Source organism: Agelaius tricolor, unplaced genomic scaffold, assembly GCF_023055355.1.
Source record: "Agelaius tricolor isolate 1412-34295 unplaced genomic scaffold, bAgeTri1.0.p SCAF_2, whole genome shotgun sequence".
Taxonomy (NCBI): Eukaryota; Metazoa; Chordata; class Aves; order Passeriformes; family Icteridae; genus Agelaius; species Agelaius tricolor.
The window spans coordinates 5303735-5447913 of record NW_027269262.1 but is presented as its reverse complement, the minus strand read 5'-3'; the positions used below and the strand labels follow the sequence as shown (position 1 = coordinate 5447913).

Below are 144179 nucleotides of genomic sequence, written 5' to 3'. Positions count from 1 at the left end.
TTTTTGAGGGTGACTTTAGAACTTTGGCTGTTTGTGCTTTTCTGGATTCGAGCTCAAAGCAACCAAACATCTGTTCCTGTAGGTGCCCTATTTTAGCTCAAAGAGGTGTTAGTGACAGTAAAGTATGCAAGGTCTGATGTTTCCTGTATTCTCACTGCCACATTTTTATGTACATTGTGAGCAGGTTTTAAGGTAGATCTTGAAATGCAAAATTAACTTCAAAACTGGTATTTTTTGATGTTGGTTAAGATGGTGCATAATCTAGAACATTATGTAGAACAAGTATTTCACTTAAATTTTATTAATGATCCAATATCCACAGATAGGTGCATTACAAAGATTTTAAAAGATTTAAGAATTGGTAAAATAGACTTTGGGTTTGTTAATTTTCTGCAAAAGTTTCTGGAGTGTTTCAAATTTTACCTTATAGTTTTTAATATAAATAATTTTACAAGACACTTCAGACTTTTTCTTCTTACAAAACCTTTGTTATTGCAGGTATATTTATTATTTTTTCTGTTTAGAGGAAGGTGATAGATGTTTGAAAATAAGTATCTCAGCTTTTCAAAGTAATTACTTTATAAATAAGCTGAAAGTCTTTAATACTGGAAAGATGAAAACCATCAAACTTATCAACATCTTGTGATTCTATTAAATTATCTACTGCTTTTTTGGAACAAAACATGCATAGTTATGTGGACAAAAGTGGCTTTGTGGAGTAGGACATATTCATTCTCATCCTTTTTGATCATTCACTCCTGATGCTGAAGATTAATGTACAAAACTCAGACAGCGGTAGACAGCACACGATATAATGCTTTTGCCTTGAATTCAGTTGAGTTTCTGGAAATAAATTATTATGTTATGTTCTTGTTATAATAGGTGGTAGTCTGTAGTACCTGCTAAGTGGAAAGTTACGTAAGGATTTTCTCCATCATTTTATGTCTGAATGTTGTCTTTGCGTATTCACAATTTAATGAAATATTCTCCTTTCCCGATGAAAGTTTTATGTTTGGTTTTAGTCCAGAGGTTGACTTTCCTGGAAAGCTTATGGGAAAATACTTTGGCTGGTTTTGATTTAAAAAAAAATTGTATGCTTTTCCCATTTGAAATGTAGCTGGAGAAAGAGACTGGAGTTATATAAACACAACTGTATAATCTGACAGTTTTAGCCTGGCCATTTCTCATTGAGGGTTTAATTACTTTGGAAATAAAAAATTGAAAAAGTATTTTAAAATTTTGACATCTGTTTCTAGTTTACTTTTAGCTGCTTTAAGCTGTTTTGAAAGACTTGCGTGCTGGTTGCTACATTTTGGTGAGGCTTATACTGCTGTGCCCTTAAACTGCTGTAAATTAGTACAAATTAATAAATACCTACTACACTTGCTTGCTGCCTTTGGTGGGATGAGGCTTCCTTGGATGTTTAGTTAGGCCTTAAGGGAAATACTTAACACCCACTATGTAAAGCAGCTTCTATTACTCATGAGAATTAGACTTTTTGGTGGTGGATTGCACATTGATTACAAGATCCTTGGTCACATGTGAGCTTTGTAACTTGAACACTCTGATGTGTTGGAAGAAGTCTGCTTCTCAGAAACAGGTCCTGAAACCCCAATGCTTTAAATACCTATGAGAGTGGTTTCCTGATTTGCTTACCATATAAAGATGGATTATTCACATACTCAAGATTTCTACAGTTGTGTGCAGGATTGTAGACCTTAAAAATGTAACATAGCTGACATCTCTGTAACAGGTTTCAAAGCTTTATATAAGAGAGTACTACCTAATATTATTAGGTCTGGTTGTTCTATAACACTTCCCATTTTGGGCTTTAAAAGTGAACATGTCCGAAACACTAACAATTTGCTTAATTTTCCTTAAAATTTGCTATAAGATCTATCAGGTCCTAAAGCCTTGTAAAATCTTTCCAATGTTTTAACAAAGTCCTGGATGTAGCAACTGTGAGAAAAGTCTTTTTGTCCATGGTAAATTGCAATCTGATGTATCCTGTTACTGAAGCCAACTGGGAGTGTACCCAGACTGAGTGATTCAATTGCAGAGTTTCTGTGTGTCACTTCTGACTTGTAAATGTCAGTTCAATTTGTAAATTTAAGCCGCCATCTAATCTGCAGCAGGCTTTGCTGTGAGGGAATGCAGATGCTGAACAGTGAAGCAGGATCTAGCATTAACTACAGAACTTAAGGCTTATTAAAAACAAATGCCATGGCTCTCATTAGAGAAAGAACTTTGTTATGTTGTAGCTATTTCTTATTTAAAATGTGCATATATATGTCATTTTCTGGGTTTGGTTTTTCTGGTGTGTTTAAGAGGTGACTTGGCAAGGTAGAATTTGGCCTGCAATATGCATCAGAATGGTCAATAATACAGGGGTGGTATCATATATGCATTTTCTTAGAAGTCTGAGTGTTGTTAGATTACATCTCTTTTGTGTGTTTCATTGACTAAACAATTATCCTTTAGAAAATGAACTCACCTTTAGTTTTCCAAAAAAGTTTTGCTTGTCTTTTCAGAGTATTTTTTACTTTTAAACTGTATTGAAAAAAAACCCCAAAACCCAGATATGTGACCTTACTTGGCATAGAAGGTCACATATCTTGGCTTACCATCTGGTTAAGTAATTCAGCTGAAAAATGAGCTAGGCAACAGAGCAATTTTTGTCATTTTTGCAAGTGACTTACAAAAATACTTACTTGAAATGCTTTCACTTCGCACTTCTTCATAGCTACCTTCCTGCCCAGTTCTAAACACAGCCCTCTGTCTTTACTGCATTTTCTGTCAGAAAAAATGAATACCAGTCTCTCAGCTTGCAAACGTAGGAACATTCAGGAAAAATATTCTAAATTGCTACGTGAACATTCTTTATTTTTAATTTGAGCTAACTTCAAAAGTTTATCAATTAAATCACATTCAAATCCTTCTATTTGGAAGTGACTTTTGTTTTGAATTCTAAAGTAAATTAAGTTAAATTTACTTCTTAAGTAAATTAAACAAGAGCATTTAAACTTTAGCTATGGTTTAACTAATACATTTTAAAAGCTTTTTTAAATTAATCTTCCTGAAAGTTCTGGCTAATAAATCCTTCTAAGTTGTGGTATGGTGCAGAGTTTACTATGTCTAGTTCTCTGTTCTGCTCCTCTCCTCATTCTGCTGGACAAAGAGCAGCAGAACAACGTGGATACTTGTTGAGCAGCCACAGTGGTTCACAGATGGTGCACAGCACAACCTGACATTCAGAAAAACCAAATTCAGGGGACTGTGAACTGGGGAGGCATGAGGCACAGAGAGATTGCTTATTGTGCTGCAGCAAGAGCCATCTTCTGCAGAAAGTGGGCCAGGCAGCAAAAAGGGGTAACATCTTCAGTGTTCCCTGACATCTTCAGGTTTTGGCAGGACTTGTGTCGGTAGCAAGAGCATCCCTGTAAATGATCTGTCTACAAACAGTGAAATAGGAATGTGCTCTCTCCTGGAAATCTCTATTAAGTTAAACTGTACAGTGAGATGGTTTTGGTGATTTGTCCATTTGTTGTTTTGTTTCTGCTTTTTGTTTTATGTTTGCATTTTACTGATACTGAAAATGCTTCTTCCAAGTGAATTTGCTGGGGAAAAAGGCAGAATGTACAAAGCACACGTTGCTCCACACAGACTCCAGTTTTGGGTGTTACTGAATATTCTTGTTCAATATAAATTATACTGAATTATAATGTTCATTATACTGGAATTTTCAGCTCATTGCACGTGGAAGTAGTTGTTGAGTGTTTAAATTTGTACTATATATTCATACTCTCAATTAATACTGAGTAATTTCTTTGTGTAGATATGCTGTAAGAGTCCTTTTCTTTATTCATGCAATTCTTGAATGTATTCTTGATATCTTTCCACACTTTTCAAGCAGTACAAAAGTCTGCTTTGCATGTGGGCATTCCTGATTCCAAAGTTCCTCACACAGTGAAACTCTGGAATAGAACTGGAGAAAATGTGCAAGAGGAAATTTTGAATGCAGTTAGTGGTGGGATAAGGCAAGCTTCCTTCTCTGGAATTATGATTATATTCTATACAGATAGATTCCACATGTTCATCCAAATCATTCTCATTTATATAGTTCTGGCTAGGAACACTGACTGCTTTTCAGACTTAGTGTGGAGTAACGCATATTGAGCTTCTTTATAACCTATAAGTAGTTACACATCACTTTCTTCTCCTGTAATCTAGACCAAATAATCTGAAACTTTCCTGGTAGTAACCTGCAAAAAACTCCAAAATATGCCTCCTTGAACATTCCTGAAGCTTCCCAAACCAAATACTCCCTTTTGACTAGTGAAACAGATCATGTTCTTTGGCATGGGCTCTGCTCCTGACCTCAGAGAAACAGTCATGAAAATGAATTGAAACAATTCAGAGCTGTTGGAAGCAACTTCTTTGGAATTATTACTAGGTGTTGGTTTCTGCATTCTTCTGAGGATACCTGGTTTTGTGCTTGGGGTTCTTCTGTAAACGGATAATAAGTCGTCTTCATAGACTTGCAGCTATTTCTGTTCTGTATTTTGCTCATGTAAATTTAATGTTTCATCCTTACAACATATTGGGACTTTTAAAACTTGTTTTTTGGAATGCAGATTTTTTGCTTGCTTGCATTTTGTCATCATTGCAGAGCTGAGTACTGGCCCATTTTGCTTCCTGTGTTGCATTTTATTCTGGCAAATATAGTATAATATGGAAATTTGTCTATATTTTTTGTGCCAGTTGACATTTTCAGAGACATTTGAAAAAGAACTCAAATGTTGCAGGATATTTTAAAAGCAAATCTGTAGGTAATTGAAAAAATGAATTAATCTATGTTTATAGCTGATGAGGAGAGGCATGAAGGGACGAATGTTGCATGTAGAGTTATTTGTTTGGCAGTAGATTTCCAGATCCTTTTAGTGTAGAATGAGATGAAGATGGGAAGAAAAAAACCCAAAAAACAACAAAACAGCTTAAGTGAAATGATTTGGTTTATTTATTTTTTAAAATAGTAATGGACTAGGAAGAGAAATCCTATTTATTTATTGCAACAGTGGTGCTGCTTCAGCAGGATCACTCTGCCATTCATTAAACTGTCAGAGGAAAATGCACAATACTGGGAAGTGGAAGGATGTGAAAACTGTAGAACCTACTGAAACACAAGAAAGTTTCTCATGTGCCTGACTATTCATCCATCACAAGGGACTGTGCAAGGATTACAGAGAATGAATGTGCTGGTTGGTGCCTGTTGGCCTCACGAGGTGGAGCTGCTCTCCTTCCTTACCTTACTCTGGGCCCTTGGAGGAATTGCTCTTCTCCTCAACATTGCATAGAAATACCTTCAGTCTGTACTTCTGTCTCTGTCCTCCTCCTGGTCTCTCACCAAGTGCTGCTGCCCTCTTTTGTGCTACTTCTAGCATTTATTAGCCACAAGATTAAGTGGGCAATAGACATGGACCAGTTGGAGAGGGATCAGGTTTTTTGCTATTTAAAGCTCTGACCTTGCAGATCACTAGCCTACACCAGTGCTATTCTGGTACAAATAGAAGTCAGGACCCTTATTCTTTTTGGGGAGTAAGATAAAATTAGATCAATTTTGGCTTAAAACTATGCCGTGAGCTTGTGGCTGGATATGATGTTGTCTAGTACAACTGCCATTCCCATAGGAAGAAGGGGATTTCTGTTACATTTCGGTGCCAATTCATGTACTTCCTCTGTTGCTGGAGCAAGTCCAGTAAAGTGGTCTGATGAAAATGATTTTTCTTTTTCGAAGGTTGGCAGAAGACTGACTAAATCTTCTGTCAGGTCAATCAGCAGGACTGTCTTTGTGGTTGCACTGTGACCAGGTCTGGTGGAGAGGAAGCTAAGGCAGAGAGAGATGAGGGGGAACAAGGCAAGTAGGAGCTCTTCTTTCAGGGAAGTCCACAGTTGCACCAGATTGGAAGGTGTTGGAGACATATTACCTCTAAATATTTAAAATAACAAAGTACAAATTTGAGTAGAATTTCATTTTTTTTCTGTCCTCACAGTTCTAATGACTTGCTTTTGAATAAAAAAAGTTAGTCTTCTGTCATAAAGGGAAGATTTAATAAGAATTAGAACTACTTTGTTATTAACAAAACAAACCACTGTTTTAATTATTTTGAATGCTTCTGGGCTTTTTTAGCTCTTATGAAATATTTCTCTTTTTTGTGTGTGTTAATAAAGTCAGACTTAATCATCAGATTTTGCAGTATCCACAGAGATTAGCTGACTTGGGCCTTAAAACCAAATGTAAAGTAATATGAATAATCATTCATTGAATAACTTTATTTACTGAATAAAACTTTAGATTTTTTACATAGTATACATGGACATATTTTTATGAGTAAAACAAAATAAATTACAATTCTAATATCTCCTAAAACCTGAAACTTATACTTGCTTGTTTTTAACATTTGAATACATTGATTTTTTTGTTACAGATGACTCAAATTCCCACCAGCCTGCTAAGTGTGTTAATTTACAAAAGCTGTAAAAGGCAAGCATTAAAAAAAAGTCACAGAGTGTGCAGAGTGCCCACTGATTACATGCTCATTACCTCTGACTCTTCTTGTGCACTTTGTATCCTGGTTCTTTATTCTCAGGAGACACATGCATGTGCTACTTTGTCCTGAGCTGCTGCCTGGGAATTAAGGGAGCTGTGATGGTCTGTTGTCCATCAGCTCGGGAGATCCAGCTAGGGAATGTAAGGGTGCAGGAATGAATTAAAGCACAGGCAGAAGCGCTGGCACAATGTGTAGGGGAATCAAGAGTGTGTCTATGGTGATACCCTTGGGGTGGCAGGAGGGAATTGAAGGCCCCTGAGGACCTCCCTCATCCAGAATATTGGTGTGTGTGGATTTACTGAGCTCCTGCCTCTCTAAATCCATCTTCTGGATGAGTGCCACCAAGCACTCATTTGTCATTTGCCTGTTCATTATCCGTTCTCTTCCCCTGGCCCTCTGACAGAAGAGTTTGGGATGTAAAGCTGTTAGTTCAAGTTCAACTCAGATAACCTGATGACATAAACAAGGGAAAGGGGGGAGGTGTTCTGAGAAAACAGTGGGTTGTTAGTTCACTGACATTATTTTAGGTTTAGGACCTACTGCTTGTGCTTGAGTAGTACAAGCAAGACCAACTCAGCAAGTCTGTTGATGACACCAAGCTGTGTGTGGTGATGTCAGCAGGCTGGAGGGAAGGGATGCCATCCAGAGGGACCTGGACAGGCCTGAGAGGTGAGAGTGTGCAAACCTCATGAAGTTCATCAAGGCCAAGTGTAAGGTCCTGCACCTGGGTTGGGGCAATCCCAAACATGGATACAGGCTTGGCAATGAGTGGATTGAGAACAGCCCTGTGGAGAGGGTCTAGGGGGAATTGCTGGATGAAAAACTGAATATGAAAGCCTGTTGCATTCTGGGCTGCATCAAAAGAAGTGTGATGCATGTTGAGGCAGGGGATTCTGCCCCTCTGCTCTGCTCTGGTAAGACCCCACCTGGAGTGCTGTGTCCAGCTTTGGGGACCCCAGCATAAGAAAGATGTGGATCTGTTGGAGCAAGTCCAGTGGAAGGCCATAAGGATTATCAGAGGCCTGGAGCACCTTCCATATGAGGCCAGGCTGAGAGGGTTGGAGTAGTTCAGCCTGAAAAAGGCCCCAGGAATAACTTAGAGCAGTCTCCCAGTACCTAAAGAGGGCTCAGCTATGCCATGTGACCCACAGATATTAAAGTACACAGCGAAGCTTTGTGGAGCTGGACACCTTTCCAGAACAGTTGGTTTTCCCCCCACTTCTTCTTCATTAAATAAATAGTTAAATGTATATAAAGACTTCTGCAAAGAGCACTTTTAAAAACTCCCAAATCCTGTTGCCTTTCCAATTAGGTTTATTTTAGAAGAGAAAACTTGCTGGTTCTAATGTATGGAGCCAAGTTCTAATATATATATATTTTTTTTATTATGTCAATCTTGGTAAATTTGAGCTTTGAAGGCACCCTAAAAGTTTGAGTGTATTTTGAGTGTATTTTAGTCATAATAAGTGCTTAAAATCAGGTTTCATAGTGTTATTTAAATATTGGAGATTTATGTGCCAAATATTGCTTCTCATGTGATATGTTACCATGAGGCACAATGCTGTAAATGCAGGGAATCAAAATTATGCTTGTTTAAAGTCTGTGCACAGCTGCAGGCAGCCCCTCAGTACTGCAGAGCTGTGCTCAGAACTGCCCTGCTGGACCAGGAGAGCAGCCACTGCTGAGAGGTGAGCACTCCAGTTGCCTCTGGAAGGTCCAAGAGTTTGGCTGCTTTTCTGGTTGTTTACTGTTATGATTTGCTCTGAAATGCTGAATTTTAATGTCACACCATTCTTAATTCTGTATAATTCAACCAGTTTCCAATGTGAGGCCTTTGAAGATCTGGTGGCTGCTCTCTTTAAAGCTTTCATAGCTAGAAGTGAGCATTGAGTACAGGGCTACAAACTGATTTTTCTAGGCAGGATGGTGGCTGTAGCATGTACTGCCCTTGTGCAGCAGCTTCCTGCTTTGTTCTGGGTTCCACAGAATTTGAAGGAGCTTCAGTTTCAACTAGGAGCTCAGTTCACACTTGACTTTACAGTTGTGAAACAGTTGTAAAACTTTTAATGTCTGACTTTTATTTCACTTGAAATGGGTTGAAAGCATCTCAGGCAAACATATAAATCTTCTCATCTTTCACATGTAATGTTACCAGGCATTTGAAGAGATCAATGTAAAGTCTTATGAATCCATAAACCTTTTTGATTGCAGAAGGAAAATGTGTTCATTTCTGAAACCTCTCTGGGAAGTGGAAAAGAAAAATAGGTCATTAATCCAACATGGAACAGAAAGTGTGAAGCTACAGCTTGCAAATTATTTTTGTTCAATGTACTATTAAAAGATGAAGACAGAAGCACTTGTAACCTTTGTAACTACAGAATTACAGTTCTTTTTACAGCATTTGCAGAAGATGCTATGGTTTTCAGTTTTTTTGCTATGTTTTTCAGTTTTTAGGTGAAGAAAATATGCTTGCTTACTTGAGTTGACCTTTGCAGAGTCATCTCTCAACAGGGATCTGTGGTGCATGTTTTTTTCCTTACCCTGACCTTTTTTGAAGGAGGAGAAGAAAAAATGTTGAATGAATTTGGTATATTATGTCTTTCTCGGGGGATAGATTAGTTGATAGTTTTGGCTATGTCAGGGTGAAAATGAAACTGTGTTTGTGGCAGTTGACCTGAGAGCAGCCGTCAGACATGTTTTTGAGTCATGAAAGTATTTGAAAATGTTCCTGTCAAATAATGGCATACAAAGTTCTTCCCTGACCTTGGAAATCATTGCTTTTTTTAACAGAACAATCATGTGGCATCTCTAGTTTTTGTGAATTAGGACCAGTAGGGTTCTTCAAAATTAATCTGTATTATCATTAATATAATAAAACAATCCAATCCCCCGTGTCAGAGCATCATAATTAATTTGTTCTAGTGTCAGTCTGCTTTCTTTCATGCTGCATTTCATTTTCTAATGCAGGTTACAGGAAGAGAGAAATCATAACAGGACACTGAGAACTCTAATTTACGTAGGAAAATATAATAATAGTAAAGTAGCAGTAAATATCCTTTGGGAAAACAAGGTTTTCTTTGGTATTTTTGTTCTTGGTGAAGTTGTATGTGCTTTGACCTTGTCATCAATGACCTCAATAGAATGATTCCATAGACTTAAATTCACTACAGGATTTAATGTATTTTCCTTTTTCTTATATTCCGTAGATAATTTTACTGATTTCATAGGAAACATAAATTTCATTTACTTTTAGATAACCAGCTTCTGCTAATGCCAGGATGTTATGAACATTTCTAAAGCTTTTGCACAAATGTTCTGTAACTGAGTTAAGTAAATTAACATTTTCATTCCATATTTAAAATAATTTACACTTGTTCTTACAGTGACTGCAACACAGAAGTATCCTTTCAAGTCCCTGAAGAATAATTGTGTAAGTAAACATGTGGGAGTTAAGACTGTGTTAAATATTCTATATTCTTCCTAATGGAAGAGTGAACAAGAAGTCACTATGTGGCTTTTCATATGTCCAGCTTGCCTAACAGAGCTCAGACAAAGGCAGATGTTACACCTCCTAATCCTGTTAATTTAGCAGTGATTTTGATTGCATGTCATATAACATTATACTAAAGGAAATCTAAAGGTGGACTATGAAATGACATCTAGAGGATGAATATCAGTTTAGTCAGAGGGCATGTCTTTGCTACCAAACTTTATTCTCAAAACTTTTGCACAGTCTTTCTAAAAATGAAGAAAGTATAGAAATATAATATTTTTGTAAGAGTATTTAATACATTAGCTTTTATCTCACTGCAGCATTACATTTCTAGCCCTTTTTCAATTTCAGTCATGCAGCAGATATAAAAAACTACTACAAATCATGAAAGAAGCAGGAATAAAATATCATAATACTTTGACATCTATTGCATTATCTCCCTAAAGAAAATGCTTTGGTGTAGATGAAAAATTGCCTCTCTTGCTGACAACAAGGATCCTTCAGGTTGAGAAACTTTTTAAAATTCACTTTCAAGAGCTTTATCAAGTCTAGTTAAAGTGCTGTAGAAGTACCAGTGTAACCATTTAGTCTATACAGGTAATAACTTAAAGAACACAGTAGTTTTATTTTTGCCATTTCATTTTCCTCTAAACACATACATTCCCTACTCCTGGCTCAGGTAATAGAAGTACTTTGTCCTGGACAATTTTGGGTGCATACTGGAGTCTAGGAGAATCGTGAGAGCTGAAGAAATCTCATAATCTCCTGTGCAAGTTTCATGTCTCTAAGGTGGCAGTCTTATATCCAACACTTTGCTGTTGCTAAGACCAAAGGCTCTGTCTGTCTCTCAGTAAATACAAGAGATATAGGTCCTCAGCTAAACTAGAGGGGAGGTTTAGTGCTTTGGGGAGCTTCACAGGTTTTTTGGGTTTTTTTCTTTTGAAAGCTTCCTGCAGAGTCTGGGTATGGACTTTTGTATGATTTGTATGATACTGGCATGTGTTTGTAAGTATATGTAAGTGTAAGTAGTTTCTTAAATTCAAAGTGCAGAGAATGTATATTTCTTTCACATCTGGATTCTGACTGCAGTTGACAAAACAGTGTTTCTAAGGTATAAGTGACAGCAAATTTCTGATATTAGGATAAGAAGAGGAAATTAGTTACACTTTTGTATTAACTTCATTCTAATATTACAGCTGCTTGGATTAGAATCAATTTCCCCTTAAAAATGGGAATGATATTCATTCTAGGATAGCTGGCAACTACCCTTCACTGGTAAATCCATTATGTGATTGTTACTGGTGGGGGTTGGAAGATTCAATAACAAGTACTGTGCTGCTAAATGAAACTTTTTTAGGAACAGGAACTCAGCATATTTGACATTACAGAGTGGATCAAATTAGTCTATCAGTAGACTTCCTCCAGACAAAATGTAAGAAAATTTTGTGCAATTTTATGGATTGCTATATCTCTGTCTTGCAGCTCTTTTCAGTGGAGAAATTGGTTAAAATCCTTTTTCAGATGGTGGATAGGGAACTTGAAACCATATTCTCTATGTGTTTTTTCTATAGCCTGTGGTAGCACTGAGGAATGTTGTGGTGTGGTTTACAGCTTATCTCCACAGGCAGTTTTGTTGACCCAAATGAGGGAGTGGGGCATGTGAATGAATAAGAAGTCTTAAGCTAATAGCCCCTTTTCTCCACAACATGATCTGGAGGTTTTTATTTAAAGTGAATTAATTGTTTAAAGTGGAATGGGGTGGTCCTTCATGAACTTACCTGAATAGAACCTCTGTGGAAAAAAATACCTCTCTGGAGATGATTGCAGCGTGGCTCATTCATCACTGACTTTCATAAGTGGTGACTGAGAGAGCTGAATCATTTTAAAAACTGAAGGCTCTTTTTCTATATATAAATAAACTTATTAGTTTATTAAAATTATTAGTGGATGACTGAAATGTTGTTTAAACTCATGAGTCCTTTAAAATTATAAGAAAACAATGTTAAACATATTTTCCAAATAACAAACTATGGAATTTAAGTTACTTGCTACATGTATCATCCAGTGCCTCAGATTCATTTTTTTTCCCTTAGCTGGAGGTGTTTGGTAGAGCTAAAAGGCAGAGATTTGCAAGGAAGTTCTTTACTTGAGATAATATATTATGGTTGCCGTCAGTGAGCACTAGAGGGCTCCTTAGACTAAAGCAAAAGAATACAATGTCATGTTTGTCATCAAGGATATGTCTGAGGCATTTTGGTATCTTGAATTAAACAATCAAAACCACTGTTTTCATTACAATAGTTTAAGGCTTCCCTTTTCAAGAAAAAAATAAATCAATGTATTTGAAAGGAGAGGAATATAGCCTATTGTTACATAGCAAGTGTTTGAATTTTTGAGAAGCATTGCCTTTATATGTAGGCATCCTACTGGCTTAAATTTTTATACATTTTTTGATTAGCAGTAAAGATTTTTTTCATGTTCCCTTTCCAAGTGGTTTATTTTAAGATAGCTTAAGTGCATGGTTTATATTTCTTTCTGCTTATCTGTCCACCTTTAAATGTCTTTCCTTACATGGTGGTTAGTTTATAATTGCCCCTGCATTATGAAGCCCAAGTCTGCCTTGTAATCTAATAAAAGTGATTGCTGTATCCAGAGATGAATGTAAAATGTAGCTATGCTTCTTTGGAAGTGTTTTTCAATCACTTTGAACTTGCTTTTCAAAAAAGGGCTGAACATTATATATTTCATGAATATCAAAAATGATTCTTAGCTGGTCTGAATTTCTAGTGCAGCCCAAAGAGGCTTTACCATCTTACACTGGCTGATATGTGGACTGAGTGTGTTTATTCCAGTGTTAGTTGATGCCTAGTTAGTTGATTTGGGGGGAGAAGAGGACCTATAAAACCTACTCTATGCTGATGGGAAAAAAAACCAAAAAAAAGGACCACTTTATAAGCTGTAGGGGAACAGTGGTCTTGTTGTCTTGGTTTACAGAATCTTTGTAGTCAGATATATTTTTTTCATACATCCTCTTGATTTTTCCTTGTATAATGGTTCTTGTGCAGAATTTTTTGAGTATTTTTCAAGGACACCATGGTGTTGCGGAAGGTAATTGATATTAGAGAAAGTGAGAGACATTAAAAATTGAATTAGTTATTATAGTACCCAATTTACATCACTCTAGGTAGCATAATTTTTTATTGTCAGAGGGAAGCCTGAAATTATGAGCCAAAATTAGTTCAACTGTGCTTTCAATATGTAAAGCTTTTACATAGACACAAATGTACACTTGTTTCAAGTGTAGACTTTGTAGAGAACAATGAGTAGGCTGCTTATTTAGAAAAATGAAGGGCATTTTTTTCCCAATAGCAAGTCAATCATCAAAGCAGCAAATGGGACTTTAAATAAAGGCTGAGAGATAGTTTATTTATGGGACCAACGTCGTAGAAGCCAGTGGAGATTTTTCTGTCTTAAATAATGTTGGCAGCAGCAGCAGGGTAATTTTACTTAAAACACTTTCTTTGTCTGTCATACATTCCCCACTTTCTTGTATTTTCCTGGCCCTGATGTACTGTTTCCAGTCACAGGTATATGCAACTTATTTTTAGCCCTTGGTGGTGGTGTTCTGTACAAAACATTCTGCCTCCAAGTGGAATTTTTGGAAGTAAAGAAATGTAATGATGTAGTGGGCCCAAGAGCAGGAGATCTAGTTGAACTGTTTCAAGATCAGAGTGATCTATTCCCATCTGGCTTCTCTTTCAGGTTCCTGAGACTTGGTGACTCAAAACATCCATTGTTCAAAGGGGGACTATGAATTTACAAGAAGGAATCTTTTCTAGTCAGAGAAGATTCTTACTGATGTTGAGTGAAGTGTTAACTGACCAGAACAGCTTGCAAAGAGAGCAAGGAAAGAACATTGTGGTCCATTTTATAATTTTCTCTCCCCCACATCCCATCAGGTTCACTTAATTGTTCTTACATGCTCTTGGGGGGAGTGGGAGAAAGAGAATATTTGGAGAAGGGTATCTAAGAGTGATGTAGGTGGAATTGGGGTGCTTTTCCTGCCAGGGAAAAAGATAGGGAAAGAAGACAGTGTTGAAAAGCAATAGGCTGAGGCATCTGCTGTACTGAGGTAAGACTGTGAGGAGGAGTGGGGAAGGTTAGGGGGAAAGGAGACAAAGAAAACCTACTACAAGCACAAATTGTCCCTGGCTGCTCCTAAACCTTCTACCCCTCTCAGAACCCTCTAATCCCTTGCTGGTACCCACTCCCTAGGGACATTTGGGAATCCCTCCAGACCTCTTTCATATCCTCACCCTTTCTCCACTGCAGTCCAACAACTTTCCCACCTACCATAACCCCACTCCTATCACCTCTGCCCTACCTTTATCACTGCTCTGCTGCTGTTTCCAAATATTGCTGGTACAGGAATGAGTACAGAAGTATTAGTTTCTTCTCATCCTCAGGGCAGTAGCATTTAGTTTTATCCATCTTGCTGAGGTGCCTTGAAGTGATTCCATGGAGGATAGCATAGCTCTCTTCTCCCAAACACTGCCAATATTAGACCTAACAATTACCAGAATCAAAGTAATTTCATTTTTCTTTGAGGATGAATGCACTGTCTGTGTAGTTCAGTTTGCTGCACACAAAGTGAATTTGAGCTATGGATGTTAGACTTCATTAAAATGTCTTCTGGACACTCTATGGCCAAAGACGTGTCCAGATGCTATATTTCTATTTTGCATCACTGATGAAGCATGATGCTTGTGGTGACTTAGATTAGAAGATGACAGGCTTGGATCTGTCTCAGCTGCTGCTTCTAACTATCATAGAACCAAAATAGCATAAGCTACAACACAGTTCATAGAGCTTGCAAAACACACTTGCCTAGGGAAAATGCCAGCCAGGTATCAAACACTTTGGCAATGAGAAGGTTCCTTTGATATAATCAGCAGTTTATCCCATGAGTGCAGTCTAGGATTTAAGGGGAGGCTGTGTTGGCACTAGGCTGAACACACTGAATGCTCAGTGAAAGGAACATAATGCATTTAGAAAATATTTCAGTCTTCTGTGTCATGGTTAGCTCTATTTGACTAGGCTTTGTTTGAATAAAAAACAGAATGTGAAATTCTGTGATTCTGGGAAGTCTGAGCTCATTTCCTAGCTCTACTAAGTTTTTTCTAATGTGACTTAATATATACATATATGTAATTCTATGTAATTCCTACTTGAAATAATATTTTTAGCTTTTTCAATTCTAGGTTTTAGGGCAAGATTCAAATAATTGTCAAGAATTGCAGCACATCAGGAAGAAACTAAATTGTGACAAATAGAGTCAGGAAAGATTAATGTATTTCACATTATTAGAAGATAAAGGCTTATGTTTAAAAGAATCAAGTAATTCTAAAATGCTAGCTTGTCTGAGGACAGGGTTCTTTGAAGAAGAATAATTTTGTTCAGTATTATATAAATTCTGAAGCAAAAACTTGCTGCAGACAACATTTGACTATACTGCTGATAAAAACATTTTGAAAAATTAATGAAATGTATAATTTTGACATTTTGTAAACACGTAATTATGCCAAGCCTAATCATCAACAAAAAAATCAAGAATTAAAAGCACATTTAGAACTCTGTCTTTCTGATGAAAGAAATTCTGTTGGGAATTTTTAGAAATGTAGGGATTGGGAATTTTAACAAATGTGGGGAATCCTCTTTCATATATAGTATTATTTGCCTCAATGCCTCTTTCAGTTTATAGCAAATTATATTAATATTGTTCTTCAAAGGCATGGCTCTTTCTAGAGGAAAAGGTAATGTCTACCTGGATTGTAGAGAGGCAGTGAAAGAAAAGGAAGGGAAGAAAGGGAAATGTTAATGTTAGACCCTGACTTCTGCTGATAGAAAACAGTGGTGATGGGGCCAAACCAATTCCCATTCTTTGTATACCAGTAGGTGTGGGAATGCTGAAGAGGTCTATGGTTTTGATGAAGTTTATAAAACCCACAGATATTTAGTAACCCATATAAGCAATATAATTAATGTTAATACCTTCTCATATAAATGCAGCTTATTCTTGATCTCAGAAGGTGGGAGTTGGCGACCATTATCACAGCTAAATACTTTTCTTTAACAGGTATGCAGATATATTTTTCTCTACCCATTATCTAAAATTGATGTTTCCCAGTTTTCAGCTGAGAAGTTAGCTGGAAGTGGGAAATTTTATGTGGGTGGTGGTAAAAAATAACCCTCTTTCCAATGCAAAACATACAGATACTCTCAGTGTACCCATGACTGTGTCCCTATCTTTCCATTCTTGCTTTTTATTTAGTTTTCATGGGACAGCTTGTCCAAAGATTCACAAAGACAGGCTGGATCCTGTGGACTTTCCCCAACTATCCATGTTCGTTTTGCCAAGAGTTCATACTTTTTCCAATTGCACATTTCCTCCATAAAGCAAATTTTGCTCTAGGCTCCATGACACAGTTTAAAAATACGAACACAAAAACTGCCTGACTGCTATTGAGATCTCTCTTATAACACAGCAGCCAAAACCTTATTAAATCTCTTGCTGATACAGCTCTGATATCTCACAGCTGAGGTGAGAAACTGAACAGCTTGCCACAAGTCCATCTTTTTTGAGGAACTGCATAGTGCATCCTCTTCTGTTATGCCAAGGCCTTTCTGTAGATGGAAGATAGGGCTGAGAACCTCAGTCTGAGGCAGCAGCACTGATCTTCTTAGACAGCTTCTTACTGGCTTTAATAAAGTGCATAAAACTTAATAACACACCTAGTGGCTATTTTCTCTCTTTTGGGTTAGCTGTGCAAATAAACTCCCAGAAGCAGAAGTTGTGCAATGAAAATAATTATCTCAGACAATTTTGAAGGGTAAATTTTCTGGTAAGTCTGTCATGCTGATGTGTTTCCTGAAAAGAAGCAAAAAGAAGCATCTCAGCAGCCTTCTCAAGAGATTAGATTTTCTGCTTTCAAAGAAAACACAGTGTGTGCAACCATTCTATGTATCCCTTTGTCGGTCCATCTTCCCTCTCATGGTGTTGGACTCACTGCCCAGCTTGTAGTGGTTCCTGCCCGGTTGGAGGAGACAGAGCACAGGTCTAGTTCATTATGTTCAGCTGCTGCTGGTCACCCCTCAGTGCAGGTGTAGCACTAGGCTGGCAGGAGTTGGGAGGGATGAGGGACAAGTGCGGAGACTCTGGGAAGGGGAAGGGCATGGAGAGGAGGCAGTGGAGAAATGCTGTGGGAGGACACTGGGGCAGAGCTGTGTGTGTTAGAGCAGTTCAGGTATTGTGCCAGATTGCTGTGAGGGAACATAGGCAATACAACTGTGTTGCACTGGAGGGCTCAGGCACTGCATTACACTGTGGGTGCTAAATGTAGGACGTGATTCTGAAGGAAACCAGGCTTCATTAGTCCTGCTGTTCCCAGGGTGACTTACAGAACAGTAGGCATGCTTTCACATATGGCTGTATACCAGCAAAACTTTCTGTGAATGGCTGGAAGACTGAGTGCTTTCTTTTGTTCCAAAGACACATTTTCATTTCTACAGAAAATGGAATTATTGAGGGCCTGCTGAGGATAGAAAGCCTGTAATTTATCGGGGAACTGCACTGGTAGGCATATCTAATCTGCTTAATCCATTGCCATTAGCATTGAACAGACAAAATGTTTAAAGCATACCTAAGCCTGCTGGTGATACAAAAGCGCCTAAAGCTAAATAGTTTTTTTTGTTTCTTGAGATTTATAGCTCGCATATGTTTGCTATACAAAAAAAACCCAAATCCAACTGAATAATATTACCGTAACTTAGTTAAAGCTTTTCTATTGACAGTATAAATCATGAGGACAAAGCTAGATTCCATTTTATATGCCTTTAGAATATTGATATAAAAATAGATCTTTTTCTGTTCATATTTCTTCACAATAGTTTAAAAGAATGCAGAGGCAGTTGCTCTACTAAAATGTATCTTTAAAATTGAGACTGGCATGTAGTTGCATCAAAAGGGAAATTCAAGCTTTTCTGATGAGCCACAGTTTTGGAGGGGCTGGAATCATATTTGGTCCTTCTGTGCAACTCCTCTGCTGATTCCCACTGAATTATTTCAAAAGGATACTTTTTTCTAACATTCACAAATGTGATTGTTTAACAACGTTATCCCACACATTGTAATTCAGAGCAAAATAAAAAGACAGAAAGAGGAGTGAATAAAGCAGCTATGGTCAGTGTGGAAAAACAAACCAAAAACAAAAAAAAAGGTAATGTATAGTTTGGTGCTCTGGATCTCAAAGGCATTTATCCTGCAAGTGAGCCACTGGGAACACCAATAACTTCCTCCTCCAGCAGCGTCTATCTGATTTCAGTTAACAAAGATCCTCATGAACCTGTTTGGTGTAGTCTGATGAGATCATGTGTTAAATCCTGTGATAGCTGGTCCTAATTGCACTTCAGATATTATTAATCTTTTACACAGTAATGTGTTTTTCTTCATCCTACTAATGCCAGACACCATCCGGTTATCACAGCTCTTAATTTGCATTCTCTCTTTAATGTTTTCTGTGTTTTTTTACTGCAGTAGCTTTGACTGAGTAGTCTTCTATTTTATTGACTATTCCCCTTTTAAGCTAGGGTAAATAATAACTGTGACCTGCATTTTGAAGTGTTCAGTATTTATTTTGTTCTTGAAGATCCACTGAATAACTGGTCAGAGCTGGTTTTCAGGTGACCTTGTAGCATGTTCATTTAGCACTTTGCTCAGCAGCTCTTTGAAGGAGATGGGGTACAGAAGCAAAGGGCTTTTATCACCTTTTTTTTGCTTCTTGGAAATCTTATTGGAAATTCACACACAGTGCTGGGATGCATTAGTGATTTTGCCTTTTGCAGAAGTTGAAAAGCTCATTAGATACCATCAGGTTTATTTTGTGCATGACATTAAGACAAATAATGCAATTGTATGATCAAAATAGTTGACTAAAGGTTGTCCAACACTCCAGATGTTGGTAACATGCTGTGTGAACCTTTTGACTTTCAGGCCAGACCCCTCTGTCTGTGGTTTTTTGTTTTACTGTAGTTTTACCCAACATGGAGCAGTTGTCCCAAGAGGAAGTCTATAAATGTAGCATGGCCCAGAAGAGGCTGAATAGGTGCAGGAAGCACAAATGGGCCAATACTATTTTTTGTAGTGGGTGTCAGTTTAAGGGGAAGGGACTGAAATATATATATATATATAAAAGAGAGTAGCTTGTTCAATTGGGTCAGGCTGGCAAAAAAGATGAATTGTTCTCACTTGGAAGGGGAGGTGGAAATGGAGGAGGAGCTCTGGAGGCCATGATGTTTCTCAAAGGCCGAAATCTTTCCCAGTGTCTAAAATCATGGCAAGGCAATGCTCAAGAGTTATCTGAGCTTCAGGGTAGCAGAATACTGTTCTGCACACACTTCATGGGTTTCAATTACTCTGCCAGACAGTATTGAGTAGTATTGAATCTGCCACTTGAGTGGAGGCAGGCTTGATAAAGACAGCATTCATGATAATTAAATGGCTCAAATGGACTTTGAAAAGAGAAACGTGTCTAGCTAAGGACTGGGACAGTTGATCCCTTGCTGACTTTGTCAGCAGGGCTTGGGACTTTGTATCCAAGAAAAGGCAAATCTTTGTGTGATACTGCAAGGGGACTGAGTCAGGGGATCACTAACCTGTCTGCCTGGCTACTGCCAACCCCAGTGACAGACAGACAGACAGACAGAAGCTTTCTAGAGCCTAGTCTCTGCATTCTTCTATGTCTGTTTTTCAGGAAGCTAAACCACACAGAATTGTTACTCCAGAGTGATCTGTGGAGTGCTCCTTGATTTCATGGCATTTAAACACTCTGTTTTGTTTCTATCTCCTAACTAAGAGCTAATCCCTCCTAGAATAGTTTCCTTGTATCATTTTTCAGGACAATCAGTTTCTGAAGTTCCAATTACAAATGCCAGGGAAAGTTCCTCTCAGTTGTGCATGTCAGCAAAATGTCTTCCTTTATTAAGGTGACTCCCATTGAGGAGGAAGGCTACATAGCAAAACAGAGACTCTGCCAGAAACACCTCCGCATCTGAGGTGTTGGCAATATTTGTGTCATGATGAAGTAATTGGAGCACCCTACTGATTACTAAAACAGGTTCTCCCCAGACCTGTCTGAAACAGTGAGGATTTTTGAGGTGGTGGGGGGGTGGGGTTGGTGGATGAACTAGGAAAAGCTGAAAAGGGGGAAAGTCTCCCAGGAATTGTTCATTTAATGCCATGCAGGGACTGTCAGCTTTGTGATAAAATGTTTGACATCAACTGATGCAGGAATGCTTCATGGGATGGGGCTCTTGAGTCTGGAAAAGTGTTCTAGCCAATGGATAAAATCTGCTTGAAAAAGTTTGTTGTTGTTTTGGGGATTTTTTGGGGTTTTTTTGAAGTGACAAAATGACTGATTCTGGAAACAAGTGAAAGGAAATGTGTGGTTTTGTTGTGAGTGTTTTTCAGGCATTAGGTGTTACCATCAAATATCCTGTGGTGGTGGCTGTGGCTGTTTAGCTGTTTGTACAGTCCCTACACTGGCCTGTAGCTCATGCTGAGAACCCTCTCTCCCAACCACTACCTTTCAGAAGGGAGGATTGCTGCTTCTCCTCTCTACCTTTCTGATCCTCCACAACTCACTGCTACTCCCTTGTCTTCTGCCACTGATGTCATCCTTGCTTGTGTTGTTATGTTCTATGTGGGCCCATCTATAAAAAAAAGCACCTTGCCTTATTATTCATAAGGGAAACATCTCTTCTTTCAGCTTCTTTGCTTCCTCTATGACTTGTACCAGTGGCTAGCCAACAGTGATGACTAGTTAATGCTGGTCAAGAATTGTAGCTATTTATTTTCTTGATGAGGAGGAAAGGAGGCTCAAGAAGAAATTGCAAATATTCAGACTGGTTTAATTGCGAACAAAGGTAGCTTGTATCTTCTTCCTGTCACATTCTTCCTGCCTTGCTTTTTGTGTTATTTCACAACTCTTCCTCTGGTTCCCTCTGACTGCAACTCAGACTGTGAACTCTTTCTGACAGTGTGTTTGGGTGATGCCTTGCAGGGGACTGCAGTCTGAAGTAGGGCACAGAAAATCTGTAACATAAAAAGTATTGATACCAGGCTACTTCATAGTCTTACAAAGTACAGCCTCTTATCATTACTTTTAAAAGTAGAAATGTTAGCAGTTAGGAATTGTCAAATAGGTGTTACCTGAAGGAGTTGCCTTCTGATAATCCTATGCACACATTAATGACAAACATTAAAATGTCATGGTCATGCACATTACATTGGCAGTAGCACAGGAACCCAGATGTAAATACTGAAGAAAAAATCGTTTGTTCAACACATTTCACAAGAAGGGCTTTAAGGCAAAAAAAAGATCAAGCACACTGGAGCATGTTATATATTTCTACAGATACAAAAAGTCATGAGCTAGTGCCATATTCACAGTGGGATATTTGGGATTTTGTTTACTGATGGAAGTAACTATTCTGAGGAAAAGGTGAAAAGATTTTATACTTTTAGAGTAGATTCAGACAGGTTTCAGCTAGGTAGTGCGGGAAGTTTTATGAACTGTCTGCCAAACATTTTGTGTGGCTGAGATAACAAGATAGAAAGGGCATGAGTCAAAGGGAAGATGGTGGGAAGGTGGGAGGAAGAATACAGGAAGAGATTCAGAAATGAGAGGTATCAGTAGCCCCTTGGTTCCTCTGCAAGCATTTGTATTTATTTTGTATTAGCATCTAATATTTAAGCAGGTAGAATGTATATGGCCTTTATCTCTCCTACCTCAGTTTGGCAGGATTGATGGAAACACATGTAGACACTTTGTATTATTTGAATGATCACTTGTATTATCTTCCAAACAAATATACTTCATCAGATCAGTGATGTTCCCTAGAAAACTTATTTTTATAGGGACTAACTTTTTATCTTTTAATTCACTCCAGATTTCCCTTTGAAAATTTGTGTTTCACTGCTTTGCCCTTGAATGCAAGACACTTTACAGTCTGTAACAAAGTATACAGGACAGCTGAGGCATGTGTTGTATACTTTGTATACAAGTAAGTAAGTGGTGTTACAGATGATAAAATTACTGTGCTTTTCCAAGGTCAGAGGGTGTTTGTGGCAAAGCATAGAAAAGAAGAAGAAAAAATTCTAAACCTTTTATTTGTGCTCCAGGTGGTTTTTGTTAAAGAGCTGGAAAGCCTATTGCAAAACTCCTGAAGTTGACTTCCAATGGTCAAAACCAGCATGTCAAATGAAAGCGTTTCCTCTTTACTTCCTACTGTGTATAATGAAACTGAAAGGCTGGGTACTCTCCACATGTTTGGAGAGTACCTAGTAAAGACCCCTGACTTCTGCTATGATTTTGTGAAATAATCAGTCTAATCCTTAAAGGTTTGAACTGATTTAAGTCTCCTGCTTAAATGAATTTTTTAGGGTAATAGAGCTCATGTGGATTACACTATTTGTCTACTGATACGCTTGACAACTTTCTGAGCCATAGATGTAAAAAGGCAGGCAGGACTCCCCTGTTGTACATTTTCTGGTACATCCAGTCAAAAAACCAGCATCACATATAAGGCTCACTAATAAGTGAGCATGTGGGGCAGTGCAGTTTATGACTGCTCCAGGGGCACTTTGGAAGCAATATCAGGGAACTAGGGTTATTGTTTTAGTAGTCTTAAGGCACATAAATCCTTAGAAACCAGGCTTTGTGAGTTTAGCTGCTCAACCATTTCTTCATATACAAGTTTGGAGCATAAAATTTGCCGAATTAATACACCTCCATTCCTGAGGAAAACCATGGTTTGCAATGCCTTCTGAGTGAGGAAAATAATTTACTCACTGTCTGTCTTTCAGCCACATGCTGGAAACACTTGTACAACTGTTCATTATTTTAAATTCATAAGCTTTTGGGAATCTTTTCACAATAGAAAAAATAAAGTTGTTTGGCAATGGATGGTATAGAGAGCAGAGATCTTGAGCAGCAGTTCAGGATACTTAATTGTGAGAGAATCTTAAACCGTCATACAGTGCCAATAACAGAGTTTGTGTGGTCTAGACAGAGTGAGGGATGGGCCTTGTGGCCCATAATAGTACTGAAACTCAAAACATCTTGGTATGTGGGGTGTTGCACATTTGGGTTATCACTAAGAGATAAAAAATTTATTGTGCACTTGTTGCCATTTGAAGGAGGCTGAAGCAACTTCTCTGTTTCCTGGAAAGACAATCAAAGAATGAAAGCACATTATTGGAATTTTTCCTTCACCGTCACTATCTCCATTCCCGTCATACTCTGCTGTGTTTAGTGGAAATTAACTGCAGCAGAACATCCAGAGAACATCTGATTTCCTGTAAAGCATTAATTTTATTTATTCTTCCTACGTGTTTTTCAGTTCTCTCCTCTCCTTCCTAGTCCTATTGACAACAAAAGAAATCACATAAAAGATCAGCTGTTGGCTTTATGTAAAATATTGCATCAAAATAATGATTCATTAGAAAAAGATTTCACACAGTAAACACACTCACAAATACCCACTCAGGCCACAAAAGCAAAAATGTTATAAATAAGGACAAAGGAAGTTGTTATTTTAGTTTTGAACAGTCTTGATTCATGTTTCCTGTCATTTTCCTTGGGGAAAGAGAAACAATTATCCTTAAATAAACAATTTACCAGAACTGCCAAATCCTTAAACCAGTATTATCAGGAATAAATCCATAGTTGAAATAAGCTATGTTCTCCTGCTGTCCAAATTTGGTTTCCACATACAAGTTTGAGTGCTACATCTCACATCATTATCTGATACTGTTTTTAACCCAAAGGCGAGAAGCCATTGTTGTAAACCCTGTTCCTGTGGCATAGTGTGATGATCACCATATTTCAAGAGGATCTCAGGTGGAGTTTTGTGGTTCTTAGCAAGTTGTGCTGCATAATTACTCTGAGGTTTGCTCAGTAGGAAGCAGCCTGTTTGTTCCAGTTTTGTCAGCTCAGAGAGATGCTTTGTGCTGAAGCCTGTGGCAGCTTGCTCCCTGGGACACCCAGAGACTGGTGGGATGTTTGTGATCACCAGGAGGGGTGCTGGGGATGCTACATGTCTAGATTTTGACACTGAGTTTGTTCTCTGCAAGGCTATTGGGAAGCACTGTTTGTCATCTTTTTGTTTATGTTGTTCAAAAAGCCATGAAGATATACAAAGCTAAAAGGTCTTAATGTTTTTTCATACAATGTTAGAAATATTCTGTAAATGTGTATGATTCTTCTTCCCTTTCACTTGCTTTTTTTTCAGTGTAGCAAATGTACTCTATTCATGAACCAAAACCAGAAAGACTGGAGAGTGTTATGCTCAGTCTCTTCATGCTGCTAATTTCATATTCAGGAGAATCAAATGGTTTCCCTGCCTTTTGGCCTCTGTTAGAATTATGGAGCATTTTGGCTTGAAGGGACCTGTCTAGTACAACTCTCCTGCAATGGGCAGGGACATCTTCAACAGGCTGAGGTCTCTCAGAGCCACATCCAACCTGACCTAGAACATTTGCAGGAATGGGGCATCACCAGCTTACTAGGCAATGTGTTCCAGGGTTTTACCACCTCAGTTCCTAATTTCTAATTTAAACTGACTCTCAGTTTAAAGCCATTCCCCCTTGACCTGTCACTACCCACCTTTGTAAAAAGTTTCTCCCTAGCTCTCATGTAGGTCCCTGGAAAGTGCTATAAGGTCTCCCTGAACCCTTCTCCAGGCTGAACAACCCCAGTCCAGTTCTCTCAGCCTGTCTTCGTAGGAGGTGTGCTCCAGCCCTCTGATCATCTTTGTGGTCCTCCTCTGAACTCACCCCAGCAGATCCATGGCCTTCTTGTGTGTGGAACCCGAGAGGGGTCCCACAAAATGAGAGCAGAGAGGGGGAGAATGCTCTCCCTCACTCTGCTGGCCATGGTTCCTGTTACACAGCCCTGCATACAGTTGGCTTTCTGGGCTGCAAGTGTACATTGCTGGGTCACGTCCAAACTCTCATCCACCACACCTTCCTTGAACTTCGTGTTGAGTTCCTTCTTAAACTTCATGTTCTCTCACACCTCCTTGGCAGATTTCAAGATCCTGGAAGTTTGTTTCCATCTGCCTTCTGCAGGTGGGATCTGGCCTAGCTTTGCTCATTTGGTAAGTGAGAGAGGTGTCAGGACTTCTTCCTTGCAAGTAGGCCAGTTGTTTCTCCTTTTGTCTAAAGTCTCTTTCTCTTCTTCCATAATGCAGCATTTTCATTGCCTGTGATTTAGGATATTGTTTTTCCCAAGCTATGTAAATTGCAAGCATGTAGAGAGTTATCCTAAGGATATAGTAAGAAAAAATTTAGTTTAGAAAAATTTACTCACAGTCAGAGGTCACTAAACAGATTTCTTCACCTTGTAAGACAGAACTCATGGAAACTAAAAATTCAGAGTTCACACTTAAAAGCTTTATTTATATATTATATATATTTGTTTATATTGTATAATGCAAAATAATTCTCAGTGGAAACAGATTTTTTGATGCATTTTGCCCTGACTATGTTTTGTCATATCCCAGGCAGTATATATACATGTATAAAATCAAAACTTGGAGGAAATACTTGATCTGTTTAAATTTCTTCCTGATGAGTATAGGGCAGTTAAGTGGAGCCAGGGGCTTTTCAAAGATGAAGTCAAGTTTAACAAAAAGATGACCTCACTTGTAATTTCTTCAATGACCGCAGATAGTACTGAAGCAAAAAACACTATTTGCTTGGATTTTAGCAGTGTTTAGAAAACCAAAGGTTTTGGTATTCCTCTTGCCCTCCTGCCCCTGATCAGTCTTGTAAAACTCAGATTTCTTTTCCTAGAGATTCTCTCTGCCCAGCTGGGTATCCCTAATTTTATAAGAGTCTTAAACAAATTGCTGGGTTAAAAGCACCCATTTTTAATGAAGTTACCTGGCAGTTGACACAAAAATAAACATTAACAAAAATTGTAACAGACATAAATTCAAATTAAATTTTAACAGAAACAAAAATAAATATGAAACAAACACTTACCAAATTATTTCAGTACAACTGAATAAATTCTTACGTCACTTGCAGCAAGCAAGCCACTTGCTTGGTTTTGAGTTCCCACTATCATAATTTTGGAATTGTTGAATTTAACAACTGCTTGCTAGCTGGTGTGTGGAAGGTGTCCTTTCAAGGAGATTGTTGTAATTGCTGTCTGCTCTGCTCTGAGCAAAGAAAAAATTTTTATCACTATCCTAATGAGAATGTGAAGCAATCTTGGATTTTGTTACTACAGCTGTGATGTGATAAGAATGCTGCCAGCAAACAGTTGCACGTGTTTTAACACTTTGCTGCTTCTCATCTGGGAAGTGGTACTGTGTCCTTGTTGGATGCTGCCATTACAAAGGTGGCCAGCCTAAAGCAGCAGGGAGAAAACAGGATGACTCAAACATTGCCCTGCTATGGTGCACTGAGAGGCTGAAATCCTTAGAAACTATTAGTTGTGTTACCTGACCAGGTGATTGAATTCCATAGAGAGAAAAGTGGATCTGGACAAATCTTTTCATATCTGGTCTCATCATAAAAGGGTGAGATGTAAATTCTGCTGGGGAAAGGAGACTGTAAAAGGGGAGTGGAATGGCATGGAGACCCTTCCTGGAAGTTGAGTAAGGAGAGGGATGCTGGGAGAGAGGATCAAGTTCTTGGTTTTCCCCTATAGGTATGCTTCAGCTCCATTATTTCCCTGCATAGTCAGTCCATTGGAGTAACCCCTCTCCATCCCCTCTTGGAAACTATTTCTCACCCTAAATAAACCAAAGGCTGTGTGTGTCATACTTAAATACTAAAGAAAAGTTATGACTCAAAGGTATATATTAGCTCCTCACCTTGGTCCTTCCTGCCAGATGTCAGTGAAAGCCCTCTTGTTGGCTTTGATAGCCATAAAATTAAGTGCCTCAGCTCTGTCTCATGTCTGACTTGCCCATCCTTGGCTTCAGAGATTAGTTAAATCAACCAAGTCTGGGCTGAAATGTATTATTAGGTGCCCCCTGCCACCCTCTCCTCCAAATTCTACCTGTCTTATAAATCTGTACATAGAGTCTCATCAGGCTAAGGCAAAACCATCACCTAGGAGACTGGCTTGGGTTGGAAGGAATAAAGCTGTCTCTATTTCCAAAAAAAGCAGTCAAGATCTTGAGGCAGGACAGAAAACACAGTAGAATCAGAGACATGAAAACAGTGCACATTTTTATCTCATGACAAGGACAGGTTGATGACCTCCTCTGTTACAGAGGAAGCTTCCTGTATTGGCTGCCAGGATGGTTTTCCCCTCTCAGTTTTTAAACTGATGGTGATTCTGATGTCTGAAATCATTGCAATTCCAGGTACATTACCAAAACACTTTGTTAAAAGTCAACAGAATGTGTCATTTTGGGCACACAATCAAAAGGAGAAAAAAAATCTATGCATGATTGAAGGTCTGTGCCATGCTCTGAAGTTAGCTATAAGCACTGTTAATAGAAAAGAAATTAATTTATCTGAGTCTTAGGTTATCTCCATTCAATCATTACATACTCTTGTTAAAAATGTGTGCTAACTTTAAGAGAAGGCAGGAGAGGAGGACAACTTCAGTGCCTCCTCTTTCATGTGTATTTAGTATGGTTCCTTCAATGCTGCTTTATAAATTACCGTTTTCACAGCTAGAGAATCTCACCTGTTACCTGATGCCCATAAGAACTGAGCAACTCCACTTCTGTATGTGTAACACATGAATATGAGAGCAAAGCAAAGTGTTTGGTTCCATTTTATTTTTTATCATCAGTTCATGAGGTGGTGCTGGTTTGGGAGGGCTACATTTGCTGTCCAGCTGGGCCTGAGAGGTGTCCCATGACCCTGGCTGCAGTGTCTCCAGAAGCAGTGCTGTCACCTCATTGATGGCCACTGTGTGGCTGGGGAGGGACAGAACTGCCTTGTGAGATGGTGGCTGGCATGCCTCATGTCACAGGAGAAGGTCAAGGGGGAGTGTGACAGCAGCCTGCCCCTTCCCTGCGTCCCAAGTGCAAGGAGGTGGCTGAGGATGTGCCCTGGGCTGAGGGTGCGGCTCTGGTTGCCCCTGGGCTGGATGACTGCTGCTCACTGGCATCAGTGTCTTATTTATGGCAGGCTTATAGGAACTTAGCTTGTTTTCTTCTAGCAGGCTGGTTCTTCATGCACCTAGTGAGCAGGAAGGAGTTAGCCTAAGCAAAAATTTCTGTAGAGCTGTTCCAGAGCAGTTTGGTGCCAGTGGCAAAATGCCCACTCCTGGTGGTACTGCCAGTAGAGCTCTGCCACCAGGAGGTTTTGCTATAGGGGCAAATCCACTTTGTCTTTTTTGATGCTTCCAGATCACAAGGAGAGAAGTTGCACTGGAATTCCAGTAATACACTGTCAAAGCCATCGGCTTGGATCTTTAAGCTGAAATTTCTAAGCACCTGAAACTTACCCACTGGGGTAGCAGGCTGACTTCTCATGGTTTTCTGCTGAGGCTCTATTTTATTTTTTCCCCTCTAGCACAGTTCTGTATGGATCAAATACCAAAAGATAGTTTAAACACAGGAAAAATACGGATGGAGAAGAAATATAGAACTTATGGAAGACATATGATTTTGTTTGGAGATGATCCACTATGCCAACAAAGTCTAATGAATATTGCATTTTGCTTTGTTCGTAGGAACAGGATCAGTGTAAGTCACCTACCACTCTTCTTTGTGTCTGAGACAAATCCACTCATTTTTGAGATCATAATCATAAATGTTCAGTAGAGACAGTGTGCTATCCCACTCCCTTTTTTACTGTGAAATTAAAAGCTCTTTACATTGCACCTACAATTATTTCAAAATATTTTAACTTGATTTATTTCACTCTAATAGAAAACTCCTTATAATAAAGTTTTATGTTTTCGCTAAAGGGATTAATGAAGATTTCAAGCCTGGTTTGTCATTGAGTGACTTGCATACCAAGTCAGAATTGTAGAACAATAGGTTTATTTAAACAGAAAAAGATGTGGCCCTGATTTTCTTGTAGCTATACTCATTAAAGCTTGTCTGCATGCAAAATATTACATAGCTCTGTATTTTTCTGCACTGTCATCTGATTTCTAGCACTGTGTGATTATAAAAATACATATATGGAATAGAGATCCCTTTTTAAAACATTTGGTTTATGAAGGTACCACAAATGACTTTTTATGGTGTAATTCCCCTTTAAAATAGTTCCCATTGAAGACAACTATTAATAGTCCATGACATCAGGGGCGTCACACTTTCAACTTCAGATAATATATGTATACTCCCTGTGCAAAACCCCTTCCTGTTTTGTTTTCAACATTGGTTATGTTACTCATTAGTATCTATTTTTGTTGTGAAACTGTCTCTCTCACATCTACAAATACTTTCTTTTTCCATAGCAAAATGGATTATTTGCATGTACACTAAATAAAATTGATTAGGACTAATTTTTTTTAGTCAGGCTCTGATTTTAAAAAGCTTGTTATAAAACCTGTTTTTGTATTACACCTATGGATGCCAATTGCTTTTCAGGTGATTTGTTTTCTTTTAGTTGAAAGCTGTGAAACGGGGCAGTGAAATTTTATTTTTCCCCTCATAAGCTAGTCCTGTTTTCTTTATGTAGAATTGCAATGAAACCGTTAGTTATACACTAACTCAGTGTTTTCACTCGCTGTTAATGGTATTTTGTTTGTGGGATGTCAGCGATCTTTTCACTGGTTACGCTATTACTTTTTTACCCATCTATGTCAAAAATTAATTAGCAATTTCAGTTAATGAAGAGTGGCTTAGTCATTTCTGAAGTATTTCAAGTCACTGCAAGGATGACACAGCCTTGTTAGTAATTACCTAGGTCAGCCTTCATTCTTATTTTGGCTAGTAACTCAACTAAAAGTTTCCAGTGATAGTGCATTTTGACATCTCAAAGGCTCAGCTATTCCCCCAGTCTGGAGGTATAAAAGCATCAGTTAAACATGTCCAAAAAGTTAATTGGACCCTTTCAGTTTTGTGCTTTATATCACAGCTGTCCAAGAAGAAAGCAAATGGGGAGAACTTAGCTTGTGCCTTGTCTGGAATTGTGTGACAATGTGAAGTTTTATTTGCTGGCTCAGAAAGGAAGCCAATCAGTCTGGGTTAAGAGATTCAGGGATTTGAGCTGGGTAGCAATTTTAGCATGACTCAACACTTCATAAAATTAGCTTGCCAAGAAGATGTGCTTCTGTGAAACTGTGAAGTACCTGGGCTCAAGGTACAGCTGGAAGAGAAATCATTTTGACAGAAGAGCTCATAAAAGTCCAACTCACGTCTTTGGGTGATGGCAATTGAAAGAATCATCAGTATTGATCATCTCAAGTCCTTATAGCCTGAGCTCCTGCACAGTGCCACATCACCTTCAGCTCCCCTTTGTTGTGGAGATCCTGGAGAAACAGAAAAGTAGGGGCAAATACTGAAGAGAAGATGGGAGCAGAGGCATAGCCAGCCGTCCACAGAGCATTAGTAAGTGATTGTCTGGAGTGAAAATTCGGGCCCCACCAGTTTAGGATTTGATACCCTAGAAGTGGTGTGCTTGGAACAAGCATATCTTAACATTTCCAGTTAATTAAATGTCTCGAGAAACATTATTTTTCTCACCAATTTTGTGAAGTCTAAAGGAAAATAAATTTTTTGTAAGCAGTTTTGCACGTTTATGCAATCACATTATAACTTGCATGGAGACAGTAGGAAATGGGATAAAAATACTATGGGATGTTTGTAGCTGAAGCTTCCAGAATTTTTGTGCATTTTAATGTACTAGATCTATTTTTCATAGTTTAAAAGAACATCCCCCCCAGATACAAGCTGGCCTCATCATTTATCTGAAGGGAAGATGGCTAATCTTTGTTGTAGTTCTGTCTCTTCACTGGTGGAGACTACTTCAGTGAAGCTTGTTTTTGTTTTGTTGTGCCAGCAAGGAGTAAGTACCAAACCAGATGCTACTTTTGCTACTCTGTTATTGGCAGCTGCCCTGCTCTGCTTCTGAATTTAACTGCCCTGATATTTTTCCTACATCTGCGTGAATGACCCGATTTCCTTCATCCTCCCTCTCTCACCACTCTCCTCCTTGAGATAATTGCCTTTTGCTGTTCAGGTGCTGTGGTGCTGAGCACAGAGGCTGAGAACAGGAAGAGTTTTCGTGCTGAGCTTATCAGTACTTGTGTGATCGAGGCAGAGTAGCAAAGGGGGCAGCTGCAAGAGGAAAATATAGGAGCTGGAAGCAGAGGGAAGGTAGTGAAGGGAGTAGTGCTAGAGGCTCAAGCTATTTCATACTAGAACAGAACATGTAGGATAAAAATCTAACCACAGAAAGAGAATCATTTTCTACTCATAAAGTTTTCCAAAGAACTCCACATTTTCAGTACTGCTCTAGAGCCTAAAAAATAGCTCTGAGCCTTCAGTGTTTCTTGAGTCTTGTCTAGGACTGGCCACTGCTGAGAAAATGTATGTCTGCATCTGCTGGGAAATGCTTTCCTAGCTCAAGTGGCAGTAAATGTGACATGGCTCTAGTTTGCCTAACCTTGTTGTAACCCTGTTGATGAACACCATAAGGATCAACAAGATCCCACATGTTGGAAAAGCTATATTTTTTCTGGGTATTATCCTCTCCCTCCCTAAATATATATAAATATATAAAATTGTATCTATAAAATTATATAAATTATATAACTATACCTAAATTATTTATAACACCCAATGTTAAATATATAAATTCTAAGTTTTTTCTTATTCTGAGAGGAAAAGAGTATATGATGATGACTCAAGCAAAGCTGTAATATAAAGGAATAATTCAGCAAGGAGGCTGAATTGAAGTTGCACAAGCTTTTTTTTTTTTTTTTTCCTTAAATTAATCTGATGCAGTATAATTGTCTGAAAATATCTAAAAGCTCAGCTGTGAGCTTTTATACACCCCGGAAGAAATGCCTATATATAATTTTTCACAGGAAAGTACTGAAGGCAAAATGCCAGCAATGATTGCATGAAGTACAAAGTAAATTTATTTCATCATAAGAAAATTGTAGATTAACATTTATACTTCCTTCTGGTTTTCTGCACTCTCTGCACTCTGGTATATCTATATTTCTTATCTATGGGTGTGGTGCATTTCCTACAGCAGGAAAAGTTCTTGAGGGTTTGGTGTCATGTGGCACAATTAGATATTCTCCTGCTACTTGGCCGCTGTGAATCACACCCTTAGGTCTGGAATACGGAACTGCAGGATTCCCAACCCCTCTTGCACATAGGGACAGCTTAAAGAGTGTAATTTTACTATTGACGGAGTAAGATGAGCACCATCATCATTAAACACTCAGATATGAAATTACACGGGTACTTTACTTTTGAGTTTAGATTTTTTGCTCACTTCCCCTCCAACGTGAAGAAATAATTTTTTTTTAAAGTTTTTTTTTTTGGATGACATTTTTCACAAGCAGAAGCCAGCGAGGTTTCAGACATCAGCAGCTATGCAAACTGCTCTCCCCAAACAGGTTAATTTGGGAGGGCTTTGATGAGTGTCACATCTGAAGCCTCCCTGCTTTCAGTTTTACCCTGTCAGGGCTGGGGTGGGAGCGGTGTCTGAGAGCTACCCAGAGACCCAGAGCAGAAGGTGAGGGTGTGCCCTGGCTGGGAGCTGCCCGGGTGCCGGCGATCACCTGCGGCTGAAGTGAGTGTCGGATGGGAAGTAGGAAGTGCTGTGCTCACGCTTCCTGTACAAATAAATGCAGCTTTCCCACAGCCACTGCATGCGGGCTGTGAGGCGCGGGTAAGATATAATGGCAGCACGCACTTAATAGCAGGGAGGGGATGATTTCTCGGAGTGGCACAGGGGCTGGGAGACGAGCCCTGCTGCAGCCCTCACAAGTGTTCAGCTGTCAGAGAGACAGGGACGAGGAAGGACGTGTGAGAGCAATCGGCTCCGCTCCTCGCTGCGAGCTCCGCGGCTCTGTGGCATCGTGGTTCTTTGGGAATGCCCGAGTCTGAGTGCAGCCACTGAAAAGTCACACAGCTGGCAGTGAGCGCTACTCTCCTTTCAAGGTATGTTGGAATACAGCTTTGTCTATTTTAGAATACCCTCAAAGAACAGAAAGCCAGCATTTGCTTCTAATGGAAGAAAATGGAAAAGGCTTTTTTCTTTTTTTTTTTCTTTCTTTTTTTTTTTTTTTTTTTTTTTTTTTTTCCCAAGGTAAGGACTAGAATGGTTAAATAGCTAAAATAAATGATATTTGTGGTTTGGCTAAAATCAAACTATGTGGTGCTTAGAGCTGAGGCAGGAGGAAACCTTGGTGTCCTGACTGTTAAAAGGCTGAAAATAAATAGACGTCAAGTACTTCCCAAAAGGGTGAAATGACTTTTGTCAGTGTAACTTTTGGAGAAATATCTATGTGAAGTGTTTGAAAATGCTGCAGAATTAGGATATGTCTGTGCGAAAGGCAATTGCTAAAATGCCTTATGTTTTAGTTTAAATAGAAGAACTTCTTTCATACTGAAAAAATACCTGATTAAGCTGGAGGAAGCCTGAGTTTAAAATGCTGATACTTCCTCCTGGTTTAAAGGCATTTCTTCTGCCACAGTTTCATGCAGCTTTTTCAGGAAGGAAAAAAGACGTTCATCTGTATTGTACATGTGTTAACTTCTAATCCATGTTAATGTACACTTCTAATCTGATCAGGGTTTAGGGTTATGTCATTTATGTAAGCACATACAAAATCTGCCATACTTTAGTTTTCTAGTTTGCATTTAAATTTTTTTTGATGCTGAGAATAGACAACTGCATTTACTGGAATGTTTGCCCTGCTTTCTCATCATAAGGCTTTCTCAGTGCAAAGCAGCTTTAGTAATAAAGATCTTTCAGTCTAGTTTATTTTACAGCTCTGTATTTTCTGTAATACAAAAGCACTTTGCTTCCTAACTGCATGCAGCAATATCGAATGTCTTCCTTCAGAGAGCACTGTAAGTTGTAAAATATTTAGAATTACTATAGTAAAGAAAGCATTGCAGGGTGCTTTTGAATCCTCTTGGTCAATAGACACCGAATGCTTTAAAGAAGTAAATTTTAGCAGAGATACACAGGCTGTGACTGAAAATACCCCCATGCAGCTTTCCAAGTGCCTGTGAGCAGGCAGAGCAATCTGATATGTTTGGCTGCCCTCAGCCTGAAGGGCAAGCGGTCTCGGTTAAGGGCAGGCACTGGGTTTGGGATTCCAATATTTACGGAAACAGAAGTTTCAAAATCCTGTTCTTAAATATTTTTCAAAACAAGCAGATTGTCCTGATGCTTGTCCTGTATAGGACTTGTCTGTGCCTGAATGTGAGTGGGTGTCTGGGTTGTTGCTTTAACATGAAAGTGGCTGCAACACTTCCATCAATGAACATAAGCTATTTTGGAGAAAGAACTACACATTGATAAGGCTGCATGGCTGCAGTTATGCTGCTGAAAGTAATGCTTTAGATTATGGATTGAGAAGTGTGTGTTTGCAGAGTGTCTAAAGCTGTAGTAAAGTGGAGGTATTCTTTCAAAATAAACCAGAGCTACTCCAGAGCCAAACAAGTGTGATGACAATCAAACTCCTTTTCTCCCATGCATCTTACTGGCTGATGGGGGTATTTCACATAAAGTCCTGTCTGCTCACGTAAGGACACAGAAACCTCCCTAGGTTTCATGTGGAACTAGCATTTGGCAACCTGGAATAGTTTCCGTTCCCCATGCTGAGGTATTTTCTGCATGCACCTCGCTGGTGGTTGTGGGCTTCTTTCCCACAGATGTGACATTTTGGTGATTCTGTTTGTGTGGTAGTATGCCTTGGGGCAAAAGTTAGCAGTATAAATAGCAAACAATATGGAGTTTTTTCTTTCTAGCTCGGTTTTTGGATTGCACTCTATTCTCTAAATGGTTCATAAGCTTTGTAGAAATAAATAGTGTGGAAGTGGTTGTCTGCCCTTTCCCTTTTGGTGGAGGAAAGTGTGTACTTGTCCATATTATTATTGTGAGTTTAAAATGCAACTGTGAGAATCAGCAAGCCACTCCGTAGGGAAACAAGCAGTGCTAATGCTTAACCTGGTTCACAGTTCATTAGTATGCCTCTGATATCATCTGTGGTGTGAGCCTGAGCCCTGTGCCTGCAGTTCACCCTGTTCAGACCTTTCAGTGACTGAGACCCAGTGGAGTGTGTTGCTTTGATGCAGCTTGAAAGAACTGCTACAGACTTGCTGTCCCTCTTCTGGAGTGGGGAGTTTTCTTGAATGTGCCTGTAACTTCACAGTGCCTATAGGTTGTACATATCAGATCCATAAATATCCCCTGGGCTAGTAGTACTGTGATATCTGAGACCATAATTACAGCTCTGGGCCCATGGATATCTCAGGCACACGTGAACAAAATACTGTGGCAGGCTGCCAGTGTCGCTTTGAGCTGAGTCCATCAGACCTCCTTGCATATCCTAAAGCAGACTTTGCCTTCAGCTTTGTGAGGCTGAAAGTGATTCTGGAGCTGTGCTTTTCCTCTGGTACTTGCCCAGAGCTGGGTACATTTCCCTTCTCTTCCTCTGGTTTCTCCATGCCAAAGCGGAGCCCAGTATAATGCACTTCACAAATTGTCTTCTTTGCCCTTACATTCATTCCATTTGAAAACTAATCTTCTTTTGGTTTGCAAAAGGAAACATTGAAGAAAACAAGAAAGAACACATCCGAAGGGAAAGATAGCAGTGATATTAAGCTCAGCCTATAGCATTCTGTATTTCTGCTGAAGCATATCTCAGCTGCAGTGCTAGACTATGAGCCTTCTCACTTGACAGAAGCACAGGTCTGAGGGCCATCGTACACTGCAAATTTACCTAGTCTCGGACAAACATTTACAGAGATGCTTGTGCCAAATAACTTTGTGCTGATCAGTAAGAAAATAGTGTTCAGTAATCGTTCTGTGTCTCTTCTAAATGGTTTCGGCTCAGTGAGAACTGAGTGGGCTTTGCATTCATAAAGTAGGTCACTGCTAGGAGATACTAAAACACTAAAAAAAAAAAATCTCAAATTACAAAGGTCCTTATCCTTCCCTTCCTGCTGAAGCAGAACTTTTCCAACTCCTAGTCTTCCAAGAGGAACAGAGGTGCCAAGTAGAAATTTTTAGGCTCTAGAGAATAACTAGGTTAATTGCATTGCAAACATACTTTCAAATTAAAATGCAGCTATGTAAAAAACCACTTTTTTTTGGAGTTTCCTAGATTTCTTTGTGTGTATTGGTACTTGTGCACAATGACATATGTGTTTCTCATTTTTGGTTTCTTTTATTCTATTATAATAATGAAAAAATGTCATTAGTTACCCAAGATCTGGGTGGTTTTTTTTCTATATTTTTAGGAGTCTGCTCAGCCTTCAAGAGAAAACTCATAATATGTAGTTAGAAGGTCACCAGTTTACCTTTGGCTTTGAGTGTCCTTGGTTCCTGCAAGCACAGTTCCAGCTTTGGTTGAGTTTGGGCTAACTTAGCATCCTTGCTTCTTCTGAGTGAGTCAATATCTCTTTGGAGTCCCAAAGCCAGCCAGCACCAGGCACAATGATTTAGGACACGTGAATCTGACTTTTGGGTCCATGCACACTAGAACAAATTCCCTGCATGGAGTTTCTTCCTGTGTATTTCCCGAGCCTTTTGTAGACACAGTCATCAGGGGTACTCGTTATACGTGCTTTTTGTTGCAAGGAGAGACAAGAGAGCATAGAATTGTGGAATGGCTTGGGTTGAAAGGGACCTTGATGGCCATCTAGTTCCAGCCTACCTGCCATGGGCAGGGACACTTTCCACCAGACCAGGTTGTTCATAGTCCTATTCAACCTGGCCTTCCAAGGATGAGACATCCACAGCTTCTCTAGGCAGTCTGTTCCAGTATCTCACTACCCCTCTGAGGAAAGAATTTATTCTAATGTAAATCTCCCCTCCTCTAGTTTAAAACCATTCCACTTGTTGATCACTATCTGCCTGTGTAAAAATTACTTTTCCTTTTTTATAGACCCCCTTTAGCTACTGGAATGACACACTGATGTGTTCCTGCAGCCTCCCCCTCTCCAGGCGGAACAATCCCAGCTTTCTCAGCCTGTCTTTGGAGCAGAGTTGTTCCAGTCCTCTGATCATCTTTGTTGCCCTTTTCTAGACGTGCTCTAAACAGGGCCATGTGCTTCCTGTGCTGAGGACCACAGGGCTTGATTCAGAATTCCAGGTGGGGTCTCAGCAGAGTAGAGGGGCAGAATCCCCTCCCTTGATCTCCTGCCCACTTTGCTTTTGGTGCAGCTGAGGGTGTGGTTGGCATTTTGGACTGCAAGCACTGATGCTGTTGACTCGTGTCCAAGTTTTCATCCACGAGATCCGCCAAGTCCTTTTTGGCAGAGCAGCTCTCAGTGAGTTCTTCTTACATTCTGTACCCATGTCTGGGATTGGCCTGACCTAGGTGCAGCACTTTGCACTTGGACTTGCTGAACCATTTAGTTCTTATGCATTCACTTCTCTAGTTTGTCCAGATGCTGATTAGAAGACAGAATACATAATCACTTTTTATTAGAAGGAAAAATTACCATTTTACTGTCATGCTCATGCTTCTGCCCTTTAATTGAGACTGTCAGTATTTGTGTCTGTTGCAAGCTTTTCTGCCTTTTGCTTTGTTGTAAAAATGAGGAGAGGATGGAAAGTATAAGACATGAGTCATTACTCAAGGAGTGGACATTGTCTGGTTATTTGACAGAGGCTCTGATGATATTCATGTTTGATTATACAAACTATTGAATTTTCAGATAGACAGGAATGAAACTTGCAGATCTGAAAACATGGATGTGTTCTATATGTTTGCAAAAAGGAAAAATCATGGGCACAGAAGAGCTGTATCTGTTTCTGGGGACTGAAACGATTCCTTGAGGCTGCCTCTGCTTACACTCTTACATGCTGTATGTTGCTGTGGTGTAGGGGAGATTTCTTTGCACATGTATATATAGCTGCAAATAGTTCAAAATTCCACGCTCTAAATCCCTATGTACATAGAAGGAAAAACACATTTCATGACAACTAGCATCCAGGCTAATCCTTTGCATGCAAAGAAAATTCCAGAATTAAGTAGAAGCAGTGACACACAGGCTGGCACTGCTTATGTCTGAGCAGTAGATGAGAGAGTTCATATGTTCTGCCTGTGATTAATTTTTGAAGCATTTTGATGGAGGTGGGGAGATGATGAAGGAAAACAAGCCAGTCTTCCCCCCACCCCCTTCAAAAAAAAAAAAAAGAAGGTTACAGTGCTGTATCATTGGGGAAATGGAGCTGATCCTGTGGGCTGTTTACCATTGCAGTCACTGGAACATTTTTCACAGCAGCAGGCACTCTGCCAACCACTGATACTGGAACTTTTCCCCATGGGGTTTGCCCATTTTAGGGCTAAGATAACATCCACGGGGCCAGCAATAACTTGCTTGCTGAAATTTTGCACAATGGAGAAGATGCAATCTTGCACCCTCTTGACCTCTCCACAGTTGCCCTGTTGGTTTCAGTGGTGGAGATTCTTCATCACACTTTCCACAGAAAATCTGTGGGAAAGGCAATCATGCCCTTTGCCAGGAGTGAATTAGAAGCAACATACATGTACATAATTTAGACAATACTACTATGAGGACGTGTATTTTTAGTATTGGTCAATGTTTTTGTTGCAAATACCCAAGTGTGCATGGCTTGAGCAATTTCAACCCCCTTGTTAACTTTGCTTATCAGATTTTGGGAGGATGGACCAACAAATTAAGGAAACATACACTTGTGAAGAGTAGAAAAAAGTCAGGAATTCTTGTCTTTTCTCCAAATTCCGTGACAATGAGGACAAAATGCCTATTTTGCCTATGGACATTAGTTGTCATGGTCATAATTAAAAGCTAGCAGAAGGTTTCTAGAAAGTTTTCTGTAAGACTGTAATCCTATAATATAACAAGTCTATGAGTTCTTTTCAGTTCTACTTACTCATTTTTCTCAGAGTTTGGGAGGTGGGGCAGCTTCTTACAAAGGTAAGCTCCCAGTTGCTTATCTTTGCACACATAATGCACAAGTCCATTGAAAAGCACTCCTTTGGAAACACTCCCCTTGGCAGGACTTGGACTGCATGGCTAAGATCATGTAGAGACTAGCCAATTGTTAGCAGAGGCTGAGGCACTTGAGGCTGAAATCTCTATGTTTACAGGTTGCTGTTCTCCCTTGTAATTATTTCTGCAATGAATGTTGAAATTTGGAATTGAAGTGAGGGAGTGATGAATGCAAACCTCTTACTGTGTTTGATGGACACTTCTGGTTTATTACATGTCTTATACTAACATCTGGATTTCTAAGTAGTTGCATCGAGCCCCTGAGAAACTTAATTGTGTTCCCTGTGTTTGGCACAGTACAGGCAGAAATCTTCTTGTGAATGCTTGGAGCCTGAAACACAGAGAAAGAAGGGGGATGTGGAAAATAGGGTGGGAGAGGGCAGAGCAGCGATGAGACATCGTTGTGTTGTGTGATAGACAGTGTCATCAACCATACAGCTTTTTTACTTAGGTTTAGGCAAATGTCATATTTGTTGTACGCTGTTAATAAAATGCAGAGCAAAATAGATAATGTGTGTTAAAAATGTTTATTTATAAAAATGGGAATATGCAGTTGTTTTAAAAATACATGTCCATTAAAGTTCGTCAAGAGTGTGAGACTAACAGTGGTTGAAGGTATTTTTGCAATTCCAGCATAGTTCACATCTTCTGTTCAGTAGCATGTATGTGAGGTCTGTCAGAGGTTAGAGGTGCTCCAAATTCAAAGCCTGGGCACGTGGGGCTCCTCCACACTGGAGTAGTTGGCAATATGGAAGGAATTGCCTGCAGCAGAATTCCTCCCAGGATCTGTCTCCCAGCATGCTGGGCTCTTACCTTTTCCCATGCGTGGGCTGGGAAAGAGGGAGATGAGATGTGAATACTGAGAGGACAAGCAGAGAGATGCTAAGTCAGGGGGCTGTTACTGGTGTTTACTTCTCCTTTTTTGCTTCTGCAGATCAGAGGCAGAGCTGGAACTTGTCCTTTCCTCACCTCCAGTTGCTTTTGGAAGGACTTGTCGAGGAGCTGGCAGAGGAGTGGTTTAGGGATACACTCTGACTAGTTTAACTACCAGTCATGAAAAGCAGTAGTAATAGTTACTTCAGTAAATGTGTTTGGTTTCAAAACAGCCTCATGTCCGGGTCCAAACCTCTACTATTGTTTCTTGCCAAATTTCAGCACAGTCAGTAGCTGTTCATGTTGTTTTCTTAATGGCAAAGGCTTATGTTAGAGATAGTGACTTCCCCAAGGTCTAATTCTCAGATTTGACTTCCAGTCTTTGATTCACTGACTGTCCTTGTAGCTAAGACTTGAAAGTTACCACTGGGTAAGCTTTCTAAGTCATTGAGATACATTTGGATCAAGGGCAGTTTTCAATGTTTCAATTCTTTTATTTTGGTTACCTCAAATAGCATATTTATTGTATAATAATCAGCAGTGTATTTGGCTGTAAGATTAGATAGGGGCAGATTAAAATATTATATGTATTAGTTTTGTTCACTGAGCAGTCACACAAAAATCGGTATATGAGGAAAATCAACTTATTCTGTCATTTCTGTTGATGTAAATCTAAAGTTGTTAAAAGTGCTTTTCAATGCTTGCAGAGAAAAAAGTCTGTAGGACCATATTCTCGCAAGTTTGCCCTTTCTGTGGCTTAACAAAACTGCATGAGAGAGATGTTAAAGGTATCATCTTATTGCAAGCACTGAAAGAAAAATTCTCAGGTCATCCCTTCTAAAAACAAACACACGGTCATTTTTTTTTTTCCCAATAGCTGGCTTTCAGTACATTTTGCAGAATTCAGTGAAGGATCAGGTTCATTGTTCCTGTCAGTTGAGTTGTTCCTTGGCTTCTGGCAAACTCTGCATTCTCCTCCTGACACTAGTAAGGTTCTTGCTGGCCCTTTGGAGGCCTGGCTTTGTGTCACGTCTCTATTTTGCCTTGACCTGCTTGCCTTGCAGCTGGGACACTGCTTGCTCCAGACACAGCTTTGGCAGTCTCCAGCCAGGGGAGCCCAAGAGTCCAGTTAGTTTCTTGTTAGAAGAAGAGTGCAAACTACAGTCACATGGAGCTGGTCTCTCTGTTTTCCACTGCTTTTCCATTGCTTTCACTTTAACAAAGTGTGTTTACAAGTCTCTCCTAAAAACCTTTTATGTTAGAAAAGGCTAGTGTTGCAAATGTCTTCTGAACACACTAAACTGTAAACATTCCAGCTCAGGGATTTAGCATATCCCAAGGTTTTGTTATCTGATTAACAAAAATAAACATTTTTTTCTGTGTCAAAGGCAAATTGTTACATCTGACTTTCTATTCCTGTTTTAGCAAAAACAGCTAGCCAAGTTATCAACCCATTTGACCTCCCAAAAGGTCAATTCCTTTTACTTAGTAAATTCCACAGTTACCAAAAGCCTTTATGTGGTCTGAAAGAAAGATCTGTCATTTGTCATTTTGAAGAATGTGTTATTATTTAATAGTGGTATATTACTTCTTGTCAACAGGATGTTAAAAGTAAAGTACACCAAACTAGTTTGGGTGGAAATTCCTTGTTGCTTAGCATTAGCATATGTTGCATAGTGTCATTAAGAACAGAGGATGTTATTTAGAAAAGTTTTAGATTTTAATCTCAGACCTGGGAACCAGTACTTGGGATTCCACTTGGTATAATTTTGTTGTTTGAATATGTTTTGGAAATATTTGGAAATGTTTGATGCCAAAACCACTCTAGTTCTCTTCTCTGACTGCATTTTGTTTCACTGCATTTTGTGCTGATCAGCTTTGCTGAGCACTGTGACCAGGATGAGCATAAAACCTTAGGAGAATCCTGCTGTTGACCTCCTGCAGGACCAAGGGGTCACCATAACCCTGTTTCTGGGGCCAACACCAGGCACAGTAAGCCTGATACATCTGGGTCATCCTGAGATGGAAACCCACAGGCCTGCCCAGCACTCACATCCCAGGAGATCAGGTGCAGGAAGCTGTGGCTTTCCAGCCTGCCAGTGTTGATAGAGCTGTGTTCTGAACTTGGATATGTGCTGGGTTCAAGCACAGATCTGAGTGAAAGTGGTGGCTTCTGCAATATGGTCTGACCTCATCCCATGCGGAGTGGCTTGCTCCCATCCTCATGGACTCCATGAGTATTGCCATTGTGTGGCTCCTTCAGTACTGGAAAGAGTTGAATACCATGTTTCAATTATGCCTTTCAGTTTAATAACAAGCTGAGTTATTTCTCTTTTAGTTGACATGTTTTTATCTTTAAGTGATCCAAAAGTGCTCTTCCTAGCTCCCTTCAGCTGTGAGTAGCAGCATTTATTTTTCACCATTATCTTGTAGATTCCCTGTTCTTGAACTCTCCTGCTTTTTAAGAGTGGAAGGGGGAAATCCCCACTTTTTTCCCTTCTTACCTGTTCTCAACAGTATTGCAAGGAAATCTATAAAGGATTCCCATAACTGCAGAGTCACATCTGTTTCAGAAAAAAAGTACATATTCTGCTATATTCAGTTAATATCCATGGTCTTCTTGCAAAAAACCCCACCTCCCTGAGGACGTATTGACATAGGCTCACAAGAAGTTGCTGTGAAGAACTAGTCTTCTAAATGTTCAAAGTTATTCATATCTCACAGTATTGCAGTACAGTAGAGAAGTTATCCAACAAGTGTATTCTCAAAGCTTTGTGGAGACTGATGTGCATGTGTTCTAGTGGTGTTCTGGTTTATTAGAATCTTTTGGAATGATTGGATATATGTGATATTTGGGAAGCTGTTCAAAGTGTATTTTAAATACCCTAAAGTGCTGGTAAAAAAAATTATTGGCAGAAATCCAGATCATATTCTGGATTACTGTAGTCAGTCCCTTAACTCCCTTAATTTATTTTTTTTCAATAGGCTTTCCACTCACTGCATTCCTTTAGAAGTATTTGATATATTTATTTTTTGGTTGCTAGCTTGATATGAAAATACTCCATATAGCTACTGCTTCTTGAACAGCAGCTCAGCAGCTTAAGGTTTTGGGTTTTTTTTCCAGGCATTCCAATGAAAACAAGTGAGAGAAATTGCCTTTGGTGTCTTCTCATGTACCAGCACATTTACTTAGGCTGCTTGTCCTTTAAACAAGTTTTCTGACAATAAAAATTTTACAGTGTAGAAAGCTGTCATGAAATATTATATGTCTGACTTTTCTTAAGCCTTGCTCAAAAAGAACAGATATTGAAATGCTTTTATTCTCTCTAATGCTTCGGCTTGGTAGCATATTATGGTAATCCAGAAATGGGTTCTCCTTGTACATGCATGTAATCAACTGCTTGGTGTTTTAAGGCTCAGATGTAATGCAGTAATTTTGAATATATTAAAAATGTATTTAAAATGAGACCTTCTATTTGTGGATCTAGTTGCTTTTTTTGAGACCATGATTTCAGAAAATCTAAGTACTTGTTTAACTTCTTAATAACCTCATTTAAATAAAGCAGAACATTCAGGCTTTGATACACAGGAGCACTTAAACATATGATTAAATGTCATTCTTGAAGATGAAGGCTTTTTAAAATTGTGGCTTTAATCATATGTTTTACAGCCTAATTGGATCACTGCCTGATAAGTAATGCTGTATGGACTGGATAGGTAGCTCTGTGTAGGCAGTGGAGAAATTAATGCACCAAGGGTTAGTGGTCTGTGTGTAAGACCACAGAAGCTGTAGTGCACTTGACTCAGGCTAATCCTCTGAGCAGAGATGCTGAGTTAAAAAAATCTGCCTTAGTAATGAATTTTGAATGACATTGTCTTGAGAGAGTTGGGACAGCTGAGGACTTGTAACCAAAAGTGGTAATGGCATTTCACTGAAATGGATAGAAGTGTGGGTTTCTGACAGTTGTCTTCACAAGTCCTAATTTCATAGCTCAGTTTATATCTTGTAATTTGACCCCATTATCTTAATACCACTCTCTTACATGTTTTAAATCTTTCTGTAATTACTCTTTTCCCCCAAGGACCTGATTTTTAGCATTGGTTTTGAACACTCATGTTTTTCAGGTAGTTTTCTTTTTCTATTTTGTTAATAAGGAGGGAGCCTTGGTTACAGGAAACAACAGAATCCTGAGTGAACAATGTCAAACGAGGTTTTTGCATAGCACTGAAGTAATTTCATATTAGGTGGATTACTTGAAAAATCTCTAGGGCGTGAGAGAGAATTACTTGCAGTGCTTGCAAATGTGTCTTCAAGAGAGTTTAGTAAATACCTGGTACACTAAATAGGAGTGTAGCACACATGCTGTGAGTTTGTTTGATGGTAAATTATTTCTTTTTTCTAATTTTTTTTTTTTTTTTTGTAAAAGGGAGAATTGCTGTGCTACATGTTAGACCCACATGTATCCTTATACCTTTTTTCAATCTCACCATGTTTATGCAAGTCCACATGCCTGGATGCTGGTTTATGGGTGTACTGGGGCAGAGGGGCCTCTCAGGTCTCACCCTGCCCACAGAATGGACGTGCCAGCCCACAGGGGCAAACACATTAAGGACCCTTTTTGTTCTATTAATGTTTCCTGGAGCAATGTGTCTCATACCTGTGCATTTCTTGGCTTCCTATACTTGCAGCTTGACTAACTTCAGCAGAATTTTTTGTAAGCAAAGGACTTGAAGTAGCTTCTCCAAGAGCTCTGGTTTTTTTGCAATTGGATACAGCATGTGAAAAATGAAAGCATAACTTGTGGTGCTAAACATACTCCATTCATTCTCTTCCAGCTTCAGTGCAGGAGGCTTTAATGAATTCTGTGTGATGTTTCTAAGTGGTGAAAGTCACATTCAGACACTTTTTTTTTAGCTAAATACAGTGACTTGGTTGCAGGCATATCGACAATGTCCAGCTCAGGAGACTGCCTGGCTTGTTTTCTCTATTGCATATACAGAGTAACTTCTGTTCTTGGGTAGTAGTCATGGTTTGAGGCAGCTGGGCAGGCTCAGGTGAGCCTTTGTGTGACTGTTACAAGGATGTTACCTTAAAATTCCGGCTTATAGGAAATGTTTGAGCAGTAGGTTACATCAATTTTTGATACTTCTATGGAGCTGGGGTGGCTTGGCTTTGGACACTCCCAGACACTCACCCAGCTGCTCTCTCACTCCCATCACAGGGAGTTAGTAGTTTCCACTTTGGGATGCTAATGCCAGGATTTGCAATGGGTACCTCTCTAGAAGCAGGTATTACAGATATTTGCTGTTAGGAAGTAATTTTCAAGGTTAGACATCAGACACTCTAATGTCAGGAGGCCCTGAAGTCAGACAAGTTCTGCATTCCTTCCTCCAGTGCTTTTCTTCTGGTTTTCGTACTTCACTCAAAAGCTCCATGCTTTCGTGTCAGTGTTTCTGCTTGTCCTTACCCTTCTCAGCCCTTTCTGCTTTGAGCACACTCTAATGTTTGCTGTCCTATGGGCAGTGTTGAGATGTTCCAGTGCTACAAGAAAGTACAAAGCTTTGTCACCTCCCAGAGACAAAGGGAAAGTGTCCGCAGGCAGATGAGTGAAATGGAAACGTTCACAGGTCTGAGCTCTTGGCGAGCTGTGGTCCTGGTGACTGTGCAGTTTGCACCCCACAGGGCTGACCCTCCCTAGCTCGCTCACATTTATTCAGACTTTCTGGTCCTGCCTTGTCCTGTGCCATCAGCAACGTCAGGGTCACAGCCAGGGAAGTATGAGTGTTCTTATGAGCTGAGCAGCATACAATTTGAGGAAAGATGTCCAATTTCCTGGAAATCCTGTGCAATGTGAAAGGGGTATGATCTGCGTGTGTGTACGTGGCTGATAGAAGTAGATCCAAAAAAATGGATCTTCGAGTTCCTGAGTGTTGACGCATGCCAGGGCCAGTTTGACCCTTCCTTGCCATGATTCACGCTGGTGCAGGATTCAGACCAGTATATTTCTCTGGATTAGAATGCCCTCAAGAAGTCTTTGTCCGTATTCCACGACGTCTCATGGAGCCTGTGCTGCTGTTCAGTGGAGGTTTTTTTGCAGAGTTGAGGTGCTGCACTACAGTTTCAGTGACACATTTCTTGCTTTGTTTGGGATGCTTTCCTAAACAGGTCATTTGTGTTTGTAAGCATGAAAGAGAAGATTTTAATGTTTAACTATATCTTGTATTTATATGAGTGTCCATTGTTTTTCAGAAACTTTCAATTTACTTTAATTTCTGACCACTTTTGTTCATATAACTAAATACAGAATGAAGTTTTACTTTTTGTTCTTAACTCATTTTTCAGTGACTCCCTTTTCTCGTGCACAACACATACACCCAAGATGCTTAATTTTCAATCTAACCTATTGGCACCTCACTTGTAATTACAATAGGAATTTTAATCCTCTGTAAAGAGGACTGATGGATGTGTAATTAGTAATCACAGTCCGTTGGGCAATTGTAGCAAAGTGAAAGCCATAAAAATTCAGAGCAGCTGAGGTGGAACTTCATGGCTTCGCTGCTGAACCTGGAAGAGTCAGTTCTGCTGGGCTCATAAAGTTGAGGAGATAGTTGGAGATCTTGAGAGAGGACAATGCATTTTGAAGTGTTGGAGAAGAACAGGAGGAGTAGAGGCTGGGAACTGGAGGAAGATACTGTTATCACCATCTGATCTGATGATGATGAGAATGAACTTCCCCTGCAGACCTGATCTCAGAGCCCAGCTGCTGGTGAATGGGGCTACCCTTCTTTGTAACCCTGAGCTCTTCCCCTTACAAGTGTCCCTTGGCAGCAGTAGCAGAAGTCCCAGTTCTCATGGGCAGATGGAAGGACCAGTGTGGGCTGGGTTGCTCTGGGAAAAGGAGCAGGGCTGGCAGGCCATGGGTGTGCTGTCCCTTTGACAGACAGGTGTTCAGCACTAACAGGATGGCTTTTCCTGTGCCAGCCTGACCCAGAGAGCTGCTTGTTTGCAAGCTGGCCTCTCAGGGACCAGGGACCTCTCAGGGAGGAGTGCTCTTCCTGATAGCCATGGTGTTTCCTTCAAGAGCTGAGCATGCAGGACATGGAGCTGTCTCTGTGTTCTCTGATCCTGTTCTCTTTATTTGATGAACTCTGCTGGAGTTAATGAGGCTGCAGTGAGCTGAGCCAGCCTGGGCTGGCTGGGGGTGGATCCTCTGATGTGCCAGGCTTGCTTGGTGTTGTCTGCTGGAGTTTTCCACAGGGTGCTCTGCCTTTTTTATGGAGAACCTCAGCTGTGCTCTGGCATCTTGGTGTGAGGGAAGGGTGAATAAAGGAGTAAAACTGAATTTAACCTACGGTCTTCAGGGACAAGGGTTATCATCAATGACAATAGGATATCATAATGAGTCCCTACAGCCATCACACTGTGGCATTAGGCTGCTACTAGCACAGAGCAGTGTGTCAGGAGCCTGCTCCTCACTGTCACACTAAATGCTGGATCTAGGCCATCTAAAATTAGCCTCTAGCCCTAAAACTCAATCACACACCTGAATCTTCCTACAGCTGCCTTAATGCTGCCTGCATGCAGGGTCATAACCCTTTTAGTTATAAGAAAAACAGTGACTTTTGAAACGGTTGTATCCATTTTATATCCATTCCCACATCTTGAAATATTCCTTCCTGTTCTTTTGTGCATCTGTCCTTTTACCTTTGCTGCCTTTTACTGTGTAGAAATCTCAGATCACTGCAGAGTGAGGGTGAGTAGCTCACCTGTACAGATGCAGCTGCTGTTGAAAAGCAACCTGAGTAAATGTGTTACAGTTCTCCTAAATACTGAGATAATGTCTAGCACGTGGGTTTAAATAACAGGTAGTTCTTGATCTGCCATAGCATTTTCAGTGACTCAGTGTTCCCCCCCCACCCTTCTGCAGTAATTACAGAAGATTGTTGCAGTTCCTGACTCAGAGGGAGACTTCCTTCTAAGCCTTCTGGCCATGCTGGAGCTCAAGCTCTGGAGCTGTACAGAGCTAATTGTGAGGGGCATCAGGGTGGCAGGCCTCAGGACTGCAACAAGAATTGTGTGGGAGTACTGTATGTTATGAACTAGTGATAGCAAGCCATAAAAAGAGAGTTTGCTTTGGATTTGTGGTCAGGAGTTTGGTTGCCAGAATCTTGGCCATGATGCTCATATCTCTTGAAACTGTGTGCTTGCAAGAAAGACATTCCAAGGTACAAATCTGATGGCTTCTCTGACAGGATAGTCTAGGAAACTACCACATGTAAAAATTAAAAAGGGCTAAGTATCCTCTGACCCAGATTTATTGTGGATAAAGTGTCTTCCTGCAGATTGTGGGAGCACAGGGCGTGAGGCTTTGGGGACAGGCCTGGGGATGGGCTCAGCTGTGAGTAAGGTTATGAGATGGGAGCCACAGGGAAGGGTTCCACAAACTCCACGAGCCCCATCATTCTCCCCCTAGGGAGGAATTCAGCAGGCACTGCACATCAGTACATCACAAATGCATTGATGGTCTGCAGCTGCGTTGGACACTCCAGCAGCCACTGAATGGCAGCAGAGACGTGCTGCCAAATGTGACCTGACAGCCCTGCCCAGAGGGTGCTCAGGGCTGCAAGGGAGGCCAGCAGAAGAGGACCAAAGGGCTCAAGTCTCTGGTTTCCCTCATGAGATGTCAGATCTGACAGGCACATCAATAGGTTTTGATTGGTTTCATGTTCATGCAGCTTTCATTTGTGATGCAGCTCTTCAGATTTAGTAGAGCTGCACTCTTGGTGCTGCTGCAAGCAGCTGTGCACAGCTGGCCATCAGGTCTCTGCTTGTAAAATATGTGTGACGGTTGTCTTGCCATCAGCAAAGTGTATTCAGAAGGAGGTCTGTGGAAGCTGGGCCAAGTTTCTTAGAGATGTGGATAGATTTTTCTGTGCCTTAAATACTGTAGTGAACCTCACTGTCTGTGCTGAGGTGAGTAAAATCTGCAAATAGGCTTTGCATTGTTCCAGCTTAAGCACGAAGATATTCTCTTTAATTGCTTTTTCAGTGTTATGTGTAAGAATGAGGGTCTTGAGATTTTTTACGATTATGGTGCAGTGTTTTCAAATGTTTAGGCCAGAAAGCATTACATGCAGACATGGCATTTCCATCTGCTGCTCATCAAAGAAGAGAAATTTCATTCCCAAGCACTGCTGTGATGTTAGTGAAAACATGGCTTTGGTGAGCATCTCTCTGTCAAAGTACTAGTGCACTTGGTTCACAAACATCAGTTAAATGCCTCAGAGGTCTATGAAATAAATAGAAGAGCTGGATGCCAGGAAGTGAGATGCACAAAAGCTACTTTTTAGCATCATTAAGGCAATGCAAAAAAGAGGATTGTACATAAAATGCTCTTACTCATTTGGTTTTAAGCTCCAGCCCTGTGTGAAGTAGCACATGCAAGCTGAAGCCCTTTCCTGGGTTTAGATGCTTCCACCATCCCTCTTGCAATAAATAGACTGCCTGCTCACTATCTCAGTGACAGAGAAGGTGGAGTTCCCACCACCAGCATTGCAGACTAAATGTTTGAAGCGCTTGCCTAGAAAGTGGGAGTCTGTTCTTGTCTTGCACTGCCTAGGGGAGTTTCCAAGCCACCAACTGGAATAGAAGGTGGGAGTGGAGACACTCACTGGAACTGTGTGGGTGCAATGAAGAGTGAAGGATCCCATTTGGGTGGGAGTATGAGTCTGAAACTCATTTGAAAAGGCCCCATCTGTGTGAGTTTTGTTTTGTGTTTGTTTGGCTTTTTCTTTATTTTGATGTTAAGCAGCTTGACTGAGGTGCTTTGTGCCAGCAAGGTGAATGTTCTCAGAGAACTCAGCCAGTTCAGGTCTATTAAGGAGGTGTGATCTCTTTGTAAATCTTGAATGGTTCCAAGATGTTGAGTAGTTCATTTGGGTGTGCAGGTACTTCTATGGATCTGAGATGTAAATTTTCAAAGCAATGGAAGTGACTGCACGGCTTGGACAAAGTTTCAGCTGCCAATTTCTCTTTTCAGGCTGAGTTGCACCATTAATGACTGAATGGGCTCTGCTGAGAAGGCTTGTCCTGACACCATGACAGCTGATGAGTCAGAAGCTGGAGAGTTAGCTCTGGAGCCTCTCCTCACGTGCAAGCTATGTCTCTGTGAATATTCCCGGGATAAGATGACCACTCTTCAGGAATGCAGCTGCGTCTTTTGTACAGCGGTAAGATCTGTCAGTGCCTTTACATTACAGAAGCAGGGTAATGGAAGATGGACAGAACTGTGAGATAGGATTGCTTGTCTTGTACAAGCATATGTTACACCCATGCTGACACAGGATGCTTTTCTAAAGAGCATTTGGTGTTAGACTATCTTGCCTTATTTAAAAGATTGCTCTTGTCATTTTACTTTTGATAATTTGTAACTAATAAATGTTCCCATAGCAAGCACTAGTAAAAAGTATAAATAAAAGGAAGTAAGATGCAGTTTAAGAGTGTTGAACATACACAGTTTGCATGCAATCTCTGTATTTACTTTTTTCTGAAGCAAAACCTTGAAATATCATAGGATAGCTGTGAGCTTTTGTTTCCCTAGTATCCTTTTCTGAGTTCTCAGGGACCTTTAAAGTCTTCTATGTAACTTTTAAGGGCAATCAGAAAACCTAAACAAAAATGGCCTTTTGAACCTTTGTGCTGCAGAGATGTTGCTCAGGTCATGCATTGCCTATAGTAGTCAGTAAGGACTTTTTGGCCTGCAAATTCAGATCAAATAAAGCTGGTGGAAGTGATAGAGGGAGAAGTTGAATGAGCTGATAAAAGCCCTACAGATAGTAGTACTCTTCTGGTCTCTTTGTCAGCATGGGAAAAATGGACCTTGTTTCTCTGGTGGTAGTGACTTTGATGTACCTCACTAATGGTAACTAAAGTACCTGACCTGAAAACAGGTCAGAAGTCACTAGAGGATGTTGGTGTCTGCTTTTTGTTGTTTGTTTTTTTCATTTGTTTGCTTGTTTTGGTCTTTTTGTGCAGGGGGGTGGGGTGGGTGTTGGTTTGGTTTTATTTTAAACTCTAGAATAAATGTACTTGATTTTATTTTTAAAAAAATTGTGGATAAACATCAAGCAAGTATGTTTAAGTTTTACCCTTGCTTGTTCGAATTAATGAAGAAATTGGATATTTGTGAAGCCAGCTAGGGTGAGAATATCTTCACTTATGCTAAATTCAGGGTAGCTTAAACAGGATGAGAATCTAGCTGTGTATTTCAAGAAACTAAGATAAGATTGATTAATATGCATTTCAACCTGAACTTCTTGAAGTTTGTTTTCCATAATGACTTGCACGAAACATTTCTGTATTTTAGTTTGTAACAAAAGTTTGAAGAATGCGTAACCTAAAGGTAATGTGAAGATAGTGCTTTAAAAACAAAAAAAACCCCAGAAAATTGGAGAAGTTGATACTTTTACAGTGGTCCCACTCCTATGCCAAGAGTTCAGTGTCACTGATTTAATATTGTTAATGGTACATGAACCTCAGTGTTAGCTGGGTAGAGTAACCCTTAGGGAAGCCTGGGCTGCTGAGGACTGTGCCAGCCAGAGCTGGACTCTGCACTCCAACAGGACACACTGGCCAAAGGGAGAGGTCAGGAATGGCTGGGGGTGTTGTTGTGCCTGCATGCCCCCTGTCAGTGCCACAGCTGCCATCACATCCATACACTCCTTCCCTGGCCAGCACCAGGAAGAGTGAATGCTGTGAGCTTGGTGCTCCAGTGCTGTGACAGTGTCAAGGAAGGTGCAGTCACAGTTACTTGGCATCTGTGCAAACTTTGCTGACTTTGAACCAAGAGCCAGCCATGGGTGAGCCTGAATGCAGCTGGGAGAAGCCTTTAGACATGCTCTATTTGTTTCAATGGGCATAATATGTCTCAGTTGTGTTTATGCTCCCAAGTCCAGCATTTGTCTGACTGTTGCCTGTGTCCCAACGTCCTCCCAACGGATGTGTCTGGGCTGATGCATGCCCAGACATGTAGATCTTGCATCCTGTAACAAGGAGGGCTCTGGAAACTCTTAACCTGGCTACATGGCTCTCTGTCTTAAAGCCAGAGCAGTTTCTGGGAGGCTATATGAGTTGCATTTTTGGGCAGCCTCCAAAAAACAGTGTCAGGAGCAGCTTGACTTGGGAGTGCTGAGACTTGCATGGGGGATTGCTTGGGGCACAGCCTGCAGCAGCTCTACTGGTGTGCCATGCCCTAAATTTCCTCTCACCCATGCCAGGACATCTAGATACCTTCACACTACACTTAAGAAAGATTTTGGGGTAAGAATATCCTCTGTGAGCTCTGGGATTGAGCACAAATCAGTTTTGCAGTTTTTCAGCTAGCAATGCTCTCAGCTTGTATAGCTTATTCTTCTGTCACTAAGGGTAATTTTATATATCCAGGAGTAGTATTAAACTTGAAATAGAAAAGGGCTTGACATGGAAATAATAGGTTCTGCTCCAATAAGCTGAAACCATTGTTTTTGTTAATTTTTTGTTCTGTTACATGTGAAGTCTTCTGGTTTTTTTTGGTTTTTTTTTTTTTCCCTTCCTAACTGTAATGGTGATGCTGCAACAATGATTATTTTTCATAGTATTTGTGGCTGTGGAAATATTTGGAAATTGTTACTATTTAGATATCTGTGGGGGTGAGGTTATGTTTCCTTTCCATTTGTAGACTGTAAAACCAAGGCATTCAGACAACTTAGAATTGTGTACAGCTATTTTTTTTCATCTTAGAAACACTTGCATTAAACAAAATACCCCATAAAAGCTGTGTTCTAGCCAAAGTAAGTAAACTGTGCTTTAGCATGTGTATGTTTGCATTTTGGTGGAATGTTTCTAGTAGGGCAGGAGTTTTTCAAATAACTGTAAACATTTTTAGTCTCTCTCTTCTCAGCAGAAAAAGCAGATGGCTTGCAGAACATACTTGCCATCTTACTTGGTAGCTCAGTCAGGTCTGAAGAGGCATGAGCCTTGTATTTTTCAACATGTGTTGCACTTGGCATAAGATTCCACTGCAGTGTGAGATAAAGCACGCATTTACACATCCCAAGAATTTGGAAATGGCTGTAGTGTACCTAATGACTTGGTTTCATTGTGTTCGGATTTAGATTAATTTTTAATGAAAGACTGATCTCTGAAGAGGGTTGGGAAGAGATTATCTGTGAAATTTTTAGAGGACTGAACTTTACATTATTCAGTTCATTTCCTGTATCTATAAAATCTTTGCAGAGTGCCATGCTGTGGTGCACACTTTTGCATATGGATATTGAGCAATATCTGTATTGATCAAGCTCCACGATTTTATGGTCCCTTTGTCACCTTTACTTATCCCTTTCCCAAAAGGGGAGGGGGGTCTCATCGTTCCTGATACTGCTCATCTTGTTCCTTGTCTTCCCACTCATCCTTGTATACTTGGTGGGGATGTCCTTCTTATCAGCATGCCCTTACATTTACCTTTTGTTATAATTTTCTCTTCCTTGGATGTATAGCTGCTCAGGTTTTTGCCCCCATGGTGGTGATGGTGTTCACATATGTATGTGAAATAATTATACACTGTGTCTGTCCACACCATTACAGTGTTAAAAAATACAGTATTTTACAGCACTTTAGTGCATCTGGGTCCAAAGCAAACTAATATTAATTACTTCTTGATTGATCCACTAACAGAATAATACTTTGAATATTATACTTCTAATAAAAGTCCCTAAATGTTTGCTCTTTTCCTTCTTTGCCCAGACAGCTCTCGCAGCGCCTCACTCAGGTAAGACTCAGGAGTGCTCTGGTGAGGCAGTGCCAGGAATGGACCGGCCACCCTCCCCACTTTGCCTTTGCACAGAGCACTGGGTCTTGCCTGGGCTTTGGTGCTCATTAGACAGTCTGGAAAGTGTGCATCTAGGAGACTCCTGCCTTTTCAAAACATGGCTGAAACTGGGAAAGCAGCAGGGAGAGTCAGTGAGTGGTGTGATGTGCACCTTGCATCCCCTGAGCTACAATTGCCCTGGTGTCTGGCACAGTGCACTCTACCCTTTGGAAGTGCTAGAGGGGAGTGCAGGACTGGCAGTAACACTGGAAATACCAAGGGCCCTAGGAAAGACTCCTTGTGAGTCTGTAGCCTGTAAGCAGTTGTGGAGGTGAGGTTTTAGCAGGTGGGGTAAGATTGCTCTGCTGGCAGTGGTGACAGGAGGAACCAGTGCACTGCTGTTGCAGAAACGTGGTCTTAGGGGTCAGTAAAAATTACCAGTGTTGGCTTTACCCTGCACCACACCAATTCTTTCTGGTTTTGTCTTTCATCTTTTCTTTGCCTCCTCTTAAGCATTTCAGGGCCCCAATGAGAGCCAGGTGAGCAATAAATGGGATTGCTGCTATTTATGTCAAGCAGCAGCTTATGTCCCTTTGTCTTGTGTGTTATTTACTGACACAGGGTTTGAGATGTTGGAGACAATGTGTAACAAACTGAAAACAGAAAATGCTTTCAAGTATGTTATTCTGTGTTGTTGGCACAGGTTTATGCAGAACTAGCATGATTCACCCTTTCTTTTTCCCAAGCAAATTCTTTGTTGAGTCTTGTACTTGTGAGAAGAGTGTGAGGCAACTGGGTTACAAAATGTGTAAAACAAATACCATGATGATCTACCTGTTTGTTATTTTGGTGCACACCATGCAGTCCAAATGAGATTAAACTTCAATACAACCTTAGGAGAAGCAGGAGTCAGCATGCTAGCCCAGGTAGCTTCTGTGCTTGCTTGTGCTTCTACAAGTGGGCAGTGTTCCAAAGGTAATTGAAGAACAAGATTTTCTGCTGCAGTGGTGTATGACAGCAAGGCTAGGGCAAGGCATGGGCTCAGAAGGCTCCTTTGCTGCCATGGATGGTGTCGTGCCATGGACAGTCACCTGCCTGGGCCCTGGGGAGGCTTCAGCCTCAGAAAGAGGCTGCTGATGGCTGGTTTTACTAGAGAAGAAGAAACTGTTAGGGAAATAGGAGTTTCTCTGTTGGTACTTTGTCAACAGCAGACTCTAAAGCTCCTCTGTTTTCCTTAATATTTTCAAGAACAGCTGTGCATTGTCCTGCCTCCTTTGGGTGGCTGAACAGAGACATTTGGCCCTTAGTGCTGTGTCGTTTCAGATTGTTTGTGGAGGGGGGCACTGGGAAACTGGAAAAACTAATATGAGGGGTCTTTGCAAAAAACATGAGCAGAAGAGTCAGAGAGCAGAGGAGATCAAGCAGATCAAGGACAAGGAAAATGCAAAAAAGAATTGGATACCTGCTCAGTGAAACAACTGTGTATCAATAACCCACTGAAATAATACTTAGTGAAACTTATGAGTAAGGGAATATTTGGATTTGCCATCATCTAGCCAACACTGGGTTTTAGTATCACTTCTGTTTGTTTGTCCTCATTTTCAATAATGGGTTTGTTGTCTTTTTTCTCCCCATCCTATGAGACACCTTCTCACAACTGCACCAGAACACTCACTACCTTCTCCTCTTCCTAAATATACCTTGTGCTGCAATGCCCCACTTACTTTATATGAAGCTCATCTCAGGTTGTTTTCCATTTGGAAGTGTTGACATTTGGGATTCTTTTTTTCCCTGCTTGACATTTGAAATGTTTCAGAATAAATTTTTTTCAAGTTTTAAAAAAGAGAATTCCTACACTGGTAATATTGGCACTGAACACAGAGCACTTCTGTAGTAATTTTGATGGTTTAAGAACTTCTTGCATTTATTTCTGTGCAGAGTACCACCAAAGGCAGAGTTGGGTTATCAAAAGAGTATAGATGTACCCATTGACTTTTGAGGGATACTACAATTCAGGAAGAGGGACTGCATGTTTCTGAAGTCAGTAGAGGTGGCAGCCTCTGGATGGTAGCCAAGGGAGGATGGGAGGAAGAGGGAACTAATGTTTTAATGACAGCATTGCATCGATGCAGTTGGTGTTATCTCCATTTAACCAATGAAGAAATCTATATGAAGTAAGTTGTCAGTGCCTTGAAGTACCACAGAGACTTCTGAGCCAGACTGTGACATAAGCCTCATGCTCGTGTCTGTTTTGTAGCTGTTGTAAGGCCAGGTTTGGCCTGACACGGATTTTTGGCAAGAGAAATTATATTTGCAGCTGGTTCAATTTTGTGAAGTATGAGTTTCTCTGGTCCTTTTCTATTTGGTGGTACCACTTTGTGGCAGCAATTACCAGGAACCTTTCCTGCTTTTTATGAAAGGCTGCTAGGATGTCTTGGGCCCCATGGTTTCATACTGTGTTTCTGAGCCGAATTCAGCATCACTGGTAGATATTTTGAGACAAAGCTGGTGACAGTATATTTCTCAGGTACATTTGAAGGATCCCATAAAAAATAGGCTTGTGGACCAAGAGGATGCAATTATGTTCTGGTCCACTGTCTTGTTTGCTTGGTGTTTTCATTTGGTCATGACAAAATTAAATTCTCGTTAGTGATGTTATTCCTTCCCTCCTTCTGAGCCATGAACTGACTATATTATGTTCTTTGAAGCTACAGGGGCATTTTTTCACTTCCTTTCAAGCATCTTTATTGATAAGGCTCTTATGTGGCCTGATCTTCTTTACATTTGATCTTCTATCTGTTCATTTATCACTGTATCTGGACCTTAGCAGCTAAAATAGAGATTGGGCAATATTTCATTGGAATTTTGCTTCTTGCTTTAAACTGTGCCTATCATGAGTTTATCTTAGCAAATGAAGAGATTTCTATTTTTGTCTAAAAACTTTAATTGGAAGAACCTCACTTTTTATTCCAAGTGAAGTGCAAATGGCTCCAAGCTAATTGCCAATAGACTTGTTTCATCTAGTTTTGAGACCTTCTGAGAGATACTTGAGGAGTTTGAGTACTACACATTGAAAGTGACTGATCCATTTTGGTGATGGAACATGTGGAAGTGCAGATGTCACAGCAATGATGAACATATTATTAAACATTATATAGATCTGCCATAAACACTATGAGTACTGTCTAGGAGAGTACATTTATCTTAGTACATGTTTGATTAGATGCTGGGTAGATCAAGGTGGTATAAATTTAGAGTTCTGACGTGAACTGTCTCACCAAAATTCGTAATAGTAGATTGTGTACGCACTAAAGAACAGGTAACGTTTCTAAAGTATAAGAAATAAATGAATGTTATGTCTCACTGAATAAAAAGTACATAACCATGACCCAGAACTAAAATAAAAACTGAATGCCTATCTGTTCATCTGTTTTGAATCATGAGGCACTCTGGAATGTCAACTGAAAAGTGAAGTATTTTCTCCATGTACAGTATTTCTGCCCCCTGCCCTCAAACCTGGAGTTTGTAAAAAAGCCTAAGCTAAACAAAGCCAGAACCCCAAACAAACAGAGTTTTGAGAAGATCTTTGGAAGACAGATTTAACATTGTAAATAATTCCTGTGGATTTTAAGAGGGAGACCTGAGTTTTTCTTCTTTTTTTTTGGAATGGAAATTGTCTTCAAGTTACATGTTAGGAGGAAAGACCTTGTTTTGGCAACATGCCTTTAATCATTTTGTGCATTTTCACATTTAATGTAGATCATCGCCTCGTACTGTCTGGGAAATACTGTAGATCTGTTCTTTACCTTTCCATAATTGAATTAAAGACAAATACCCTTACTTACCAGCTGCTGCACAGGGGCTGGCAGCAGTATTGGTGGCATTTGACAGGAAAATAAGCCAGTGTTTTCTGTTTCTTTTTTGTTTCTAGCCCTCCCTCCTTGTTTCTTAATAAAGATACCTGTTCAGTTTTTCATATTACATAAGGGGTTTCTTTTATGCTTCTGTATCCAAACTAATGAGGCTGTATTTTGGGATCTGAACAACTGCAGGCAGGTCGGAGAGGAGCAAGGTAATGAAACATGTCCAGGTACTTGAAAAGCAGTATGTAGGAATGATTGAGATCCATCTTTTGTCTTTGATACATAAATTTTCTGAAAGTGGATTTGAATAGAAACTTCAGATTTCACAGTGAAAGGGATATAGTGCCTTTGTCACATCATTACCTAGCAACCTAATGCTAAAGTTACACTTTGAACTCATTTTTATGTTAAAATGCAGAACTGTTATGATCCCTTTGCAGAGTAAATACATAACCAAGCAGACATCTTTTTCTTGATAAGTACATTAAAAATAGCCTCTGTACAACATAATTTTGGGGAAAAAAAAAGTTGAAGTTAGAGCAGCATGCAGAAGTGTTGAAATAAAAAATCCATTAATAGCCTGAACAGAATTTTCATTCTTAGGCTCAAAGCTGACCATAGAAAGCACTTCTGTTTATTGTTGAAGAAGGAATCTTTTACATTACTAGTTTGTGTATTCCTTGATTAGGCTTTTCAGTGCATTATTAAAGATGACTCCATTGCATTTTGATGTACTCTTTCAACAGACCCTTAGCTCCAGGAGGGGAATATTTACTTGGGGAATTTGTAAGAATTTGCCTAAATAATAATATTTCCTACAAGTTTTGCAAGGTACAAAAAAAACTAAACCAAAAAAAAAAAAAACAACCCACCAAAAAAAACTCATGAGTAGCATTTTGTGACATAGGTAACTGGATATTGATGTTATTTTATTAAATAGAGGAAAGCGATGGCCTGAAAGACAAAACCAGCATAAGAGGAAAAAATCTTGCCCCAAAATGCTTAGACAGCAAATTATTGAAAAAAAAGTTATTACACATTATGAATCTCAGGCAGAGAAAAAAATACTTGTAGTCCTCTTTTGACTGAAGTTGTCAGTAGTCCTGTGTGAGCAAAACATGCTTCACAAAGCTAGATCAGCAACAAAACATTCTGTTAGGTGTACTGAGTTTTACTAATGGAATTATATTATCACATTTGAATTTATCTCTCTTGCTTGAATGCCTCAGGATTTTATTGTTTCCCAGAGCACAGATATGTACATGATACAGTTGCTCAGTGGGGCAAAATCTGAATTAACTGATTAGAGCGCACTTGCAGGTATAAACTACTTGTGTTTGTGTCTGCTTTTTATTTGAGGGGTGAACATAACGGAGTCAAACCTCCAGTGTGTGTTCTGTGGTCAGCAGGATTCTAACCTGTTCAGCAGGACCTTGGTCAATTTTTAGTTTGTTGTCTCAACCATCCTTCCTTGGCTATGCGACACATTCATGGAAACTTTGCTGGCTCTGGCCACGGAAAGTAAGAGGATGGCATTAATGTCACCAAAAGGCACAGATACTGTGTTGAGGCCACCCCAGCCACTGACAGCTCTCTGTGTTCAAAAGTCACCATACTGCAGGAAATTGGTGGGAGAGTGTAGCCCAGGATGTTGAGATCTCATGATTTCTAGGATGTCAAGATTAAGACCCCTTCAGGAAATTCTTTGTATCACAGAAGGCAGAGCATCTTGATTCTCCCTTCATTTTGAAGAGCAATTAAGTAGCATATGTAGTGTATGCAGTTTTTCTGAGACACTGCTGATTTTTGTAGACAAAATGCCCAAAAAATCTTGCCATTTTATGTCTGTAATAATGTATTCTCCAAAGTGTGGGAGGACACACTGCTGAGAAGGTCAGTTGTGATTCATTATACAGACATGAAAGCATCTTTTCATCATGTTTTTGGCTTGTATCTTTTCAGATACTCTTAGTTGCCACTTCTCAAGTAAGCAGCTGAATTAGTAGCTGAGCTGTAAATAATGGTAAAACCCCTCTGAAAAGAGTTTCTCTGCAAGATGAAGGCATATTTTAGAGTTTTAGTGATTTTCCAATGTTTCTTCTTTGGTGATAAGAGGGAACAAGAAATTCACATCTTCATTTATGTGCATACTTTGGTAAAAAGCCTAATCCTTCAGTGATAAATATTAAATGCTTCCTTCAAGTTTCCTGGCAACTTTAAGCCCTTCTTGTATTGCACCCAAAGCACCTTCTCCACGCACAGAAAGTCAAGACCAAAGATTTCATATCTATAAAAATGATTTAACAGAGAGATTTTCTGGGAAATACTTGAAGATCCATGGCACTGCACAGCCCAATTACATAATCTCTCCAAGCTGAAAACATAGCAACCTCTACAGAACCACAGAAGGCTGGGTGGCCACTTATGTTCACCTACAACCAAGCAGTGAGTTAGAAGAGAAGAAGAATCCAGATCATTAGCAATCCTCAGAAACCTCTGTTCTCCTGGCTTGGTACCCATAATGACTTAGGTACTGCATATGGAAAATGATTGCAAAATCTATACTGTGGATCGAAGCTCCTTAAGAGCTTCGTGCCCATCCTTGTACAAAAGCGTAATCGTCAGTGCTCTGAGCTCCTGTCCTGAGAGTCTAAATTAAGAACAAGCCTCTGGGCTGCTGCTGGGCTTGCAGTAACTTCTCAGGCTTTGTCCTCCCTTTGTAACCACCTGACCTGAGCTGCCCCCAGAATACAAATCCACTGTACCATGCTGTCAAAACAAATTACTAAATATCAGGCAGCACCACAGAGGAGACAGGAGCCAGGATCTTCGCAAAAGTAAAAGGTTGCTCTCTCATGCTTGCTGAGGAATTAAGGCAACCTAAATGCTTTGGTGGGAAGGAAACATTTGCCCTTCACCAAATGCTGCCCTGAGACTTGATCCAGAAAGTAATCAGGTCTCCCATGAGGAGATGAAGTGAGATGTAAGGAGGTTCTGCCCACGAATTTAAGAAGTACACTTAACACACTGCAGCCTGTGCAGGCCTTGGGGAAGGGACTCTGAGGGCAGAATTTTCTGTTTACATCATTTGTGGAGGAGGCTGTGAACAGGTACAAACCAAGGAGAAAATCTGTGTAGGGAGTGAGTACTTGCTGCCCCATTTCTCCTGTGATACGTGCTGAAACATGTGGGCAATGCTCAGTGCTTAATGAATATGGAGCTGCAGGACAAGGTCACCCACAGCCTCCATCTGCATCAGTAACAGCACTGGGAGCCACCCTGGGCTCTGGGAATGCTTTTTTTGGCTTTCCCTATGTCACCTGCTGCCACTGCCCAGCCCATGGTGGCAGATGTGGGCACAGCCCTGGCAGCTCCAGTGTCACCAGGAGCCCACTCCCAGGCAGTACTGTGGTTCCATACCTGCTTCTGTTTGCTGCTCACTGCTCGGTGATGGAGCTGCTGTGCCAGGGGGTGCTTTGATCCCATGGGTAAACTGACTTTGTAAAAGTGCTGTGCCTGGATGCCTTTGGGAGCAGTGGGCGAGAAGATGGGACAGGGCATGGAGACTGCTGTCGGAATAATAAAGGAATAACTCCTGATTAAATCTGGGCTGATGATCCCTAGGGAGCTAATACTGCCTTCAGTAACTGACATGATTTCTTTTTTGCTTTTCACCTGTGAGTATCTCCCTCACCTCCCACACACTACTTGCACCATCAATTCCTTACAACCTGCTCTGCTGCTTTCTTATAGAGGTGCATGCTGGATCTGAATACATTAGTTCTTAATGAGATACACATTTAAAGCTTACCAGTTAGGTTATATCCCAATGTTCTTCTAAGAGAATACACTTCAAATATTTACAAATCAAAAGTAAGTTAATTTAAAATGCCAGTAAGTTAAGATTATTCTACTTGCTTGAGCTAGTATCTCTATAGCTCATCAGAATTCAACAAAATGTGGATTTGGAGATTTCAGTAGAGAGACAGACAGAATAATAAGGAAATCTCATTTCCATTTGTAAGGGTCCTAATTATCCTGATGGTTTAGAGGGAATCAGTTTTCCAATAAAAAATACAAATGAGGAAATTTCTTTCATCAGAGTGCAATATGCAAGGCCTTCTCAGAATAGTCCAGACTAACACAGACTTGAGTGTTACATGCCTATAAATAATAAAACAATGTTTTTTGAAGAGTCTAAGGCTGCCATACTCGGAAGGGCTGTGATTTCCCTATCACTCACCTATTAGCTTTTGAACTCAGTGCCTCTTCCAAAAGTTGGCAGAGAGACAGAGGTCTCAAAACCCTATTTCACTTCGACATATTTCTTGAAAATCGATGGGGCAATAATGAAGAAATCAGCAGTACTGGGGAGGAGGTTTGTAATGTGGGCATGAAATATAAAACTGTAGGGAAAAAAACTACATTAGTTCTACTTTTCATAACATGTTTATTTTCATTTACAGTAAACATTACAAGCTGATACCAAAATCTGTCTGAAGTCCATGCTTTGTTATTCTGTTAATGGTCACTTGCAATTTATTGTATGCTTTGCCATTATTTTGAAGAGACTTTGTTGTTTTGTTTTCTGTAGATGTGACCTTACTTACCCAGGCAATTTGGAAGAACAGTTCAAGCACTGTTCTTTGGTCCATTGCATGAGTTTTGTGCCATGATTTTACTGAAGACTCTGTAATACATGTTAGGAAGACAAGTTGAATATATTTGAAACTGGCATACCAAATAAAGTGTGAGGAGAGTAGAGGGCTCTTTGAGCTTGGAGGGGAAGCATACTGTTTTTGTAATGGAACAATTTGGATACATTCATAAAGTGGCTTCCATGCTGGAAATAGACTTTGGAGCCTATAGAGTAGAGGCTGATGATAAATTGTAATAAATTATGGATATTATTTGAACTATGGGGGGGGGGCAGGGTTGAGGGGGAGGAAAAACTGATAGCTGCACATCTTCTAGGGCACATTATAACCTCCCAAGCAGGTGCTAAACCCCTTTCTTCTTTTGTGCAGCTGAGAACAGTGTCTTTCTTGTAAATGAGTTCTCCTACAATGGTGACTGCTGGATGAGAGTCTGAATTAAGAACACAGGAGGAAAAACAAAGGCACAAAGCCTGTTTAATTAGGATAAAAGATACTCACCCCTGCCAAATTCTCCAATCCCAGTTTAGCAGAGCATAGGAGTTGTTAGGGCTGAAAGGTCTGACTTGCTGACTTAGGTAAATGCAATGCTTGGCAGATGAAGTTATGCATAATTAATTGTTATTTGTTGCATTCTTTCCAATGTAATGACTTGTAGCATTCACACTTACAGTAATTGATGTTTGCTGTGTGCTGGAGCTTCAGGACAGCCAATTAAGGTGGTGAAGGTGGGAACTGCACAGCATCTCTGACATCTGGTTGTTACCAACATGTGGGCTATAACTTTTTTTTTTTTTTTTCTTTGCTTGTTTCTAGTGTCTAAAACAGTACATGGAGCTGGCAATTCAAGAAGGTTGTGGTTCCCCTATCACATGTCCAGACATGGTATGCTTGAACCATGGGACCCTACAAGAAGCAGAGGTATCTATACTTCTCATACTTCTTTCTCTCTCTCTTTTTTTTTTTTTTTAACATATATCCCCCAAATTTCTTTATCTGCATCATAAGAAATGTAATCATACAAATTTTCCTCCCTTTAATTACTTTTAATGAGCTTTTGGCAAGAGGCCTGACTGACAAGAGGTGATAGAAACAAACAGATGTTTTCCAAGGGTTTTGCTCCTTTTTCCCTCCCTCTACGCCTTGGGGGAGAAGTTCTCTTTGCATCTGGACAGCCTCTGAATTATCCATGCAGGTGACTTAACCAGAATACCCTGTATCCCAGAATTGCTGAGCCTCCATTAGACTGTCATTTCAGTCAGATTTGATTTGACTGCAAACACTGAAATTCTTGCATCTTTCTTAAGAGCAAGAACTCGGATTGATGGTATGCAAGGCCAGAATTTCCTTGTGTATGTTGATCTTGGGTTGCAACAACCAATTTGCAGTCCAATCTAATCATGCAGGGCTGTATAATTATATTGAGAGAAAGGTACCTGCACAACACCAGGTAGAAGTAGGCCTTAAGAGATATGGAAGGTATCTCTTGGGATACACCCAAGGATGCTTGCTTGCCTGCTCTGTGAGGCAGGAATGTCTCTGCTGAGCCTGTGAATACAAGTAGGACAAAAAAACCCCAAAAAAATAACCCCAAAAAAAAAAAAAAACCCAAAAAAACAAAAAAACCAAAAAACCAAAAAAAAACCAAACAAAAAAAAAAAACCAAAAAAAACCCAAACAGAAAACCAAAACCAAACAAAAAAACCAACCAAACAAACAAAAAACCCCACCAAAACCCAAAAAAAACCAACAACATGCAAAAAAAAACCCAGGAAAAATAAGATGGCTAAGGGATTTTGATTAGTTTTGTACATTCTCTCAGTATTTGAGTATTTGAGTAATAAAATCAAGGAGAATTAGATCTCCATCCTTGAACTGAAGAAGAGAAGTTTGTCTTCTGGATTATCTTGAGCTCTGTGCACACAGATGCTGTAACTATGGCAGAAGTATATAATCCTATTCAAATGCCATCAGTGACAGTGTGATTCCCAATACCAAAAATTACTTTTTCTGCAGAAAAAATTCTGGATCTGCTCTCCAGCATACATTTGAAATGTTGTGCTTAGTTGAATCAGGTCACAGGACTTTCAGCTATCTTAGTTATGGTGGAGCCTTTTTTTTGGCTGAATCCAGCTATTGTGAAAAGCAACCACCTGTTTCCCTTTCTCCTCTTTCTGCAAAGATACAGAGAGGGTGTAGCAATGTCCTTCCACCCACTGCATCTGATTGGAGGCATCTAGCCTTTATTGAAAATGTATTTTTAAAGAAAAATTACCAAATGACAGGAAGAGTTCTGCTCTGTTCAACCAGGGTTATAATGCTATAGGAATTAGGAAATATATATTTCCCCTTAGTAAAGGAGACTCCAGGGGCATTTAATAATGGACCACTGGCCTAATCCTTGGGTGTTTTTTGGGCTGATAGCAGAATGACTAAACAGCCCGAATGTGCATTAGTGTCCCATGGATGACTGAATGTTCTGAAACTCCCTTTTGGCAATGTGCTGGAAACACAAGCCTTCTGCTTGAATAGCAAACAAATCCCCAACCTGGTTAAAATTACTGCTTATGTATTTTACCAAATACCTATTTCTTTAAGGAAAAAAAAAACACCCAGAAAAACAGTATTGACATAAAGAATAAACTGACTGCATTCACAATCTAAAAGAACAGTATGTAAACTACAGATTTATGTATGAACACTCTCTATTACTTTTTTTCCTCTCTATAAATAAAGGCTGATCTTTGTGAAAATGTGGCCTTTTAAAGCTATTTCTTAAAAAAGCAGAACCTTATCAGATGATACAGAATGTGCTTAACTAGGGCTATTGTTTGTCATGGAAGTACTATTTAGAGTTACAGTTCATTCCTTACACTCTCAAACACCCGGTGTAAAAGTAGGCGGCTTCTCACCTCTGGGTGGGGGTCTGGATTTTTTTTCTCTGGCTTCTGGCAGGACAAGGTTCCTCACCAGGACCATGGTGTGAGGAACGACACGTTGCCTGTACTGTGGGGAGAAACAAAACTAAAAGGTCCTTTTTTTTTTCTCCTCTGAGATAGCATCAGTGTTTTGTAAAGGTATATTTTTCATGTCATGTTCATTTCAGACTATGCTGTGACTGCTGTTCATCAGGTACTGTTACAATTTGAAGAAAAAATAACAGTTCAAACTGTCTTTGTCATAGATGAGTTGCTAAATTGGGTCCTTTGAGCTAAATGCATCTCACTATGTTAGCTAAAGCAGTTGTTTTGTTTGCTTTTTTAAATGCCTTTTGCCATAGCCTGCAAAAGGGAGATAAAGGTGAATTTGGGCATAATTTGAAGTGAAGGAAAGCCTCTTCATTGGCTTCAGTGCATTTTGGATTGAGCTTTCTTCAATAAGGAAACTGAACAATTAATAACAAAGCTTATAAGCATATATAACACAGTATAGCTATGAACACAGTATAGCTTTGAAAATTCACCTTCTTCTCCCTCTCAAGGTCCTTATTCAAGCTGTGTAACATTCCTTCAGTGCTTTCCAGTGACCAGTTTGTCTTCATTTAGACAAATCAGAATTAAGTCCTGTTTATTTTCTCAGTAAAATTCTGAAGAGTTTGTCTAGTTTGGTGCTAAATTACTAGAGCCTTTTCAAAGCTCTTGCCTTGCTTCTGATTTGTGTTCTTCTTCAGTTGCTTTTGGGGGATGGAGGGAGGGAAAAACTCTGGTTAACAATTTAAACACAGAATAGAATTTCTTCTTGTATGTCTCATGAAGAAATGAGCAAGTATGAATAGTAGGAATGTGTTTCTCTAAAACAGTTGAATATTTAATCAGTGCTTGGGGAATAAACTGCTTATTCATAGAGTATAGGAGATGTTGGGAATTAAGACTTTACTTTCTGAGGTCCCTCTGGACCTCAGAAAAAAATGTTCCAGGTTTTTTGATCTTAAAATGCATAAAGTGAAAAGTCACTTGAACTAGAAAATTATACTTTTCAGTACTTTGAAAATATGTTTTCTGAAACCCCTCTGGCTTGGGTTTCTTTTTCCTTGAACAAAATCTAGTTGAAACTGGTTTATTTCCCAGTAGTTTTTTTGTTTTGACAAATAGTGCATTTGAACAGAAGGAACTGTTCCACTGAAGTGCTTGAAATCAAGTGCAATCCTAGGTCACATCTTGACCTGTTACATCTAGATAGCAGCTTGTAGTATAGCTGTCTTGTAGCAGAAATAAATGAGGGGTGGTGGTGGTAAGGCAATGGTTTTGGCTACAGACTCTCTTTCAAATAGCTGGTTACACAAAACAGGGGAAGTTCAAAAACAGTCTTGTTAAACAAAATGTTTGCCCTTTCAAGCTCCAGTGCCACAATAAACAAAGATTACTTGGATTCCTTCCTGGAAGCAGAAGGTAGAAGGAACATCTTATGTTAATACAGTTCTCTTTAAACATGCAGAATTCTTCTGTCTAGAATATTCCTGTCTCTCTTGGGAACTTGCTCCATTGATTTAATTGGACCAGTTAATATTGCTAATCTAAATAAGGGGTAATTTATCATGGTTTGAAATTATTTTGCTTGGTGTGAATCCAGTCACCAGTGTAAGCTATGAATCAGGGTAAATCTCCACTGCATACAGGGATTTCTACTGTAATACTCACTTGGATAATATCTAGGGCATTGTGCTTTGCTGTTTCTGATTCCTGTATTGTTCTGGGGTTTATAACATCAATACAGTGATCCATGTATACATAATCTGATTTGGATTAAAACTGTGCAGCAGTCAGTAAAGGAGGCACTGATTTGGGTTCTTAAGTTTTTCCAGAATTCCCCCTTTGCATGCAGTGCAGGTTCTGCTCGCTGTCCCTCTGTCTGTGTAAATCTGTGATCCACACCAGTGCCAGCCTGACAGAGGGTTGTCAGCACTCTGTAAAGCGATGCTGAAATAGGACAGTAACCCAGATCTTAGAATTCTTAATTGCCTTATATTCCATACCTAGCCAAACACAAAATCCCACTGGGACTCAGTCTAAAATATCAGTTTTATTTTTAATTTCAAAATTGGTTTATGCTTTGCTGCAGAAGAGATTGAAATGGTAAAATGAGAAGGAATGTTAGAAAATGTTCCAGGCTGACCTATCTTTTTCAGGGTCAAAATAAATATTTCTGTTCTTCTTATTTTCTTGTTTTTAAGTAAAACCTAGGGGAGCAAGTGAGAGAGCCTTAATTTTGTTTTTATTTGTCGCTAAATAAGATAAGAGCTCTTTAATGGAGAACATGAATAATTTAGTATTTCATTATGAGTCTAGTGAGCATGGTAGCTTGACAAAGAAAGTTGTGGGTCTAATTTCTAACAGCATAGAGGCTGAGTTCCCATACCCCTTTCAAAACAAACCAGAGGCTCTGTTGGAACCATTTTACACTGCTTGCAAAAGAAGACAGTGCCTCTGTGAGTGGGACTTTGGCAGAGGTGGGCAATGCCACCCTTTGCAAATTCTTCTGCCAGTGTAGGATCTGCCCGTGCTGCCTGTCTGCTAAAGTGAGAAAGGGAGAAGCTTTTGGCCTGCTGAACTTCCCTTCCTTGGCATTATCAAAGTTTGATTCATATGGGTGTGAAAGGAAGTAAGATCTATTCAATTTGCTTGATTGCCTCCTTGCATGTCCCTTGAAAGTCTGAGAATAGGTGGAGTAGTGATTTTCCCTTTCCACTGTGGTAGCCAGTATTTGAAAACAGGGGAGTTGTTCTTCCTTGGGTCTTGGTTACTGCACTGCCTGGAAAAGTTTGCTGCTGTGTTCACTGAACCAAATTATTGTGAACCATTTCAATTTCCTTTCTTTGCTCTTTTGTCTCATGTAGTAGCAGGGACCCTGGTTGTTGTGACACATTTCATGACATGATCTTTTTGGATGCTTGACAAGGATCCAGCTGGAGCCCTTTGTGGTAGTAAGCCTTCAGAATTTTGCTTTTGTCCATCAATATTTTTACTTCAGGTGAATGCTGTTGTACTTAGCAATAGCTCTTGTGTATTCTTGTGCTGTATAGCAAGAGGATTTTAACTGCAGATATTGCTTATAGGGTATGGGAAATCAGAAAACTTATTTCAACTCCTAACAGCCTGATAAGTCTCAAATCAAGATATTTTCAGGAGAGGAGTGTTCTTGCCTGTATTTTTTTTTTTAATTAAAACCCCCAGTATTAAAAAACAAAAAAGACAAGTTCACCAAACGGTCCTGTAGCATTTCTTCCTACATTGAATAATTTCATAGCATAGAATAAGAAAAGTCTGTTTTCTGGTATACTCATGGTCTTCCTCTTTTGGCTCTTTGCCATCTGCTGGGTTGCTGGTTTGCTGCCTCCCCAGATTTCCATGCCCTGAGCAGCCCAGAGACATGAGTGATTGTGCAGGAGAGGAGGTGTTTGGGATGGACAGACACCCAGGTGGGGCTTGAGAAGTTGTCTGGAAATGGACACTTAGACTGATGCCAAATAGGAGGAGATAAACACCTAATCCCCTTATTGTACTTACTACTGTCCTTCTTGATTAGGTATAAATAAGATTAAAAGTTCCCTGAGGAAAAGATTTGCTGGTTTTTTATAGGGACCTGATATTTATGTTTGTTTGAGTTGTTTTTTCAATTAAGTTTGCACATACAGCTTTCACGTGGCACTTAATTCAGGCAGCAGCAGGATTTTGTGCATTGTTTTCCTCATGCCTGAAGAGACTAAATCTGTGAGAGGCTTTGGCTCAGCACCTCAGGCTGACCTGTGTGGGTGCCATCAGGACCTGGTCTTTCCAAGCCTGTGGGAGTCAGTGGCACAGGTGATGGGCTGCATCCCATCAGCACCCAGAGCACGCAGGGAGGGGGAAGCTGAGCTGTGAAGAGGATATGTAGGAAAAAGAGTGGAGCTGAGTGAAGCCAGTGGGGAAAGCTGGCATGGTAAGCTCAAGTTTTCCCCAGGAGAATGGGAAGCTTTCAGCACTGCCTCTGCTTCCTATTGAAATCTGTGTTAAGATGCATAACTCTGCTCCCACTGTAATGAAAAAGGCTGATTTTTAATACATGGGAAATTCTGGGCTCAATAGAACTGCTCTTGAAAAAACTGTTTGTTAGAAGTAAAAGCAAGTACAGAAGGACCCCAGCCAACTAAACAATTCACTCAAGTGGCTCTTACAGCATTGAGACTCGCTGTTTTAATTTAGTTGTAATGAAGGAATATTTAAAGTAGTTGCCAATGCTCACCCAGCTAGAGAAATGCAGATGACTCTTTTCCTTTTCCAAACTATTTATATGTGAAGCTGCCCTGGGGAGGAGTGGGCAGAACTGAAATGGTGTGTCATTGCTGAAATTGCTAAACTTCACTCTTTTTACCCATTTGATTTTTTTTTTTTAAATGTTTTCCAAGAGTGTTTCAGCTGACTTCTGATGAACAGGTGAAGAGTTTCCCAGAAAAATCTCTGTGTCTTACAGTCATATTACTCTTAAATATTAATTAATTACAGCCATATGAATCTTTAAATTATTAAATCTTGACATAATTTGGATTCATTTTTGTATTCCTCTGGCTTCAGTTAAATAAATGAGCCAAGTATCTGCTAGAAAATACAGTTGTGTACAATCAAGTCCAAACTATTTGAGATATTAATAAAGCAATTTTGTATTTTATAATACATTTTTTTTCCATCTGTGAAAGAAATGTATTCATAGCATGATTCATAGCATGATATTGAATATATATTGGATTTTTGTAATTATATTTCTTCTCATGGGTGCTATACCCTACAACTGAGGAGGACAGCAAGGGCCAGTGTCCACTTCACTGAGGGCAAATTTTGCCCTTTACAATAATCGGAAGGACTGTGGTTGGATACTGGATGTGAGATTTAAAAGCCTGTCACTTTGAAGCTGTCAGTTCTACACTGTCTCACAGTGCTTCAAATGATCAGGTCCCAGGTCTTATATTTGTCTAGGTTTATTTTCAGTAAAAGAGAAAAATATTTCCAGTGCTGGTACAATATTACAAATGGATCAGATAAAGAGAATGGTCCCACATTCTGAATCTGACAAACATGTGACTCCTGAAGTGCCTGTGAAGTTCCTTTTAAGCCCCTCCATACCCTGTATGCAGGTTTGCTTATTAGCTTTAAATAGGACACTTGGTCTTCTTACGTAGAGTGTTAATTGGAGATTAGAGCATTTAGCCTTTTAGGCTGCGAGTTTAATTAGGGTAATGTGTAAAATGTATCAGCAAAGCCTGTTTGTCTATGCCAACTTCATTTGTTAACTTCAGTCAGGTTCCCAATAGGTTGCTCCGTGTCTAAGGCAAATTCCAACAGCAGTGGCATTAGCTGTCTTGGCCCAAACCCCATGAAATGAATAAAAAATGGAAACCAGACTGCCTTTCAGTTCCTGAGAGCTAAGTGGCCCCTGCCATTAACACTGGGAGATGTGAATGAAGAACCATTTATCTGAGCTGTATTCTTGTGCATGAACAGCATGCTGCAGTCTTCAGGGCTGGCAACGTCACCCTTTGTTACACTAAACCAACATGAAATAAAACTGGGAAGCCTGAAGTAAATATGGAATCCACAGAGAAGGTTTGCGTTTGCATGGAAAGAAAGACGTGGGCTGAACTATTGACTTGTGTGGCTGAAATAGGGGAAGTTAAGAACTACTTTTTTAAGTTTTGGAGAAGAAGTCAAGGTATGGAAGACTGTGGTGCTGAAAGCAAGCAGAAACAAAAAGGTGAATTTGGGAGCCAGCTCAGGAAAGCAGGTGTGTAGAACATAGTGCTTATTTGTCACCCTGTTCTTCTAAGTTCTTCTAAACCTTCTGATGTTTACATTTTTGTAATAGAGTTTCTCACATACTTTTCATGTAAATAATGATTGTTTTGCATTCCTTTCTGGAAGAAGAAAAATTTGATGAACTGTTAGATTGACCAGTGTAGCTGGAGAAGTGGCAGTTTCATCCTCCAATCCATAGTCACTTTTGCAAGTCTATAAATATTGGAGTTGGAAAATAAACTATGCTCTTTTTACCTTAGGCGTTTCAGCTTGTGTGTATCATTTATTTCGTGTCCTAGTACAACACTTACTAACCTTTTAAAGCTTGTATTTTTAATACTTCCTTTGTCTATTTCTCATTTCAGATTGCCTGTTTGGTTCCTGTTGACCAGTTTGAGTTATACAAGAGGTTGAAGTTTGAACGAGGTGTGAAGCTTTTTGTCTCTATTACCTTCTCTTTTGTCAGTGGAGGCAGCACTGTTATATATGGCAGAGACAGAGCGTGCGGAGTGAGTTAAGGAAGAGACAGAGAAGATGTCTTTGCTTTGAAATACTTCAGGAGCAGTCACTAGGTCTGGCTGTGCTCCGCAGACAAAGTCGAAATTCTGTTTTGCAGATCAAAAAAGCAGCATCTTAATGAATTACCAGACTTCTACTCAAGCCTGTGGGCAACAATCTCAGACTGTGTGCCTGGGCTCCATTGTTCTTCTGATGGCATGTTCATCTTGGGTCCTTGAGGTGGTTGTACTGGTAGAACTTGTCAAAGTGCTAGAGGCTGGCGCTGTCCAGGGCACACAGTCCTTTTACACATCCCTAGGGATCTTCAGAGCTTCTGGGGGACACATACTCTGAAATGCAGTGTGAATTTTTGCAAGCATCCCTGCAAAATAGCTTTGCTTGCGTAGAAGCTTCACGTGTGTTCATCTAGTAGAGTTTTTCTTCCCAAGGAATAGTAGTCCCATCATTCATGAGGAAGGCCTACTTTGTAAAGAAGTTTGAAATTGAAGGTCTCACTGAGGTCAAGATTTCCTATGCCCAGAGGTAACTCTTCTGCCTCAAGAGATGCTTCCTTGACAAGGCTGAAGAAGAAACTTGCTAGTCAGAAAGATGAGATCCCCTTCCTGGTTTTAAAGACTGCCACCAGCTTCAAAGTTTCAGCTGGAAGGTGCAGTGTTTTAAAGAACTCAGTGCATGGTAGCATGCAGAGTGGTGTGTCTGAGACACTGCCCCACTCTGCCTGTTCTCAAACTTTCCTTGAAAGACTGGATTTATATTCTTACTCTGCATGCCTACTTAGATGCAGTGGATTGTGTAAGACAATGCAGAGGTCTATAAAAATGAGGCAAAATAATGCACTTGAAAAGTTGGTCAGGTAGAAGAATGTATAGGTTTTTACAGAATCTCATCTGACATGAATCCTTGGGAATGACCACAAACTAGAAAAACTGCAAAATACTCAAATATGCCCCAGAGTTTATGGGCAAATGCAGATTGTAGATACGATATTTAGGCACTCAGGTCAAACAAAAAGAAAAAAAAATCCCAAACCTTGGTTTTATTTTTTATTTCTTTCTCCTGTTTTACCACTTTCTTGTTTATTCTTAATTTCTTACAAAGTCTCTCCAGTTCATAATCTAATCAGTGGCTTGTCTACAGTCCTAGACAATGGAAATCAGAGCTTGTTAAATCAACATATTAAAGGTTTAAGAAAAAGGGACTTTCTTGCAATACATTAATCTGTTTTATGTAAAACCTTTTTTTCCTGAAGACTCTGAAACTATTGGTTTCCTGGTGTCTCTTCCTCTATAACTAGCCAAAGCTGAACTCATGATCTTTTGTTCAACTCACTGTTACTTTTTTTTTTACTGCCTCCCACACAGAGAAGCCTGAAACTTGTCTATTTTTTAAATCCTCTTTTCCTTTTCTTTCTTGCCTAAGTCTGACAAATCCTCTTCCACCTCTTGTATCTCTCTTCATTATGATTTTAAGATCTGTCCTTACTCCTTTATGATAAAACTGGTGTCCAAGCAGCAGACTCAGGCATAGCCCTTTTGCCTTGCCTTTTGGCCCCAGCAATAAATCCAGCTTACTGATGTCTGGGAACAACAATTCCTGCTAGCTAAAGCTCTGACCTGGACACCCAGCACTAATCCCAGCCTTAGCCAAGACCTTTTGTCTGTCCTGGATTTAATGCTGTCCCCAAGGCTGACCTTTCTGCACTCATCAGTAGAACTTGGGACTTAGCTTATTAGCTTCTGTTGGCCTGGAGCACCAGTCTCAGACCTGAGCCTTACCTGGCAAAGCCTGCCTGCCCTGGTCTGACACTCTTTTTCTGAAACTAGCAATAGACCTCACTGATGGCATCTGCTGGGGGTGAATTCTCACCCAGAATCTGTCCAGAGACTCCTTCCTGATCTTCACCTTATTGGTAGAGCCCTTCCAGACATTTTCCACTGTGAGATTAATTTTGAGGAAGATTTGGAACACTCCAAGAAGGACTTACACATCCAACAGCTGTTTCCCTCATCCCCAGTCTGTGCTAGCTATGTTAATAGAATATATTTCTTCTCATTTTCATTGCTTTCTTTTTTTAATGGGCCAATAATATTGTGTGGAAACATAGTGAGAAGTAATTGGTATAGAATGATGTATCTATAGACAATTGTTAAATTTAATACTAGATGCACTGATAATAGGCTATTCTCTTGTGGATTTTGTGTTCTTAGAATGCAGATGTGTTTTTAAAAACAAGATTTTTTTTGCATATCTGTAACTTCTCTGCATCCTGTCAGGACTAAGCCACAGAGTTTCTGTGAAGCATATTTATTAGAAAAACAGGAATTGCTCTATGTATATTTAGGATGGTGTTGATGTAGTCAACAGAAGTAAAGAAATAGAGGACTGGTAAGTGGTTAGGGCACATGCATAATATTTGTCAGTAGGCTGAGTGGTGGTTGAGGAGAATCTCCATTTTATGCCTGACTCAAAAGTAGTCTGTTTTAAATGGAGATTTCTGTGAAACAAAGTCTTATCCTTTCAGTGAGTACCTCTTCTGAGCCAGAAATTATTTTCTTCAGGGTGCTGCATTCCTCCTATCTGCCACCTACATCTCACCTGCTTGCTTGCATGTTTTATGAAAACTGGCCAGATCCCTGTCCAAAACTGGCACTGTTTGGGAAGGCTTTCCTCCTGGGAGTTGAGGGAGCTGTGGCTGAACTGGCTGCAGGGTAGCAGGGGAAAAGCTCAGGAGAGAAATGGCCCTAACCAAGAGATGGAGCAACTTGCCAGAGCAGGCTGATAGCCTCTTTCCCTTTTTTGGCTGTGCCTTTTTAGCTGTTTCTGGTTTCGCTTGTGCTCCATGGCAAACCAAACAGTATGAGACAGCGTGGATTGCAAAACACCATCTGTAGGTTCTTTGTAAGATGGAGGAAGTGGGAGAGGAGGGACTTTCATCTCTTGCATTACATCTTGCTGCAACAAATTCGTAAAAAACAGGTTTACGACCCAATTCTCCTCCTCCCAATGATGTCAAAACCAGACATTCTGTCTTTCACCCAAAGACAGCATTTAGGTTTACAAAGCTGAATTTTCAACAAAAAACATGCAGAATCTATTGTGTGAAGGATTAAATGCAATAGCAAGTACTAGGCCATAGTCTTAACCAATTCAGGGTTTCTTTTAAGAGACACCAAAGGAACCTAGAGAAATAAAAATTTCTCAGTCAGGACATTACCTTTTAAAAGTGTGTAAATATGAAAAGTTACTTGATTTGCTGTCGCTCTCTTCTCCCTACTAATGAAGCTGAGATCTAATTTGTTTTTGCTTTCATTCAATAGAAAGCAAAATGTTTGTTTTGGGAGGCAAACAAAGTGTGTGCAAGACAGTAAGAGAAAATAATGCAACTAGATCCATGAAATGGCTGAAGGTAGATGGCACAGGTGTTTTGCTGTCACTGCCTAAATTATAGGTAACAACCTTTGCATGGAAATAGAAATTCTCTACATCTGTTGGAGCTCTCTGACACAGACTCAGAAATTACCCAGAGTACTGTGTACCTGTGTGTCCATATGTGCTTTCAGTAAAATTTGCCAGAGAACACATATATGAGGTCCTTGTGCAGCTTTTTGTTTCAAGTGGGACAACTAATTTTATCTGCTGGAGGTACCTTGTAATGCCTTTTGCCATCTCACAGTCAGGAATTCCATTGACTTTGGAGACATCCCCTCCATCTATTTATTTTCAGTGGTGGTACCAGAGAGCTCCCAGGAGGGTCAAGGTAGCTCCTGCAGGCATGACAGCCCTTTTCTGGGGAGGCTCTGCACGATGTGAGTGTTCAGCTACACCTCATGGAATTGGGTAGCAAATGACCAACAGTGACTGTGTCCCAGCTGGGTTTTTGTTGCAAATTCCTTAAATAAAGATTGGGAAGTGAGAGAGAGGATCAACATTTATCATTCTCTGCCATGTGGTGATGACTGTAACTCAGTGTCTACACCCTGAATCTTGACTCCTGTAATAATCTGATACCGGACAAATAGTAATGATATGATACAATGAATATTAACTGCAATTTATAGATAGTAAATAAGGATAGTAAATAAGGCATGGAAAGTGGCTTGACATTAATTTAATTACAGTCCTTCTGCTGTTTACATGGAAGTTACTGCATGGCTTGCACATGTCCAAGACATGGAGTGGCCTAGTGCTATAAAAGACACGTGCTTCTCAGCCAGCAGCACCTAGGTTCATATTGTGAGCCTTGCTATAAAAAATCAAGGAACACATTCCATGTAGTGTATTTCTACTGTTGAAATGCTTTCAGTGCAACTGCTTAGAAGAGGACAAATGCAGACCTGCCTAAAGAAGAGCAGGGCCAAATGCCCATGGGTGTGGGTGTGGAGCACTGTGGCTTCTACACCCTTGTGCAGAACTGGGTGCTGTATACCTAGACACATGTCACTGGAGCAAGAAGGGGACTGCATAAAGAGTTTTATTTCTCTCTCTGTTGCATTTCAGAAGTCCACTTGGACCCCCAGAGAACATGGTGTCCCACAGCCGACTGCCAAACCGTGTGCCACATCGCACTGAGCGAGTCGGGAGCGCCGGTGCCAGTGGAGTGCCCCACCTGCCACCTGACCTTCTGCTCCTCCTGCAAGGAGCCATGGCATGGGCAGCACCTGTGCCAGGAAAACCAAATTACTCCAGTACCAACTGAGCAGGGGTAAGATTGGAATCCGTGAGGGCCGTGCCATCTTTTGGTTCTTTTCATCACAGGGCCTCGTGTTGGGTTCATGGAGCAGCTTCCTTCTAAGTCCACAGCTTCAGCTTGGAGACTGTCCATCTCTTGTGGTGTTTTCTAAATACAATTCCAGTCTAAATATTACTTTAAATGCTAAATTTTATTTTTTAATACTTAATATTATCTGTGTACTTGTCAAGCTTGGGTTGCAACTGACACTTCTAAAAGGTGAAGCCCTCCAGGACTTTAAATCTGCCTAAAGGCTTTGTTCACATACTAGAATTATGATCTGTGCCCATACCAAAAATCCAATATAACAATATTGCAGGATCCAAATTTTGCTTATACTGTGATTAAGAAATCACCCCTGCTTAATATTTACAGAATCTTTGCATAGAAAAACCTTAACTCCTACACAGTGTAAATTTCACTTGGAGTGAGAAGCCTTATTTATGCTCATTTTCCTTAACTGCAAACAACCTGCAGATCAGGTTGTAAAAGTCTCATTAATCTATAGAAGAGAGGCTTTTGCGTTTAAACTATGTCATGTCTTTGGCTATCCATCTTTGTTTTCAGAATTAGGTTATGTTGAGTCATGTTTTCAAAGTTTTCTATAATTTTTTTCAATAAATGAAAAACTTAAAACCTAGAGCATTCTGCTTGCTAAAAACTCCATGGAATAGGTGTTGCCAAAAAGCTATGGCTATGATTTTTTTTTCTCTAGGTGTGATCTCTGGCTGTGGTAGAGTTTAAGCCTATTTTATTCAGACAAGGAGGATTCAGACAAGGATTATGAGTTGCATAATCCAGTCCTGTTAAAATAATTGTGTAAGGTCTCTGTAACAAAGTGCTAAGTTTTAATGCTATATGTGATTAATTGTGGGTGTAGTGAGTGTTAGTTTTATACAGCATAAAGGAACGAGGCAAGGGATTTTCACTTTTATGTGGTATTAGTCTTACGCCTAGTAGTGAGTATGTTTCATTGTATTGTACTGAATATAAGAAGCTTCACACACTGAGGACACTTAGGACAACATTAGATGCTCTGAAAAATAAGCACAATACACATCAGGCAGTGGACCTGAATACCAACAATTATGTTCACATCTCACTTTAATATTTCCTTACTTTTCTAGATTCCTTATTGGAGCAGAGACAGAGGCACCAATTAAGCAGTGCCCAGTTTGTCGAATTTATATTGAGCGGAATGAGGGCTGTGCTCAGATGATGTGCAAGAACTGCAAGCACACGTTTTGCTGGTATTGTCTACAGAACTTGGATGTAAGTGCTGCAGAAAAATCACCAGGATAAAGAATAATGGGGTTAAGGGTTAGTCTGAGGCCCTGTGCAAGCTCTTTGTTAGTTCATTGCTGTCCTAGCGAATTTCTTGGCTCAATTCAGCTTCTGACTCAGTTGCTTTCTCTTCTTTCACACAGTCCTTTTATTTATATCAATACAGTTTTTTATTTCTTCCATAAAGGGTTATGGCCATGACTGTGGGTCCCATGTTAGTTCTTTGAGGGAGATGGGACTAACACATTGCTTTCTGGAGGTTTGTTCCAGCAATACCTTGCTTGGATTCTCTCTTTCTAAAAACAGTTTGGTTGAGAGTGAGAGACATAGGTGTATTCCACCTGTTTCAACAGCAAAGGACACAGCCTGTCTAAAAAATGGTATGGTGCTGGGTGAAGGGGGTTTTTGCATGGTATGGTGGCTAGGGAGCACTAGGTCTCCTTTACTAGTCCATCTCTAGTGCTGTGTTTGCTGAAGAGAATGATTGGCTATTAGGCTTGGGGATAAAAATGTTGGATCATGAACACAAATGGTGAAGTGCATGTTGCTAGTTACTTCTCAAAGGTTGCAAACCAGTCTCAACTTGTGTGGACTTCAAGTATCCTAGCAGCATGAAGAGTCCTTGGAAGTAATGCACTTGTATATATGGTAACTTGCCCTTTTGGCACAGTCATCAGTAACAGCTGTGGGAGCGTGAAAAGGACTTTACCAGCACTTAAAATAAAATGTTATGTGCTGTGTGGCTTTTCTTGTCTTTTTTCTACTCCACAGCCAGCAAACAATGAAACTTCCTCAGTCTTCATCCTTTACTCAGCACGCTAAACAGGTTTCCCTTAGTGTTATGTCCCCTTTCTGTGTGGGTGAACGTGCTTTTTCAACATGAGTCTTAGGGCTTGCCTCAGAGTACATGCAGTACACGGTGATTGCTTAACACTGTGCTGAACCTGAAGGGTGTCACATTCTTGCAGACTCCGCAGACATGCCCTTATCGAGTTTTTGTCAGTTCAAAGGGAGAAAGAGAGAAAGAAACTGTAGTTGTGTGATTCAATTGTAGTTTTTCTGAATGTGTAGGGGTGCCAGGAGCTCCAGGCATAGATGAAGGTAGAACCTGCAAAGCCAGAGAGCAGAGCTGAAAAATGAAAGGGGAAACAGCATCAGGTTACAGCACAGTGTTTAGGGAGGGTAATGCAGGGCATGAGTCACCTTCTGAAGAAAAGAATGAGTAGTTTAATAAGTATTAATGGTAAAAGAGAAATAAAACAGGATTTTTGTACCTTTTATATTTTCCTGTTAAGTCTAAGAAGAGAATTACTGTGAAGTAGGTACAGCAGGAGAACAGAAGGTAAAATACTTCAGGAAGATGATCCCTCACATTGCTAGGTTTCAGAAATGCCTGTTGTTTTCAGTTCCCTTTATCATCACCAAATTATAGACTAGGTACTTGTGCAATTAGGTGAAACTCATGTGCTTATGCTTTTTAAAAGTGGAGGAGGAAAGATGCTGTATGATAGCTCAGGTGTCAAATATATGCCAATTTCTGAAACTGCAAGAAGTTACTCGGTAATTATTTGGAAGACATGTGAACTTGCCTGCTGGCAGCTGGCAATTTCAAAGCAGTGCCAGGAAGGTTGTGTTTCCACTCTGGTCTTGAACTTCTCCCTGCAGTTCTGTAACCTGCTCTTACAGCTTCTCCTTTTGTTTTTCAGAATGATATTTTCTTACGGCATTACGACAGAGGCCCTTGCAGAAACAAGCTGGGCCACTCACGGGCTTCAGTGATGTGGAACAGAACACAGGTGTGTTCCTAGCCAGCTGGGCAGAGCTCTCATGCGTGCATGAAGCAAAGAGATTTTAGCCTTCAGAGAAGAACCAGGATGATTATTTTCATATTTTCATCTTTTTTTTGGTGACCTATGCTATGTTTATGCATGCACGTGCATATTTTATTTTCCATGCTATCTAAATATGTATTTTTCACCACCCTGTCTTTCAGGTTGTGGGGATCCTCGTTGGACTAGGTATCATAGCGTTGGTGACCTCCCCCTTGCTGCTTGTGGCATCTCCATGCATCATCTGTTGCATTTGCAAATCTTGCCGGAGCAAAAAGAAAAAACCCAGCCTGCCGACAACCTAAAACTCTGTGTCTTTTTGAGTCTCCATCTGTACAGCATAAGTATGTGAGGAAGCACAATGGTTGTGTTTTGGTGCCATACCTACCAAATAATGCTCCCTTTTTTTTGCCAGTTCTTGGGATAAGTGCCTATTCTTTACAGGCTACTCTATCACTAACAAGTCCAGATTATTGTGCAGTACATGCAGTGTAGGTTTTTGCTTCCTGAAGAGGAAAACAGGACACCATTCAGTCCTTCATACCCTATTCAAGACTGATAGAACATTCCCATTTTCCATCAGCTGCACATGACTTGATCCTGCTGCATTACTCTGTCTTTGCAGATTCAGTCATTACTGTTGTGCTTGCTGTTGGTTCTTGGTAGCACTCAGATTTCTCAGAAAGTTTTGGGTCTTTTGTGAAAGAGGGAAAGGGAGAAGCCTGATTAGGTTCTTCTGTCTGATAGCTTGTGTACAGTTAAATGTAACAAACCATTAAGAAAATATGTCTGGTAGTTTCCTGTCAATTGGCTGCCATGGCATTTCTTTCAGCATTGAAATCCATTTGATTTTTGCCATTGATCTCAACTACAGAAGTAAAAAACCAACAAAACTGTTTCTAAGATAGGACTCTCATTTGAGAGACTGGACCTTGAGAAAGCTGCTATTTTTTTTACATCAAAAATGACATATCTACCATGAAATATTAGGAATATGCATATTTCCCTTCCATTGGACATGCCTTTTGTCAGTACCATGGGTGTAGAAAACTCACAGTGAAGGTAATATTGTAAGAAAGATGTGAGCCAGTTCCCATTTTGTGCAGAGCGTTGGGATCCTGGTTGGGTGTGTGCAGAGTGGTGGCATGGGTGCAGATATACCAAGTACATATGAGCAGTCAGTATATTTTTTTCAACAGTTTACATGGGGTTGCAGCAAGAACCCTGATAAAAAGTTATTGAAACCAGGCTAAGCCAAGCCCTCCTTCAAAACCTTATGGACCTGCTGAAGTGAATACTTGAGAAATGCTGTGTAAATGTGACCTCCGTCCATTGGTGGGTATTTCTTTTGTCCTGCTCAAGGTCAACAAACTCTGTTACTGATATTTTTTAGTTACTCTAAATCTGGAAGGCTGTCAGTTAATAAGTGCTTCATTTTAATTTGGTGCCTCACCACCAAACCAGTTCAAACCCTGGTATCAGTTACACATGTAAAAGTTCACTGAAAGCTCACTGAAGAGCTGGAATTACTGCAGCTCTTCAGTCAGGAGTAGCTGAGATCAGACTCTGCTCCCTGGAGTTTATTTCCTTAATGGATGGTGCTCCTCAGAACCAGGGCTGGTGGCGCTTTTGTTCTGGACTCCCGTCTGTGCATTCTATATCTGTGGGAGCAGATTCAAGTTTGCACTGTACAATTGGTTGTAATTCCAAACCCCTTTCCACAAGGGCTGCAGGGTTTGAAGGAGATGCTCGGCCCGAGCGCGGTGTTGGGCTGGCGCTCCGCCCGGCTGCCCCTCTCGGAGCGCACAGCGCGGCTCAGCCGGGAGTGCTGCGAGGGTGCTGTGAGTGCTGCCTGTGTGTGCTGCTTGGCCGAGCCTCAGGAACTTTGCCTTCTTGGCAGCTGTAAATGTGACCTTTTTTCTGTTTAACTTAGCTCTCTGGTTACTGTAACAAAAGTGGCAGGTTTTCTTCTTTTGAGAAAGTGTAGTCTGTTGAGCAGACTAGCAAGGACAGAGGCCTTAAATGATATTGTCTGTTTTACTTTTTAATTGATTTCTTTTATAAATACTGTCTGACTTTGCTAGCAGTCGTGGCTGGAGGGCAGGCAGTGCTCACCAGTGTGAAAGGCTGTATTTATTCTTCATCCTCAGCTTTGAAGGGAAGCAGAACGGTAGACAGTACATTCTAAATACAGAGTGCAATGCAGGCAACTGCCATTTATAATAAATAAAGAATGTTTTCTGTATGTGTTTTCTTGAAGAGCACTAATGGTAGTGCTTTGGGGTACTTGTGACAGATTAAAGTGTCCAGCCCTTGGCTTTGCACTATTTTTCTACCTACGTTTTTATGGCACTACTGTCATTTCCATTTTATTTATGAACTTGAAGTTGCAAGTCTTACTTTAACAAAGCCTCAAGGACAAATACGTAGGAGCTGTACAGTCTCTTTAACCATAACCAGCATTGCAATGTGCTTTGCATGTTAAAATACGAGCGTTTTTCATGTTTTGTGATCTTACCCATGACTGATGCATCCTTTACTAGTCTGTTTTCTTGTCTTCTCCCTCCTTCTGTTGGCCTGTTTTTGCTAAAATGCCTATTGGAATGAGGGGGGCAGATCTTTTTTTCATTAACACTGTTGTGTTAATGAAACTGTCAGGTTCTCCCTCTGCTAAAGAAAGGCAGCTGAAGGCAGCTCTCTTGCACCAGTTTAGGTGCCTGGTGGGCATAGCAAAACTGGCATAAATTAATCATGCAGGAGTTAACACAGCCTGGCAGTCTCAGTGCCAGTCCAGGCATCTAAGAAATCTAGATGTGGATTGGTAGCCCAAGCTTTTGCTGGAGGTCTTTACACAAAAACTGGATAAGGAGAACACGAGCTACAGGCACCCCTTCCTTTGGCTGTGTAGGTGCAACAAATGGACGAAGAAAAGCTCTAGACATCTTAAGAGCTCAAAATTAAAGCTTTACAACATTGATTTTTAAAAAGAGGTTGTATCCAGTGCCCCATGTATCCTGGCTTTTCATTGCATGGGAATACTTGAGCATGTGCATTAAGTAGACCCTGGCCTGGCTGAGTCAAGCAATACCTGTGCTGAAGTGCTGGGAGCAGGAAAGCCCTGATGCTTTGTTTTCCAGATGGCAGCTATTTTGCACCAACTGGCTCACAGTTTCCAGACAAACATTTTAGCAGGAATCTTTTTACAGTGTTGGCTTTTGCTTTTGTGTTGCTTTGGTTTGTTTTTTAATTTTGTAAGAAACATTAAAGTCACTTTATAAAAGATTTCTTGAAAGCATGACAAATAATACTAGTAATAATTAGGGAGAATGAAAGAAGACAGGACTCTGACTACATCTGACTCTTCTTAATCAAGGTATCTGTAAATCCACTCTCCTGAGCTCCCTCTGTGCGATGTAGTTGGTGCACATCACCAACTACCAGGCTTCACTGCTCTTCCCATCTCCCTTCTTGCCCTTTTGGCAGGTGGCTGGTGTGGGGGCAGCAGCCAGGGGAGAGCCCAGGGCTGTGGACGTGCAGGTACCACACAGGAGCAATTGCCCACCCTGGACTCATCACCAGTTTGCTTTTGGGCCTTTAACCACTGGGAAACACCTTGGGGGTTTTGGGCCTTTAATGTTACACTGAGAGCATTCACAGATGTGTCTCTTGGAGAACAGAAGTGGAAAGTACTCCATTCCTTTTGAACCAGGGGCATTCGGACCTTATGAAAATTTGGCTCTAGGTGTTTAAAGGTCAGCTCCTAAACTTAAGAGACCAGAGCTAGAAATCTAGATTTGTACTGCATCTGGCCACAAATCTCCATGGACACATGTCACACCATTTCCCATCAGTCACTGGATCTGTGTCAAATACAGCTGAAGATCCCATTCAGCATTTCATGTCCTTGTGTTAAAATGACCATGATGATACCTGCTCCCAAATCCATCTCTTAATAAAAAGAAGATTCTTGTCATGCTACAGCATAAGTGCATCTCTGCAGTATTTATTCCAGAGCTATAGTGGGTGCTCAGTGCTGCCCTTCAGTAAGTGATGGTTTATTTTTGGTGCATGGGGTTACTTCCCCTAAAGAAGGGCACAAGTGGTAACAATAATGAATGTTTCTCAGTGCTTTAATGATGCTAAATGCTACGTCTTGTTGTCTGTCCAGTAACACAGCATGAAGTCCAAAGATATGTTTAAAATGTACATAAGTTTACTTGAATGAACTAAGAGAAACTGGATATTGCCTCCATATTTGCATGAAGAAATAAATACAAGTGGCCAGGTACAACTACATTTCCACAATGGGACAATAAAATCAATTTTTGGCAAGTCCATTTTTTGGTACCACAATGGATGGTTGTGCTGTAGTGCCTGCTGCTTTAAAATTTTGAAATCTGTTTTGCACTGTAATCTCCTTCTCCCAGTCATTCTTTCTCAAAATAATTCCTTTTATGATCTTATTTTTCATCCTGTATTTCAGGCCAAAGAGTCTTAGAGCAAAGCTAGTAGATTTCTTTGTATGAGGATAAAAATCTTCCAGCCATTTTCTCCCAGGTTTTAAAAAGAAATTTGATGCTGAGTTACCTGACCAAAGTTAGAAATTCCAGACTTGGCTTGTTTAGAAAAACTTATTGAGACTTAAGAAGTTCTCTTTTAACACCTAAATAAGGGCTGCTTTGTTAGAGCAAATAGATAAGGGAGCCATGCAGCTTTTGAGCTTCACAGAGGAGATGCTTCTGTTGTTAAGCAGACTTCTTTGGAAACGTGCTTGGGGGAAAAAAAGCCCAAAAACCCTATATCCTGTATACATATTTTTATTATATAAATCAAAAATGCTTATCTTGTATAGATTCATAATTTAAGAATTCAAGCTCTCTGGAGGCTTTCTAGGGTACACTTACCCAGGAAGATAATCTTATAAATACGCTGAGGCAGTTGAACAGAGTGTGCTAGTTATAAAACAGTTGTCAGACATCTCTCACACATGAGTGTGTAGGATGAGATCATAATTTACATGGCTCGAAATAAAGATGTGAAAATTTACCTTTCCTGGAACAGCAAGAGTTGGTTCTTGCAGTCTTCTGGAAGGTTAACTTACTGCTAAGACTCTGGAGAATTTCAGTCTCATTTTAATTTGTACTCTAGTTAGCAAAGTAATGAAGTGAGAGCTGAATGGTGTTGCTGAACACAAAGCCCAAAGGTCTGTCTTGTGCCACAACACTCAAGTTTCTCATAACTAATGTGGTTTTATAATTTATTATTATAATTTATGCAATGCAAATATAGCTTATAATTAGTAATTATAAAATACTAAGGATGAAGTATCATTGCCTTTATCATATGATATTTATTTTAATTGCATTCATACTGGAAGGCTTTTCTCTTCTGTTTCCCGTAGAGAAGGTCATGTGCACCTGCAAAGTAAATTTCTGTGATATGGTGCAGTCCACAGTAAATGTTTCCTACTGTTTTGTAGTTATATCAGAGGGTTTTTTATGATCCTTCAAGTTAGTTCTTTGAGTTGAGCAAATCTCTATTGTTAGGAAAGGTGATTTCCTAGCAATGAATTTTATTGACCATCACAATCTGAGCTATAAAAGATGATACTGACAAGGTCCACCAGCTCTTTCAAGGACACAACCTCATTCTTCTCCCTTCTTCCCAAGAAACTTTATCTTTTCTTGGATGAAAATTAAGGATGTCAGTAATTTGCTTATGCCTTCTGGATGTCCAGACAGAAGCTGCAGCTTCTGGTGGCCACATGCCAGGAAATCCCAGACAGGTTGAATGTATGAAGCTGCAGCACATGTGCAGTGAGTTGCTTAAATTTCAAGAAGGTGCCTGAGCTTTACAGCTTCCTGGGGCCCATGCAGGATGTGGTGGATGTGGTGCACAAGGGACTCGGCCAGGTGAGGCTTTGAGTGTCACCAGCTCTATGGCACATGTTGTGCTGGGCTGTCTCCCCGTGTTCGAGTGTATCCCGGATCTTCATCAGGGGCCCTGTCTCAAGCTTGCCCTTTCCATAGCTACCTGCCCACCTCCAAACCACCCCAGAACCCAGAGCAAATCCGTTCATTTTCCAAGTCTCTCACTGCTGGTCTGGTCCAGTTTCACAGAAGCTTCAGTTCACATGAGCTATTTGGAGCTCAGCTGGTCTGATCATTGACTTTTCCCTAATGAGCAAGGCTTGGGAATGAAGAGAAGCAGAACTGTTCCATACGCTGGTATTGGCATCACAGGCACCAAGGGTCACTGTGTGAGACCTCTTTTGACTGCCCCAGCATTGCTTATTTCTGAAAAAAGCCTGTGTTTAAAATGTGTGTACATAGAAGTGTCCAAGTCTGACACTGGGTGGGTTTGTGTGCGTGGTGTGAAACAGCAGCAGCCACAGACCCCTGTCCTGCCCCTTGCAGATTTTACCTTCTGTTTATCTGGGTTTTTTTGGTTTTTTCTTTTCCTCCGGGTAATACACTTTCTTCACCACTTTTCTTCTGGTGAAGGGCAAAAGGGTTTGATCTTTGTAAGATTTGTTAAAATATTTTTGTGTTTATAAGAAGAAAGCTGACATGTATAAAGAAATAAGTGCTTTTGTAAATTTTTTTTGTGGTATGATTCAGCATTTAAATGTTTTACAGATGCAGTTTTTTGCACTCTCTCTGCATATATTCATAAAAATTATATTTATTTTCTGTCTTTAAGGTTTACTTTGGGTTTTTTTTCTTCTGATGTTATAAAATGCAATATGTGCAACATTAAAAAATCAGTGTAGACATAGTCTCATTTTGTTGTAATCTTCAACTGCCTTTAAAAAGATAACAGAACATTTATGGAAAGAATTTGAATACATCAGATGTGCTTAATGGAAATTTTGAGGATAAAAGAAGGTAAAAAAGCTTGAATCAAGAGTCTGGACTGTTATTTACTTTCTCAAGAATAATTGACATTAAAATCCTTTTAAAGAGTGTGGGGCAGGCTCTGGATTAGCCCTGGGAGCTGCTGCAGGGCGTGCAGACAGCGGTGGTGTTTGATCTCCATAGGTGGAGTGCAGGATTACTAAAGATCTGCTCCCCTGCAAACTCTGGTGGAGACTCTGGCTTAGGGGCTGCCAGGAGCTGGGGCTACCCCAGGAAGTTGATGTGGGATGGCAGCCTGCACAGAGCAAAGTTTGCTGCTTCAGAGCCCCCCTTTCTCTTCACTTGCTCCCTCAGCCCTGCCTGTCCTTGCAGCAGAACGGGGCCTCCTGCTCTGAGTTTCCAAAGGATGGAAGGCTACATCCTGCTGTGCACTTTCAGGCATCCATGCTCCTTTATGAGTTTCCTCACACTCCCACTGCATCCTGCAGCGCTTACGAGAGACAATCACAGCTGTGGTTCTGAGCATCACCCACGAAAGCGATGTTTACTCTTAAATATTTCTAGCTTAGCTACAATTACTCAGCATCTGAAAGCAGGATTTTCCAGCTGGCTGACACATCCTTGAAAACCCTGTGTGTCATCTGTGGGGCTTTTCACCTCAATACCTTATCTGAAAGGTCTTGATAGTTTTGCCTCAGATAACATGTTTTCAGGATGAAGGCTGAGGAGAATACCACCATTGTCACTTACAGCTCAAATTTTGGTGATGAATGTACATTTTTTCCCCCACTAGTTTGCTTAGAATAAATTCAGCACTGATATTATTCCACTTAAACACAGCAATTTTTTTTTTCAAATGTGTGTGTGTGTGTGTGTGTTCAAGGCTCTGGTCTTGTGCAACAAAGCAGGAGCAACTTACCAGTCCACACATTAACAAAGGTGATGACTTGCAGCAGACTGAAGGTTTCCAGCACAGCACTTTTCCTTCAGAGGATCTTGCTGATTGCTGAGGAACCAGCTTTTTGATGGGAATGTGTCCATTCTGTCAGACTTGTGATGGACACCAGCTGCTGGCAGCCAGTGTGCCTGGTACCCTGCCAGCCTACCAGCTGCCAGTGGTGGGCAAAGTGCCCGGCTTCCCACCTGGTAGACAAGTGAACTGCCAGCTCCTCACCTGGCAACTTCAAAGAAAACACCAACAAATCTTTTCCAAGAAAAAAGATACACATTTCTGAATTTCCAATATTTAAAATTCCAAATCAGACTAGTCTAAGCAACCCAAACATCTTCTGGCCAGGAAAATAAACTCTATGGATTCAATTTTGATTTGATTCCAGCTTCAAGGTGCAATTTCCCCTCCCAGCTCCTGCCCTTGTCATGAAGACTAGTTTTCTTCAAAAGCTTTTTATTTCAGAATTATTTGTGACCAAATCCCTCAATTTTAAACTCTCCATGTTTTTTGAGATTACATAAGATGTCATTTACCTTCTTAACCTCTGTGCGTGCACATCCATCCACTCACCCACACCCACTTCTACACTACTCGCAGTCTGATCCATCCTTCCAGTTTGACAAACATAACCCACATCACCCTCTTAAAACACCTTTCTTGGTCTCCCATTTTTTTCTGGGATGATCCTGTAGGTGGTGCCCCCCACCCCATCATCATTCTGTCGCGTTTTCCTGTGGGGCCCGTGACTCCTCCTGGGAATCCTTCCTCCTCTGTAAGCAGCAATAGTCTGCCTCTCAGAAGGATTGCCCTTGCAAATACCTTTCCCAATATCCTTTGATCCTGGTGCCTACTTGGCAGCTCCTTTCTCTTTCAAGTTCTACAATTTTTCTGGTCTGAAAACTTAGTTTTTGGAAACCATAAATCATGGAAAATTAGAACAAAAAGGCTTGTCTTTCTACAGAGCTTTCCATGGATAAAAAACACCAAAAAATCCAAAACCCCAAAGCAATCCACAACAAAAATAAAACTAAACCAACACCCCATACTACCCACAAAATTATATGTCTCAGAGGAAACACTTTCCACTTAGAGCCATGGGTTACTTCTTGCATGGGACCTCTCATGCTGAGCTTCTCAGCCCAGAGAGCACCTTGTTAACACCTCTGTAGTGAGCCATGTCTGCAGCCACTGCCATGCTGAGCCTCACAGGTGTACAATGGGCAAACTCAAGGCTTCAAATCTGTACTGTGATGTGGGGAGATAGAATGTAAGAAAATGAAGGTAGTGCAGAAGGTAATCTCACACCTGGGGAGTTGCAGCTGCACTAATTATCAAAGATTAGGAACAGGCCTGCCCTTAACAGGCCACAGCTGTGTCTAATAAGGATGAGTGCTATAAAAGAGTGGGTTAGGTAGGTGAGGTGAGACCTGGAGTTTGTTGGCTGTGCTGTGAAGTGCTGCCCATGAGACATCACCAAGAAGGTATAGAACTTTTACAATGAGATGACAACACTGTGATACTCAATATAAAAAAATCTAAATTCTTTCTTGTCATTCCTTTCCCTAATCTGGGCTAGAGAGCAGTGCACCTAGCAATAGGTGCACTTTAAAATTCAGCAGGATGCTGGAATAACTGTCAGAGCTCTGAAGCAAGTCTTGTGCCCACACCTGCCCGAAGATGTACTCGTGTTCGATCCAAAAGGGGAAAATTGCAGGATCTCAGATTTCTCAAAATGGAGTTACAAAAAGTGTCTGCAGAAGGGTGAAGCCTCTGAGCAAGAGCACCCCATGTCTTTTTCCTTGATGGTATCATGTAGTGAAGAAATGAAAAATCCTTCCTGATACTGACCCTTTCTTAGAATCTATTATCAAGCACAGTCAATAATTTCACAGTCTCACCTTCTTGAGATCCATGCCAGTGTCAAGAACTCAGACTTTGAAAAACCTGGAGGACTGGCCAATTACTAGGTAATTGTGTTTTCCTGGGTCTTGGCTAAAAAATTTATATTTAAGCCCAGGTGGGCACAGGTGCCTGTGGTAGTGTGTGTGGTTCCCAGGTGTGAGAGGTAAGAGACTGCTGCTGCTTCTAGCAGCTCCTGCTCATCCTGGGCACCACAGCTAGTGGGGAAGCTGCTCTGGCAACTGTTAGATTGACCCATGTGAGAGTGTCTGACCATTCTATTGCTTGGTTGGGTTGCCCAGAGAAATTGTGGGTGCTCTGTTCCTGGAAGTGGTCCAGACTGGTTGGATAAGACGTTGAGTAACCTGGTCCACTGGAAGTTGTCCCTGGCTGTGGTAAGGGGTTGGAACTAGATGACCTCAAGGACCCTTACAACCCTAACCATTTTGTGGGATGGGGGCCTGTGGGTCATGCCCTAGGAAGAGGATTCCAGGGAGTGCCCTGTGGAAGTGCCTAGAAGCAGTGCTCTGTATAGCAGAGGAGGTAGTTCAGGACCTTGAGCATTGCTCAGCTGAATGTCTCTTCAGAAAGCTTTGAGTTTTTTTCTAACTGTACCTGCTCCCATTTGGAGGTTTTTCTTCCTGGTCTCTCTGGGATTCCCAGTTGGAGCATACAGTGAGATATGCCATGGGAAAGATCAAGGGATTGATATCTGACTCCCTGGGATACTGAAGCTTTACTAAGCTCTGTTGTTCTGCCCTCAGCATTGCCAGGAGAGGGGACTTAATCTGTTTTCTGCTACTCTGTGTTCAGTTTTGCTGACCTATATGATGCCTGGAAGGAATGGTGTTCCCTATGACATTTCAGCTGGAGAAGCCTTGTGGCATGTCTGCTACCAAAGTCAGCTGGAGTGAGCACTGTCGTAGTGCCAGTGGCACCAAGGGAGGGAGTGTGATTTTAAAAACACAATCAGAATGGATAGGAGACTTCTGGCTTTGCTCAGGCTATGACTACAAACAACTAAAATGTGACATGCCCTGGGGCCTCCAGCCTGTGTCATCACGAGGTTCAGCAGGGAGCAGTTTGTGGCTTCTCAGGGGCAGTGGTTTCACAGTGGTAACAGGGATGTTCTGGTCTGCAGCCAGACCTGAGTCCCTCTTGGATGGGTGAGAAAGTGCAGCAGGGCCTGATAAATCTGTGGTGGCTCAGAAACCAGAAGAGTGCTTGCGGTAGTGGTGGGCTGGCTGGGTTTTACACTTATTCCTACCACCTCTGAGCTATGTTGCCTTCACATCACATTATGTGTGGTCTAGGGCTCTTGGCTGCAGGAGAAGTCTGGTAGACAGAGTGGAGGTTTGGGGTGGCTGTAAGAAAACTTTCCTCTTCTTTCTTCCACCAAATGTATAACATTTGGTATGGTGATAGTGTTTAATTGAAGGCTTTAGTCTGTATTGCAGATAGCTTTGGAGGAAAAGACACTTCACTAGTTAGCCAAAGGTGTCCTGGTAAAGTTCAGCCTGTAACTATGACCCTCTTATTAATCCTATTTATGAAGATGCGTGATTTCCCATAATGTCCCATCCCTCATATAGACTGTGGTGCTTGTGGGTTTTCTTTCTGCCTGTTCCCTGCAGACAAGTAGCACAGCTGTTCACAGCTTTTATGTGTTTATTTGAATTGGTGCCTGGTACAGCCACTCCAGAGGATCTCTCTGCCTGAAGACTGTGAGAGGTGGTAAATGTCTCCTTACAGGGCTATGCTGCTGCACAGAGCTTGGCTTGGCCCTCTTCATCACTTGTAGGGAGCTTGGACAGGGTCCTACCATGGTGAGATGAAGGGAGAGTTTTGTCATGAATTTGGTTCTTTCACCTCTCTTCTCCATGTAAGAATCCATGCCCTAATCCCATCTTAGATGACCCAATAAAACTATCTGTGTGCTTAAGGTGAGACCTGTTTATAGAGGAAACACAAGGGGGAATGGTCATGGTTGTGGAAGATTTTTGTCCAATGTCCTGAATCCCAGCTCGCAACCTGAACAGAGCATATGAAAGGTGTTCCCCAAGAGCCTGGAAGAGGAGGCAGGTTTGGGGACCTGGGGGATACCTGACTACTGCTGCTGCTCCAGTGTCTCTCCTGCCTTCCAGGGCTCTGCTCACATTTGCTTCCTGGCAGCTAGCTCCTGGTGTGGCAAGACCCTTTCTCTTGAGCCCCTCCAAATCCCTCTGGAGGTGAATATTGCAGAGGAAAAAACTGACTGCAGAGACAGAAAAACCCTTTCAAAGTAGGGAAAGGCAAAATCATGGGAATAATATATAAGACTACATTGTTTTTGTTAATTTTTGTAAGATGACTTGGTTCAGCTGCCAGTGTTGAGGCATATGGGATCAATAAAAGAATTCAAAGAAAAGAGCATGTATGAAAACAACAGGGGGTAACTCAGCAAAAATCAAGCATGTACTTCTTTGTTAATTAAAAGCAAGCCCCTAATTCTATGCTGCTGGTGGGTCGTAATCCCTCTAAGGATTTTGGTCACTCTTCCCAGCTGTGGCTTGGGTTTTGATGGTGCCAGGCCTGGGCTTGTGGCTGTGCTTAGTGTTACGTGTGCATGTGTGTCCCATTGCTGCCAGTGTGTTCTGTGTCAAGTTTGTGCCTGTGTATGAAGTTTTGTGGGATGACAGCTCTGCAGGAGACAAACCCTGGATGGCAGTGGGCACAGAGACTGGTGGGATTGCATGCAGCCTCATCTGTTGCTGACACCACCCAAGGGAATGGAGGGTGGTGCCCCCTTCTTTTCCTAAGTACCTTGTGTCTCCTGATCCTGCATCCATGTATTTTGGGTGTTACTGAGGCATGGGGAGACCCAGCCTTCTAATTAAAATCAAGGAGAGACTTGATTTTAACTAGACTGGTGGCTTTTCTAAGTGAATAGTAAACACCTTTGCTCCTGAGTGACTCCAGCAGACCCTGGAGCCTGTGCAGGGTGGGATAGGGGATGTTACAGCTGTTAATTTTTACGGAGGAGGGCTTCTCTGGCATAGGCTGTGATGGTGACCTAGAGGGAAGTGTGTGCCCCACACCACACCCTGACAGGGTGGTGCCTGCAGCTCACCTCTTCTCCCCCAGGCTGATCTGTACAGGAGCAGCAAGGTACTCACTAATCCTGCTCCCACTCCTCTGGGAAGGTGAGTCCCTCTCAGAGCCAGGGTTTGGTGTCAGTCCATGTCAGCATCTGTCATTAAGCTGAGGTCACACTGAAAGGATAAGCACCAGTGACAACCAGGATTGCTTATGACCTTGGCAGTGGAGGTGTTATTATGAGCCCCATTACTCATAAGTTATCATTACACTATCATATAATTTTATATAATTGCCATTATCTAACTATATATTTATATGCACGCGGTGATCTTGGGACACCTGAAGTGACCAGTTTCTTCCCAAACGTGGTTGTGCTCCAGTGCATGTGAAACTAAAATACCTGGCTGGCTGAGGCCTGGAGAAGTCCAGGGGTGATGAGCCACTTGAGCATGTAGGACATTGCTTTGCTGGGGGAGGATGGAGGCATCTTCTGGGGGAAGATGAAGTTATTTTGTTCTTTGCAAATCATGTGTCACCATCATCCTTGTCCCCCTTAGCCCTGGCTCATACTTTGAAATGGCAGTGATTTTGGCTGAAGATGCCCTCTGCCTCTTGTTATGGGATTTTGCACATCCAAAGCTTCCTGTAAAGCTGGCATTGATGTGGGCCTGCTGGGATTGCTGCTGGGCTCCAGCATTCAGGCAGGACAGAGGAAGAAGAGACTGCTTTATACTCTATGGACTGCATCAAGCAAAGTATAATAGCTTCCTCCCCAAGATTTGTTTTAAAAAATGGATGCTAATGTACTAAAAGCAAAGATGCCATTTATTTTTAAACAGGGTTTAACTAGAAGCCATTTGCACTGTTTCATACTGTATCATTTGTGTTTCGCTTACATCTTTGGGAAAACAGTGGGGGGAAAGATATGCAAGTCCAAGGTGGGAAAGAGAGAGGAAAAAGAAAAACCAAATACTGCCTTGGAGGTAGGATTCTGCCATTTACTGTTGTGGTACCCACAGTAAATCCATTCAGTGCATCTCTGGGCTAAGCAGAAACACTGAGAGTCAAATGCCCAGAGGTAAAACCCAGCTCACCACCTTGCTTACATCCCAGAGGAGCACAGGGCAGGTGCTGTGTGAGAGAGGAGCAGGAACAGGGACTGCTCACCAGTGACTTTGTGCAGAGGAGAAAGTGAGGGTGGGAAGGGAGGAGACCGAGAGGGAAACAGTGATGCGTGTCAGAGAGATTTGTCTTGCACTTCTGAAGTTTTCCTTGTCCATCATAGCCACCATTGGAATGTTACTGCAGGTTGTGCTACATCATCTCTGTTCCCAGGAAGCAAGGGAGCTGCCAGAAAAGCTGTGCAGAGGCATCAGTTGCTGGCTGTGCTCCTTGCTCTGAATCTCCTGCCTGTGTCATGGCAGGGAAACAATTTGCGAGTGAAGGATTACGTGGGTGAACAGGCAAAACATGGGCCAGGAAACAAAAAGCAGGTTACAATAATTGTCAGACTCAAAGGCAAAAAACCAATGTAGGATTCTTGCCAGCTGATTTCATGGAGTGATTTAGCTGTTTTTCCTTTAATGTTGCCCAGTCTCTGCTGGGAAATAGTTGATGTGGGTGCACTGTCAGACTTTATGCTCCTGGAGGAATCACAAGTGATGTTGGAGGTGGGTGTTGAGAGTCTGGAAGTTGGGTGTTTCAAAGTGGTAGCTCAGGGACTGGCACATGGATGGACACCGCAGCATGAATGACCCCATGGAGACCTGCGTGGGTTGCTGAGCTGGTGTTGGTGTTGGCTCCACAGGGCACAAGAGAGGTACAGCTACCCACAGAGGGGGGGCATGTGGGGACCCTTCTGCCCTGCTGTCATGGGCTATCATGTGAGATCATGCCTTTTGCCTAGTGGATCCAGCGCTGGGGTGCGACAGAGCCCGGAGCTGACATCTTAAACACCAGTGCCTAATCTTCTTATCCAGCATCTTCGTGGGAATTTTTGCTGTATTAGGGCTTCAGGTGGGCACATCTTTAACTTGACCTTGCAGATGGGGCTCTGCTGCATAAGTCTTGGAGGCACCTGACTTGAACATCCTTGAGCAATAATGGGAAGCTGTGTTTATGTCCTTGTCACTCCCTGTTCTCCTCCCCCACTTCCCCCACAGATGTTCCTTCTGTGGCCTCAAGGATGGGTGAAGCCAAGGCACTGCAGAGCCACATTCTTGCTCCAGAAAGTAGGATACCCTTTTTCTCAGAGGTGTGGATTCACCATGGTCACAAATTCTGCCACAGCTGGGCCAAGTCTGGGGGCTCTACAGTGACAACAAGGGTCTTGGAAGGGGTGCAGAGGAAATTGAATCATGCCTGTTTGTGGGCTTGCTGACTGGATAATGGGGCACTCAAGTGTCAACTCCCAAAATCTGGGAAGAGAGGGGCTGGAAGGGATGGGGCCATGGAAGCTGCCAGATGGTGTCCATTTCTCTTATCTGACCTCTAGCAAGGGTGGGAATAGAAATGGAATAAACTGGTGAGGTTTGGCCCTACAAGTATCCACAGACAGCAATTTCCCCTTTGCAGCAGTGGGAGTGTTAAATACTGACTTCCAGCACAGCTGGAGAGTGCAAGCTCTGCTCCCCTGCTTGGCTGTGCTGCAGTGGTTGATTCTCTGGAAATAAGACAAAATTCAGCCAGAGGAAGTAGGTTATGTTCTCCAAATGCCACAACATCTGACACATCCAAACATAGTTTGTGTGGCTGGGATGATGCAACTTCCCATTAACTGGGATGAGGGTTTTACCATGGATTGCTGTCAGTTTCAGCTATTATGTGTGAGGCTTTGTGGAAGCAAAACAGTGTTGCTTTTCATGGAAGTTAAAGGATGTCTCTGAAATGCTTCAGACACTTCTCTGTATGGAAAATTTTGCTATTACTTGCAGGAACAGAGCCTTTACCAGTCTGGGAATAACCTGGATTTCTTCTGTGTACTGAAGGGCTTTCTAGGGACTTTGCTGCTTCTTCCCCCTTCTGCAGGTGTGACCCAAGGCAATGGCAAGGGGTAGGATTAAGGGAAATGAGTGATGTTCTTGCCCCTCTGCCAGGCAGCTGCCCTCCCCATGGGACAAAGCGGAGCACTAATACAGAGGTTTCAGCTGAGTGTCATTTCAGAGCAAAGGCTGCATGAGTGCTCTGGAACTGCAGAAGCAGCCACTGTGGCAAGGCCCAGGGAGTGACCTTTCCAGCAGATGGTAAATAGAGCTGATGATGACAGCCAGTGCTTTGCCTTTTAGAAAATTAAGATCTTTTATCTTGGAGTGGGCACCAGAAAACAGAGTTATACTTTTCCTGCTAAAGTCTTTATTTTCTTCTTGGTGTGGGCTCTGAAGGGTCTGGAAATGCCAAGGATTCCCTTCTGCTGCCTGTGAGGTTTTCCCTGGAACTGCTGTTGGGTTGGATAGAAAGCTGGTGAGGCTGAAGGTTGGCTGCTGATAGCAAATATCAGTGGGGTAGTGCTGCAGCAGGTTGGATTAAATGCTGGGCAAAAAGAGAGAGAGGGTGAAATTGAAGCCTCTGAGTGAAATGAGGCTCTCTGAACAGAATCACTGCTGGAGTGATGGGTACAGCAGCAGACTAACTGGATCTGGGTGAGACATCAAAGGTCAGAGAGTGTTTTGAAGGAGCAGCTTTAGCAGAGAGGAGGAAAGCAGCCTTAATAGGGAAGGAGAAACACACAGACTGTATGAAAGATCTCCCTATTTTCACTTTGCTATGTTTTTCCCTGGTCTTTAGAAACCCATTGCAGTGAAGGAAGGAACCTGGGCAGTGTTAGCAAAGAAGGGAGAAGGGACTCACTTTAGCTGGCCAAGTTTGTGCAGCTTTAAGGCACAAAGCACAGGTCTGCCAAGAGGACCTCTGACTCTTTCAGTTTGCTGGCAGCTCTGGCAGCTCTCACACGCTCACCCCCTGCCGTGGGACTGGGGATAGCTGGAGCATGCTGCCCCTCCCTGTAGGGGCATAGAATATAAGAAAATAGTGTAGAAAGTAAACTTACCCCTAAGGAGTTGCAGCTGGGCCAGCTATCAAAGATTAGGAACTGGCCTGACTTTAACAGGCCACAGCTGTAACCCATGAGAAGAGGAGTGCTATACAAGAGTGGGGTGGCTGGTTGAGAAGGGAATTGGAGTCAGTTGGCTGCTTTGTGAAGAAGAAAGAGTCAGGGCTCTGAGGAGCTGCCTGTGAGAAACACCAAGAAGGTGTGAAACTTTTGCCATAAGGAGACAACAGTATGGAATCCCTGCAGTAAGATGGCAACGCCTCCCAGCTCACACCCAGCCCTGCCCAGGTGTGTCCGGGCTGCAGAGGGCAGCCAGGGCAGGTCCTGGCTCCTGCACCAGGCACCTGTGGCAGGGCAGGCTGCAGAGGAGAGATGAGATATGGGCTTCCTTGAGTCTGGAATAAGTGTCAGGGGTTGAATATTGGGGAGAGGATGAAAAAGGGGGATTATGTGCACATGATGCTAAATGCATCTGATGTCAAAGGGGAATTTAACTGGAGCATTGGCTGTCTGTCAGGTCTCAGCCTTCCTCTGGTAAGAGGTGCTCATGGTCTGCCCTTCTGCCAGTAAGGGGTTGAAAGGTGCTTATTATGGATATGAGACTGGGGAATGTGTGTGCTCCTCTTTACCTTCTGTGGCTGATTCAGGAGGAATTCAAGGCTGGGGCTGGCTGGTTTGAGCCCTCCCAGAAGAGTCAGGCAGCTTGCAGAAGTAAATACAGGGGATGTGTGTTTTATATTGTGTGGTGTGAACATAAGCACTGTGCTGCTTAGACAAAGGAGTCACCTCAATCCCATCCTGTCATCTTCACCCAGAGAATGAGGTTAAAATGGAGTGTGACAGATGATGTACCCCAGTACAACCTCCTCAGCTTCCCTTGAGCAGCACTGGAAGGCCCTTAAAATAATCTCTCCAGGTGTCCACTGGTTATCATTGCTTTCAGAAGCTTATGAGGGGTGCACAGTCTGAGAAGATGCACAGTTGGGTGCCTCTGTGTGGGAAATAAAGCAGGGGGAAGCAAAGCTGTGAGCAGCCACCTTGCTCCTTGCCACAGAAGAGTTTGAGTCTGTTGTCATACATTTTAAAGATCCTATTCCATGTTGCTCTTTTTATCCCTGGACAGGAGGCACCAATGTGGTGACAAAAGCAGGATATATGAGTGACCCTTCTGCCCCTGAGAGGAGCTGTCATGGGATATGGTGTAGGGAAATGTAAAATGCATGGTCAGGTGAGTGACTGAAGTTGTCCATGGCCTCTAAGCGAATATTGAAAAGAGAATGAAGCAAATCCAATGGGTTATTCCAGTTATTTTCTCTTCTCTGGCCTTCCATGCCATCAGGCAGGTGGGGAGGGCATCTCTGTAGGTATGTCAGGACAGATGGATGAGCTGGGGCAGGCAGAGACAGTTCTGTCATGCATACAGTTATATAAAAAGTTGGTTCTAATAGAAAATAAAGAAAAAGAGATGTTGATGAAAGAAACCCAGGCCTTAGAGAAGAAGTGAGTGTGTGGGGGAACACTCTGAAAAGCTGCTCCAAATTCTCATTGGGAGAAAACTGCTCCATCAGAAGGGAAGAGACAGAGATAGTGGGGGATATGGGAGGCCAAAGACAGGTATCTGGTAACTGAGGAAGGTTTTCAGAAAGCACAGCACAGAGCACTCTGCTGACACCAAGTGTGTGTGACCCCTGCTGTTGTAAGAACAGCTTGAGAAAGCATCTCCTGGAGAAACCTGGGGCCAGGGGAGGAAAGATGCTCCTGAGGAGGCATTTCCTGCTGGAGGTCCTGATTTGGGATGGACTGGGGATGCAGCTGGCTGAGGCCTTTTCCAGCAGATCCCTCCCTACCTCCTGGATGTACAACATTCACTCTTGGGAAAGCAAGAGGTGATGTGAGGCAGGCGTGATAAAAAGGGCGTGAAGAGAATTTGGAAATGGGAACATGCTTCTAGCTTCTTGGAAAGGTTACACTTGCCTGTATTGTGAAACTTGTGAGGGTTTAGGCTCTATCTATGTGATCTTAATGTGTGTTAAGGATGCTGTTGGGTTGGTAAAACTGCTGGACTGAGGTGGGCAGCAAGCTGTATCCCTGGTGTCCTGGGTAAAAGAGATTAATACTCCCGGGCTGTGGTGGTGTTTGCAGGGGTCCCAGGACGAGGGAAGAGACGAGAATCTTGACTTCATGTTTCAGAAGGCTGATTTATTATTTTATGATATATATTATGTTAAAAGAAAATGATATAACTATACTAAAAGAATAGACTAAAGGATTTAATCAGAAGGCTAGCAAGGAGAGGAATGGGATGATAATAAAATCTTGTGACTGCTCACAGCTTCGACACAGGTGCTGTTATTGGTCATCAAGTAAAAACAATTTAAAAACAAGTAAAATGCTGGGTAAACAATTCTCCAAATCACATTCCAAAGCAGCAAAGCATGGAGAAGCTGAAGCTTCTCGGCTTCTCAGGAGAAAAGATCCGGGCAAAAGGATTTTTCATAAAACATGTCTGCAACACCGGGCAAAGTGAGTTCCCTGCCCGCAGGCGAGGGGAAGCAGGGGGCACTCAGGTGGGCAGATGCCCATCGGGTGGCCAAGTGCAGTTTCTTGCTGCCATCTAGTGACATTCATGGGTACCTAAAAATGTCAAAAAATGCTTGGTTCTAGTGCCGGGCTGCGAGCGGAGTCTCTGAGCTGGCAGAGACAAACGGCGGGGAAACAATCCTGAAACACCATGGTTGGTGTCTGGCTCTTGTATCTCCTACAAAACAACCGCGGGAAGCTCCGGCACGCCAAGATAGGCTGTGGTGGGTTATTAGTAATGGAATATATTTGTTATTGAATAAGGGAATAAGGCTTCTTCCCAGATTTGAGGCAAAATTAAAGCTGGGTTTTTTCCTCCATAGCATTGTGGCTCTGCATTGGAGCAGGTTGGCTTTGCTTGGCAGTGCTCATTCCTTGTAACAGTGCCCTGGTGATGCCCCTGACAGGGCAAGGAGACCCCAAGATAACTCCAGATTCATCGGCAAAGTTTATCTCAGTAAAAAAGGGGAAAATTTATTTATTTTTATTTAGTTTTGTACTTTCAAGTGCTTCAGGCTCCCCTAATAATGATGGACCACGACCCATAATATTTTTTCTCATGGAGAAGTGTAAGGCAGACCTAGAAAAGCAGAGAAATAGGACAGACATTAATGGATTGTTTAAGTGGTTTATAGGGATCACATAAACCTTGACCCTTCCAGCTCTAGAAAATTAATAGGACTGCAATTAATCTTAACTTCTAACTGGACTTTCTTGAGCTTACAGATGAAAATCTGTGCATTTTCTACAGAAATTAAAGAAGCTTCTATAAATTCTGATTAGGCTGAGATTTCACTATAAAACTTGTGAGTCCTTTTACTGCTTCAAAATGAAAACATGATGAAGATAATATTTTTTACCTTGGAAACACTTTTAGAAAGTTTCCTGGAGTTCCTCTGTGTTTGCTGTGGCCTGTTCATCCCAATATAATATGGGTACTCAAACCTTGCTCCTATGTCTCTAAATAACAGGATGCAAAGGTTCTTGTCAAGGGTATCACCCAGCAGGCTTCTTCCCTCTCCCTCCAAACAGCCTCTTGCAAGGTCTGTGATGGAAACAGCACATTACACAATGACTTTTCCTTATATCCCCTTTATCCCCTTTTTCTGTGCTTTCCTCCCAGCCTGAAGCTTTGCAGGGAGACCCACCAAGAGGTCTTCTGCTGCTGAAAACAGGATGCCTAGAAATACTGCAGGTGTCTCATTCCCATTCCTTCAGTCCTTTTTGTTCCCTGGCATCTCAGGGAGCCGTGGTGCCAGTGGTGATAAATCACTGGTGCTGCTGGTGTCTTTGGGGGCAGCTGTAGTAATTACTTGGAGTGACCCTTACTTTCAGCCATCAGAAAAAACCTTGCCATCATCCCAGAAGAGCTTAAATCCTTGATAAGATGCAAACTGCTGGCACCAAGGGCAGTGCAAGCAGCCAAACAGGAATATAACACTCAAAACTACTGCTCTCCAACCCGTGTATTTTTAAAACAAGATTAATGATCTCTTGTTAAAAAGGGAACAAATGTGTAATGGCCTTAAAAATGTGTTTATCCATCTATAATGTTTTAAAGACTGTTACAAGGGAATAAGAAATGACAGTCCCCTTCATTGGAGTCAGGAGGTTTGTTTGGACACAGGAAGGTGAAGTGTGTGTGACCCCAGAGGAGCTGACAGTGCACTCAGGTGGGGATGTGAGAGGTGAACTGGGCCTGCTGGTGGGTCAGACAGCCTCACGAGGGGGTGGTGGTGAAGTATTTCCCTGCTCTGAAGGTGAATCTATCTTTGCTGTGATAGGTTTGCTATACTTTTTGATCACTAGAGAGGTAAAAATTTGGACAGAGGTAAAGTCAAAAAGCTCCTGGAGGAGTGCGGATGAGACTAAGGTGGTGAAAGGTACACAAAAAGCAGAGCAGTGACTTTCACAAGGTGAGACATGTGCCCTTTCCACACCTGCCACACACAGACAGGCCAAACTTTCCCTTCCTGGGCCTGTACCATGGCACTGCATAACTAATAAGGTCCCTCTGGGTTTGATGAGCACTTGTTTTGCCCCAGCTGGTCCCCAGTAAGAAGCAGGAGAGATGTACATGTGAGCTTTTGGGTTTGTGGCTGAGGAGGCTGCAGTGTGGGGGCAGCAGAGTTGCTGCTGGGCACAGCCATCTCCTGATGGCCACTGCATCCCTCCTTTGCTGCTCCCATCAGGAGGCCAGCTTTGTGAAACATCTGGCCACACCACATCTGGGCATTAATTTTGGGGCAGGGTAGAACTTTGGGTGCTGTAGGATAGATGTGTCCTCTGCAGCAGTGGAGGTGTCACTGGTCATACTTGATGACCAAGAGTCACTACTCAGGAAGGATTTTGCTCTTTGTCTTGTCCCACTGGGACCATCTGGAGGAATTTAGCCACAAATACCAAACCCTGGGCATCTAGTACCCAACAGGTTTAATAATGGCAAGATATGAGTGGAAAAGACTCTCATGGAGCATTATCCAGCACATACAGTGCAAGTCCAGACTGGAAACCAGACCCAATTTGTAACTAGGGGCGTTTCTCTTGAAACAGTTAGTGCAACCTCCATCCTTTTAAGTTGCCAAATCAAGATGCAACGTCTTTCCCAAAGTCATGGTGTAACAAAGCCACGAGTAATTGGGCTCAGGGCATAGCAAGAGCAGCAGTATATACCCCAAACTTACTAGGTGATTGTTCATAAGACTTGTGTTGGTGATGTAAAATTCTAATGTTTGCAATATCTTCCTTGCAAAGGATTCAGGTGCCTTACATTTCCAGAGCTGTTCTATGTTACTTTTTACCTTCTGCTAGAATAAGGATAGAGAAGCAGGATCTAGCAGGGGTCACACTCAAGTTCTTGCCCTCTATCCTCTTTTTCCCCCAATATATATGAGGATGCAGAAATGACCAGCTGGATTCAATGAACCAAATCAGAAGATGACTCCAGTGAAGTTACATTTGAGGGAGAGGAAAAAGAATTATTCTATTATGTACAAAGTCCCATTCACAGCCTTTCCTCATGCTAGGAACCATGCACATGGCAGACATTCAGATCAACTTCACAGCCACCTGCATCAGAGGACCAAAACTGGGACCTCAGAACTCCTTGTAAAACTGATGAAAAACATCTGAGAGTGCTTTGCTTTACTTGCATGGCAGGCAGAAAAATGTGCATGTCTTTTGGAGTTTGGATGAACACATGTAAGCACACGGGTGAAGTATAATCCTCTGATATTGTTTGAATTAAATAGATGGATTAAAAAAAAATTGGTCTGGCTTTGTCTTGAAAGGATGCCAGAAGACATAAGTTGGACAAGAAGCCTAAGTGAGATTGCTGAAGTTTATGTATCAAACCTAAAGCCCCCAGGCTGAGTGTTGGATGCTAAGGCAGGAAAAATCACAGGCTTAAAGTTTCAGCCGTCATCTCTTATCAGTCATTTGGGCTGGAACTCCTCAAGCAGAGAGTTTGATTTAAAAATATGTAATTTTTTGTTGTGCTCAGCCACAGGGGTTTAACTGAGGGCAGCCTTCCCCAGAGGAGGAGATATGCAAGGGCTTCTAGTGGTGGATACATGCAGAAATAAAACAGATGTGATCACCTTGGTTTTTAACACTGCAATCTATTCATTCCCAGCTGGAGCATTCCTGGGGTGAGAAAAGCAGCTAGAGTATAACTGCATCCACATAGATTCCCTTTTCTGTTTGATTTGGTGGCAAGAGACTGTCTTTCATCTCTTCACTGGGTCATGATGCCTTGCAGATGTTTTAAAAAAATCAGTGCTTCTATCTGGACAACAGTGTTTAATGAAAGCCTCTTCACTGAGGTTTTCTGCATCTGAAGGCGTGCTTGCTTTCATACAATTTGAGAATGATTTTGGCCTTTGCTTCCAGTGCCCTTGAGGGGGAAAGTAATTGTGCTTTGCCCTCAGGTTTGTCCAGTAGTTCTTGTGGTAGGTAAGGATGGGCAAATTCTTGACACGGTAATCCTAATCAGTCCTACTCATCTCATCAGCTTTATCTCGGGTCATCCCTGTCTGTCCCAAACGAGCTGCACTTCTGGGCTCTATCAGACAGTAGCTGAGCTGGGTAGTTGAAAAAGGAGCTGGCCTTGCCCAGGGAAATTTTTTGAAAAGCCTAGATTTTAACCTCACGTGGATTAAAATTGTTTTGGAATTTAGCATTTGTTTAGGTAACCCATAGAGTCAGAGATCACTCACTTCTTGAACCTCCTTCAAGTCACGTATGCTTGGAGAAGCAGCTGGGACAGTGCTGTAAGTGGCCAGAGTGCCAATCACCATGGTCCTGGCAGCTCTGGTACAACAGCTGAGTGAGGGGAACTGCCAGGCCTGGGTCCAGAGCAAAAGTTCTTCTTTCAGCCTTGGTGCCCTTCAGCTGTGCCTCGTGGGACCTGGAAGACACAGAGGTAGCCCTGAGTGCTGGGGATTTGATCTGCAGCGAGGATTTGCCCCAAATTCACCAGGGGCTTGTTGTATTGGTTTATTTAGGTTTATCTGTGCCCTACTCAGAATGGCTTTCTTAGAGTTGAATTTGATGTCTGCAGGATCTACCCAAGCAGGCAGTTAGTTGATAAAATGTCTGTATTCCAAGACTCCCTGTTTTGCTGAGTTAGTAATAGCCCTCTCAAACATATTCCCATTGAAACCTTATTTTACTTTTTCATATTACAGCTAAGTATTTTGTGTATTATTATTAAATATATAAGTATTTACAGTGAATTAAGTTTACTTATATTAATTTATTAGTAAGATGCTTATTAAATGCTGCCTTTTAGTACATCTTGGCACACATGGGCATTTTCATAGTTTAAAAGTATTTTGAATATAAGTTCTACTTTTAACTGATGGATGAGTTATGAGAGAGTCCCAAGAAGTTCCAGCTGCTCTGTATCTGTTGCAGTGGACTTTGTCACAGTTCTGGTCTCTGACTGGAATGACAGCTCCTCCATGAAACCAGACTTCCCTTGCTCTCTGTATTCTGACCCAGCACTCTTGGCTGCCGTGATGCACAATGGACATTTGGTCTCTCTGTTCAGTGTAGCTGAATTTGACTGTAGTCATCTACTGAGGACAAAAAGAGTCTCACCTTCACAGCCTTCACTGATGTTGATTTCTTCAGCTCAAGATGCCTACAGCAGAGATGCCAGTGTTTAGTCAGACTAATCCCATACCTATTGTTTTACCTGGCTTTTCCCCTCCCTAATGTGGTTCTGCTGGACATCTGTTTCTTGTCTTCAGTATGTGAAACAGATTTCCTTGGATAAAACACTTAATTCTTAAATGCATCCCACTTCTCTCAGTTCTCGCTCCTCTGCATAAATTGGCATTGTTCAAACAAATTTTTCTTATAAAGTAATCCCATCGAGACCTTATTGTTTCTGTGGCTCTCTAAATAATTTACTATTAGTCTTTATTTTCCTCAGTGTGATACCCAAAACTGGAGACCATGCTCCAGCTGAGGCCTTGCTCATTGTCCTGAGCAGAAGAAACAAATTGCTATGAATAGGAGCAGCAAATTTTCTTTCTGTTTCCTCTGCAGCTTTCTAATATTTGTCTTTTCTGACCAGTATTTGTTTTCCAGAAAACTATCAGTGCTCTGTTCATGCGTTCATTCCTCAAAACCCTGAAGCTTCAGTGTATCTGGCTTTGGTGTGCATTAAATCACTGTCCATGGCTCAGTTCTGCCTGTTCCTGGCTGTGCAGGACACACACAGTCTAGGAAAATGCTGAAGTGTGTAAAGCCTGTATGTGCTGGAGGAACAGGCTGAAGTTGCTGCTGCTTCCCTCCCAGCCAGATTATACCTGGGCTTTCTGTCACCTCATCCCTTACAAAATCTTCTTGGTCAGAAGTCTGGAGCAGCCTGGGACCAGGTCCATCTTAGAAATGTTTGTCCATCTGCACTGTTATAATCACTAGTGGAGATTCTTTAACAGGAGAGGACAGCTACTAAGAGGGCATTTTCTGGGTTTTTTGAGATCTTTCGAGTTGTTTGCTTTTTAACTTTTCTAATTTCACCCCCCCCCCCCCCCCCCAATTTTATTTTTATGCAACCTCAGTCAGTGATTCTTCAGGAATAATTTATTTCCCTATCTTTTCAAAGGCTTCAAAGTTAGACATTTGTTTGATGTGGGTCAGAACAATTTTTGTAGGACACTCATAGAACTTTTCATTGACTGATATAATTTATTTATCTGCAGATTATGTATTACTTGATATTTTTAAATAGAATACTGGTAGAGTTAAGAACTTTTAAAGGACTCTAGGTTTATTTGGTTTTATTGTAACCTGATGAGTTTCTTCCACTGGATGGAGTGTAAGAGAAAGATCTTGGTGAGACACTTTGGTGCATAAAAACCAGAGCATCACTTATAACTTCCCTGTTGACCCAAGCTCAGACTTCATAATATTGAAAACATCAGAGCAGTGTCTCTTTTAAAATTTGACTCTGCAAGGGATGAATGGATGGAGATAAACCAGAGTTAGAAAGAAATTTGAGTGAAAGCAACCATGAAACAACAGAATCACTGTTCTCAGGAAAGAAAGGAGTGAAAGGAGAAGAAAAAGAGAAGTGAACTTCAAAAAGCAGATGTCAACAAGCCTGGGAAACAGGTAAATGTGTGTCTTCTGGGAAGATAATCCTGGAGAGAAATGAACTGTCAGTTACTGAAACTGCTGTTAACAAAAGCAGAATGGTAAGCTATCCTGATGCAAAAGAAAGAGGAAACCGAGCAGGAGAGCAGCATCCAACTACACCAGGAGCCAAGACCTAGAAACCAAAGGGATTTATGTGATAGGTGGAAATGGGGACTCGTAACTGACAGTGACTGCAGCAGAGCAGCATCAAACTGCTGGGGTGTAAGTGGAGAAAATCACATGTGAAGCCAGTTAGGGAAAAAAAAATCTAAACTGTTGCCTTTATATAAATAGGCAGAGGAAAGTACACATTTAATTTAATGAAAAGAAGTACAAATAGCAGATGAGGCATAAAAGCTAGGAAATCCAACATTTCCTTCACTTTATTTGCATGACCCTGTTGGTGGGAGGCAGAGTGGTGTGGCATGGCTGCACAGCGAGGCTGGGAGAGCACAGGCTGCACATTGGATGTAAAAATGAGAAAACTCTTATGTACAAAATGACTCCTGCCACGTTTATGGTCTGTTTTATGGCTCTTATCACTAGGCACTTTCAAGGAGTGAGAGCACATTTCCTCTATCTCCTGCAGGAAGGAGCTCATTATTCCTTATTAATTAGGTCTTCAGTCACTAATCTGTTATGTACCTTTCCAGCAACTGTTTACAGATAAGTGTTGTAGGATCTAATTGATGGAGGATAATTAGCTCCTCCCTAATTAGAGTGAAGTGTGCTTCTTTTCACTCTGTGGATGATCGCTTATGAATGAAAGGCCACAAATGGAAAGCTCAAGATGTGCAATGTATCAGGAACTAATTTGCTTAAACTATTTCTGAAAGCTTATTCAATTAATACCCAAGTAGTAGGCTTATACACGAGTGTGTGCAACTGACTTCAGTTGTAGGCAGGCATGTGGTTGCTACAGAGTTGAGAATTAATGTCACCCTCAGTTACCATACGCTGTTCAGGCACCAGGAGCAGCAGGGCTGCAAGCACCAGCATGGAGGATACAGCATGTGGAAATAAAGGAAAACCTTCTGGAAGTTTTATCTGCTGCTTCATCATCTCACATAATTTTCTCAACTCTGAAAAAGAACTAGTTGCAGCCTAGTGGTTGATAAATTTTGGGGTGTCCTTTTTTTTTTAATGGCTAGCCTGTGAAACTTGCAGAGGTGTCTTATTGCCAGAGAACAGATATTCAGTGTCCTTTGGAAACCAGATGCTTATATCCCATTTGGCACCAAAATGGCTAGCTATTTTCCAAACAGCTTCTCTAAAAAGACTCTAGATTATTCTTTCTGTAACGCAGCTATGGGTTATTGTCATAATTGGTCTCTGTTACAGCACTTTTACTTCTTCCCAAAACGTGACTGCTTTTGCCTGTGACTGCCTATGGTCTCCTGGCTGCAGGAAGAAAACTGGAGATTGGCTCATGATTGATCACTGTAAAGTACAAGTGCTGAGGCTTGCCGAACATGCTGATGTATCAGAAAACCTGTAAGAGAAGATGTGGAATTTATATAATTAAAATGTGAATAATTTATAATTACATAATCAAATTGTAATTTATATGGTTAAGATGTGGATCCGTATCACAGCCTGAGCGCAGATATAAGTTTATAGGGAGATATACTTCTTTCTGGATTAAAAGAAAGTTTGGTGTTTGACACAAACCTACTGCTTGAGAGCCCACCAAAGTTAATGGAAAGTCTCTCCTTCAGTTTCTGTGTACTTTAGCTGAGATGACACAGCTAGAAATACCAAGGGAGAGCAAGCAGGCCTCCTTTCCTAGTTACGAAAAAATCTTGAAATGTGTCCCTTAAGGATTTGAAACCCTGGAAAACAACAACACAAATCCCATAAACTTTTTCTCCCCAAGAGGTTTAAATCAGTTTAATGATTTGGGAAGTTATGTTCTGCTGCATTGCTGCCAATCTAACATATTGAGTGAGACAGAAGCTGGGGAGTCAGAGGGGACACGGATGAGGTTAGGATTACCTGCAAATTTCTCATGTTCCCTGAGACTGGAGAATTGCTTCAGTTCCCTGGAAGCCTAATACTGTTAATCAGTGAAGAAAGATTTCACTGTTTCATTACTTGCTGCAGCTGAAACTCAAGGAAATTACTTGGGTCTCATTATCAGATAAAGTTAAGATTCCAGTATAAAAGAAAATTCTTTTTCACACTCAGGTCGAGAGTAATTTATTTTTTGTCGCTCAGATTTTAAAAATAGAGAGCCAGCAGAGGAGAATACGACAGAACCGCACAAAATCTGGGTACTGCAGATCTGCTTTGATACAATAAGTTTCCAGCCTCTCTTTTATCTTCATAACCATTCCTAGGTATGGTGGGAAGAGATTAGAGTGGCAAACTGAGCAGTGCATCCGTCCACTGTGAGGCACTTGCCCCACTCTATTATTTTGTGGAGGCTGGAGCTGTAAAAGTGGCTGCTGCCATCGTTGGGACCTGGTGCTGGCCAGTGTACCTTGGAGATTAAATAATGCTCAGGGGGCAGTGTGTGTAACCTTGCAAATCCATGTAGGGAAGCAGGGTTAGACTCTATGCCTGGTCTGATCCTCAACTTTCCCTTGTGGGGAGTGACCCTACAGGCCTTCCTTGGGGCAGGGTGTCTCTCTTTGGCATCATTGGCACCGTGTTTGGGCTGGGACCCTGGGCCCCCTCTGTTCTTTGTGCTGCCTGCTGCCACACTGAAAGGGATATCTGGGAGAGCCTGCTCACTGCCACTGGCATCCAGCTGGTCCTCGGGCACCCTCCTACCTTGCCTGGGGGGAGGCTGATAACAGATATGTGCTCCCAGCAGAGGTCATGTGGGTCTGTGAATGGCTTTTGAGTGGGATTGGTGGTGTGTCTGTGTGTCTTACTGCTGCAGAAACCAGGTCTGCAACACTGTAAATCCTAAGATTTAGTTGGATTGGACCTCTGTACTTGCTGTTGGACCTCTGTATGTTGTCTCCTGGGAAATCTTGCTGTAATGAAAGCTGAGCTGAAGGGCTTGGTTACGTCCTAGGCAATGGCCAGTTTCCAGAGGGGTTTGATGCCAAAGTTCAGATGTTTTTCTTTTCCTTGAAAAACACAGCGCTGACTAGCTTAGGCTAGTTACAAGATGTGAACTTACAGAAACAGGATATGCCAGCAGGGATGACAGCATGAATGTCCCCTTCTCTCTCGTGTCATTAGAACGAGATGCAGCTGCCAGCTCAGGTGCCTGATCCCAGAGCAGGACTGAAACAAAGGAGAAGCCCAGACAGTTCTTGTTTTCCTTCTAAATAACTCGGTAAGTACTTGGCAAAACCTCTGGGAGTCTCAGTGGTGAAATGTAAAACCTTCCTGTCCCTTTGAGTCCCCAGTCATATCTGAACAAGGATATGTGACTTTCTGAAGGGAGCTGACAGGCTAATTGGGAGGTGCCACGACCTTCACCCTGCTGCTCTTTGCCAATGTCCATCTTTTTCCCCCCATGAGCTGGGAGTGTAGAGAGCCTTGCTTTACAGCCCAGAGGAAGTCTGGAGTGTCAGTGCTGATTAAAAGGGGCAGAGCAGTCTTCCTTGGCAGAAGTCTTGAGGGCTAGTGTAGCTCCAAGCCCAAAATCACCCAGTCTCTAAGCTAAAGAAAACTTTTTGGATCTGCATTATATTTGCTAGAGGGCTTTTTTACTTTCTCTCGTTCAGTGACCAAAATTGGTGTGCTTTTTCTACATCAGCTAAATATGACATAATGACCAAAGCTAAAAATTAAAGTTATTCTATGAAGGAGAAAAGGCTGATAGAGAACTCAGTTGTCTCAGAAGTCAGATGGTAACTCTCAAGTACAGAGTTGTGTTACCCTGAACACACTAGCAGTCAAACAACTAGAAGGCTGCCTCTTTTTCCAAAACCCCCCTTTCCCTTCACTGGCCTCCTTGCTCAAAAACCCCATTCTCCACCTCTCCTATGGGCTGTGCACTGTGGCACACTAATGAAGGGCTTTTCTCCTTCTCCATCTGGATGAGCTTCTCACCAACTCCCTCTGTCAACCTGTCTCTCTGAGCCCTATAATTTTTAACTGAGTGACCTTAGATTTCTAAGGCACCTTATTTGCCTTGTTTTAGGAGAATAGGATGCTCAGCTTTCCATTTCAGTCATCTATCTGTAGGGAACCAGAATTAGCACTTTGCACAAAACTGAAAAGACAGTGTCAGCCATGATAGTGATGTGAGTCAAATAACTCTTAGTTGTTATCTTAGCTGTTAGTTGGTAGCCAAGGTGAACAGCTCTGGCTGTAGAAGTTGTGTGTTCACATTTGGATACATGGTTCATTTTCAGCCTTCTATTTTTGAGTGGGAAGGAGGTCTAAAATGCCAGCACACAGCTATGACTCTCAGAGAACATAACTCTTGCAGTCATGTACCCTCTGGCTTTTCAGATGCAACATCACTGGCCTCTCCCAAGCTGAGCTGCCCCTTCTTTCTAATAGAGAGTAGAACAAGACCTAAAGAAACTGCATGAAATTTCAATATTCATGACTTTTCTCCAGCACTGTTGTGAGGACAGGGACTGCATCCTTTGCTGTATTCCACTCTCCTGAGCCTGAGGTCTGCTCACAGCATGCAGGGAAGCAGGTGAGCAGGCAGGGAAACCAGACTGAGCCAATACTGAGGACACCTATGAATGCTCCAGGGGACTTGTGCCTTTGGCTTATTGTTGCCCCTTAAATGTGCACAAGTGAGCAGCAACCCAAAGAAAGGAGCCACAAAAGCAGCTTTGGAGAGAGCAGGATACCCATTTCTCTAGCACTGGCACATAATCAGTTCCTCTCTGAGGCTTTCCTTTCTGTATTTCTTTTCTGTACCTGAGGTGCAAATGAAAGGCAAACAATACAGGTCAGGTGTGATGGTCTTGGGTAATGAGCAGCTGGGAATAATTACCTGCTACCAGGAGGAAGGATGATGGATGGAGGCATGGAGCAGCTGTGTGGCATCTTCAGCTGGTTGCTGTGACAGGAGGGAATCAGAAATGCCCAGAGAAATTGCTTGGAGGGGCTATGGGGCTGAGGCAAAACATTAGTGCCAGAAACATGCTACAGCACCCTGCTGGGGAAACATTTTCAGGGACATTTCTTATTGTGAGACCCCTATGCTTCCTTCTGTAAAATTTAATATTAGCCTTGGCTTCCATGAAGATATATATTTTCTTAATGGGCTGTGGGAAGCCTCTGCTCCACTCTTTTTAGCCTGGAACTGTGAGCTGAGGTGTTTCACTGCCTTTCTGTGTAATGCAAAGCAAGAGCAGAGAATGTGGAGGAGAAAGAGGCAGCGGGCTGAGGTCAGCCTGAGGGTTCACATGGGAACAAATGTCCTTCTAAGACTCTGGGTTGCTGTGCCTGAGGAGGGAGGAATGAGTGGAGCCAGAGAGCCCCTGCTTTCTGGGATAGCAGAGCCAAACTCACATGTCATGGGCTATGCTATATGGCTGGGACAGTTCCTGTAGACACCAGCTTCTCCCCATGGCTATTTCCTACAGCTGGGGCTGGGAGATTGCTGTCACCAAAATGCATGAGAATCTCCTACATAGCCAGGAGGCCAGTGAAGAGCCCAGGAAACAGTTCCCCTTAAATAGTTAAACGGCTGCCTCTCGACAAGCACAATGTCACATTGAATTTGAAACAGGGAACTTTTTATATTTTCCCCCCTGATTGTGCTGGCACCTGGCAGATGCCTGTTTACCACAGGCATCCATACACACAGCAATCAAAGGAAATCAGAGGCACGGATTAGCAACAGCTGCAAGTCATTAGTGGCAGCCATGGGAAAGCACAGCTCTGCACCCCGCTCGGCAATAACCAACGTGAGTATTCCAGAGCACAGGGGTTACCGCGGGGCATGCTGCGGGCACCAGGGACAGCAAACAATTGCCTCACTTGTCTCTGGAGATGGCTTCTTCCCTCTCCCCGAGGCAGCAGCAGTGTGTTATCGATGAATCAATCACACTTTATTGGCCCACTGAACATTAACTCTTTGGGAGGCTGAGTTTCACTGACTGGGAATTGTCAGAATGGGAGGATGGGGTCTCCACCTGTACAAAATTTCTAGTTATTCTTTGTTTTCTTTGGGCTGACTGCTGGCATCTTTGGCAGTGTCTCAACACAAGTGAGAACTTGGGATCTCCTAGAGTTAATGCTAATTTTACAGGAAGTTTTATTAGAGCGAATGTAAAGCAAAAGCTGACCAAAAGCCTTATTTGTGTATCTGATTTCTTTATTCAATTCATTTTGAACCAGAATAGAGTCCAAATTTTATTTAAAAACTTAATGTTGATTGAAATTTCCATTGCAGATTTAGGCAGCTTGGGTTTCTATTTTGATCAGTCCCCGGAAAAGCTGATTTTACTTCAAAGCATCTCTGACTCTTGGAGGAGCAGGAAGCTGGTGGCCTATTAATAGAGAGCAGAATCCAACATCACTGAGGCACGGCTGATTCCCCAGCAGTCCTGACATATTTGGCTCTATCTGCCCTCCTTTCTCTCTGGCTCAGCGTGGCTTTCACCATCACAGGTGCAGTGCCCAAGCTGTGTGTGTGGACTTAGTGGTCCAGAAGAAGGACCTGCCTGCCTTGCCCCAGCCAGATGGGAACCCCATCCCTACCTTACACTTGACCATTGCCGTGAGTAGATGGAAGCACGTGAAGGAGTTGACAGCAAGATGTACAAATTCTGATATCCAGTACTTCAAAATAATACCCCTTGTACTTCTGTTTTTTTCTCAAGGAGGGGAATAGGAGGAAAAGGAATGGAAGCAAGGAAAGTAGTCACAGAGACCAGAGAAATGGAAATCTGAGGGGACAGAAAAAGACCTTTCTGGAAAGGCCATGGTCAGCCTGACCCTTGTAGCCCTTGAGTTTCTTTCCAGCTGCCAAAGCTTCAGTTACTTTCAGCTTCACACTTGCATCTCCCAACACAGGCCTTATTTCTTATCTTCAGTTCTAAGCCTCACCAATTACCAAGGTTTTGTCAGACCCAGCTTTCTCCAAATCCCTTCCTCATATGTTCTCTCTGCTGTTACTAGAAAAGTTGAATTTGGTTTCCCCGTGGATAACATCATTTACATGGAGGCAAAAATGGGATTTAGCCTTGTCTTCCGAGGCTTCTTAAGATGCCTCTGCAAACAGTGAGAAACATGCAAACAGAGCATTAAAGGTAACAAAGGGAAATATAATTTTAAGGTAAAATAAAAGTGAATAGTCTCAAAAGACCAAGCATTGCAAATACTTGCATCTTCTAGTACAAAGGTCAAACCAAGGAGAAAAGAGGGTGAAGGCATGTTAGTTCCAACATTCCCTCAGTTCTGCAGCTGTTTCCATTTGAACACTATTTTAGCATCAAAAAAGTCTACAGAGAGCAAGACAGGTATTTGTAAAGGAGCTTCATTGCTACTAGCTGCAGAAGGTGAGGTGGCTTTCTGTGTGGTGCCTGAAGGAAGTAGACCAGCTCCGGGAAAAGTCCTAGATAAGTGCTTGTTTTTAAAGGATTCACTGATTTTCTCACAAGTTTGTGAAATGTTCAATTTTGCTAAAATGGTGAGTAAAGGAAGATGCATATTTCTGAAGAACTATTTCGAGAGGTTTTTTTTCTCAGTAGGAGACACTGTTTTCTGCATGTTTTTCTGTCCTATCTTCAACTTAGGAGTTAGTGTTTTACTTTCTGAGTTACAAAGCATGATGGATTTTGTTTTGGTACTTTAAAGTAAGACTGTGGTTCTTCCTGTATTTCAGCTCAATGTAGTCTCAGTGGCTGGTGTTCAAAGTGCTGTGTGCACTTGTGGTGCTCAGGTGTTCTGGGCTCTTCTTTACCTTTGAAATTCATAATGCAGTTCCTTCTGTTCCAGCTAGATGTGCTAATCCAGACATTTGCTTGCTAATATTCTGAGAATGGTGGATGATAACTTGTACCCACACTGTGAAAGGGACTTTGTTGTCAAAACTGGGAAATAGTCATATAAATACGATGCCTTCAGAGAAATTAACTTCCTGTCTTCTTGATATTCCTTTTTTCTTTTCTTTTTTTTCCTACCTGTAGCTGTCAAGTTTGTGTTGAAAGGACCATAGTCCATCTCTGAACTCTTAGTAGAATCAGTGCTGTTGTGCAAAGAAAATCTGAGGGAAGGTCAGCAAAATGATGAGGGTGTTAGAACCTATCTGTTTATGAAGTGAATCTAAAGAGGTTTGAGCATTTCAGTGAATCAGAAACAGACTGAGGGATAACTTGATCGTTCCATATAAGTACCTATATTTGGAAGATGTAGACACCTTTTCCAGAACTATTTTTCTGTGAAAGAGCTGCTGTCTGGTCCCTGCCAGTTCCCTGAGTTTAATCTTGGTAAGAGAGATGGTGTTACAGGTATTTGAGCAGTGCAAGTAGAGGAGCAGCTCAGCAGAGGAGAGCTTCACTTTCAGCTTTAAAAGGAGAAAAAAAAGAGAAATTTTATTTATTTGGTGTATTTTTTGAACAATAGGATTATATGAGAGTTCAGCAACTGCATGGTACAAGGAGTACCATGGTTCACTCACCCCTGTCTTTGAGGATATTCAGGAAAGAAGGGTTTCTTTTCATGGGGTAGAGTGCTATGATTCCTGTTGGGCCACACCCTATAGAACAGATGTCAAACTTTATTCTTACTTGCTAGTATGGGGTTTTCCAAGCTTGGGGAATTTGTTCTCCTGGCTTTTTAGCTCTTATTTTTATCTGAAATATCATGGTCAGCTGAGCTCAGGATAGGGGATCTAAAGCCTTATGGATGGGGCTGGTTACATAATGTCCAAAGTCAGAATGATGTGTGGGGTCCAATAATGAAAGCCTTAAGGCTTTGCTTGCTTTTCGTTGCAATATAGGACACAAATTGCCTTTCCCAGATGTCTCAACAATTGAATTTCCAGCCATCAAAGAGCTGTGGGATCTAATAGTGTCACCAGCCCTTCCCACTCTTTCTGGTACACAGGCAGTGCTGTAGGCTCTTGAATAAACCTTCCAAAAGTTTAAAACCTGGACTTTGTGGACAATGTGCAACCCCCTGGTAGGTATTAAGAAGTGATCTATCAGAGCGCTGCTAACACTTAAGACAGTATCTTATGGGAAATACGAATCCTATATTAAAGGCCTTAATTTCCAAGTGTCAGATTATTCGCAAACACAAAGAGGGCAAATTAAAGACTGATATTAGGAAGAAATTCTTTACTATGAGGGTGGTTAGTTACTGGAACACGTTGCCCAGGAAGGTTCTGAATGCCTGGCATTGTCCAATGCCAGGTTGGATAAAGCCTTGAGCAACCTGGCCTTGTGGGAGGTGTCCCTGTCCATGGCAGGAAGGTTGGGACTAGATGATCCTTAAGATCCCCTTCCAACCCTTAATGTTCTATGAGTCCATGTGTAAATAACAGAGTTTGGTTCTAACTTTCATCATGAGGGGCAGCAAGTACTGCTGGCAGTTTGCTTGTACTTGGTAAAACAGAGATCTCCTGCAGATTATGTGTGTATCATAGCTGCAGAGCCTACAGAGAGATGGGGTTGTGAAAACTGAAATATGAAGCTTAGTCTCCCTTCTGTAATTAATGATTTCTATGCTAGATCAAAGTTAGTGTTTTCAGCTTTTTAAGTTTGAGTGTGCATGAACAGCAGGTGAAATACGTGTTTAGAAGGAAACTGGGATCTGGATTTGCACTGAGTGTTTTTTGTCAGTTCATCCTTCAACAGTAAAAGCAAAAGTTTACAATAGTAACTTTGAGTCTTTCTTCACCCCAGCAGCCAGGGAAAAGAATATATGATGTTTTGGTCATTTTATTTCAAAGCTGCCTAAAGTGCCTGATTGTAGCCTGTTAGCTGGTTTCAGCTGGCTTTCTTGTGTGAGGTCTACTGCACACAGGACACTGACTTGTATCTCAAAAAGTTCTTGACAGGGAGCAGTGGTCCTCACTTAGCCCATCCCACTCTAGTATAGTGTAGGTAGTCACAGCTGTGCTTGGTCAGTCTCCTTGCTCCAGGGATTGCAGAGGAAACTTGTGTTTCTGAGTTTAGCTCCTGTGCATAATGTCCAAGCTGGATGGCTGGAATTGCTCTAAGAGGATGCTATGAATACCTGTCTTTATGTAGCACTGGCATCTCTGTTCAGGAAGGCCTTGAATGGAGCATCTATACTGACTTAACTGCTTTTCACATCTGTTGGGGGCTGTATGTGTGTACCCTTTCAGGTCAAGAAAAATGATTTTGTAGAAACCTTGCTGTTAAAATGACTTGCTGCTCAGGATTAAAAACCAGAACGATTCCATTTTCCACTCCTGACAAGGATCTCTAAGTCTCCATGAGCACAAATACTCAGAAAGACTATCTCATTCTTTCCAGGGAGCTGTAGTGTCTTTGACAAATTGCAGGGTTTTTTTCCTTTAAATAAAGCCCTGGGGTGCTTTGCAAGATGCTCTCTGTTCTGATTCACCATCTGAGTGTGTTTGTATGTGCAGGGGGAATGGGGCTGTGTTGCACGTAGCCCTAGAGGCCTCATTAAATTGTGATGTGTGGTGTCACATTTCAAACTCACTGTTCTTGCTGTCCCTAGCTTAAAACTTGATGCAAATGATGAGTAGCAATGGTCCAGAAGCTGTCTTGACAAAAAAAAAAGTGCAAAACAATGTATAAAATGATCAGAAATACCCACTTGTTTTATGTCCTTGGGTTTTCAGTTGCTCAACTCCAAGACCATTGCACTTGAGTTGTCAGAGGTGAGACATGCCCTTTACTCCCCTCCAAAGCACAGAGCATTAGAACCAAGTAAGCACTTTGGAAAATGCTCTTCATGACTAATGTGCGACTGGCTGCGATATGTTTGGTCACATCTTTACATTCTCATTTGTGTTTCCTCAGGAAATCTATCAGTGCTGTTTTGATGAAGGTCAGCATCTGTTTGTACTCGTGTAACTAAAAGAAATGTATCGAGAAGGTCAGCAGCTCTCTTAGACCTGAGAGAATAATTAGCAATAAATTATTCTACTTTACAATTGTATTTTTTCCCCTATTTGTTAATTATCTTCAGCCAACTTATAAAATGTGTCAGCACTAAAAGAATTATTCACAAATAACTACTTGACAAATAGTTTGAAAGGGTGCTGGCAGGTGCTATGGAGGTGGCATGCTCCCTGCCTGGAGGAAGGCCAACACAGTCACACCGGGGTGGAGAATGGGCAGGACACATGGTATTGGGCTAACCTTGGTGTGTAGAAGAGGTTCCTCTTGGCCACGCACAGTTTCTGTTCCTTTCAGCTCCAAGGTGCACTCCTGATACCCCAAAAATCCCCAGGCAGGTGGCAGCAGACTAATCCTGAGGTTTTAGAGAATACAAGCTGCCATGTTTGTTTGCTCAGAAGAAAAAACTTTAGCTGGGGTGTGTTAATATCAAGCTCTCAAGACCACCAAACCAAATCATTCCTGGGACAGAAGAAATTAGTGTTATTTCAGAGATGTCATGGTATTATGAAATGGCTTCAAATGGTGACTCAGTCAAGTTGTGACTTCTTTTTTTCCTTTTATTTTTGGCAAATGTGTTCTCTATGTACTTCTGCCCCTTTGGTGCTGAGCCGAAAAATATGCATGAAAAAAAATGGAAGAACAATGTGCTGATGGTGTTTTGGTGGATGTCTGTCTTCTAGAAGTCTGAGTCGAGATGTTGGATTTGCACCAAAAAGCATTAAATTATCTCCATGTGTCAGCAATTATTCTCATGAATGAGAACTATTGGAAGAACCTGTCTACATCAAATTCAGGTCCAACTCTGTTCTTGTGTGAAACACTAATATAAACCAGGAATATTAATCTTTGCTGATCTGTGCACTCAGTATAGTACTTTTAAATTATAAGAAGCAAGCTGTTTTTATTGTTACTTAATAGATTTAACTGATACAATTTCTGACTTAACAATATCACAGGGGGGAAATAAGTCTATAATAAAACACTACTTCATTCAGAATTTGTTATTGTGCAATGGGACTTATGGGCAATGTCTTTGTGGAGTCTGCCTGACTATTTTAAAGCTCAGGATTTTGTGTGTACTGGATACAGTAACTTGTTGACTTTTGCTGTCCTTGCATGTGTCCTTTTTCTAGGAGTATCTAAAAGTGTTGACCTAAAGGCCACTTTCTATAGTGGTAAAAGATAAGCCTGTCCCCTATCTAGATTAGTCTTTAAACTTCAGAGGCATAATTCAAGGAGGACAAAGAAGTAATGTTAATGAAATGAGCTCAAGTACTGGCAATCAAGTTAATTCCTCAGGATATGTTTGATTGAGTAATATGCTGGCTAGTAAATAACCCTCCACCTGCACTGATTTCTTTTAAAATTTGTTTGCATAGTTCATGCTTAAGTGGATTTAAGATATCTTCAGAATAATCTTGACATGAAGAGGCTGCCAGAGGACAAGAACAGTCTTTCCTCATTGGTTTACTCATTCCACAGCTTGGAGAATCACAGCTAATTGATACTGTTTCCATTTAATTACACATAATTTTTCTGTTTTGCTACCCAGTGAGCCAGGAGAAGAAAACAATACTCTGTCTACATGCAAATCTTCCAATCAACAATTTAAAACCTTTATGCTCCCAAATTTGTTCTCTTTTATTTCAGAATTAAAATGTATGTGCTTGGGCAGGTTCTTACAAGCTTTCATCGACTGTGCGGTTTCTGTCACTGATGTTCAGACCTGTAATTTAGTGTAAGAAGCTTCCCCCTCCCTTTCCCTGCACACTGAGAGTTGGCATTTTGGCATTGAGTGTTCCCAGTTCCCATCACTTTGGGCAGAGGTGCCCCAGAAAGACTAGATGTTCTGGTCCATGGGCTTCTTGTGCCTAGAACTGAACCCCCTTCTGTGTTGTCACATCCCACCCTCACCCCTGTGCAGGAATGGCTGTACCTGTGTTTTGGTGAATGCTCTGGTGCAGGTACCTGGAATGTGGCATTGATGGCACTGGTTTAATGAAAGGTGCTGAGGCAAAGCATAAATATAGAGGGATAGGTGGGGAAGTTAGAGGCTTCAGAGGAGAGTTTTTTAGAATTGATGCTCCAAGGTAGAAGCCTGTAGGAGTTTCCTGTGGGCTTGGATGGAGCTCTTGGGTGAAAAAGACTTTTTGCATGGATGGCAGGAATGGAGCCAGGCAGGAAAGATGTGTGTGTGTGTCCAGTCCCTCTTGGCAGGAGTCTGCAGAGGCCTATGCAAAGCTTTTGGAAAGAAAATAGGAAATGCTGTAGGGAGGAGGAAAGGGGGAAGGTTAGAAAGTATTTTTAGTAGAGGACTGCCCATGTTTCCATGAATGATGGCAAAGCCTTCTTGCTCTACTTTGGAAAAGTAAATATTGGCTATGGGAACAGTGCTCCAGATGCACTGAATCTGCTTTCCTAATGTTGGTGGGCTCAACCCTGTGGACCTGAGGCTTATGTTTGATTAATCCAGATGCTTCAGAGGGTAGGAAGGCTGATTTTGCCTTGCCATGCATTTTCCTTTAGCCAGGCACCAAGTATGCTCCCTTAGCAAGACCAGACAGTCTGTGTCCCAAGCAAGCCTTACAGACTTGTACTGCAAATTTATGATGAAGACCTCAAGGCTGATCCTACAATGTGACAAAAATATGGAGGGTTTTAAAGAAACCATTGTATAATGTTGGCTGTGCTTTTTCTTTTTCATGAGAAACTTTTTCAGCACAAGTGGAATGTTGAGTCCAGTTGTTTGGATGAAGGATGGGGTCTCCTTGCACTTCATTGCAGAGAGGTGGGAAGCCACCAGGTGCTGTGGGCCAGCTGCTCTCAGTGGGGCTGTGCTGTGTGGGACCTCCCCAGCTCCCATGGCCAGGACGCCCTTTTGCCCTGGAGACTGTGGCATCTCTCATATCTTTTTTTCCCTTCCCCTTCTGTTTTAAATTCTTGCAAACCCATCTGTTTGTACCAGGGCTGGTGACTAATGCAGTAACTCCTATTAGGTCAAAATAGCTGGAATCATATGGCAATTACACATGCACGCTCACATGCACACAGAAGGGTTGCTCCCCCTGTGCCCCCCTTTTCCCATCTCTGGAACAAAACATTCCCTCAGTGTTCTGAGGGCTGGAGCAGCTGCCCAGCTGGCAGGAGTAGAGATGTTAATGCTGTCAGTGAAAGGATGAGTCACTTTGCAAAAGTTATTTAGGAGGGTCACCCTTCTTGTCCCCTTTCCCCTCCAGCCACTGAACCTTTTGGGTTCATCAGATGCTGGAGGTCTGCACTGGCTGCTGCCCGCAGAGAGCACAATGAAGCCTTGTCAGGGCAAGAAGGCTCCTGATGGGAGTTATAAAAATGAGTAGTCCTGTGTCTGACTGATCTCTTAGTCTCCTGAAAAAAGCTTCTGCCTGTCTTGGAAGCATGTGATACCAGGTCCAAGGCTGCCCTTTTCTTCATTTCTGTGTGTGGTTTTTGTTTTTTTTTAAAGTTGATTATAAGGGAGTTCCCAGTGTGTGAGAGGAAATGAGAAATTAAAAGATGTAAGGAAAACAGAAAACTGTAATACAACTTGCTTTTGGTTCTTATTTTTTTGGAAATAGGTCACTTAAAATCTGCCTTCTTCCTAGGAAAAAACAGTTCCTTAAAGGTTTTTGGAGGATGCAGAGCTCTTCTAAGACCTGTCTCTTGTTGAGACCCCTTTCATGACCTGAATCTTATCCTCAACCCATAAGATTGTGACTGATGTTTGCTGCCTCTGCAAACTCCTGTGGGACCAGAGTGCCCCAGGAGCCAAACCTAGTGTACAAGCACTACTTTCTCCCTCAGTGAGAGATCAGCAATGTGTTCCCAAGTCAGCCACAGGTTTGTCATAATAAACAAGCCATGTTTGCCCTTTCTCAGCTAGGAAGAGCTCTGACTTTTGTGAAGGTAGCATTTGAAAGAACGCTGGAGGCCAGCTGCTGTGAAGGCTGGTATTGGTGTAGTCATTGTAGTTTTGCTTATTAGATATGTTCTGAAAAAGATAAAATAAAGGTCTGTTTATCCTGACCATTTGCTATGCTTTTCAATTCTCCCTCTTAACCTGAAATTGCTGAGTGGTTGCCAGGGCTGTGCCCTGGCACTCTGTGGTGGACACTAAGCCCTGCAGTTCCCTTTCCACAGAGCGTGACCCTTCAGGCACAGAGCTGTGCTGAACACATGTGGTGTCCCCTGCATGGCCTAAACCTCCTTAGGTGAGGATGCCACCCTGCAGAGTTCTTGTTATCAATTGTAAAACTGAGCTGTTGCTGGGGTCATGCTGCTGAGGTGGGACTGGAAGTTGTTCTGGCCTCTTCTGTGATTTTTCAATGTGCAAAGTGAGCATGTGCATGACATGCATGGACCATCTTCTGTGTCCTTCTCCTTGAGTCTATGGCACCTGTGAGAGGCTGCTGGGAACTTTCTATCACTTCTTAATGTCAGTAGTTTTTCTGTCTTCTAATGTGTGTCAGCAAGTCTGCTACAGCTTGCATTGGCTGCTAGGAGGATTCAGTTTCCTTGATCCTCATTTCCTGTCATTGGTTTGGAAATTACAGGAATATTTTTTAAATTTAGTAGAGGGAAAAAGAAGAAAAAGAAAAAAAGAGAAATTTTTTGAGAAGATTGAGGCATCCTTGATGACAATAGTTCTGGCTGGATAGAGGAATAAAATTCTAAATCAAATCTTTTGTTGCTTTTAACACTTAAAATGTTTTGACATTTCTCATCATTCCTTTAGAAATGTTTCTCATCACTTCTTAAGTGATCTGTTCATGACAGACAGGCATGCAGTCCCTTTCAGGCTGTGCCACAAACGGAGAAGCGCTGGCTCACAGTACTGATGTGGCAGAGATTCCCACTGATAGCCAGTTGCATGTTCCCTTCTGAGCACCATATACCCTTGCTGGAACAGCTAAATTTAACTGGTAAGTCCCACAATTAGTTCAATTAGTTTTTTTTTTTTTTTTTTTCTTCTAGATGATCTGATGCTGCTATAACAAAAAAAGTTATTCCTTGTTTTCTAAAAGCCAGAGAAGTGTGCGTGTGTGTCCACATGGTATGTGTTTTCCCCTTCCTCCTCCCTCCGTGCAGCTTTCCCCTGGGGTACAAAGGTAACTGTTTAATTTGGTGGATAAATTGAAATTCTGGTGTTTGAAAATGGCAGGCAACCTAGTTAAGCAAACTTGCATATGTAAGTCGGACAGAATGGTCTCCCGATGGAATTTAAATTAATATCTTTTTAAGATAATATGTTCCCTTCCTTGCTACCTCCCTGGAAAGATACCTGTAAGTTGAGCATGAAAAAACAAATGACTAAGTGTGCTGACAGAAGAAATACAAACCCAGAATACTCATCAGTGCGAACCAGTCTCATGCCATTTTGTGGGTGTCTAATTTGCCCCATGTAAAATACTAAATTGAGCCTGAATATTCAGATTAGAGGACTAAAATAGCCTCTATCAGAAGTTTATTCTGTTCTCTGATATTTTTGTCCTATTTTCAACCTTTATAGAGGTGACACATCCCTGCTCAGCGTTACTGGCTGCGTATTGTCAGTCTGGAGTACTGGCGCTCCATCTGTGAGCCCCAGCTAGCAGCAGGTACTGTAAATCATAGAGATTCATGACAAGGCTGTGAAGTTTTCTGAAGGACAAATCACAGTATCTGTGGAGAAAATTACTGTATCTAGTAACCAGAAGCGGCTCTTGGTTTGTTAAACACTGCTGGGATGTGTTTGGTGATGCTTTAACCATCATGAAACAAATGCACACAAACCACAAGTGTATTCATGTATGTTCTGCAACTCCTATCTCCCTCATGTGTTCACTTTCACACTCATGCATGTATTTGTTGCCTCCAGAAGAACTGAGCTGAAATGGAGCATTAGGCTGTTCCAAGGTTTCCTTTTAGATTTGAGAATGGAGAAAGTTGAGTCACCCAGAAGCATGTGTCCCCGTGCTGCTACAGGCTGTACTGGCTTGGATGGTAGGGACCAAAGTGTAGTGGGTCTAGTACCTAAATATTGAAGTCTTCCAGTCTGTGATGACACAGGCTGCTTTGTGGTGATGTCCTTGGAAACTCAGCTTGGCTAGTTTGGAAGCAGGTGCAATTTGGATTCAGATGTGCAAGTTTTGCACACAGTTTTGGACCTGTTCTTCCCAGTATTGTAGGTCTTAGAGTGTCCTATGGGATGCCAGTAAATGAGTGCTCCCAGATGGTGGAGACTGGTGGTAGGAGCTTTTGGGATTTAGGAGGAAGCTAATGGTGACCAGCAGGGTGAAAATGGTTAAGCAAAGGGACCTGCCCAAGAGGATGAGGCAGCAGCAGCCTGAAGTAAGTAGTACTCACTCTAGGATGGGGTGGAAGAGTGCTTAAGGCAGATAATTTCTTGTGAACCAAATGCAGCAAAGCCCAGTCAATGCAAACTCTACCATGTTGATGGTCAGACCTTATCCCTTTGTGTTCGTGTGGGACTGCCAGTGCTGGTTGAGTTGGGAAGAAGGGGTGTGACTGGGAAGAGGGAAGCCTTGGGGGCTCTCTGTACAGCTCTGCTTGTGCAGCCCTTCTCCATCTCCTTGACTTCAGCTGGTGTGCAGAAACACCCTTGGGCTAATATGGATGTACTCAACAACCATCTGCAGGGAACTGCGCCTGGAGAAGCTGCCCTGGCACATCCCTCCGTACATCCTTGGGACATCTGTGCGTGCCTAGCTTCATCCTCTGTATTTCCAGCTCTTCACATGAATTCTTGAGGGAGATGAGAAATGAAGCTATTCCTAGAAATTCCACTGCAGTTACATGTCTTTTTTCCTTCACTGGCGGACTCGTCCTTGCTTCTTTTTGGTGCCAATGTTAACACGTCTTTTGGCTGTTCAGGGTAGTTTTTAGACTTGTTTAGAAGAATCTCCTCCCTTTTCCCTGTGTGCCACTTGCTGTGCTCTGAGGACGGGTGCAGGCCCACGGCTGTTGAGTATTTCACTTTGTAGGCTTTTGAGTCAATATATTTCTGTCCCAGTGAGAACCTGGGCTTAGCCCAGAGCAGCACTATGGTGCAGGGAACAACAAATGCAATACAAATGGTTTCTCTGCAGTGCCTGTGCTGTATGGGGCACTCTGAGTAATGAAGCATCATTTTGGCTTTAGGGTACTTGTTTACAGCCTGGTATGAAGACTGTGCATAAAGCCAGGAGAGAAGGGCATTTATGTGTGTTCACATGCATCAAATCTCCTTGCCTGGGCTGCCTTGCCATCCCATGCAAGACTTTCATACAAAATATGGTTCTGCCCTTGTTGTGCCTGCCTTTGTGCTCTTGAAAACAGGAGAGAGATGTGCCTCCTTTAGGGCTGGCCCTGCTCCAGATTTCCTGGAGCCCCAGATGTGCCCCACAGAGCGCCCCTGCCACCACTGAGCAGTGCTGTTAATGCTTTTGGCACCAAAATACAGCTGTGACTTCTGCTTCTTCCTTCCTCCCTGATCATGAAGGGGGAAGGAACTGGGAAGGTAAAAAGGATAAAAAAGGGATAAAAATCCAAAAAACACATGTATGGAAGGAGAAAATTTCTCAGCTCAGTTTGGGATCAACCTGCTTCCCACCCTGCTGCCTGGGGAAATGTTTTCTGTGGTGATGTCTTTGGCACCATGCCTGACAGCAGCCATTCTCTTCAGTTTGCTGCTCCTAAAACACACTTTGGGCAAACTGTGTTTGTGAGCCCAGTTCACAAGAGTGTTCTCACTTAGGACAGAATTTAATTGCACACTGGAGTCAAACTGAGATTGAGTGAGACTTGAGTGGAGCTTAAAGAAAGACCTGGATCTCATTTGCAGGCTGTAACTGCCCTGTTGCACCAAGCAAGACCTGCAGCTTGAGGCAGGCCTGGTCCCTCTCTAGTGTTTGCAGCTGGATACAAGGAGACTGACTTACCCCTGCTAGGGCAGGAGTTTGGATTTGGTTGATCCTGCCCCTGAGCGCATCAGTGATGCAGGCAGGAGTGATTATCTCCATTCAGCTGCACAGGTCTGTCCCTGGACCCCATCTTAGCTCAGGTGCTATCTCTGGACCCATATTTATGATGCTGGAGGGTCTCCAGAGAGAGACCAGAGCTGTGGCTTTTGAGGGGAGAGGATGCAGAATGGGATGGGAAGAACTGTGTTTGGGTCTCTGTGGGAATGGGCAATACAAAGTAACCCCTCTTCCTTGTCCTTGCTCCCACAGAGATTTCATAGAGAGTTGAGGCTGTTGACTTCCTTTTCCTATTGCAGCGGGAACTGCAGGCCCCTGCGGCCCCTGTGTGTGTGTGCCAGAGATCAAAGGTAGGATGTGGGAAATATGGTTTCTCCTATATGTCCTGCCTGGGAAGCACTCCCAGAAGGCCTGTTTGGCTCTTATCATTGCAGACCATGAAAGACAAACTTCTTTCCTCCAATCTGTGTAGCGCCAGGTAGTTTGGGATTGCCCCTATGGGCAAAGAAGGAGACTCTGGCTTTGTCCATTGTTTAGGTGGGCTTTAGCTGGGGTGGCTCATTGCCAAGGACAGGCAGCTTTGAAATGGTGTTTTCTGGTTTTGGCATCTGGTATCAGAAATGTATCATGGTGAAAACAAGTAATTTTCACTTCAGAGGAGTAAACCCAAGAAATCTGTCTAGCAAACTTGTCCACTTCTGTGGGGTTTTATTCTTAATTTCAACAAGTAAGTTGAAGCAAAGTAAGTGTGAACCTCACCCAACTCTGGTTGGAGAAAGCATGCAATTCCACTGATGAAGCAGTGTTTCCTAAAATAACAGCTTCGGGAACCTCTGCAGTCTGTTTCCCTGTCTCTTACCCTCTTACAAGAACTGAGGAGCCTTTCAGCATTGTGAGGCAAGGCTGCGAAACAGCAACCAGAACAAGAGTGCCTCAGTCTCACACTCTATCTGGGGACCTAATGGGCTATTATTAGCAGGGGATACCAAATACATTCTGTAAATATTTGAGAAGCCCTGTGAAGACACATGCTCTTTTATGAGCCCCACAATCATTAACCCAGGCAAAATGCAGCGGAGGAGCCAGAGCAGTTCACGCTCATCACCCCATTTTGTTCTTGTCTCTGGAAGGAAATGCACTTGGATGCCTCTTGGGTCAAGGCTGAAAATTCTGTCCCTAATTCTTGGCAGAGAGGGTTTATTTGCAAGTGGAGAATGGACAGCAGGGCTCCTGAGCCTCTGGGCTGGCACATGGTGGTTCTCCTGGCACAGAACTTGTGTGCCGGGGTGTGGGAGATGGTCTGGAGGATCACCGGGCTCCTCCAGCGTACTGCGAGGTGCCTAACTTTTAGGGGTTATTTCCTTGGAGCTTCTCGTCCTCTTTCGGAGCAGGGGTGACCTGCAATCTCGGTTTCCATCGCTAGAGGGAGGAAAACTACACGGAATTATCGCCCTCTCCGGTCTGCTCCGTCCATCCACTCCAGGCAGGAGAGCGGATGCTCTTAGTACCTAATGGGTGAGGAACATGTAGAATTGTAGTAGGTGAGCTGTTTTCCTTCGACAGAATTTAATGGAAAAAAATCAAACTCAATCTTTAACAAAAGCAGATGGAAACTTTTTTTGTATTCTTGAAGCAGTGCACCACAGACACCCCTTCATTTTTATGGAAAACATAGCAAATTGAAATTAGTTTCAGAGCAAGATGATGACAATTTCAATCTAGCAATGTGAACATGGTTGTAAAGACAACCTGATCCCATGGGAAGTACTGGAGAACAACTTCCCTTTGCTTTCAGAACCTATTTAATGAAACCTGGTAGCTCTTTACCAATCTGCCCTAGACTTGTGATTATGAGAATTACCCAAGGTCAGCTTTGTCACCAGAGAGGCACTGAGTAGCTACGCTGTTTTTACCTTCATCTGTGATTAAGGGGACCATCCATTTTCCCTACAAGGTGTGGTATGGTTATATTAGACGTGTCAGAACGAGCTACTGTCCCTGGAAGAAGAAAACTAAATGTGCATCTCTGCTCTAGACTTTTTTTATGATGGCCACGGTCATAGCACCGTGCTATAAAATGCTGGAGGCAAAGGTGTTGCCATCTCTTGGAAGATATGCTTTTGAGGGGGTGCTCTTGAGGGATCACAGTAGACCTTTCTTTTTTTTTTTTCCTAATAATATTAAAAATGAAAGAAAAAAGGTTAGGCAGTTCATTGCAGCATGGAAGTAATAGTAATAAAATAGTAAGTAAAATAACAATAAAAATAGAAAGCAAAACTGACTAAGAATGAATGTGACCACAGCCTGTCTGTTGCTCAAGCCTGAACAGATAAAAGCCAGAGACACTAAGAAGTCAAGAGAAAAGGCACGTGTGTGGATTTTTGTTCTTTTTTTCTTTTTAAATTTATTGATATGCTTAAATACAAGCTATTATATGCTCTTGGTAGCAGTAGAAATCAAGCAAAAAAGTCAACACTTTTTTTCTTTTGTAATGAAAGGAAGCAGGAATGGTGCAGGACTCTAAGAATCTCATTAGAGTCCATCTTTTAATTTTTTCAGAGTTAATGTGTGACTCAGATGTGGTCAAACAGTCTTGTAACTGTCTGGGTCATTATCAGGAGGGGAAAAGGACAGGGCAGAACTATGCTGAACATGCACCCCCTCCTTCCCCTGCCTTTATATTTTGATGCAAAAAGGAACGTGCATATCCGTATTGTGCAAAATGTGGCTTCTGGCAGTGAAAACAGTATGAAAGGGCTGAAACAGCAGCAGGCCCCTGTAGGACAGAACAGGGGGGTACTGGGCTGTGCTCCGGGCTCAGTCTTCCTTGGGGAAAGCTTTGTCTGGCTGCAGTGTTGGATGGGGCTGGCAGTGGTGGAAAGGAGGCAAATTTCTTCATCCAAAGCCTGTCCGAGCATTGCCGGTGCTTGGGAAGAGAGGAGGGAATGAGTGCCCGAGGAGAGGGTGTGCCAAAAAGATGTGGCTGGCAGTGGAGCAGCTGGCCTCTGCTGCTAACTCAGATTGGCTTGCCCAGGAGGATCCTAATTACAGCACAACTGCTGTCTCCATAATCACTGCGGCAGGAGCAGCGTGGGCCATAAGGCACTGAAAGGGACCTGGATGTGGCAGAGGAAGATTATTAGAGTTACTGCACTCTGTCCTGGCCATTGAGTTGCATAAAACCTACCAGATGTCAGGGAGGAAGAAATGGGTCATCCTCAGCATAGGCTTTTGCACATAATGTCATTGACTGCTGATATATGAACAATGTGATTGCGCAGTAGGTTATGCTGAACTGAGAGTATTCGTGGGGAAAGCTCTGGAAATGCAATGAGTCTGCTTGGGAACTTGGGTGTGATTTGCAAAGCAGCAGCTACTTGTGTGGCTGATGTCAGATGGGAATAAGAAAAGATGCTCAGACAACCCCTGGTGAAGGACTGTAGCTGTGTTGGATGTTCCCTGTGTACCAGGAATGCTGGCCCTCACCCACTAGCACCATTCGCTAACAAATGAAATCATCCTTGACAAAACTGGGGCCTGGAAATTAGCAAGAAAAGCAGTGATGAACAATAAGAAAACTATGCTTTAGGATGTGAATGTTATTATTTTTTTTTCCTGGTATGTTTCCAAGGTCAGCTTCTTCAGATATATTTTAAAATCAAAATAGTAAGCTCAGACAACAAGCATACAGGGTGAACACATCAAAGCAGATGTGATTTTTGTAGTATGGGCAGTGTGCTGGCAACTGGAAGTTACTGCTCATGCCTGTTGCATTTAAGATCTAGGGTAGGAGTTGCTCCCACCACTTCATTTACAAGACAGAAGTATCAAAGATTTTACAATGCTCTTTTTGGAAGTGCTTCCTCATAAAAGGACTGTGAAATGTTAAACTGCATCTTTGACTTTCAGGCCAAGTGTTCCCCGAGTGGAAAATCTGGTGCTTAGTCCCTAGATGGAAATAAGAGAAGCAGGGTGCAGGTAAAGTGTTATTCCCTGCATCCTCCCACTTGCTTCCCAGCAGAGAGAGCCCCCACCTGCTTCCCCACAGGCTGTGCCCGAGGCACGCGTTTTTCCCTTGCGCCAGACTTTAATCACATGCAATCGCCTTATGGATAGCCAGGGCAGTAATGGTGATCTTAAACATTGCTGGATGCCTCACAGTCGCTTTATCTAAGTCTGTTCACACTGTTGCAGCTTTTCTTGCTGGTGACGATGTGGCGGAGAAGGACAGAGTGAGAGAGTGAGATAGTGTGGAAGTGGGAGGCCGTGCCAAGGTGACAAGCTATTTTGCATTGGCATCTGATGGTGCTAATCAGGAACCATGTACTTTAGAAGGTGTCTTTTGATAACGTGCTTTTATAATTGAACCCTCCTTATATTTTTGGATATATAATTTGTGTAGGGTTTACAACCTGAATCTGCTTAGGTGCCTCTGGTTTCTGACACAGCAGCAGCCTTTGAATCAGCAAGTGTCTGCTCTTGCTGCTTAATCTCTGAGGCAGCCAATTTGGGGACAGAAGGAGTCTTTACTTTATCTGCTCCAAACACACTTGTACTTTATTCCTTTGTATTGGGAAAACAGGAAAAAAAAAAAAAGAAGCAAAAAAAAAAAAAAAGAAAGAAGCGCTGTGTGTGTGAGCACGTGTGTGTGTGTGTGTTTATATAGTATGGGAGACAGAGACTAAACTGAGCAAGTGTGGGAGGGTGAGAACCTTTATTGTGCAACAAACTGATGGCACCAAATATGCTGCATTTGTTTTGAGTTAAAAGGTTTATACAAAGATTTTCTTAGTAGTGTCTAAGATCTTAATAGGGTAATTAATCTTTCTAAGTGTTACTGCCAGATTATGGGATCAGCTATTACCCCTGGCTACAGAGTACTCCTTTGTGTGTTGCTATGAACAGGACTAAGTGATGAGACTACTCCGTTTGCCAAGCAAAGATATGGTTGCTGCTAGCTTGTTTATGTTTGAAATGTGTTTTCTGGTACAGTAAGAGAAGGCTGCACCATTTCTTTGGGAATATTGGTGCCCTTTAAAATGGGTCTTATTAGGAGAAGAAGGGCATGAAGTGCTGTAGAATTTCCAGAGCTTTATAGAAAAGTGCATATATACTTTAAGAGACATAATGGTGAGCTGTTTGGTTTGACAATTTTTTTTTTTAAGCAGGAAAATAAATAGATAGCTAATGTAATTGTAAGAAAGCAGCTGTAGGAATAGATAAAAAAGTGGTCTCTGCTTAAAACTTCTGCATGGAATGCAGAAGCCAAACATTTTAGTTGAGGAATTAAAATCCAAGTTGTGTTGCCGCAGGATAGGGGAGGACATAGAGGACGTGGAAGAATTTTCTCAAGAAAATAAGCTTTGCTCAATCCTGTTTATTCCTAAGAGTGAGTCGAAACTAAAGGTTGTTTTATTTACGAGATAAGGGAACTTTTTTCCCAGTGACATTGCAGTTAGGGGGGAGGGAGAAGAGGAAAGAGCAGCATATTACCCCATGGTTGTCAGTGTTGAAACAACTGGGTCATTCTGGAGAAATGCTTGGCCAAATTTTGACATTTCCTGTGCTGCACAATGAGCAATTTCTGATCAAGCTCAGTATCAACTACTTTGGCCACATCCTTTATCCTGGTCTAGTGAAGGCTGTCGTGTTCTTTAGTGATGATCAAAGAAAACTCCAACTCTAGGCTTTAATACATAATATAGCTGGCTTGAACCTAAGACTGCTTTTAAGCCATCCCAGAGGCATCACCTGTGAGTGACTATTTATGTGTGGGCAGGTATGCTTCATGTGTAGTAGCAATGGTGACACTGTCACATGGTGGAGATGAAATACTTTGGGCTGGGTCAAGCTGCTGTTTTTTTTCCTAGGCATTGAGTGGGAGAACACATTCACAGGGGTATGTTGGAGGAACCTTTGCTTTGTGGCTGGAAAGGTGGTCAGTTTGGAGAGAGGCAAGGGAAAGGGTGGTCATGGAGGCTGGAGTAGGAGGAGGAGGGGAAGTTGCCACATTCTGTTGGAACACAGTGATGCTGATGGCGTGCTGCAGGCCTGGGGTTAGCAGGGGCCTCCCCTTTATGAGAGCAGGTACCTCACACAGGGTCAGCTGGCACTGCCCACTCATCTCTGTGGCCACTGTGGGGTTGTGTGCTATCTTCTTTGTCTGCTCTACAATGGTTTGCAGATGAGCAATGATGAAAAGGAGAAGCTGCAGAACCTTGTTCACACTTTTCTCAGTCTCAGCAGGAAGTGTACATTTATACAAGGCTTGGAGAATGTTGAAACTATGCCAAACCACCAGAATAAAGTCATAATACTACAGCTTGGCGTAGTGCTGAAGAAGACTCCCCCAGGGCACACTGTGTGGAAGCAGAAAGTGGGATTGAAGCAGGTAAGCAGGTGGTTGGTCAACCAGGCCTTGTAGGCTTTTATTCTAGATGGTGACACACCCTTGCCTGGCTTGTCCCTAGATTTGGATGGTGAAATGCCAGCACTGCTGTCCTGGTAGGGCTTGTACAATGCTGAGCTGCTCCTGGTGGGCCCATCTGGGTTCCTTTGTGGCAGCTCCTGCTGGCTGGCCACTTGTTAGGACCAGGGAGGAGCATGCCTTTGGGGATGCCTACTTGGTCCAGAAGGTCTGGGGAAAGCAGCTGCTTAGATGATGGTCATGGGGTGGGGGAATCACCAATTCCTCCCACTGGGCTGTGCCAGTGGGGCTGTTCATGAGGACAGAAAAGGAGGGAGATACTTATCCCACATCCCTAGGAGTGGTGATAGTTGAAAGCCAACCATAGCTTTCCAAGCTGCTGCAGAGTCATCATCCTTGCTTTAAGTGATTGGAGTATGCTTCCAAGGAATTGAATGCTTGCCTGAAAGCTACAATGAGCTTCTGGCTCTATCCTGGTGTCCTAGCACATGCAGAGCCTCTCCCCCCACACCTAGCACTAGGATTTCTCACTCTATAATGCTGCAGAGATGTGCTCTTTTTGTAAGTAGATGTTTTCATTGGTCAAATTACATTTACAGCTTTCTGCATTCAGTATTTGGGATGTAATTTGCTTTACAAATCTCAGTTTGATTCTAGAGGTGATATGCAACGTGAGATGCTAAAAACTCTGAAAGAAAGTCTTTGAAGATAATTACAGCTACCTTGCCACAAAGAAGCTCTGAGGGTTGTAAGGAAAAAACCCAAACAAATCCATATTAACGCAGAGTTAAGATGACCCAGTTGTAGCAGGGACCTTTCCAAATGGAAAATTCAAATCCAGAAAGTACAGAATCAACGTACATGCCAATAAAACATTAACTCTGGCCCCCTGGAGCTGGTGCTGCTCACTGGGAATTATCTGCAACCACTCCAGCTGCAGTCACTCTATTAGCTGTAGCAGTATTGAACGGTGGAAGGATTAGCTGGAGTTTGGCAGAGCTTGGAGGATAAAAGGAAAAAAATTCAGGGTGGGTGAGAAGAGAAGCTGAAAGCACATTCCTGTGTGTGTGCATGTGGAGGAACTTCAGAATTTCACTTCAGCACTGAGATGCAGTTAAGGAGATGTACCTAGAAATGGGGTTTTCATGGTAGAAAGGCAAAAGATAGCATGGTTTAGTGCTGGAGTGTGGTGCTGCTGTAGGCTGTGTGCCTGGGTGTGGGTTAGATGTGTGTAGCTTCCCTCTGGCACAGCACACCTGCAGTGCAGTTAGCACTAGCACAAGGAAGGGGTTGAATGCTGTCCCACCGTGGTTATTGGTGGTGGTCCTCCTTTCCTTGCATCTCTACAAAGCGTGTTGCTGGGGAACCGCGGTCAAGAAACAGTTGTGCAACTGAATTTTCTTATTTTCAAAGGATTTCTTATCCAGACTGATACATATTACTGGGCAGCCCAGGCTTTCTGATTGCAAAGATATTTGTCAGTGAATTTCCCAGGTTTATTCAATAATAATAGAAATAGGTTTTTTTAATCTCTTTTTTTTTGGTTTGCTTGGTATATATATATCACTAAAAAGGAAATTGGGTGTCTTATGATCAAGTGGCTGCGTTCTTTTTTATGTAAAAAATCAATTTTGTTACTGTGTAATGGAAATTACAGAAATGTTTTGAAATGTCTGTGGGCTAGCAGAAGAGGAAAGGAATTCAAAATTGTGGTCTCTCTCTCCAAGTCTTCAGTATTTTCTCCTGTGGGGCCTGCAACAGCAGGCTCATACATCTCCATCCTGCCTCCCTGCATTTCAGGTAAGGTGTAGTCTGAGTCAGCAGAGATTTCAGACCTCTTTTAAAACTCAGCCTTGTAACAGGAAAGATTTCCTGGCCTGTGTGTGAGCCAAGCTGGCCCTCTGATATGCCAGATGCACCTGAACCTCTTCTCTTATCCCTGCTTTTTGGCAAACCCTCAAACTGAGGAAAATGTTGCAATGAAGTGCTAACATTATTCCAAGAAGGAGCTAAAAAAAGCCCCTGGGAGAGAAGGGGTTTATTAACAAGTCATGGGACTTTGGTATGCCTCAGGCAACATTTTCAAACTGTTGCTCTCCCAAATCAGTCACTATAATTATACTACTTCCCAAACAGAAAAGGACAACTGGGAAATTCATCTAATGTACTATCACAGGTCTGAGCCTAGAAGGAGAACAAAATGGGTTATTGTAACATAATAGTAAAATAGGTGTGACTGCAGAATAGCGGGTCAAAGCAAACCTTCAGATGAGTAATTATTTCTTACTATCCTACTTGTTCTATTTCATCCTTAGGTATTTAATTACACAGTTTTCCTTTTCTCCTGTCCTAACATGCACCACCAGGCAATTTTTTTCCTTTGAGCCTTGGAAACAGTACGACTGGAGTGCTTTACTGGAGCTGCTCTCCTAAAAATAAAACTTTGAACAATCTGAGCAGTAGTATGACCAGATTTTGTAATTACGGCTCTGTCTGGAGGGCATAAGATGGACGAGGGTGTCCTTGTGCTGGGTGCTGTACCTTTTGTGTTAAGGCAAGAACTTAAAAGCAGTAGAGCTCTCAACAAAACCACTATATTCTGTGCAACTTGCAGCCCTTGTGGGGGAGTTAATTCCGTCCTTTGAAATGGGTTAGGTGCAAGTTCAAACAGGATGCTGCCTCAACAGTGTCCCTATCTGGGGATGAGAGATTAACTTCTTTGCTAGGATGTTCACTGGCTAAATGTAGTAAATGATGCCCCTGTGTTACTAGACCAGAAAAATAGGACTCAAGTGTTTTCTTAAAAAAAACCAAACACCATAATCCCCGCCCGCTTAGGTGCTTACAATATTCCTGTCATTTTAGTCTTCAAACGCCTACTATTCTAACATCTCAGCTGATAGCTAAGTGAAAAGTAAATCTCTCTCAAGCATTTTCCTCCCTCTGAGTAATAGCTAATCTAATAATAGTTTGACTCCTACCACCACAATAGGTCTCTTCTATAAAATGTGTAAAGGGAGGAGGCTAAAGATTTCATTCCCTCCTTGGTGACCCCAAACTCTTTGGAAGTAGTGCAAGAGTACTGAACTTGGGCCCTGCGCTGCTTATGTATCACCCTAAAGATGTTTTAGAGGTTTAAATGTTTCTCAAATTTGGCTATTAAAAAATCCAGCAAATCCAAGCAACCAACCTTCCCCAGCAATACACGTCCCTTTCACTTTTGGTTATTTTTTCCCCCCTTGTGTTAATATTTCCTTTGTTAGTGTTTCTGCATGAGATCTATTTATTCATTTATTTTGTGCTTTTACATCAGCCCTAAATGATCTTCCTATTAGCACAGGAAGCTGGCAGCAGCCAGTCTGCAGCCTTTGGATAGTCAACTAATTAAGGGAAAAGCAGGTGTGGATGGATCTATTGAGTCTATAAATAAGTGCCAAAAATTTAAGTTATTGGTCTGTGAGTGCTAACAGGTGGAGCACAGTTTTTATACCTTCAATGGAGAAAAAAGAAGAGTTAGAGGAAATGATTTCTTCCCCCATGATTTAAAAGCTCTTCAGTAACAAAATATGTCTGCTCTCAAAAGAAAAAAAAAGAAAAAAAAATCCCCAAAACAAAAGCCCTTGTCTTGTACATATTTAGTCTTGAAGACAAATAAAGGTAGTGTAGGGGTTCTTATTTTCATTGACCTGGACTGGGTGATGAAATGGGTGGTCTGCAAAAAAATAATTCATATTCTCAGGCTGACACTCAGAAACATAACTCACAAATGACTACAGATGTTAGTGCCCATTGTTCCTTTGCAGTTCTGTTTATAAATAAAACTTTCTCTGCCTTCAGTCAAATGCTCAAAATGTTCTAATCTGCAAAAAGCCTCTTCCCTCAGTGCTAAAGAAAAATATGATCTATTGAGCAAAGTATTATGCAAGGGATTTTGTGTCTAAGAATATATTCTCTCCTCACACTGATTTATCCTCCTCCCCAATTTCTGTACTGGCTTTCTTCCTTTGTGCTTGATTTAATAATTTATTCAAACAGTTCTAACCAGGGGGCGTTTTTCACCAGGGTGCAGTGGCAAGAGACCACAAAAGCATTTCACAACACGTACAAAATACATTAAACCACTTTCAGGGTAGTATAATGTGATAGGATAATGTTAGAATAAAAACATGTAAACCAACCACCTACTAACTCGACTGGTTTCATTAATTTTGATCTGACTGATATAAAAGTCTTCTTCATGGATATGTATTAATCTTTTATGGGCTGTGTATAAATTTAAATGCAAGTAATAAATGAATGCTAATACTAAAGCTTGCATGTGTCAATCTGGGAAAAGCAAGGTGAGAGAAAAACCCAGCAGTCAAAAGATATGCATTGTTTATATTAAAAAAAACTCTGGGAGCATCTAACCAAGCTGACAGGTGTTGATCTGGAGAAGTAAGGAAGGGGACATGTTGTCTGAAGCTTTTGCGAAGCACTGATGGTTTTAGGGACTTTAATTTCTGAATGTGTGTCTGGAAATCAGAATGGGACATTTGCCTTTCTCCTTCTTTTCTGCCTCTTAAATGCTTGGAGATGGGGAGGGGAAGGGTTTTTGAGGTTAGATTGGTCACTGTGGATCATCTTTTAGTGTCAAGTCTGCTTCTCAGGGCACTCAATCATGTGCACATGTGACCTCTGCCTGCTAAGCTATAGGATGCTCTGGCTTGGAAAGGGGGATGTTTATAACTTGTTTTTTGCCCCTGGTTGCTCTTTGTATGGTTAATGAGAGATTCACTAGAGCAGGGACTGGGACAGGGTAACCAGCCTTCCCAGCTAAGTGTACTAATTAGTCTCTCTTTCTCTGTCTCTTAATGAATTCATGCATATTCATTGAGAAGCAGAACAGCTCCAATAGGAGAGAATCAAGGAAAAACCGAATACCCTGCAGCCTACCTGATGGTTATAACTTTCTCCTGATGGTTAGAGAGCATGGCTTAATTTCTTTGAAACAGGTGGAGGGAAGAAAAATGCTTTTTAGCCTCTAGGGTGAATACTCTGACCACTAGACAGACTATTGCAGGCAAGATTCTGGTCCCCTTTTGCAGCATGTGTGTGTGTTCATCCTTAGTTCTGATCTTCTATCACCGCAAGTGCCTTAAATATAAACTTTTTTCAGACTGGATCTGAAGAAAGTATTTGGCTTGCATTTGTTTCCTAGACAAAATAAATCTTAATTTTAAAAGCTGATCTGAAACAATTAAATATTTCCCTTCCTTATACTGCTGGAGATATATTGTTTTAGTTTGATTAAGGTATAGGGAGTCAATTATGGATGTCATTTTACATAAGTGCTTTTTAAAGCACTCAAACCCTACCCTACTTTTGGATTTAATCCTCAGGAACACTTATGTCTTGCCATGCAAAAAAAAATTGTCACTAGAACAGAAATTAATGAAAAAGACTTGAAGATAAGTGAGTAAGCATAGGTAGAGAATACTGACAAAATCCATCCTGCTGATGTAAAGCTGGCTGTGAAATGGATGCTAAAAATAAACCTCAATTCTAAAAGTCAGTTCTGACAGACCTGGGCCCTGTTTCTTTCTGTAACATAATTTGCCACAATCTGTGGGCTGATGTTGCAGTAAATTAGGTTCGTGATACTTACTGTTAATGAGTCACTGAATAAATACATCTGTATAAATTAGCCCACAATTTGCCTGTTGCAAAAATAAACAGTTTTGATTTCCTGTGTGAGCAGCATGGCAAGCATTGTACACATGTAGTTTTACTAAACACTGAAGATGTTAAACTGCGGGAAGAGGAAGTGTTCATGAACAGGTGCTTGAGTGGCATCTGGCGGGATGGAGAGGTTCAGCCCTACTCTGCATCCCACCAAGTTGGAATGGGGACCTGTAAAGCAGAAGGGGTCAGCACACAGATCAGGAGAATCAAGACCATGAGGTCTTCAGAGCTATCATTTTGTTTTAAGCTGGATGTCCTCTGTGTCAGCATGTATGAGAACAGCAGCAATAAATCGTGTACCCAACAGCAGAGTTCAAGATGTGTTTTGGTAGCATGGTGGCTTGAGCCTCATTGCACTAGATCCTGTGTAAGACCAAAGTAGGAAATGTTCCACTCTCAAAGTATTTTACAGTTCAAGTCTGAGAAGATGTAATAATACTTGGAAGGAAGACAACAAAACCAGTAATGAGGACTTGGGTTTATATAGGCCAGATATTTGCACAGTCACAGTAGATGCTCCTATGCTTCTTGTGCATGTTTTTAATCTCCAAGTATGGTAGTCCAAGTGTTTTACAAGTTACCAAGTCTGGAAAAACTTGGTTACCTATTTTTTTCCTGTGAAAACTCCTCCCTCACCCCTGCCCTCCCCACTCCACCTCCCATGCAATGACTTCAGCTGAGGCTATGTGGAAACAGAACTTTGTTCATTTCTCAGTCCTTGTGAGCTGAGTAGTGTTTTGCTGTGGAGCTGTGCTGTGATACAGAGAATAATCATATCATGTCAGTCTGCCTGAAATGGTGCTCTGTATTAAGCTCTGGGTCATTTCCAAGGGTTGCAAGGAGCTGCCTGTCTGCTGGCACTAGACATGTGACCTCAGTAAAATGTCTCCTTCAGTATCTACAGGCTGTGATGTGTCACACTGATACACATTTCTACCTTAACACTCACTCAACAGCAGCTCCCTGATGTGACAGTGTTTTTCTGATTCATAGATATCCAAGGATATGGAGGCCTGTGTAATGTTATGTCTCTTTGCCCAGCTGGTCTGATAAAATAGATATCCTCACACAAAGTCATCAAGCGAGTGTTTTATGATAGCATGCAGGAATGGGAACTTTAGTGCTTATTCCACCCCTGTCCTCTTGCTGACATTTCTTCTGGAGATTGACTCATATTGTCAATGAAGTAGATCAAAAGCATACTTAGCAATTTGTAGGGTCGTTTTGGTGGCTTCTTTGGGTTGGAGATGACTTCAAAAGCATCTGGTAAACCTTGTCTTGTTGATACTATTCTGCATGGGTGGCATTTTCTAGGCAAAGAGTTGTGACTTTTTAAGCAGGTGACTTCTGTCTCTCCTGCCATCCAGCATGGTCCTTGCTTGTTGGCACACAATGCTGTGCTTCCTCATCTTCTTTATGTCTCAGAATGCTACATGCAGGTGGTCAAGCTGGAATTTAGTGGCTGGCTGCCAGCCCAAGAAACACGTGGACCCTGCTAGAGGATGCACTTGTCAGGATCCACCAGCCCCAGCCAGCAACCATACACACAAAGCAAAATTCTTTGACTGTCTTGTGTGCTGGGGGGATGGGGGGAATGCTGAGAGGTATATGAAGAGCACAGAATGAATTAATGAGCAGCTATGCAGTGGGAAACCATAATCTGACCAGGTGGAAACAGGGAGAGCAGGGCTATTTAAGATTAACCTTTTAACAAAGAAATGCTTCTCTGGAAGTCTATTGTATACTGAAACAATAATGATGAAGTTGTTTATTACACATACATGAGTGTGTATATGCACACGTGTGCATACACATCCAAACACACATATGTATATATGTGTATATATATATGTATATATATATATATATGTATATATATATATATATACGTATATATGTATATACGTCTGCACGTGATCTATACATACCTGACTCAAGTCAATTTGATTCAGCAAAGTAGTGAGCAAGCTTGTCCTGGATGGGAAATTTGTAAACTCTTTTATAATGCTGAAGAGGTATTTACAGAAGTTATAATTTGCCCAGCAAGGTTAATGTCTCCAGGCTCCTGCTCTGGTCAAGGTGAAGGCAGAAACTCCTCCTACGTGCTAAAGGAGCAAAGATAGAATTTTTTTTTCCTGATAATTTCCCTGTGGGAGAAGACTTGACAGAGATAGTCTTTTTGGTAGGGGTGAATAAATGCACATCAGAGACAGATGTGAACTAGAAGAGGCCAATTTTTTCTGGTTTTGAGAGAAGTGTCTTTAAGCTCCTCCTTCAGTGTAGAAAACAGACTCGTGGCTTTTAGTCAGAAAGGAAGGCTCCTGGTTTTGCCCTCAGCTGCTGGCAGCAGGACCTGGAGGGACTGCCCCTCTTGCTGCAGGGCAATCTGGGGGCCTGAGGCTGCACTCACTTCCCCCTTGATATGCTCTAAACCTTGGCTCCATTTCACAGCTCTTCATGGAAATGACTCCCTGTTCTGGGAGGGACTCAGTCCCTTCTCAAATGATAATGCAATCCAGACATGAATTGGCAGAAATGTCATGAGACTTCTTATTCTTGTGTATTTCCAGTGCAAATGCTCTCAAAATATCCTGGGAAGGCAGCCTTGGCATTTTTTCTATGAACTGACACTGACCTGACAGCTTATTGTGGTTTCTCCCTCCAAAGACAGTTAAATGGAAAGGAAACTGAAGAATCCCCTTTCACATCCCAGTTTGTTTTCCAGCTATACTTATATTAAAAACAATCATTTTTCTACTCTGTATTTTAATAATTGCTGCTCTATCAAAACACCATTGTACTCCACCTTTAAGCATATGCCAACATTGACTTAGAACATATCATGTGTATGATTCTCTGAATTATGTGTAACATGCATGTTAGGAGGCTTAGTGCACCAGGCAGAAGAGGGCAGACAAGAATTTAATATCCTCTGAGCACAAATTCAGAGGAGTAACTTCCTCTCTCAATATATGGGCAGCTTAGGATGACTTATCTCCCTCAGTGCTGGCACCTAAATTTACTGCCTGGAGTTGGGCAGAGTGAATAGCTGCTGGTTATTAGGTTTGTGTCTTGAAATGACAGGATCCCTCTTTGTCTGCTTCCCTGTTTCCTCAGGTCACAGACAGGGGTTCCTGATATATCCTGAATGATGGAGGGAGAAAAAGTGTTTCACAGGCTTTTTCCAATTTTGTTTTCATATGTGAAGGGGCTGCTGAGGTGGTACAAGAACAATCACTGGCAAAAAGACTCTGAGGATTGACTGAGGTCAAGCACTGTTTTCAGAATCCCCTAACAGCTGGAAAACATGAGTGCCTGATTCAGTGAGCTCTGATGCTGTACAGTGATAGGGAAGGACCTTAATACAGACCTGGGCCCCCACTGTGTGTAGTCTGCCCATTTCAGGGGAAGGTTGGCTAATTATGAATTCCCTGCCTAATCTAGACAAACTTTCCTGAGAAAGAGATCCTCAATTGTCAGAACCAAATAGGTGATTCAGGAAGGAAAATCACATTTCTTCATGAGTCTGTCCACCATATTTATGAATGGGTGCAACAAGGTAGGTGTGAGCAATTTAGCTGAAGTGTCACAGGAGGGCTGTAGGGCAGTTAAGAACAAACACTGATCTTCAGCCCCATGGAGCTGACCTCCCTGTGGGCTCTCTGTTTTCAGTCCCTGAACCAGAATGGCAGCATTTCATACCATGTAAATGTATCATTTTTCATAAGATGAAAGATATGACGCACTGGAGGGCTGGATCTGCTGGGTTTTTTTCCTAGCTGTTTTTTGTTGGGGAGCTGAGTTTGCTGCCTGTCTCCTCTGGCCTTTCCTGGCATTTCACCAGGGCCGGGCACCTTTGTGGTTCCTGGATGTTGATCTCTAGCCACCAATCACTGAGATGCCAGAGCAGATGGGATTACTGCTCAGAGTGGAGCTTGGGAAGAAGCTTCATGTTTCTACCTCTCCCAAACACTTCTCAATGGCAGAGCTGTGTCACCTATGGGCAAATGAGCTGCTTCTTCCATGGATGAAAACCCTGGGAGAGAAGCACGTGATCCTCATCCAGGATTCATCCAAGAACTGGTTTTGGGCTAGTGGCCCGGTTGAGCTAATAATTTGTATACACCTGATAAAAAGTCAAATGCGTCACCTAGCCAAGCACATAATTTTTAAAACAAACTCAACTTAGATGAGTTGGTAACACCTGGCAACCTGAATGGTTGTTCATAGAGAATTGCACTGTTGCACACTTAGAGAGACAAAAAACACAGTCAGTACCAAAGCTGCAGAAGCACTGCACTGGTAAAACATCATAGCATGAAAGACACATCACAAATCTATATTACAGAAGAGTTTGAAACACTTGAAACAGTGTGTGGAAATATTTACAGACCATGGAGACTAAGAAATATTGCTGACATAGGTGGGTGAATCAATACATGAGGGTAATTAAGAAATGCCACTGCCTTCTGAGGCAAAAAATATAGGTCCCTATCCTACCCTAAGAGTACTTATTGCGGACCTTTATAACGTTTTGCTGAAAGCAATGAAAAGTTCAAGGCATTTCTGTTCCTCAGCTGAGCTATCTGACTGGAGCCAGTATTAGCCTATAGAAATGTGTCCCTTTCTTCTAGCTCTTTTAAGGAAAAAAAAAGAATCCTGGAAAGCAGCATTAATAAAGTGATAAATGATAGGAGAAAGGAGTATTTAAAATACAGAAAATTTAAAAATTGCAAAAAGAGATCCTCAAATTTTCATGTAGCTCCAAGTTTGGTTCCGAGAATGTAGGGATCAAACTGAAGTAAGTAATTTAGGATTTCTTTTTTTTTCTATTGGATTTCTATGGGTGTGATTTAGTTTTTCTTGTGCTGAAGCAGTTGTAGGGAGGATAATGCCCCTGACAGTGTTTCAATATAGCCTCTGTTCATAGTTGCCAAGTGGATTTTAATTTTTTTCTTTCTTATTACTGGGGTGTGAATTATTATGTGGTCTGTCAAATGTGTTGGAAATTTAACTATTTAAGTCTTGTGAAGGAGAAGGCAACTCATCTCTGCAGTAAAGCAGGATGGAGCTGGAGGCAGACTGGCCTCTTCTGCTTTAAATGCTAAAATTCATCTGAACTGCAGTGACATGGTCAGTGATGGTGCCTGGTTAGGGACAGTCTGCAGAGAACAGGATCCATGGAAGCCATCTCAGACAGCTGAGAACATAATGAACAGCAGAGGTGTTCCTCTGGCCCTTGATCCATCTGTGACAGCCCAGCAAAAGCTGCAGTAAGGTCACCTACCAGCTAGTGCTTTGATGCTGCCCCGGCAAGATGGCACTGCTAGCCTAAAGTAAATAGTGCCTCAGCAGAGAATTCTGGAGGGAACCCCTCTCCAGAGAGAGGAAAAAACAAAGCTGTTACATGGAAAGCTGTAGAAGAGAAGGGGTGAGTAGCAGGCATGTGTTGCACTAGGTCTCTTTAGATGCGTGTTGGATGAGGAGAAGTTACAGCAGAACCTGAGGGTTTGGAAGCAGGCGAGGAAGAAGAGCCAAAAAATCTGGAGGCAGCAGAAGCTGAGTTTCTGCTAGCACCAGAGACCAGTCGACCCAGCCCAAGCATATTGTTACTGTTTTATTAAAAGGGTTGATTCGGAGAATGTTGTGTTTGCAATTCAGCATCATGCCTTGGAGCCTTGATTTCAAGCCTTTATTTATATGCTTAATTGTTGCTATGGAAATTCAATATTTAAAGAGGTAATTATTGCTGATCTTGTTGCATGTGTCCATTTCTGATGTCCAGCTGTTAGCTCTTTAGCTCCAGTCTCGCAGATTAATTACTACTATTGATTACTTTGAGCTTCTCTCTTCACACCTGCAGTCTGTGTAATTAGCCGGTGGCCTCCTCTGAAAATTAGGAGCAGTTTCATTTTGGCACCTTGCCATTTCTCAGCCATGTGCCTTACAATGATGAACAAAAGCAAAGCTATTTTTAATAGAGATATCTGAACTCTTTGTATTTTTGAACTATCTGTGGATAATTCAAATTACTCAATGTTAGCAAATATTGCACCCCATTGGAAGACCCCTGATATTAAAAAAAAATTAAATTCCAAAGTACTGGTATTTGTTTTATCTGCCCACTAGTAAGTAAATGCTGTCCTGGCTATTTGAAGTTTATTGTCCACACGGCTTGTTTTCACTAACTGGGACCCAACTCTCTGAGTGCAATTATGTCTCCTTCCAACCAGCTTTCCTGAAGTGGAGTTTTCCTTTCTCTGCTACGTGTGAGAAATTTACTGTTGTTCCTATTGGATGGTACCAGGGCACATCAGAGGAACTTTAAGTAGGAGGGCAGGAGGTGTATGTGTGTACCCAAGAGGCCCTCATCTAGCCTCTCTCTTCCCAAGCACTGTGTTTGTCTGTTTTCCAGTGCCCACTCAAGGCTCTTCTTGGAAAGACAAATCTGTGCCACATTCCTCTCTCTGCACGTCACAAAGGCAAAAACTAAGTGTTCAAAGGCTCTATTTTAAGAAACAAAATATAATTCTTCTGCCACCAGGGTCATGGCTTTCTCCTTTCAAAAAATAAAAAGAGACCTTTTCTTTATATTTGCTGGGCTGCTTAGCACAGGTCATGCTTAGCAGTATTGTGTAATTTTGACATAAGGTGTGTGCTGGGTCGAAATGAGAGCATGGGGACAACTCTGTCTTTGCTCTCCCTGGGCAAGCATCCAGTCTAGATTTATAGCAGAGCAATTGCAGTCCAAATGCACAATACAGGTGGCCTGTGAACCAAAGTGTGCTGAAATTCAGTGTCCAGAAACTAACTTTAGTATTAATGCTGCATGACTGGATGCTGTCCACATATTAGCAGTTTAATGTGAGTCGTGAGTCCCCAGAGCCAAGGCAGCAGTGAAGGCCCTCTGTGCTTCATGGGTCAGACACCACCCTGAAAGTTGTAGTAAAGTTCAGGGGAGAGGAGACTCATCCCCTTTCTGGTCAGATAAAGTAGTTGCTGTAGACTGTTTGGTACAGTGCTGGCCTCCAGACCAGAAGGTCCCCAGCTGGAATCTCATCACCGCCACTGTTTCTAGATTAAATTCTAAATTGTGTACTGTCATTTGGAGGCCTTCTGTGCAGGGTCTCACTGAGTCACCAGTTATTAGGAATGCCTCCTATTATCACAGCCCTAAAAGCTATTTGAACAGAAGCCTAATGTGACTGTGATTTCCAAGGACCATTTGCTGTTATTGCAGCTCTGCTTTGCTGTGAGTGAGAAACAAACCAAAGTTGCTTTCAGATCACATGAAAGGGAGGGACA

The 144179-nt window shown here is 41.6% G+C and overlaps 1 protein-coding gene across 2 annotated transcripts; it reads left to right on the top strand.

Moving 5' to 3' along the window:
- Positions 1-31934: 31934 nt before the first annotated feature.
- Positions 31935-86587, top strand: RNF144B (ring finger protein 144B). 2 transcript variants are annotated; one of them, XM_071451165.1, is made up of 9 exons: positions 31935-33270; positions 50241-50430; positions 63379-63483; positions 71690-71750; positions 76341-76545; positions 77700-77844; positions 79563-79652; positions 79850-80029; positions 80885-86587. In XM_071451165.1, the coding sequence occupies exons 2-8, from the start codon at positions 50266-50268 to the stop codon at positions 79988-79990; spliced, it is 912 nt and encodes a 303-aa protein (XP_071307266.1). In that variant the 5' UTR covers positions 31935-33270; positions 50241-50265; the 3' UTR covers positions 79991-80029; positions 80885-86587. The 2 variants fall into 2 exon arrangements, with proteins under 2 accessions (XP_071307266.1, XP_071307263.1); XM_071451162.1 differs by having other exon boundaries at positions 79850-86587.
- Positions 86588-144179: the final 57592 nt, after the last annotated feature.

What these genes read in the sequence shown, in the direction of transcription:
- RNF144B (XM_071451165.1), top strand. Translation starts at nt 50,266, where the DNA reads ATGGGCTCTGCTGAGAAGGCTTGTCCTGACACCATGACAGCTGATGAG. An exon ending in GGACCCTACAAGAAGCAGAG is followed by an intron (nt 63,484 to 71,689) that starts GTATCTATACTT and finishes TTCTCATTTCAG; the next exon opens with ATTGCCTGTTTGGTTCCTGT. An exon ending in TGATGTGGAACAGAACACAG is followed by an intron (nt 79,653 to 79,849) that starts GTGTGTTCCTAG and finishes CCTGTCTTTCAG; the next exon opens with GTTGTGGGGATCCTCGTTGG.